At 48.1% G+C, this 102,318-nt stretch overlaps 1 protein-coding gene across 9 annotated transcripts; it reads left to right on the forward strand.

Moving 5' to 3' along the window:
- Positions 1-6,377: 6,377 nt before the first annotated feature.
- On the forward strand, positions 6,378-94,788 carry ACTN4 (actinin alpha 4). Of its 9 annotated transcripts, none has more exons than XR_010593388.1 (22): positions 6,378-6,602; positions 59,183-59,297; positions 60,335-60,454; positions 65,413-65,499; positions 66,363-66,450; positions 66,984-67,062; positions 67,503-67,584; positions 68,525-68,610; positions 74,977-75,069; positions 75,312-75,542; positions 77,142-77,289; positions 81,502-81,652; positions 83,860-83,968; positions 84,113-84,253; positions 84,697-84,879; positions 85,723-85,857; positions 87,017-87,196; positions 87,705-87,851; positions 89,071-89,151; positions 90,844-91,002; positions 92,070-94,041; positions 94,155-94,788. XR_010593388.1 is itself a non-coding variant. In XM_065570880.1 (22 exons), the coding sequence occupies exons 1-22, from the start codon at positions 6,453-6,455 to the stop codon at positions 92,226-92,228; spliced, it is 2,790 nt and encodes a 929-aa protein (XP_065426952.1). In that variant the 5' UTR covers positions 6,378-6,452; the 3' UTR covers positions 92,229-94,788. The 9 variants fall into 9 exon arrangements, 6 of the variants coding, with proteins under 6 accessions (XP_065426952.1, XP_065426948.1, XP_065426953.1 ...); XM_065570880.1 differs by adding an exon at positions 89,486-89,551 and having other exon boundaries at positions 92,070-94,788; XR_010593389.1 differs by lacking the exon at positions 68,525-68,610 and adding an exon at positions 69,160-69,245 and having other exon boundaries at positions 6,379-6,602.
- Positions 94,789-102,318: the final 7,530 nt, after the last annotated feature.

A 102,318-nucleotide genomic window follows, 5' to 3' on the forward strand; every position in this document is an offset into this window, starting at 1 on the left:
TGTTGCATGCTGGTGAGTCACGCAAACCCCTTCCCCCCCCCCCCCCTTTCTCCCCGCAGTGAGAGCAAGCTCCCTCTTATGATAAATAGAGGATTTCAAGCCAGCGTCTAAATATACACGTCGCAGGAATGTTCAGCATCTCGCCACGCAGCAAATGGGAGGGCATAACCCTTGCTTCATAGTTGCGGAGCTAAGAAATAAAACAAAAATGTGTGTGTGGGGGGGAAATGTTGATAGAATTTCAAAATGGAGAGGGGGGGGGAAAGCAACAACCCCATCTGCGGGTCTGGTTCGTGGCCAATTCCCAGCTATATTGGGGGACTTTGCATCCAAAAAGAGCTTTATATGGCAGCTTTCTGGACTACATCCCCCTTCTCTCCTTGTCAGCTATGATCTCACCGCACAGCACCTATGTTTACAGGCTGACCCCTTGTGCAAGGTTAAATATCCAGTGGGAAAATGATTGCAGCTGCTCTTTGGTTATCTAGGACAGAAGGGCTGCTGCACATAGGAGTTGCGCTGGACATCAAGGTGAGAGCAGCACGAGAACTCAGATCCGCCTGCTCCAAAAGCCTAAGCCTTGCACTGAAGAAGAATCTCACCTAGGGGTTAGCAGTATAGGGCTTATGACACGCTGTTTGGATTCCATTCACTAGAAGGCAAGGGTGTGTACATGTACACACAGACACACACTCTCCAGCTGGTTTATGATATACTCCCCTAGACAGCGCTCACAAAGATAAGGCTAGATCTGATCTTTGAGTCGCGGGGTGCCCAGGAGATCTGACCCCACTCCTGACTTCAGTGTAAGCAATCTGGGGCCCCCAAGAGGATAGATCCCACCGCTGACACCAGTGTAGGGATCCATTGCCACCTCATGGGATGTTTCCCTTAAACCTGAATGCAATTGGCTCTGCGTGATCTATTTTCCTCCTGCTTGAACGTGAACGCGCCATCACCTTTGGCCCTCGAGCACTATTGGCTGTGATGGTTCTGGTGCCCTTTTCTCAGGAGTGAATGAAAATAAATCTCCTTAGAGTCGTTTTTTGGCCCAATTCAGCCTCCGAGACGGGCTGTGAATGGGGTCAAAGAAATGCGAAGTCTGGCGCTGAGCTATCGAAAGTGACAAATGAAATGAAATGTTACAAACGCCATTACGTTGGAGCAGCTGCTTCACATGCGGCAGAGGCTAACTGCACTGGTTAGGGGAGGCCCTGGGGCTCTGCTCATTCCTTGCATGTTCCTCACGTCTGCCCAGGTAGTTCCGGCTCACAAGGAACAGTGTTGACTTTGTTCCCGATCCCAGAGGCCTTCCTGAAGCTTCGGCCCACGTTCCGTGGGTGCCGTAAGAGAAGTGGGAGCAGCCAAAGCGGCTTGCTCTGTTAGCTTTCCAGATGGAAAGAAAGGCTGTAAATGTTTTTCCATTCCTGACGATCTGTTTTTCATTATGTCTAGCCCTGGCTCCACGGCCTTCCTAGCCCAGTGCACAGATCTCATCCCAAGCAGGCTGGAGCTTTGGGTTTGGTTTCACACCTCAATTGGGGCTCAGATCTGGGTCTAGGCCGTATTTGGTTTGTTTTCTGAGATACCAACTCCACGTGGCAGAAATGTCCCGTCATTTGTTGTTCCTCCAGGGCACCAGCCACATCCCAGTCGGAACCAGCAATGGGTCCCTCTTTGTTGTGTAGCCAAGCCAGGACCGGCCCCTAGGGGCGGAGATGGGTCCCTTGCTCCACACTTTGCAGCAGGAAGGTGCTGGTTTCATCCCCTCCAATTGTTTCCAGCCATAGCTTTTCCATACTGCTTGGCAGAGAATTGCTCTCCTGGGAGCTCGGACTCCCCCGTTTTCTCTCCGCTCCACTGCTCAGCTCACTGAGCTGCCCGCTTGAATCGCAGCTGTCTCCAGCGGGGCCGCGGCTGACAAACAAGGCGGGCTCCCGAAGTGACATCTGTGCCTGTGCTGGGTGTCGAGGATCCTCTCACGATGGAGGATGAGTCAATGAGTCCCCTACCCCACTGCACGGTCTTTAGAGCAGAAGAAGGCGGGAGACTCTGTCACAATCTGGGGTGCAATCCAGACCAGTGAGAGATTAGTCACCACTTCTCCTGCAACCCTGAGTGCCTTAAGCCCTCGCTCCTTGTCTGGGTGCTCCCAGCCAGCATGCACTCAGCGTCTGTGTGTCTGCTTGTTACACCCCTGCCATGCTCTGAACGCCACCAGCCTTGGTGGCTACTGGCCAAGTGACCCTAACCCACCCCCAGTCCCGAATTTCCCCAACACCATCTGCCCTGCAATGTCCATCCCTTTCCTGAATACGTTCAGGTCCGTTGCGCCTTTAAAGAGACAAAACCACAGCGGCTTGTTGCCTTAACTGGAGTTAACAACCGCCTCAATTCAAACGCAGCACTGGGTTGGTTCAGATTAAAAGTAAAATAAATTCGTTAATAGAAGACCTCGGATTAAGTGGTACCAAGTAGAAGGGATAAAGGTAGAGATGTTTACAACCAAATAAAGGGAAAACTCACAGCTAAAAGACTGAAACTTAACCCAGCAAGGTAGGTTTCTTCCCAATTTTTCTTTTCTCCAGCCATGGCTGACTTCCTTTCAGTCAGTCAGGGCCTTCCATAGAATTACAAGGTGCTGGTTTCCCTTGTCTTCCTGCCTTCCCAAGATCTTTGTCAAAGCAGGTATCTCACCTGCATTCACTTCCCAGAGACTTCAACCCCCTTGGCTGAAGGACCCGGCTTTCTCGGCTTGCCACGATGGCTTCTCCTTTCTCCTTATCTCTTCCCAAACTCACTGTTTTGTCCCCAGACTCAGGATGACCTCATTCCCCTGCTGATTCGTAGGTAAACGGGGCCTGTCTCTGCCTGATGACCAGCCGGTCAGACACACAAATATACACTCCTTTGTCTAGGGCACACTGGGTTGATGCATTGCTTGCCAAACACATTTTAGGAACGACCAAGTTGGATGAGGTAATTTCTTTTATTGGAAGAAGTCAACCACCGATGGGCCTCTGTGTCCCACCCAGCTAATGCATCAAGAAGCCTTCAGGTATTATACACCTGGCAAAAATGTCTTACCTGGCGCTGCTGCTCCATCCCTGCTGGGAGGCAACAGAGGAACCTCTGCCTTGTTTTTATGACTTGAAAACAATGACATTAAATCTAGGGGAGGAGCATTTCTGTAGCTGATGCTCGATATGGCCCTTGCAAGCCCTTGGCCGTAAAGCAGAAGTATGGGCTGAATGCCTCATGCTTCCCAAAGCACATGAGCATGTGTCAGTGAAGCGAGCAGATGCTTGTGAATGGGTGTACGCCCACACACGTGAAATGTGACTGTGTGTGTGATGGGACTCTCTTTTTGAATGCGTGTGAGAGAGAAGGGTGTATGAGAAACATGATTGTATTTATGAATCTGCCTATGGGCCTCATACGAAACCTGTTACCGCAGCATCACAATCATCTTCACCAACCCCCTGTGAGATAGGGCAAGGCTCCTATCCCCATTGTACAATGGGGCAACTGAGGCACAGAGAGGCTAAGTGACTTACCGAGGTCACACGGTGCCTCCGTTTCTCCATCAGTGGCTGAGCGGGGAATTGAATGAGGGCTTCCCCAATGCCAAGCCGGTGCTCTAACTACTAGGCAGTCCTTCCTCTCAGCATGTGTCTGTGAGAAAATAGACTGTGCGTGTTTGTGAATCTGTGTGTGTGTGTGCAGGGTGCACAGATGTGTGCGCACGCAAAGGGCCATAACTATGTCAGAGACATGACAATGTATTTATGACTACGTGTGGGTGACAATATGGCGCTTTGGGTGAAGATTTGCATGCGCCTTGTTAATGCTTATGACATACACATCACGGTATAAACCTATTCCAAGGGGCGACCTCGGAGTAAAACCCACCTCCCCTCCAGCCACTCGCCACCACGCCTCCACTTATTGTCATGCCACAAACTTGCCCACCCGCATGGGTCCTGAATGCAGCCATTCAGAGTTTGCCATGAACCCCAATGAACCCCAAGGGAGCAGTTAGAGCTTCATTCCTGGGCCAGCAGCCTCAGGGTAACTGTTGTGACAGAGGGCAAAGACGACTGCTCAGTCACGGAGCCTGATCACGGGAAAACCGCTTCCTTTCTAAGTGCAAACTGCGGTTACAAATTAGGGAACCTGTGGGCAGACCAAGGTTTTTTAGATTAAGAAAGTTTCCCTCTCATCACGGCTTGGAACCAGGCGTGAGCTTGGGTAGGCTACTCAGGGGCAGGGCTATTTCTATTTATAAGGCTGATGGCTGCTTCCGCCCATTGTTCCAGAAGAAGGCAGCTCCCGGGATTCATGCTGGGGCTGGAGGGCAGGAATCAGTCAAAACAGCAAGTGGAATTTTAATGACAATTTTCCATCCAGTCATTTTTTCTTTGCTCTCCATGGGAGGCCTATTCACAAGAATGACATGGTAAGAATTAATGGTAAATACCACAAAGTGCCTGTACTCACCATTGACCTTGCTGAATGGAATCAGAACTGTCCAGCTGTGCGTCATAGGGTCTATATTGACAATTGCTAATGGAGATTCCCCTTCTGCGCAAAAGGCTGGGCACTGGGCTTTCAGAGCACAAGTTTCTGAGTTCTGTTCTTGCCTTTAGCTCTGGCTTGAGACAATCTAGATTAATGCGCTCTGTAGCCAAGAGCGCAGCTGGGCTTTGTCCATCCTCCGGACAGTCCCAACTTTTCTCTGGTCCAAATACTTCTCTGCTTTCTTGCTGCAGCATGCACGCAGCTGTGCCAACATGGGGCTGAGCTGTTCCATTTGTGCGCATTCTTGCCACCAGTCTCTTCTCGCACGTATTGTGGTAGGACTTTCTGCAGAAGCAGTGGATCGGTCGCTTAGCGGGGAGCCAGGACTCGCTATTCCAACTTCTGCCACTGCCACGTCGCCTTGTGTAAGGCACTTGCCTGCTCCGTGCCTCGGTTTCCCCATCTGTCCAATGGGGTTCATGGTACTTGGCCTCCTTTGCAAAGTGCTTGGAGATGAAACACTCTAGAGCAGAGCTCAGGGTCATTACGGAGCCTGCTGACCCCTGCCCAGAAATGGTTCGGAAGGGGCCTTGAGGTAGCGGCCATTCCACCGACAGGATGGCGGGTGACAGGCCACCCGCAGACAGCTGCTCTTCACGCTGGCTCCCCGGCCAGGTAGGCCCCCCTTTCCAAGGGGCTGGCTGCGATGCCCCCAGGCGGGCTGAGGGCGGCTTTGTTGGCTGGATGATGGAGCTAGGACATCCCCCTCGCCGCCATGCGGGGCAGGAGGCTGGCACAGGAGGGGCGCTCACCACCCCGGGGCCCCCACATGGGGCAATCTCTGTATCCTGCCCCCACGCACACCAAGGGGTGGAGGGGCACAAACTCCGCCCACAACATGAATATTCATGAGGATGAGAAAGTAGACACCCTGCCATCATGAATATGCATAATGCAACAGAACCACCACCCATCATATAAATATTTATGAGGGAGGTCACCTCTCCTTCCCCCATTATTTGAATGTCCACGAGGGGGTGGAAACTATTATGAATATTCATAAGGAAGGTTTAATCTCCACCCACAATATGAATATTAATCAGAGGTCACAGCCCCCCCCTCATAAATATTAACAAGGGGTTAAACGGCACATACAAGATAAATATTTATGAGGGAGGCGGGTCTGACTACGATATGAATATTCATGAGAAGACAACACCACGTGCAACCCGTAACCAGGATATAGATATTCATGAAGCAGCATTGTCGTCACGCCAATATGAATATTCATAAGGTACCACAACAACCCCATCTCTTATATGAATATTCATGAGGAAGAGCCAGGCACCATGAATATGAATATTCATGAGAGGGGGGCAACACCCCAGACCACACATACAGAGGGCCATTGTTCTCCCCCCCCCCCCCCCCAGGGGAGAAGCAGGCGCGTGTCTCTCAGTAGCCGTTGCGAGGAGATGCGCATGCGCAATGAGGCGGCGTTAGGGGGGAGCGGGAAAGATGGACGCAGGCGCACCGCCGTACAGTCAGACCCCGAGAGGGCGGGAGAGGCGAAGGGAGGAGAGAGCGCAGGCGCAGGGGAGGCCGAGGAAGTGGCCGGCGCACGCAGTGACGTCCCGCGGGGAGGGGCGGGGAAAAAAAAAAAAAAGGCGTATTCAGCGCCTGCGCAATGAGATTTGGAGCTTGGCTGACTGGGTGAGGTCACTCTTCGCGCCGGCCGGGCGGACGGCGCAGGCGCCGTGAATCTCCCCGTCTGGAGGGAAGGGGGCGGGGCCTGGACTCCGCGCTCAGGAGGGAGGGAGGGAGGGGGCGGGGCCTGGGCAGGCGCGGGGCGGGGCGGCTCCTCCCCCTGAGCCGGAGCGGTGGGTCGGGTCGGGGCGCTGCGCTGCGCGGGGCCGGGCGGCGCGCGGAACATGGTGGATTACCACGCAGCGGGGCAGCCCTATCAGTACGGCGGCAACGGGCCCAGCTCGCTCGGCGGCATCGGCGACTACATGGCGCAGGAGGACGACTGGGACCGGGACCTGCTGCTCGACCCCGCCTGGGAGAAGCAGCAGCGCAAGGTGAGGGGGGGGCTGAGCTGAGGTCGGGGGGAGGCGAAGGGGGGCTGAGGGGGTCTGGGGTCGGGTGGGGCTGAGGTTGGGGGGAGGCGAAGGGGGGGCTGAGGTTGGGGGGGTCGGGGTTGGGGGCAAGGGGGCTGAGGGAGTTGAGAAAGGGGGTCTGGCGTCGGGTGGGGCTGAGGTTGGGGGCGCTGAGGAGAGAGGAGGTCTGGGATTGGGGGGGAAAGGGGGCTGAGGGAGTTGAGGAGAAAGGGGGTGGGGGGCTGAGGAGAGAGGGGGCTGAGGGAGTTGAGGAGAAAGGGGGTCTGGGGTTGGGTGGGGCTGAGGTTGGGGGGAGGGGAAGGGGGCTGAGGAGAGGGGGTCTGGGGTTGGGGGGAAGGGGGGCTGAGGAGAAAGGGGGTTGGGGGGAAGGGGGGCTGGGCTGAGGGAGTTGAGGAGAAAGGGGAGGTGGGGTTGGGTGGGGCTGAGGTTGGGGCGGGGAAGGGGGGCTGAGGGGGTTGAGGAGAGGGGGGGTCTGGGGAGGCTAAAGGGGGAGGCCTGGGAAGAAGGGGCTCAGAGTGGGGGCTGAAGGGGGCTCTGGGTGTGGGTGGGGAGGTCTGCTCGGGGATGGGTGGGGAGTGCTCTGGGGTTGCAGGGGGTGTCCTGGATTGAGGGGGCTCTGGAGCTGAAGGGAGGGGGCTGTAGGGAAATAGGGGACTTGGGGGGCTCAAGGGGGAGGCCTGGTCTGAGATGACTGGGGGTGTGTGTGCTGGAGGGGGAGGGAGACCCGGGCTAAGCAGAGGTGCAAGGTGAGGGAGGGTCTGTGGGTCTGGGGAAGCAGTGGTGTGAAAGGGGGTGCCCTAAAGGGTGGGGAGGGAGTGGCTCTAGGCCTTAGGGGCTCCAGGGAGGGGTGGGTGTGTCTGGGGTGTGAGCGCTGGGACTCAGTCTGGGAGATGTCTCAGCACAAGGGGAGGGGTGGGCACTTATAAGTTTGGGTTGTGGGTCCTGACTAGGGAGTCTCTAGGTGGGGATTGGGGGTTAGGGACCTGCTACTGGACCCTGCCTTGGGAGGCATCAGGCAGGTGAAGAGAGAGCTTGGTCTTGGGGGGAGGGTGCTTGTTGCTGACTTTGAGGGGCTGTGACCTGGGAGAAGCAACAGTGCTGAGTAGGAGGGAGATTCAGAAGGGGTGGGGGTAGGAAAGGGGTCTCTGCTGTGGATGAGGACCTGCTGTTGAACTTAGTCTGGAGAAACATTAGCTCAGTGTGACTGGGGTTGGAGAGGCACAAAGGGGAAATGATCTTTGGTCCCGGGTGGTGGTGCAGAATATAATGGAGAGCCTGGGTGCTTGTGAGAAAGAATGGAAGGGGATGGGATGGGCCAGGGTGTCAGCAGGTGTTGCTTGCAGGAGGAAGCAAGAGTCATGGGGGTTGGGTGGGGCAGGTTGAAATGTATGTGATGTTGGGTGGAGAACAAATTCCTAGTCACGGTTTTGAGGTGCTCCCCTTTGAGTAATCTACCATGGGTGGGGAATGCTGAGAGCCCTGGAAGGGAAGTGCCTGTTTCCCAAACCCCTTCCCTGGAATCTCCTTGGGGAAAAGCTTCCTAATTACAGAGATCTCACTGCAGAGCCACTGGGAGCTGTTGACCTATGGAATTAGTGGCTCTGTTTAGCCACTGTAATATATCCCTGCTGCACAGTTGCTCTCAACTGCCTCTTTGAAGCAATCTTCCCCACTGGCTGAGCTTCCTTCCTTGCTTTTGTCTGGTCAGCTGAGAGAGCCAGGAATGGAGTGACATGGAGGCGAAAGCTCCACTCTATATGCTTTCCTTGTATGTCTAAATAGTTGTGTAAAAATTGACTGGCCACTGAGCCAAGGTCTTGGCTGCTGCACCAGCTATCTATACTAATATATAAAAATGCACCTATTGTGATCTCTAGCTGCATGTACAAAAACGCTACAATGCACAGGCATTCATTAATAGGCACATAGTCAACCATGGACAGCCATAAAAATGTCGAGGTTCAGTTACCCTGCCTCTTATAATCACTCCTGAGGGCAGCTGTATGTCTGCTAGCAATAACTGATGTGGTTCTGTGAACCCTGCTGGGTTGCAGGAATCCTTCCTTCCATTTCTGTGGCCTGTGATTTGGAAATATTTGCTTGGGTGGACTAAATTTGCTGTGATGGCATCAAAATCCTCTCTGGTTTGTTCCGTGTTAGAGGTATATTGGGGTAATTGTCGTCAGATTCACACATGGCTGAGCTCTGGGCTTCAGGCACTTTTTTGTGCCCGATGCGTCTAAAACTATGCACGCATTTTAATGTGTGTGTGACACTTGCAATTCATGGAGCTTTTGCATTCCTCAGGATGAGAGGATATATTTGAATGAGAACCCATTTTACAAAACTACACCCTTAAATTTAGCAGGTCCTGTCTTGAAATGTCTGCAACTGTGAATTCAGTCAACTGAAGCCAGGAACTATCAGGACTGCAGCAGTATTAACACCTGAGTTCTTACATAAATCTGATCTCCCTCCCCCAACCTCCTCTAATTTTCTATTGGGAGTTTCACAAAGCTGGGTAGGGCACATCTCTTTTCCTCTCTTCCTTCAAGTCATAGAGGACTCTGGTAATTACAAAACCCTAGCATTGCAACAGGCAACAACACCTTGCTTGCAAGACTCGATTGATTGTGAAGAATATGTGCCATTTTCTCTGCCAGTTTTTCCAGACCCCTGGAAATGTTGTAATACATACATTGAGCGCTCTGACCTATAGCTGATTTTGCATTCATGTTGGTTAATAATTTGAAGATTATTTGCGTTGTGTTTCAGATTTGTTTCTTTAGGCAGGCAGCGGAGAATTCAAGGTGGCCATCTGCTATTTTGTTTAATTATCTTAATTGCATGCTATTTAAGACAGAGCTAAGACTATGAGAGCAAAATTCAAGGAGGTGGAGGAATTTTTAGACTCCATGCTGGCAAGAGAAGAAACTTTCAAAGGGAGTATTTTGTTCTAAATGTAACAAGTATGTGTTTGTCAAAACTATGTAACAAGTCTGTGCTTTCAAGCTTTGTGAGTTTAGGCTGAAATCAGCCCAAAGACATTTTTAAAATAGCCAGTGTTAGGTAAAAAAGCAAGTCCTCACTCACCTCTCCAGCACCCGAGTTCGTGCGGAGTTGGTATGGGCTCACAATCTGTCAGAGACCAGACACCAATTCGTTGATCAACGGGCTCACACTATCCTTAGCTTGAAAGGCTTCAGAGTAAGTGTGGCAAGTTTATTAGGGGTGAGCATCAATATTTATACACAGAAGTAAACAAAGTGATTAACAGATCATAATGGTCATGCATAATCAAACAAGATTTTACAGGATAAAACAGGTTAAAATGTACATTCAGAAAGAGATAAGGGGAGATGGCTACTTAAGGGGAGGGGGGTGTCATGAGTAGTTCGCAGGTCAGAGCTTTGATTAAAAGTTCAGACAGAGACATCAAGTCTGGGTTAAGTTTAAGCTCATCAAAAGTTCAGACTCAACATTCCTCCATTTGTAGCTTTGGGATAACTATTTACCAAAAGCTACACCCCATTTTAAGGAGCCAAGGGCCGCTTGGCAATTTCAGCCTGGGCCAACTCGAAGAGAGTAAGGCCCTTGGCTGAAGTAGGAAAAGAATAAACTGACCCACATGAGTCTATGAGGGAGGGGACACACTGAATACAGCAACACAGTATTATAAGGATTACTATGGCCCCAACAATACCCACCAAGAGTTTTTTAACCCACCCAAATCCAGGCAGCCAATTCCATAAGGCTCCCCACCAATCATAAGGTGGCTGGCCAGAAGAGTAGTTCTTAGCTATTTCCCTTAGATGTTTGGTACGTTGAAAAGTGTCAGAGTAGGTGTCATTTACAAAAACACAGCATTCTTCATTTATGAGGGCGCAAGTTCCTCCCTGGGCTGCTAACATTATGTCTAAAGCCATTCGGTTTTGCAAAGCTAACTGGCGCAGCTGGGACATTTCCCCAGCCTGATTCTCAAATAGGGTCGCAGTTTCATTGGTTAAAGATTCTAGTAGTCCCTGTAGACGGATGACACCACCCCTCAAGCTAATGAGACCAGCCCACCGCTGCCACGACAAACCATCACGGATATTAATATCTCTGAAGGTTTCACGGATGTTACGAACGTGGGGAAAATGAGGGGGAGTGAGGGAGATGCGAGAAGGCGGTGTTAGCCATGCCAAATAACATGACCCTGCCCAATCAGGGGAGAGAAAGTAATAAGCTTTGGGCCCGCACACCCAGTATGTTCCATACAAAGCGTTTCGGGTATTCCATTTCTCAAAGTAGGAGGTAACCCACCACCCGTTGGACCACTGTTCCCCTGGTAATGCAGAGGGGTCGTTGTGCGAACTGCAGAGGCACAATTTGGTAGTGGTGTTTTCAAAGGGCAGTGTAGTACTGCTTGAGCAGTTGTAGAAGGCAATCGTACGTCCCTTAGCAATTAGTTGGACACCCTTGTGATCTGAGCAGGGCTTCTTAAAAGCTGACTCTGAAGGCCTGCCCACCCATGGAAAAGTTGGATTGGGGTGAGGGATCCACATGTGGGATAAGTGGGATGCGCAAGGCTTGAAGCCAAGATTTTTACTAAAGGCGGTGCCATTAAAATACATGTTGCATTTACTTGTTCCCACAAAAGTTGACCCCTTTTCTTTAACAAAACACAGTGATCCTGTCTGATTGGTTACCCTGAGATATCTGTTAATTGGCACTCCTGTTTTGTCCCATGTAAGATTGTGTTGGACTGGATCTTTTACTCTAGCCAGTGGCATCCAAGTCATATTAGCAGTGGTCAGGGGAATGGGTGTGAAGGGGAGTCCCTGTTCTGCATTTACTGGAAATTGAGTACATACCCAGCAATTACTTCTATTTCCTAAAATACGAGTTTTAACCTCGTGAGAATATCTAATAAAAGCATTATCTTCATAAGCAGAAAATAAACTAAAAAGGCATAATAAAAAACATACAGTTGTCAGAATAAAAGGTCCTCTCATTTTTTCCGAGTCAATTTAAGTCTGATGTCTGAAAGAGGTAAGCTGGTCCACTGGTCGGAGGCAGTGTCCTCAGTGGTGGCAAGAGCTGCTGGTCCGTCACTGTGGTCCACTACGGCTGGCTTGACGTGGGAGTGGTGGATCCAGGATTTGCGTCCTTCCAGGAACACTGCAGTCTGGGTTGTTAAAAGAACCTGGTGGGGTCCAGTAAACCTCGGCTGGAGGGTGTCGCCACGAATGAACTTTTTGGCCCAGACGAAGTCCCCTGGTTGGAACGGGTGGATCTGTTCTTCCAGCGGCACGGTCTGGGAAAACTGCGAGGCTTTCCAAAGGGTACGGAGGCGAGCCTGTAGGGAGAGAAACTGGCACGCGGTCATATGATCCCCTCCCAATAGTGAAACATCAGCACGTGGTAGCGCCCCACCTTTGAAAGGGGGGTGTCCATAGAGCAGTTCAAAGGGGGATAATCCCAATACACGGGTTGGGCGAGTACGAAGGTGAAACAGGACCAAGGGAAGTACCTGAGGCCACTTTAATCCTGTTTCCTGACAGTATTTAGCCAATGTAAACTTAAGCTCCCTATTCATACGCTCAACTTTCCCGCTAGACTGAGGGTGGTAGGGTGTATGAAAGGAGTGTGAAATGCCCAGTCCTTGTTCTAAACGGCCAAGGACATGACCAGTAAAGTGAGGTCCGCGATCTGAGTCAAGCATGAGAGGGATGCCAAAACGGGGTACGATGTCTCTAAGGAGAATCTTCGCCACTGTGGCAGCAGTACAATTAGCAGTAGGAAAAGCTTCGACCCAGGAAGTCAGAGGGCAAACCAAAACAAGGAGGTGCTTTTTCCCAAAAGCCTTTGGCATATCTGCAAAGTCAATTTGAAGATGTTGAAATGGAGCAGCAGGCGGAGGTCTTCCACCCTTAATTTTTTTAAGAGGCGGAGCAGGTCCATTACGCTGACATGTGCTGCATGCTTTCACTATTGACAGGCAGTAGGGTTGAATGCCTGGAGCATACCAAAAGCGAGCAATGGTGTCCACAAGGGCGTGCGTGCCGTAGTGACCCCCCTTATCATGGTGCCAGCGAACTGCCACAGGGTATGTGGAGTGAGGGAGGCAGGCTCGGCCATCCGGCATAAGCCAGGTCCCTTTGACCAGAGTGGCTCCGAGGCTCTCCCACGCCTGTAGTTCAGCAGCGGGTACTGGTACGGGGTACGGTGGAGTAAAGGAGGAGGCTGCAATAGCCAACATGGGCATGGCTAAAGGTAAGACGGCAGCCGTCTTGGCGGAGGCGTCAGCCAGGGCATTCCCACGGGTGACGGGGCTATCATCTTTAGTATGGGCCCGGCAGTGAACTACAGCCAGGACCGAGGGTTCCTGGAGGGCATCCAAAAGCTTGTGGATGAGGGGGAGGTGCTGAATGGGTTTACCGGCAGCTGTCTGGAAACCTCGAAACTTCCAGAGGTGGATGTGACAATGCACAACTCCAAAAGCATACTTGCTATCAGTAAAAATGGTAACGGTCTTACCAGCGGCCAACTGGCAAGCTCGGGCCAGGGCATAGAGTTCGGCGGCTTGGGCTCCCCAGTTGCCTGGCAGTGAGGCGGCCTCTTGAATGTCCCATTCAGAGGTGACTGCATAACCGGTGAAACGCTTGCCATCAACATAGAAGGAGCTTCCGTCCGAGAAGAGGATGCAATCAGGGTTGTCCAGTGGCACGTCAAACAGGTTGTCCCTTATCTGTAAGATGCTATAAACTACTTCCACACAGTCGTGCTGATCCTGGAGGACTGGCAGGTCAGGAAGCAAGGTAGCTGGATTAAGGGGCCCACACCTTTCAAAAATTAGGTTAGTGTCTTCCAAGAGTTCGGCCTCTAGCTGTTGCTGGCGATGGGCCGAAAAGACTTGGGTTGTGCCCCTACGCAGAAGGGCTGACAAGGCATGAGAGGTCCAAACTGTGGTAAAATGACCCAGGGTCAGGCTCTTTGCCTTTGTGATCAGCAGAGCAGCTGCTGCCAGAGTCCGGGTGCAGGATGGGGTTCCCTGAGCGACAGGGTCGATCTGCTGAGAGTAAAAAGCAAGCGGGAAATGGTGGGGCCCACTCAGCTGGGTAAGGACGCCACTAGCAATTCCGCCCCTCTCGTGGACAAAAAGGTGAAAGGGTTTGCTGTAATTGGGGGGGCGGAGAGACATGGAGGAGGCCACACTGTCCTTGAGTAACTGAAAGGCTTGGATTGTGTCCGGGGACCACTGCAAAGGGTCAGGAGCAAGGTTAGCAGTGAGTCGGTGGAGCGGTTTGCTTAACTCCCCGCAGGACGGTAACCAGGGGCGACAGAAGCCAATTAATCCTAAGAAACCTCGAAGTTGTTTCTTGGTGTTTGGCAGAGGGCAGTTTTGGATAGTCTTTATGCGGACTGGGTCCATTTGTCTCCCCTCTGGGGTTAATAGGAAGCCCAGATATCGGACCTTCTGTGAGACCCACTGAATCTTGTTAGGGTCTACCTTGTGGCCTCTGGTGTGTAGGTATAATAAAAGTGCCTTACCATCGATGCGGAGGGCAGCTTCTTCGCGATTACCTAATAGGATGTCATCTACGTATAGGACTAATGTGGATCCCTGCGGACTGGTGAAGCCTTCCAAGTCGTGGCGGAGGCATTGGCTGAAAATCGTGGGGCTGTCTCTGTAGCCTTGAGGAAGTCGTTGCCAGACATAACTTTGTCCCTCCCAGGTGAAACCAAAGAGATACTGAGAGTCTGGGTGCACAGGAATGCTGAAAAAAGCTGATTTTAAGTCAATAACAGTGAACCACTCAGCATCCCAGGGGATTTGACTGATGATAGTAGCTGGATCAGGAACTACTGCATGAAGAGGGACCACATACTGATTAACAACCCGTAGATCCTGTACAAAGCGCCAACGAATAGGGTCTCCGTCCTTTTTAGGAGGCTTTTTGACAGGCAGTATAGGGGTGTTACAGGGAGTGCGCTGAGGGCGGACTAGCTTTTGTGCAATGAATCCCTCGATAATGGGGCGGATGCCCTCCCGGGCTTCCAACGACAGGGGGTATTGAGGGACTGACGGGGGGGTTAAGGAGGGCTTCACTTGAATCCTTACTGGCTCTGCTGAAAGGAGCAGGCCAACATCAGTGTCAGAAATTCCCCAGAGGGTTAAAGGCAAGTCAGTGAGGTCAGGGGAGAGAGAGGGGGGGGTTTCCCAATTACCCTGAGTTGGGGCCGAATCTCCTAACACTGTCATCAATAATCCTACCCCTTCAGGAGTGCAGGTTAAAGTAGCCTCAAGCTTACAGAGTAAATCCCGGCCCATCAAAGGGATCGGACAAGCTGGGGAAAAAAGAAAACGGTGAGAAAAACATTTATCAGCATAAATAACATTTAGAGGCAAAGTGAGTCCCAGAGACTGTGGGTTGCCCTCCACCCCAGTTGCAGTTTTAACCTCAGAGGATAGCCAGGGAGAGGGGGCATGATTTAAAAGAGAGAAAGTAGCTCCAGTATCAATGAGGAAGGAGACAGGCAGTCCCTGGACTGAAAGGGTTAGACGAGGCTCTTTGCTGGGAGGGGAGAAAGTGAGGAAGGAGCCAGCTAAAGACATTAAGGAAATAAGACCATCACATTGTTTGCCTTCGCCCCCGGGGTACCGTCATTGAGGAGGCTGAGTTTGCTGCTGCAGCTGCTGCTGTTGCCCGTAGTTGATCCAGGCCTGGGGAACGGGCTGAGCTGGTGGTGCAGGGGTGTATTCGTCCCTGGTGTAAGTATCTGCGGATGCAACCAGACCCTCTGGGCGTCCCCAGGGGCATTCACGTTTAAAGTGACCGGGCTGTCCGCACTGAAAACAATTTCCTGGTGGCTGGGGTTGCCAGGACCCTCTTCCCCGAGCACCCTGAAATCCCCTGCCACGGCCACGGCCTCTGCCTCGAACACCGCCGTGAAAAGCTAAAGCCATCAACTTATAGTCTTCCTTTTTCTCTTTCTTTTTACTACTTTCCCTTTCTTTTTCCCATGCAAAATCAGCTACGTCCAACACTGAAGTGACTGACTCACCTCCCCAACCAGGGCGAAACTTTAAGAAATAATCCCTTACAGGGGGCACTGACTGATTCACAAAAAACGAAATAAGAGTAGGGTGGTCTGCTTCTCTTTCAGGATCCATCTGAGTGAACATTCGGGCCCCCTCCAATAGCCTCGACCAGAACTTTCTGGGTGGCTCATCAGATTCCTGCCGAATCTGCATGAACTTAGCCTGATTAGGCGAGCGGCGAGCCATTTCTTTGAGTCTCTCTAACAATCGCTCTCGATCTGTTCGCAGCTGAGTCAGCCTTGGCTGACTCCAGTCTAGGGGATTCCAGCCAGCAGCTTGATCCCGCCTATCCATCCAAGTAATATTAACCGCATCGCTATCCCCCCATGTCCTTTCTGCCATCCACAATCTACTACGTTCCTCTCCGGTCAAAACTCTACTTAACAACTGATCTACATCCATATAAGTAGGATTATGACTTGAAAACAATCTTTCTAAAAGTTCTGTGATCTTTCGGGGATTTTCCCCAAAGGACCCTGACAACCGTCCCCACTCTTTCAAGTCCCATTCTAGCCATCCTTTATATTCCACAATATTAGTATGTTGTAACTGGCCATTATTGCCCACAAAAGGTTGGTCGTGCACCTGTAAAGGCAGTACTCTACTTTCACCTTTATCACTCACAAAAGGTTTGGCAGAGGCAGCCTCTGGGCTATTCTCAGAGGAGGGGTATGCAACCTGCTGCATCTGCTTGATCATTTGCCTAGTAATTATTCCTCCCGAGGTGTGCCCTTCCATTTCCCCCTTATCCCTCTGCAGAGATTCCGACCTGGAGTCCTGCAGATTCCCCTCTGCGCCCTGGAGAGAGTCCCCCTGCGGAGGAATAGGGGCAGGGGCAGTGGGGACCAACTGACGAGTCAAAACACGCCGTGGTTTACACCCTTCATCGAAATAACATGGAGGGGGTTCACTCTCGGGAGAATACCTGACTGCCATAATTTTTAAAGATTTCCACAGCTCTGCTGCTGTGTCCCAACAAAACCAGTAACATAACTGTCCCGGATGGTCTTTTTCGATCTGGCTCCTTACTCCTCTTAAGGCAGCCTGTTCGAAAGAGCCATACGAAGGCCACCTCATCTCCGGGTCGGCCAATACCGCGGTATACCCAGTCCAATTCCTTACACACAGTGTGTACAACTTTCTCCTAGACATTCCTGTCTGTACTGGGAGTTTCCCTTCGTTCCATAACTTATTTACAATCCCCAACGGACTCTCAAGAGGCACGCTAGTCCCTTGACCCATGGTGTCTGACAGGAGCCCTCCAACTGGCGTTTACCCTGCTGTCCAGTACACGACCCCTCAATATTGAATTGGCTGGGAGAAATCTCCCGTGGCGCCTGCCAATTCGTATATGAGTGGTCTGACCACTGGACAGAGGCACCGCACCAGAAGGATATCCCGGACGAGCCCCCAAATTGTTAGGTAAAAAAGCAAGTCCTCACTCACCTCTCCAGCACCCGAGTTCGTGCGGAGTTGGTATGGGCTCACAATCTGTCAGAGACCAGACACCAATTCGTTGATCAACGGGCTCACACTATCCTTAGCTTGAAAGGCTTCAGAGTAAGTGTGGCAAGTTTATTAGGGGTGAGCATCAATATTTATACACAGAAGTAAACAAAGTGATTAACAGATCATAATGGTCATGCATAATCAAACAAGATTTTACAGGATAAAACAGGTTAAAATGTACATTCAGAAAGAGATAAGGGGAGATGGCTACTTAAGGGGAGGGGGGTGTCATGAGTAGTTCGCAGGTCAGAGCTTTGATTAAAAGTTCAGACAGAGACATCAAGTCTGGGTTAAGTTTAAGCTCATCAAAAGTTCAGACTCAACATCAGTGTGTAAAAGCGGACTCACATTGGTAATGATTTTTCCATATTTTGTGGTGCAAATGGCTCACTTTTAAATCATGCTGATGCATTACTATTAAGAAAAGGTTCTGCCCTCTCTCAAACATTGAACAATAGCTATGTTCCACTTAGAACACCTGGCTAAAGGTTTTAGTATCACTGTGACGTGGCACCTTAGCTGCTTTTCTCGTGGGAGAATACTATTAATGCTGACTGTTTCAGGGTGTGTGATTTCCATGATGTAGAATCGCATGAAGCCCGTCCCGTATTCTCTCCCCCTGGATTCATTTGTCCTTCACACATCACTGAAATGATTTTACTATGATATGAAACAAGCAGAATCACCTTTTGAAATAGGGCTACAGCTCTGCAATCAACTGGAAATTGTTTTAAATGCATCTCAATTCCTCCAAGAATTGTGTGATAAGAAAACTTGATCCTTCAAGGCCTTGTTGATACTGGGCTTTGAACCACCATTCCAGCTAAACTGGCTTGAAATATGGATTGACTGGTGTGGGTAGGACCAGACTCTCAAATCAGTTCTCCAAAAGTCATGTTTCCAGTCAAACATTTTTTGACAGCTATCTTAGAGCAAATCTACGCTAGAAAGAATTGTTGATTTTAGTAACGCTGGCATAGTTAAGCTGGCAAAATCCTCCTATTGTAGTTGTAGTTATATAGGTATGAAATTGCTTATACCAGCTCAGAGAACCAATATAAGCCATACTACTGTAAGCGGTCTTACACCTGTATAACTGCGCGTGTAGTAGGGCTTGTGAGTAAAACTTTACTGGACACCAGGACTTAGACACTGTGGCTCCATCTGCGCAGCTCAGATCATGTTTGGGACCGTGTTTAAACCAGATCCAGGGGGAGACTTGACCAAGCAGGATGATTGTTATAACATGATAGAGCCCTGATCATGAGATGACACAGTTTGGCCCTGTTCATACAGGCAATATCAGGGCACCGGTAGCTTGTTTTAGGTAGTAAAAGATGAGAAGACATTGAATGACTGACTTGGCCTTATGCGGCTGGTTTTTAGTTTTTTTTTTTTTTTTTAAAGTGTCTCTCTCTCTATGGTCCTAATTGAATTAAGCATCATATATGCTTAGGACCATGTTAAGAGAATGTCCTGAGAGAACTATGGTGATGGATGGGAAATGTCAGAGCACAGTCTAGACCATTGGCTCTTAACCTTTCCAGACTACTGTACCCCTTTCAGGAGGCCGATTTGTTTTGTATACCCCCAAGTTTCACCTCACTTAAAAACGATTTGCTTACAAAATCAGACCTAAAAATACAGAAGTGTCTCAGCACGCTATGACTGAAAAATTGCTTACTTTCTCATTTTATAATTATAAAATAAATCAATTGGAATATAAATATTGTACTTGCGTTTCCTTATATAGATCAGTATAAACAAGCCATTGTCTGAAATTTTAGTGTGTACTGACTTTGCGAATGCTTTTTATGTAGCCTGTTGTAAAACTAGCCAAGTATCTAGACGGATTGATGTACCTTCTGGAAGACCTGTGTGTACCCCCAGGGGTACATGAACCCTCGGTTGAGAACCATTGATCTCTAGACCGATATAAGCCCAAGAAATGGGGAGGGGAGGTTGACACTTCATAGTTTAGTGAGCACTGCGATCTTGATATTTGAACAGTTCCGTTTAGTGTTTCATTTTCACACCTTAGAGCTAATGAAAATACTGATGTATACATAGCATTGCATGCTATTTTGACTGTTGTACTGACTTCTGAAAGTTTAGTGCATTGCCTAAAGGTATCTAATCCTTCCCCCTTTAGATATCTCATCTCATTTTGCCAAATTTCAATGTGAGTTGCTGCAGGTTTCACTCAAACTTTGAGGAGATAACAAAATGTAGTTAATACTTCCTTTTACAAAAACAGTTGGCACTTCTAAAATAGGTGGCATGTTTGTGCTTGGAAATCACAAACAAGTGTTAAGCTAGTGTTTGAGAGCTGAGCTTTCTGGCAGCAGTGGAAGGACAGGGAATCCTGGAGAAAAACTACATTTACTTTTGCTTTGAGCTTGTGCTTGGAGATCTGGTGTCACCTTTGATTAAAATGAGGTGGAACAAGTCTTGTGGCCTAACTTTGGTGGATATTTGTCCACTATTTCACAGTGCACTTGTGCCTAGGACTGAAAAAATGGGGATATACGGCTTGAGCTGCCTCACTAGAGCTGTTTGGTGGTAGGGACAGAACCAGAATATTAGGAAGGTTGAGATGAAATAGCAGGTTAGGAATAAAGTGTGTGCACGTGGATTTGTGGGGATTGGGTGCAGTATAAGAATAATAGGGAGCACTGAAAATCAAGGATGAGGTGAATTGGAAGAAATTAGGGAATAGTGTCAGGACCAGAATAAAGGGCTTTGACAGTGCAGCACTTCTGAATTATGTGCATGGGCAGAGCTCTGTGTGGAGAAACTTACATAATATAGTACCTGCTAAAAACTTAACACTCGCTACATTTACTCAGATGCCTGTTCTCAGGGATTTTCTTACAATGTTTTCATTGTCTTCTGTTAACCAATTTTAAACCTGAAAACCATGCACTTTTGCTGCATGTGAAAATCTCTAGCAAGTGGTCAGATTCAGGAGTGGTAACTGAAAGGTTTGACCTATTCATCTGAACTGGTGGAGAGTCAGATTCTTATTCTTGTAGATGGTGCTGAACCTTGTAATCTGTGGAGGTTTGAAGAAGGTATGTGTAACAGGCAGGATTGAATTAATGTTAAGCTTTTTCAGCTCTATCTGTTCCATATATATACACACACAAGTCATATTTAGACAGCATTTAGGCATTTGTATGCTTCATTATAATCATAATGAAACTGCTTAATCTTAATGTTAGTCAAGGTGGGTGAGGTGCTATCTTTTATTAGCGTTTACGCAGAGCTCTTCTGGGCTTTCTTCAGGTGACTTGAAGAAGAGCTCTGTATAAGCTTGAAAGTTTGTCTCTCTCACCAACAGAAGTTGTTCCAGCATGGCTACATCACCACTGGATAGTCTTAATGTTAACATGTGCCTGGGCAGTGCTTGTATTTCAGCAACCTAATGTAACTTACCAAGATGCACAAAGGAAAACTGTCTGTCTGATCTTCACTTGAGGTGGCCAGGTTTGCTCAGTAAAGAAACGCTGAATGTTCTTGCAGGTTATGTTTAAATTGGCATGCTAGTGGAAGTACAGGGTTCACTGATTTCAGAGTAGAAGCAGCAGTTTTAAATTCCAGTCTGCTCAAATGCTAATCTAGTTTAAAAAAAAATCCCTTCACCCTCCCAAAAATAGTTCCTGCTTCTTTCTCAAAGAAATCTTTGCTGTATTTAACTGCATCAGTACAGAATAAGCCTCTTAACCAGTGGTTTCATCAAGACCATAAAACTGAGAACTCAGCATCTAACTTACTGAAATACTTTTGCTGTGTGCCTGCCCTTTTAGTTTTTTTTCTTGCAACACAATGCTTGGAACAACTGACTGTACAGAGAAGCAGAGAAATTAGCTCAGCTGAATGTTAATGCTTAGCACTTGTATAGCAGTTTACTTCAAAGTGCTGTACAAAAATTAGAGGCAGTTTGGTCCAGTGGATTGAGCTCAGGACTGGGAGCCAAGAATGGGTTCTGCCACTCGCTCACCTTGTGGCCTTAATTACCTGTCCTTAAAAAGGCAATAATACCGAACTTCCTTGTGTGGGGTGAGGACTAATGCCTACAGAGCACCTGCACAATATGCGTTAGAACAGTTAGGTTGTTTTAACTTCTCAGTGAAGCTTAAATAGCATGCCAGAACACCCACACAACAAACTCCCTTTCATTTTATTGGTGTCTGAGCAAAAGGCAAAGACCACTTTGCCAAAAACTTCTCTCTATTCTTGGATAGTCCCCTTAGCTACTTAGTCACATTTATTTGAAGAGAGCCACAGAATCAATAGCATGAAGCAGAAACATGCTTTCCTTTCTAGGATGCTTTCAGCTATTATTGGTTCGTTGGTAATGTTCATAGAATCCTAGAATATCAGGGTTGGAAGGGACCTCAGGAGGTCATCTAGTCCAACCCCCTGTTCAAAGCAGGACCAATCCCCAGACAGATTTTTGCCCCAGATCCCTAAATGGCCCCCTCAAGGATTGAGCTCACAACCCTGGGTTTAGCAGGCCAATGCTCAAACCACTACGCTATCCCGCCTCCATTCAACCATCTTGCGTTAATGTCAATTCTTATACTATTAGTTAGTTTACTTCATGCCATTTCTACACCTGTAGTTAGTAGTGGCCCGGAGAGTTCAAATTTGTCTGGAGTAGTAGATCAGTGTGAAGTGCTTTATTCATTTCTTTAAATTGCTCATTCTGTGCTGCATTGACAGTGATTTTTAGTGTCAAAGAAGGTTGCAACTTACAAAGTTCAAGACTTTCCCTTTCAGTTTTATGGCATAATCACAGACTTGATTTTTGACAATTCTGGGGTGTCAAAGATGAGCATAGACCATTCCTAGGTGAAGCTGATATTGAAGAGTTGCCGGAAGGTTTGGAACAGAGATACGAGTTGTCATGGCTCTGTTTTGATGCTGTGGTCATCAAAAGTCTCATTTCCAGGTTGATGAGTCATCACTCTTCCATTTCAATAGACCAAGTTTCATTCAGTAGCAAATTTGAGCTTGAAAAGTGCAAATAAACTGATTTTTCTGCTGCTCTTGAGACTTTGACTTCCTATTGAACTTGTGATGTTTCTACTTTACTGTAAAAGAATGATCTAGTTCCATTATTTCAATTCCTTCAGCTGTTTGTTCCCCACTATTTTAGCTCTAGCACTTTGAGTCAGATAAATTCAGCACTGGTGTGTGATTACTGAATACTAATCACCAACGTGCACTATTGATCAGCAGGTTTCATATTTCCTATATTTGAAGTGAAAACCACCACCTATATTCTGTCTGCATCAAATTTAACGCCACATTAATTAAACCCATCTACAATGGAACTCCCATGGGTGCCATCACTGGTGCTGCTGGGAAACGTTCTGTAAAATTCCCTAGTGTAGATAAGGCTCCAGTGAATTCAACAGTGAAAACTGAAAAACAAGATGAGCGAGGCAACTGTATACATAACCACAGGATCGAGTGTTTTGTCCACCTGCTAGAATTTGCTAGATCCTAGCAAACCAAGTCCTCTAGCAGTTCACTACTCCACCCACTCCCCTTTCTTCAACATCTAAAGGCTAAGCAACGTTCAGAGTGACAGAATAGCACTTGATGACTCTTCGCCTTGTGCTTTTAAGGAGCTGTGGTCATTGTTTCTGTTGAATCATCGCTAGGAACGGGCTTCTCCCATGTCTTTTCTGATGCATCAGTAACAATTGAATGGCTTTGAGGTCCTGGCTGACCTCATGTACGTTGGACTTCTAGTTTATTTCCTGCCAGTTAGGCCACTTACAGCGATTTGGTGGCTGAGACTTTCCTCTTCAGAAGTCACTTTTCTCTTTGAAAGAGGAAAAAGCTGCAAGTCTCATCTACCGAGCAAAGAATTTTGACTAAAAAGCATCTGTTATGGTGAAATGCAGGTCATCAAGGCTCTCTGGTCCTGAGAGGGAAAACTCTAATACAAAAAATATATAGGGAAGGTAAAATTGAAACTCCATATTTGGTAGTAAGGATGGTGAGGGATGTAGTAAAGGTAGCAATCCGTGATTGTGATACCTGCCTCATGTCTTAATTGGTCTGTTGAGCGGCTATGGAAGATTCACTTTGCGTTGCAGCTCCCTGCTTCTGAGTCCTTTGTAACGTGCAGCCCCGCGGTTGAAACACATCTCATCTGTTTTTGTTTGCGGGGTGGGTTGCACTAATGAATTCCTTGTAAACTTAAAAAGACATCACCCTACTGGTACCATGCTTGACTGATCTCGGTCATGTGTCTGAACTAGAAGGAGAAACAGAAATGGTAGTGGCAGGCCTCAGGGCTACTTAGATTCCAGCAAACACTGCAACACCACAGGGAGTCCCTGACATTTAGACGCTTCAGCATGCTATAGAAATAAAAGGTTTCAGAGTAGCAGCCGTGTTAGTCTGTATCCGCAAAAAGAAGAACAGGAGGACTTGTGGCACCTAATTTGTTAGTCTCTAAGGTGCCACAAGTCCTCCTGTTCTTCTTTTTATAGAAATAAAACTGTCCTGTTAGAGGGTTTACAGTGGATTAATACATTGCTCAGTGTGAATACTGACTCCTGTAGTGAAAGGGCAAGGGATGTTACAGTTCAGCAAAAGACTACATAAGGCCATTTCACTGGTATTGAATAGGTGTATATCTGTGTGCGTACACAAGCCATCCAAACAGTTGCGGTTTTACTGCTGGTATGTGTCCAGTCTCTGGGGTTTCTGTGCTGGAATCTCAGCTATGTGACATTAACAGCAGGGCAGAATCTGTCTGCACCCTCTGCATCGTTTTCCAAACACGAGCAAACAAAAAGCAAATGAGTGCCAGTATTCAGCCTTAATGGAAATGTGCATCATAGCCATATGTTCCACACACTTATTTCCTGTTGTGTTGATGTTGGACAGATCACTATTTTCACAAGAAGAAGATATCTTTGAGTGAGTTAGTGGAAGCCATCTTCTTTGCTGTGCTAGAAAGCAAAGTTGGAAAACACTGAGGCTTGTTTTATAAGTTAACTTGGTTTTCTTGTTCTTCCACGAGCTTGGACTGTAAATCCAAATTGTGTAACATTGGATTTAGCTTCCGAGGTTTTAGGCTTGGATACGTACCTTTTTTGTACAAAAGCTACCTGTGTCCTTGAGCTGGTTTGAAGGGCATGCAAATGATTCAGTCTTTATTAGGTTGTCTTGTAACCATGATTTAAACTTCGTTTGGACCAAATCCAGAACGTAAACATTCCCTTTATTCTGAAGGTGGTTACATTTTTGTATTGTCTCAATTTAGATGCCAAGTTACAAACGACACGTTATTTAGTCTACAGTATGATGCTGTGCTGTGTACGAGAGAATGTTTGTGAAGGATTACAGTTAGTGAACTACCTTACCTAACTGTGCCTTCTCACTCTGCATCGATAGGGCATTTGCCAGAGTGAAACAACTGCATATGCATAACTTCTGAAGAGAGGATTAAATTGAAATAAACAAAAACTGTACTCCAAACAAAGAACCTAGGACTTGCATAAAGAATGAAGAGCTTGTGAACTCCCTTATCCATTAGCAATCATAGAATAGCAGGGATTTCTGTTTCTTCTGCTCCTTGCCTCACCAGGTCTATTTCATAATGGTTTTATGAGAGTATGAATATGATGTAGGAGTGGCTACTTGTTCAGCTGTTAAAGATTCTCAATCTTTCTCTAAAAACATTCAGCTATAAAAGAGTTCTGGGTGATGGAAAATCTTGCAGTTTGTTGAACACCCTCAGCTCCCATTGGCTTTGGTGGGATCTAGGGGTGCTTAGCACCTCAAAGAATCAGGCCATAGGAAAACGTAATGTCTGGAGGAGTGACCTTTGAACCATTCTCTGGAAGAAGTTACACACTGCCTGTTTTAAATGGTGGATAATCCTCATTGTACTGTCTTCACATATCTTCATCTGTCACCAGTAAAACAGGTCCTCATGTCAGAGGTATGCTGGACACCTAATAGCAGTTTGGCAAGACGATTGCAAACATAAGTCTTGTGACAGAATGTTGAATTGTGCTCGTACAATGACTGCATTTTTGCTTTGAGCCTCAATGTCCCATACATCTTGCTGACCAAGTGTAATAGTAGTGATCCATAGAAATGGTGGTTTGATGTAACCGTCAACTATGATATTGGTGCCGGAGAGGGTACACAAGATGTAAAAGGTTTCACTAGGCGTACCCTTCTCTCAGGGCATGACAGCAGTTCATATTTAGCTAGAAGAACTACTTAAACTGTATAATGGCTTACTTTCTAAATGCATAAGAGAGGACTGCAGAATATTAAACAAAGCAACAACTTAATTATACCACCACACATGAGGCATCTACTTTATTAGAGGAGTTGGCAAGTATTGGGTTTAATAGCTAGCTTTATTATGCTGGCTGATCTGCTGAATGCTTTGTGGTATGACTACGTACCTAGTAGAAAACTAATGCCATTTTACTCCACATGGCACCTGTCTATATACTAGGACTTATAACAAGGATATCTGATTCCCACTTGGCTCAAATTCCTTTTGCCTCACTTCATAGCTACAGTGGGAACACATGCTTCTTATTGCAATGCCAGTGTTAAAAGGAATTCCTCAGTCTTGCTCAATTCGCATTATAGGCCTTGCTGTAAGATGTGACTTACCAAGTACCATCTGTGTGTGGGGTTTTGGGGGGCGGGAAAGTTCATAGCTTACAGCATGACTCAAGTCTGAAAAGATTGAAAATGGCCTGATGGAGTTCCATGTTTGTCACAATGTTTCCAAATCAGATGTGTTTTGTTCACAAGTCAAAAGCATTTTCTAATTTCCTGCCCTGCTAACAGGGATCTGAGAGTCAAGCTGGATTCTTCCCTCTGGATCTGTAGTAAAGCTTCTGCAGGCCAAATCAGATGGCTGACACCTGTGTAACATTATTGTCTTCAATAGGCATGTACAAGTGTAACAGATTGGAACGTAATAAACTTCTCTCAACAAAGATTTAGGGAGGCAAGTCAGGGCTGGTCTCTACTAGGTTGATATAACTACATTGGTTGGAGTGTGAAAAATCCGCATCCCTAATTGTCGTAGCTATGCTGCCGTAATCCCCAGTGTAGATGCAGCTATGTTGATGGAAGAATACTTCTGTCAAGCTACTTACCGTCGTTCAGGAAGGTGGGTGACTTAGACTCAGTAGTGTAGGCATACTGTCGGCTGAAAGCTTTTCAGTCTACTGGCAGAAATACATTTCCTGCGCAAACAAATATCAAATTAGACTTTGAACGCATGCAGGTGCCATTTTTTTACACAGACGTTCTTGAGCCTTTGCTGAAGACGTAGCCAAGTAAGCAAAATGACCATTTCTGGCAACTGCACTAGGGATCTAATCTCTTGACTGTCGGGGGTGAAGAGCGTTGTAAGACCTCTTTCAGTGGGCAGGAAAAGTGGGAGCAGTATAACTTAAATACGGTCTGTCAACCTAATTCCCTTTTTTTCTTAGAAAAATAACTTCACTCAATGAGCATTTCTCTTTTTGTTTGGAGAATAAGAATATTCAGTTAGTAGTGAACTAGGAAGGAGAATAGAGGGGTATACTAGTCTTTTGTAGATCTAAAGAGTTCAATCAAATGGTTTATTTAAAAGATGCAGTAAGTAACTGTTCTGGTAGTGGTCCAGCAACAGGAAGATATAAAACAGATCCAAAATTCATGTTACATTAGCATCATTAACTTGAAACTGTCACATGCTTTCTGTGACAGAGGATGGGAAAGGGTTATGAAATTGTAGGCTGAAATTTTCAAAGTTGCCTAGGGAATAATTGGGCATCCAGATTCTGTCTAGATAGCCTTGAAAATCTTTAGCTATAATCTTAGTGAGTTTTCTCCAAGTTCTGCCTACATTGCGGTAAAAAAATAACACATCAAAAGGCTGTCTTTATACAGCATCTAGCAGTGTGACCCTGGCCTCTAGGATGCTACCATAATACAAAAAATAGAAGGCCGTAGAATTGAAAATAGATATTCATATGAGCTGTTTGGTCACTTCAGGGAGCACTTACTGAGATGGCTAAGGGCTTGTCGACGCTTAAAACGCTGAAGCGAAGACACTACCTGTGCTGCTGGGAAGGCTTCTCCCATCTGTAGGTAATTCACCTCCCTGAGAGGCAGTAGCTATGTCAACGGGAGAAGTCCTCCTGTCGGGAGCTAGGTCAGTATAACTGTATTGCTCAGGGGTGTGGACTTTTCCACATTCCTGAGTGATGCTGTTATATCGACATAAATTGCTAATATAGACCAAGTCTAAGGCTTTCAAGCCTGGTAATGCACCCGTGTGAATTTGCAGACTCTTAATGTTTTTGGTGCTGAAGTTGGGATTTAAATATAGTATAAAACTCCCCTGATTTTGAGATTTTTTCTGAAAGAGGACTTGGATGAAGGGGTGGCTGAATGGAAAACTTTGTGGGATTTCTTGGAGTCATAGATACCCCTTGTAGCAATACAGCAGTAAACTTCTATGGTAGGTGGCTTATTGCAAACTAATTGTGGGGCAGAATGCTTCCAGCCTTGCCCTTTTAAATGATAAAAGGTTTTCATTCTCTGCTGTTCAGTAACTTTTCTGATTCTTCAAGGTCTTGGAAAGGATGCAAAATCCTGCAACTCTCAAATGATCTCTGTTAGAATGACTGTGTCTAGTGCGCATAATAGTGAGCTGTGGTGTCTGTTACTTATGTAAACAAAACTTCAGTCAATTCAGGAGTGAATTCCTGCACATGATCATCTTACTTTATAAGTCTTAGTTAAGTCTCCATCTGTTTTTCTTGGTTTCCTTTCCTTATAAGTGGAGTGAGTTTGAAGAAAATGAGGGTAACGCGTTCTGTCAAGATAACTGGGATGGGCCACTTGTCATGGTCAAGGTGCATAGCAAACCTGAAATTACAAGTTTCACAATGATTTAATTAAACATTATCCCACTGCATTGCTAAGCAAGCTATTGGAGAAACTGATATATGCACGTCACTACAAATGAATCTGAATTCTTTGTGGCTACAACAGAAGGGCCATAAATTTGTCTCCTTCCTTTGACTTTGTCACCGGTCTGAGCCTCTTTACCATGTAAGGACATGATAGCAACAACAACAGACTTTAAGAGCAGCATCAGTTCACAGGACAGGTAGAACAACTTTTTAGAAGGATCGGGTTTGAATACTCCCAGTGCTGTGTCTTTTTTGTTTTTTGTTTTGATGAAGGTTCTCATCTTCTGCAATGTTAGCTGCTATTCAGTAGTTTGTTGCAGTGGAAGAAACAAAATCTCACCATTGAATTGGGGAAGAAAACTGCCAGCAAATCAAGTGACCGATCAGCCTACTTCTCCCCTTGTGGGAACTGAATCTAAACTTGCTTATTAGTACATCTAGTCCTGTAGTTCAGCTTTAATAGCAATCTCACTTGGAGAGGAACTACTTCTAAAATTCCCTGAAGGACAACTTTGACCTACTGTTCAAGCAAAAGTCATCAGAATGGGTCTCATGAGGTCTCAGCTGAAAAGACTTGAGACAGTCACAAAAATTTTCTTTAAAAATCCTACTTTTATTGACTATCCAGTACATCAGAGCAATAGTGAGCAACAAAATTCACAGTAAAATAAAACCAGAGAAGAAATAAGAACAGGAGCTAGGAAAGGGGGGAAAGGAATTGAGTAAAAGTATGTGGAGTGGAATGGTGTGTCCGCTAAGTAGTGATGTAAAATTGGTTGCAAGGCTTAGGTGTTGAAGTCATTGGTTAAGTCTGGAGTAACTTTGACCACGGGAGAGTCAAACAGTAATAAATGGGATTAGAAGAATCCTGCATGACGTTGGTGGGACACATCTTAAGTGTGACTTTGGGGTTTTTATAATACGCTTCACCGACTCATTTGAGTCAGGATCATGTACATATCTGTTTCAATCAAATAGACTGGATACCAAGCGGAAGGAATGGGAGCTATTATAATCATGCTCTTGTGGCAAAAGCACAATCAGATCTAGATTCTATTCCCAGCTCCGCCAATAATTGCTCTGATCTTGGGGAGTTACTTACCCTTTCTGTACCTCGCTTTCTCTCTGGAAAAGGGGATTATTCATGGATTCTAAGACCAGAAAGGACCATCGTGATCTTGTCTGACCTCTAGTACAACACAGACTACAGAATTTCCCCAGGATAATTCCTATGGACTAGAGCAGACCTAGAAAAAACAAATCAGTTGGCTGCAGGCCAGGGGATTAATCTGATGGTGTCCATAAAATGCGTATAATGTGTACTATACCTCCTTTATTTTAAGATGTACATTTAGCTGTAAACAGAATTGTTCCACCTGGGAAATGCTTTGAAGAGATGAAATGCTGCTTTTGCCTGTCTCGTTCAGTACTATGCAGCTAAATACAATAACTTCAGGATTTCATGTTGACCTTTCATTTAAGGCTCGATGTTCTCTGCTTGTCAAACACAGTAAAACCTTTCTTGTACACAAAATGGCAGTGTCCCCACTTCACAGCCAAGATCTAGAATAGCAGAGTCACTGTAGTTAAGTCTTGGATTACTGGCACTTCATTTTTTACTGCGTGTACTAAAGTATTTACTAATATATTGCCAGGTAAGATCAGCAGTGTGAATGAGTCAAAATAGTGAACAGTGTATCTTGTGTTGCAAATTATCATTTAAGTGAACAAAATCCACCAATCTGCAGTGAGTCGTCCAACAGTGTGAATTAGTCAAGTGCTAATATATCATCAGTCCTGTGCTTTCTGGGGAAAACTCCAATAGACTAACGCCTATTCTACTAAATCTTTCATAGCTTTGAATTAAACATCCAGCTATCTTTCCATAGTGCTTTGTAGCATAAATTTGGATGTAGTTTATTTCAGAACCCAAGATTGCTAAGGCTTAAATTGCTGTCTTATGCTGATTTTAACACTTCTGGCTTTTTGGGGGAGAAAATTTCCTTAATTTCCCATGACATAAATGGGGCAAACTTGTATTTAGATCTAGAAATCTGCCACTGGAAAAAACATCTTGAGGAAGATTGGACATGCTGAGAATTTGGAAGCACAGAAATAAACTTTTAACAGCTCTGAATGTCTGCTTCTATGCCTCTAACTGGTAATTAAGCCATCAAATGACAAAGCAAACATACCAAGGTTTGAAGGAGGTGTGTTGGTTCAGACATCCGTTCAGCCCTAACTGGAATACACAGTACATTTTACCTCTACTAGACTATATAGTATGAGTCATCTTCAGTGGTATCTTCATATGTTTTGTATGGCTTCTCTTTTGGATGAAAAACATACCCATTGCAAGAGCATACAATACCAAAATCCACCGCTGCCTTGCAATAATGGATCCTCAGGCATTTAGCCAGAAGTAAAGTGACTATAAATGTGCTTTCCCCCAACCTTCATGGATCTTGTAAAATCTTCCCCTTCAAATATTCATATTTTAATTTTTTAAAGAGAGCAGCATTAAACCTGTGAGAATTAAGATGAGAACCTGTATCTTAAATCTCAGCCCTTTTGCCTCCGAAGACTTTGCTCTCAAACCCCTAATTGTGTATCTCTTCTTCGCTACATCTCTACACATAGGCTAGGGAAGTGGAATCTGCAACACTGTAATGAGTGCCACTTAAATGCTAGATACAAGAATAAACATGCCAAGTGACTTGGCCAGCAGCACTAAGTGCTACCCACGTGGGCATGTCTGAGCTCACAAGTGCCTGTGGATTCAAGCTTTCTAGGCTAAAGACTTTGCAAAGAGTCTTCTTGTGAGGAAGAATAGCAAATGGCCACGAACCAGTGACGGCAGATGCAATCAGGCTGTGCATAAAAATGTGTATCAACTGTAGAGAGGGGAAGAGGTTACAAAAAGCTTGAAGAGGTGAGATATAGGCTCATAGGGAAGTCTCTGAAAACATCAGCCCGCCTCAGCCCTAGCCCATGTCACTTATGCCACACAGTCTGTTGTAGATCCTGTATATTTATGGTGAAGCATCCTTGCTAATGGAATAGCCCTTCTGCCTAATTGACTGACCCTCATGGAATCTTAGGGTAGGTCTACACTTACCCGGTAGTTCGGCGGCGAGCGATCGAACTTCCGGGTTCGACTTATCGCGTCTTGTCTGGACGCGATAAGTCGAACCCAGAAGTGCTCGCCGTCGACTGCGGTACTCCAGCTAGACGAGAGGAGTACCGCGGAGTCGACGGGGGGAGCCTGCCTGCCGCGTGTGGACCGAGGTAAGTTCGAACTAAGGTACTTCGAACTTCAGCTACGTTATTCACGTAGCTGAAGTTGCGTACCTTAGTTCGAATTAGGGGGTTAGTGTAGACCTGGCCTCAGAGATGTAGGTCTGGAAGGAACCTCAAGAGGTCATCTAGTCCATCCCCTGTGTAGAGGCAGGATTAGGCATATCTAGACCATCCCTGGCAGGTGTATGCTTAACAAGTTCTTAACTGCCAGTGACTGGGATTCTACAACTTCCTTAGGTAATCTGTTCAGTGCTTAAGAAAACCTTTAATTTTAAGGATAGTTAATATCTAAACTGAATCTTCCTAGCTGCAAACTAAGCTGATTGTGAGTTCTCAAAACTCAGCCCGTTCAAATAATACAGCTTCATTATTTTAAAATCCTCATCATCAATCCAGATACTACATGGGTTAATTTCTTCTTCCCAGCTAAGTGTGAGACTTGACATTAGCGCTGCATGGTACATGATTGCGCCATTTTCCAGTAACTTGAAAGTTACTCTTTACTAAGGTGCCCTTTGAATGACACTTTCATTCTTAGGCTTGGCTGATTTAAAATAGTTATTCAGCAATGCAAAAGCTTTGAAGCTTTCTGTTAAAGCTTCTACAGCGTGTATGAGAGGTTAGGTGTTCCATTCTATATGCATCCGAAGAAGTGGGCTGTAGTCCACGAAAGCTTATGCTCTAATAAATTTGTTAATCTCTAAGGTGCCACAAGTACTCCTGTTCTTCTTTTTGCGGATACAGACTAACACGGCTGCTACTCTGAAACCTATCAAATTTAGTTACTACATAACCACTGTGGGCTCTCAAAAACAAATCTGAAGAGAAAATTGTAAAATTATTGGTATCTCAGTCTGGTATCTTGTGATCAGGCTGGTTTATGGCTGCCTCAAACTGTTCAGAACTGTTCTTTCCCTGTGTGGGGAGAATTGGTTTTGTTCAGGCAGGTTACCTAAACTATCAGAACTGAAAATGCTATGCCCAGGCAATCTTACATCGAACCTGATCTGAGCTGTCACAAGGATCTGTTATAAAGATGTCAAGTATCGGGGGTAGCCGTGTTAGTCTGTATCTACAAAAACAACAAGGAGTCTGGTGGCACCTTAAAGACTAACCGATATCTGTTAGTCTTTAAGGTGCCACCAGACTCCTTGTTGTTTTTGTTCTAAAGATGGAAGACTGAAGTCATTCCGAGAAGTGGAGCATGAAAACAGCAGCAGCATTTGTTTAGGTGCTGCCTGTCCTAGACTCCATCCCCCCCCACTCTCTTCGCTTCCCCAAAGGCCACTTCCTGCTGTCATTCCTCCTCCAAGTTAGCTTCAGTCTCACCAAACAAAATCAAATCAACAGCCTAATAAGGAAAAAGAATGATGAGAATCTCCCCGGCCAGGCCTTTTCCTAGTTTTTCTATGTGGCAGCGAATGAGGAGAATCTTACCAGAGAGTGACAAGTGACTCAGACCAATATGTAAAGCCTCCATTCACTGCCCCAGGAAATTACTAACCAACCTCTGATGGCTTTGGGCAGCAAAACCCAGCTGACACTAAACTGCTTAAATCAGAATCAACAGAGCCATAGGCCTAGTCTTCACTTACCGGCTGGTCCGGCGGCACGCCATCGATGTTCTGGGATCGGTTTATCGCGTCTGGTTAAGACGCGATAAATCGATCCCGGATCGATCCCGGAAGTGCTCACAATCGGCGCCGGTACTCCAGCTCGCCGAGAGGAGTACGCGGCGTCGACGGGGGGAGACTTCCGGCCGCGTCTGGACCGCGGTAAGTCCGGACTAAGGTACTTCGAATTCAGCTACGTTATTAACGTAACTGAATTTGCGTACCTTAGTCCGGACTTCGGACTAAGTGGGGACCAGCCCCTAGTCTCCAAAACTTGCTGCTACTTCAGTTTCTTTTATACCCGGTATTGAAAGCCCCAGGCCGGTTAAATGGTCTGAGTACTAATTTGTATACTTACTAACAAGGGGCGAAGAGCTTGAAAGGGACTGGTCATTAACATAAGTTCAAGGAAGGGGACATCCATCACAACTGGAAAGCCACAAATCACAACACTTCTCATAATTTTGCCTGTTCCCTTTGCCTAGGTGAGTGTCTAACTTGAAAGCTCATTAAAGCTTGTCCTCAACACTGGAGCTAAAGCACAGGGAAATGGTCACACACACTTCATCTGATTCTAATTAAGCCAGTGTAACACACCACGACTTCTATAGCACCTTTCAGCCAAAGGTCTCAAAGCACTTTACAAACAATAATCTTCACAACACCCTCTGAGGTGGTATTGCAGATAGGAAGTGTGAGGTAGAGAGGAGAAAGACCTGACCAACATCACACAGTAAGTCAGTAGTAAAGTTGCAAGTAGAGACCGGTGTTCTCTTCCTAGGCTACTGTTCTAACTACTAAACATCACTTTCTCTACAACCCGAGATAAACCTTGGGTCTCCTGACTCCCCATCCTATTCTTTAGTCACAAGATCCTCCTTCCTCAAACATGAGGATAAACCGTTCTCAGGAGTTCAGTTCCTCTTAAGCCAATTTGCAGAAGTTGGTACATTGAGTATGCATTTTCCAATTGGTTGCAAAGTTGTAAGAAAACTATGATGCCCAATAGCATGAAACTGATGCCCTAAATTAATCTTGTTATCCAAGTAGTGTTTCTCTCAGCTACCTGTTTATCTGGAAGGCCATGTCTTGTAGTAAGGGTCTTGGTGGGACAGTTATGTAAATTAATTGCTAATTATCAGTGAAGAGTGAGGTAATGTGTAACTTGATTTTTCAGCTGTGCAATTAAGGAATATGTTGAAAAATGTCTTACGCTTATTTTAAGGCCTCTGATTTAATATTGCTGAGACATCTACAAACAGGCTGATAACTTGAAGCACCGGAGCAGTTTCCTGTCTTAAGAGCTTGCACAGGAAGTTTAATATAATGTCGGTGACCCTGCCAAAGGGGAGGAGATTTCATTTTTTGAAGCAGCAGCTGTAGCACTAGTATGTTAGACCAAGAGCTTGGCTACAGGGTTTGTAAAGCCTGTTTGGTAATCCAGTTTTACCATTAATCACTTCGGCTAACCTTCCATTAATTATGATCTTAAATTGTCTCGTGAACGGGTAACCCATCCTCTCAAATCTTGCCTCTGAATGTATCACTGATTCCTAATCATGTCACTTGCACTCCTTACTGCACTGGGTGGGTTTCTGATCTATAATCAGACTACATGGAAAATCCTCTTTATCCCCTCCTGATCTCTCCCAAACGGAGAGATCTTAAAGCACAGAAATCATGGCTTCTGCCTGACTGCAAGGCCATCACCGAGCTGGAATCCAAAGATATTTAAAACATGTTTCACTTGATAAGACTTAGTGGTCAAACTAGTAGTCTGTCTTGGATTAAAAACCTGTTGACAGTGTTCTGACCCCACAATGAGCTGCCTACTGTTTACATTGGGTCTTTTAAAATACCGTAGTGGATAATGTGTCACGCAGTCAAAGGGCACTCGAATACTACAGTGAATGTGGTATAGGTGCCTAGACAGGTCTTTTGATGTTCTAGAGCATTGGTTCTCCAACTCTTTGTTCCATGGACCACTTTGTAAGAGACCTTTCAATGGGACACATCCCTAGTGCTTTGTCAGTGTCCCTGTTCTAACGACTATAGGCCAGTTTAAGAGCTTTAGAGAATTCTTGCTTGCTGTCAGTGCAAAAAAACAACAACCTGGTGCCAGACTTTAGATATTGTCAGATGGTTCTATTGGTATCTGGGGAAGGGGTTTTAAAGGCACAAATGAGTTGTGTCCAACTCCCATTAACTTTCACCCAGTCCACCCAGTTGCCCTTTGTGCCTTTGAAAATTTCCCACAGCTCAGTTTTTGGAATGAGTTGGCTGAAGGAAAAGCACAGACAAAACATTAGCTGATCTTGATGAAGTGAGACCCATGAGGAGGTGAGATTCTGGAGAGAGATCAATAAACTAATATAAAAGAGGGATACAGCTTTGGGAGGGAATGTGGGTGAGGTACTGTCACTGCCCCTCTTCCACACATTTTCTGGTATTGGCTGGAACCCTACAATAATCTCAGCACGCTTGTGTAGCATCTTCTCTACCTCCAGGCTCTGCCTGTTGAAAATTTCACAAGAATGAAATGTTTGAAGCAAAATTCTTATAAATGTCCGTTTCCTGCCACGGTAGAAGAATGGGGCATACAGGCATCATGGGTGGGGATGTCATTATGTGCCTGTGCTGCAGACGTAGTAAGAAGGTTGAGGATGTTCTTAACAGCTCACTCAGCCTGTTTGTGACAGACAACAAATTGGTGGCACTTTCATACCAGACCGATCTTGGCACTTCTCAAAGCAGGAATTGTCTCAAATACAGCATGGTCATCGTCCTGCCTCAGTGAGTTCATTGTGGCCTACCAGTTTGACTTCACCTTAGGTGCGTGTTTACTTGCACTCTTACTATTACTTGACAGAACTTTAGGTATAATTAGTTAGAATATTTCAGCTAAAAGGGTGCTTTGCTCAGTCAGATGGAGATGATGGGGAAACAGACGAAATACTGGTATAGCAGGGTTATACATTTGCATTGTTCATAGGAGCCACTCTGGAAGAACACCCATATGACAACATTCATTAGAGCCTGCTTATCCCTCAGTTTCCCATCTGCTTCCCAAAGCTTGTAAGGACTTGTCTACATCAGGAAATTGATCAGCAGACCTATACCACCATAGATGTACCACTGTAGAATTTCCCATGTTGACACTGTTTTGGAATAAAAGATTTTTTTTTTTAATATGTTGAAGTAATTTATTATAGAGTAGTGTCTCTACACAGGGAGTTATATGGTTTGGCTGTAACAGTATAACTATTCAGCAGCTGGTCAGTTTCTCAGTGTAGACAGGCTCAGCCTTTAAGTATATAAATGGATCTTGGTTTGCATGAATTCTTCTGTCTTCAAGAAGTCAGCATAAAGTCTGCTCTCAGACACACTTGCCTTAAAAGGAAGGTTACAAAAATATGGGGAAAAAAAAAAACCCTATTCATGTCTTGTGTCCACATAAAATAAGCAAAACTGATGCAATGTGGTATGCGTACAATCAATAGCTAAACAAATTCAAATTCCCTCTAAACAAACTCCATGGAAAATGATTTCTTTTCATCTGCATATCAGCTCTGTCTACATTTGATGCCAAGAGTTGTTAGTATGCATACAGACTTGATCCAAATCACTAGATTTTACAAGCAAGCGGCATGATCAGAGTTCAAGACTAGAAGCCAAGAACTCTTGAGAGCTAATCCCTCTTCTAACTGCGTCCCTCTATGACTTTGGGTGGTAAGTACCTTATGGTTTGACTCTTAATGAAAGCTACCTAGTATCCACAATTTACATTGAAAACAATGTCAGTTGAGGTCGCTGAGCAACCCGCATATCAGACACTTAACTTCTGACTCGATTTGCCCATGTGAAAAATGGGGATAAAGTCTGTTGCAAAGCGGTGTTGGCATCCCTGACTCTGTGGCCTTTCATGTATCCACACGCTGCAAACTTTTCATGGGCCTCCCCAACACACCGTAAAGTTTTCCCTAAACATAATTGGCTGTCCGGCAAATACTTGGCTATCAGTGTCTTATTTCAAAGCTCAAATTTAGAGCTCTGGATTGCCAGGTGGAGTATTCCACTGCAGAGGAGACACCCTGAAAACCTGTAAGAAGCAGATACAACTTGACTCACTTTAAAACCTTTTTAATTTGGAAGAGAACAAAGTTTTTTTTTTTTTTTTTATTTTAAAAAGGTTCCTTTGAAGTCTCTCATAAACCAAAAGGTGCAGTTGATAAATGGATCCATGTTTCCATCTCCTGCATATTTGAATGATCTCTAAATTTCACAGCTGTCTTTATAGCACTTTCTGGAATTCAAACAACATTGAGTTTCTGCATGTCACTTGCACTGTCTCCAAAACCAAACTCAGTGCCAGTTTTGTGTCTTCTGGTTTTTGTTGCTACCTTTAAACCTTGGATGTCATCTTGTGTCACTGGACAAAGAGAAATGTGTGTCAAATAGCTGTGACACAACTGCCACTGCCACATCAATTCACTGTGGGGCCAAGACTTGTTTTGTGTTAACCCAGCCAATGTTTGTTGTAGCACCTCTGTTTTAGATCAGATTAGGTTATAAGCCCTTCTAGCATCCATGAGAATGCTTCCAGTGTTTCTCAACCTCTTAATACGGTGACTATGCTACAACAGAAGAGTTGTGGGACCGCCTTCCATCTAGCTATAAAGAGGGCGATTATGAATCCCTGAAACCTGGTAACTCCTCAAGTTGAGAACCTGTGATTTAGTGTACTCCGTTCACACTGCACAAACTACTGTTAATTCCATAGCCACCTCCTGCCCCAGAACAAAGGCACCTTTGATACAATGCCTGGAAAGCCCTTCTCCAGGGCCTCAGCGGGAGGGAAATTCTAGGAGCACATGTAGACTCTGCAGTTCCACGAACGTTTAGTCACAACATAGCGTTCGTGTGGCAGCTCTTTTGTCCACAAAATGCTGCTCTGTGAATTTAGATATTTTATTAAATCTTACTGTGCATGCTCAGTAGTGTCTGGCCACCTTCAATATTGGTAATTTGAATATTGTTGCAACTGGCAGAAACATATAGTTACTTTGAGGTTGGTGTTTTCAAATTATTTTAATGGTTACTGGCTAGTTCACACCTTTAGGAACTCTACCAAATTCCAAATACTTGCCCAGTTTGCCGCTGTTTGTAAAGCGATCAATGGTGTCTTGAACCTTGTTTACGTTAGGGTACCTAATGAAACTTTAATTCCTTAGTGACAGAACACTCTAACCCTAAATGCCCCAGCTACACCCCCGAACTGTGAAGGAGCATATTTGTATGTTGATCTCTGTTGAAACCCTGACAGGGAAAATAGTGTTTACTCACTACATATATTTAGCGACAGATACCGCCTTGTGGGTGTTCCTAACTACACTCCTCTTCAGACAAGCAAGAACAAGAAGTTGAGTTATTAATGTCTGAATAGAAAGTACTTCCCTAGATCCTCAACCTGTGCTGAGGTGTCCTGGTTTTGTTGGTTTCAGGACTTGAAAAAAATCGGAAGCAGTAATAAATACATTGATGAGCATGCTTGTGGCTTCTGCTTCTCAGTGGTTTATCTGTCTGTGTCTGGAACTTCTCACAGCATGAGGACTGGAATTCATATTGCTATCATATGTCTACTGTAATAAAGTGGCTAATGCCTTAGTTCTCAGCCACACATTTCTGTTGAAGGTCTTCACTCTTCACACAAAGCACATACAGCACATGCAGACGTTTCACACATCACATGCATGTTACTGTTAAAACGTCTCAGGTGGACAAGTCAGTGATATTCTACACATTCTAGTGGTGCTAGAACATTCATGAAGATGACTTAACTTTGGGGAGAAGTTGTCTCCAAACTTCATGGACGTTGCAGCACCTTACCCTCGGTGTTGCTACCTTTCTGCTCTGGTTCGAAAACATTTTGGGTTTAAATAGAGAATCTTGCATGGTCCCTGTCTACGCTGGAGCTTCTAAAACTCATTTTATGCACAGTTGGGCCCCATCCAATCACTTAGGCCAAATGTCCAAACCAGATTAGCCTGAATTGGGTTTTAAACCAGTCTGGCAAACTTTGGTTGAATCCCGTTTTAGCTGGAAGCTTGTCACTTTGATTTACAGCAGTGATATGGTAATTGAGTCTGGCCCTTTAATTTGAAACTTAATTTAATTCATTGCCTAGATTAAAATTTAAAGGTACCGTAACACATTATAACACTTTGTAAAAGTCTAGCGAGGGCAAGGCAGTATGTTTAAAACCTGATGAGCTGGTCAAGTTGGCTTGAATTCATTCAGCCTTGTACACGTTAAAGCAGACACTGCTTTGTCTACATTAGAGATTTAAAATATATTTGCTAACATGTTCTAACACACTTGTTCTCCTCCTCAAAACAAACAAACCCTATTAACTGTTCTTTGGCTACATGTTGTGACAATGTTAAGTTTAACATTAACTACACATCAAAGCCAGTGTGCCCATTAAGCTGCATGAAAAGAGCTGGTGCCGTTTTCGAGAGTAAAGGTTACCTTCTGTCAGAATGCGGGGAATGTAACACAGTGAATGCTAAACTTTGAATAGTGTAGTAGGAAAATGCTAATCTTGAAGAAAGCAGACCTTTGGGGTTCTGGGTATGCCAACAGTGACTGAGCAGGGAATTCCTGTTTAGAGAAACTGGTGTGGTGAAAACAGATTGCAGATTGTGACTATAAATATCTTTCAAAACTAGTATCCTAGCTCATTACAAAAGTATTTCAGACTGGTAGCAGATTGTACTGCAGGATATATAAAGTAAACAGTTTTTGTCCTGTGCCATTACTGAGCCTGGAAGTGCTACAGTTGTGGCCCCTTTCATCTTGGAAGGCTTAATGGCCTCACTGTTTCCTATGAAATGACTGTTACTTGAAAGCTTTGTAGCCAGACTGACTTAGGAGCAGGGGAGCCAGGTCATTCTACATCTAAGAAAGGCTTGAGCCAATTGGAAAGGCCACAGTGCAACTCTTTGAAGATCCAAAACGGTTGCCTGCAAGATACTGGCATGCTGTTAACCATGTTTTTACTGTTACTTGTGCAAACTGAACTTCCAGCTTATCTTGTATTAGCTGTGAGGACACATGCAGCCTTGAACCGAGGTGTCAGGAAATCTATATTTCGGTAACCATAAACCAATAACCGAAGCTAAGCAGCGTCCTGTGTAGTTTAAAGGGTTGGCTTATATTGGGTTAGGCCTCAGGATTCGTTTCTCATACAATACATCTCCCCGTACACCCACTAACACATCCCCTAATGCTCCTGTGAAGCAAGTGTTACCTTCATTACCTGTGTCCATTTCTTCATCTGTGATTTGCCCCAGGCCATAAAGGGAGTGGATGTTAAAACTAATATTAGAACTAGGGGTTCCTGTCTTTGAGTTGTTTCCATGTATAGTGCCTGCGTTGTTGCTAAGACTGGTCTTCCCTTTTTTCCTCAGCCTTAATGTGATTCTGTTTGTACTTGGATTCTGCATGGCTGTCTTCTCTCGCTTGTCTGTGCTGGAGCAGGATTTTGGCCTGCTTCGCTGACGAAGCACATCTGGCGATGGATTGAATCAGTGACTTGAATAAAAGCAGTTGGCTGGCTGGCTGATTTGGATGTCGCTGGTTTGGATAGTGAATCTGCGTTGTCTAGTGATGGTGAAGGAAGGGTTAAACAAACGCCTCTACTTTTAGATTCTCTAACTCCAGTTTGCGTTTGGATGTGGCAGAGCTTGTTTTTGAAGCAAAAGCTCTTAGTGAATGGCATTAGTGATACATTGGATAACTGGCTACCATCCCAGTTCATGTGTCCGCACAGCCTCTGCACAAGCCAGCCCTAACCCAAAAGGCCTGCTCTCCTATGGAGGCAAAAATAGACACAATTAGAGGCCTTTTCCTTTCAAATGCAGCCTTGTTAATGTTGTTGCATGTGTGGTTTTGGGGTGGGAAGAGGGAAACACAACTTGTTCAACAGAGGCAGCAGAGACCCACTAGCAGTGCAATCAGGAGCCTTTTAAGACATCACATTTGTTCTAACAGCCTTTAACGGGTAAGAGAAGAAGGTAACAATAACTGAGTGAAGAAGTAAACAGAGTTCAGGGTCGGGATTGAAATGGAAAGAACTCTTGATTACCTTAGAGCAGTATAGGTGGTGGCAGCTGCCTCATTTTGCACCACACCAGCACTAAAGGACCTTGAGGGCTACATGCTGCAAATAGACATAAGTTACCAAAGGCACTTTAACCTTCAGCAGCAATTGGCAGAAGGAACGCTAGGGCTGAGAGTAGGAGAGGCATGGGCTTTTGGTATAAAGGACGCACCCATGCATCTTAATGTGCCTCAGATACTTTGAGTGGGGTTTAGGGCCTTGACTGTACTGATTAAATGGAAGCTGGGAATCTAACTGCCATTAGGTTTCAGAGTGGTAGCCGTATTTGTCTGTACCAGCAAAAACAATGAGGAGTCCTTGTGGCACCTTAAAGAGTAACAATTTTATTTGGGCATAAGCAGTGATGAGCTCCCAAAATCTTAAGAACTGGTTCCCTACTGGGGGCAGAGTGTGTGTCTTCACTCGCTCTGGGTTTTTGGTGGCATTTCGGCGGCAAGTACTTCACCTGGAGCGAGTGAAGACCCCTCCCTCCCCCCGCCGCCGAAGACCTGGTAGGGAACCACACAGTGAGTACAAGTCCCACATGCCCGTTTTCCCCAACCCACATCCTGCCCCCGACTGCCCCCCTCAGAACCTGCAGCCCATCAGACCCCAACCCACATCCTGCCCCCGACTGCCCCCCTCAGAACCTGCAGCCCATCAAACCCCCCCCACTCCTTGTCCCCTGACCATCCCCTTCCGAGACACCCTCCCCCCCCTAACTGCTCCCCTGGACCTCACCCCCTACCCAACTCGCCCCGCTCCCTGTCCCCTGACTGCCCCGACCCCATCCACTACCACCCTGACAGACCCCCGGAACTCCCACGCCTACCCAACCCCCTGTCCCCTGACCGTTCCCCCCAGAGCCTCTGCCCCCTCCAATCGCTCCCTGCCCCTTATCCAACCCCTCCTCCCGGCCCAGCCCCCTTACCATGCTGCTTTGTAAGGATGCCGCTTGGCTGCTGGAGCTCGCAGCCCCACCCCCTTACCATGCCGCTCAAAGCGGCAGGAGCTACAGAGCTGCCCAGAGCGCTGGCGCCGGCAGTGCGGCGCGCTGGGGCTCTGCAAGGGGGCGGGAAGCGGCTGGGGGAGCCTCCCCAGCTTGGAGCTCGGGCAGGATGGTCCCGTGGGCCGGAGTTTGCTCACCCGCCCGCCCCTTTAGGAACCGGTTCTACACCAGCGTCTAAATTTAACAACCGGTTCTTGCGATCCAGCTCACCACTGGGCATAAGCTTTCGTGGGCTAAAACTCATTTCATCAGATGCATGGAGTGAAAAATACAGTAAGCAGTATATATATTACAGCACATGAAAAGATGGGAGTTGCCTTTAGTCATGCACCATATCTCTCTACCGTCACTGCTAATTATCAGGCTAACTGTCTAAATGGCTTTCTCCACTTATCTCTCTGATCCAGTCAGTAACTGTCAGAAGGTGGTGTTCTTGGCATCAGTCACTCCCCTGTTAACGTAATGTCAGGCCTTGGTACGTTTCCACACAGAAGAAACTGGCCGCTGGGCTGTGATCCAAAGTCAGAGACTTTATCAGCCTTTGCCTGCTCCCCTCCCTTCAGAAGCCTGGCTCAGTACCTGCTTGGCTGGTTTTCTGTCTAAAAGTGGCTGATGGTCTGACCAGCCAGCTCACGTGGAAGGAGGGAGGGAGGGCAGCCGCTCAACAGTAGTGTGCTTAGAAAAGGGAGTGCTTCTGTTAAGAGATTTTGGTAATCGGCAAGATTGAAAAAGGAAATGAAGCATGCACTACGTGTAATGGAGTTTCGGTAAATGTATCTGAAGTGGTATGCTCTCACCACCACAGCCTCCGCTCCACTTGTGGATAGCTTGCTTCCTCCTGCTACGTAGTAGGTGGCACAGGGAGCTAGGATCCAGGACCTAGGCAGCAAGGATTTTCACCTCATAGCTATTCTCCCTTCTCCCTCCTCCTGCTTCTGCCGTGGGCCGTCTGGAATACAATTAGGACTGGGTTAAGGGCCCGACACAGTTATTACAGTAAAAATCGTAGTGTAGATGGGATCTAACCATGGACTGACAAAGGCTTTAACCCATGTAAGAGGACTCTTGAGTAAATATTAGGTGTAGACCCTGACCCACGTAAAAAACGGTCCCATGACTTGGTATAACATCGTGTTAAGGAGTATCTGTGGGTTTCTCTCAAGCCTGCCTGGTGGCAGCAGGGAAAGCGATCCCAAACTGCTTAGAACAGAGCTGGCGTCTCTGGAGGAAATAAGCTTATAGTGGAGTTCTCTTTTAGAGAACTCTTAGGGTTTTAATTACTCAGCTCCTGCTCTTTATAACAATTTCTAAATCTTGCTGGCCGTTTTCATAGTATTTCTACAATGAGCACTGGGTGAGTCCTGCCAGAGGGTAAGTCTAGCTTGTCAGTCTGTTGCAGTAAGTGTGGGCTTCCTCTGAAGGCAGTTAAAATATTGCTCAAAAGGTATGGCCAAGCTAGCTGGCTCTTGTACATCTACTTTGGTAATCAGCAGCCTTAAAAGCATGAAGGGAACAAAGACTATAGTGAGGACAACTGAAGCTGCTCAGAGAGCCTTTTCTGTACAGCAGTTTGACAGTTACTTGGAGCAGAAAGCCAGTCTAATGTGTAACACAGCAGTTGGAGAAGTAGCCGCTCTGAGAACTAATATCCTACATGGAATAGTCTTTGCAGTGTTGTGTGTTTGGTAAAACGGTAACAAGACAAACTATCATTGTAGTGAACCCGAGTAATAAGACGAACCCTCGAGTTGGGCAGCAGGGCTAGAAGTCCCAAGTGTATTTTAACCCATGTGCCAAATATAGCTTGAATTAGTCAGAATATTGCATTTTGAATCTTACTCCTTTCTTGTACTTTTCGTAGAGGTTTTTGATGGGCAGTGGTTCCCTGTCTTCTCAGGTCTGATTCAGAGTTTGACTCTCCTTTTCCATGGGCTCGGAATAATTTAACTGGAGATGTCTTGGTGAGAGCACTTAGGGTTTTTTTGATGGCCACACGTACGATGACTTGGCAGGCTCTGGTGCAAGACTGCTTTTAGTTCCCACCTTGTTTGGTGATGAAATTTTAGGTAAAGGTGGAATGGTATTTCTAGCAAACTTCAGGCAGCTTTCTCTAGTGGAGCTCGGAATAGAAAATATTTTACTTCCTGCATGAATCTCCAAGACTTGGCTGTAGCTCAAGTTTAGCCTGAAAGTTGTCTGTATCATGAAATGGAATTTATGATGGGCAATAACCTATATCCTCCCATAGGCAGTCCGAATCGGGTTATCGGATGACTTTCGCACAGTACTGGAATAGCTTATTCCACCTTTGTAATTGACTCTCTTGAAATCCGTCATCCTGTCCATATAAGGTAATCTCTGAGTTCCTTTCTGTTGGCACAGTGGCAGGAATGTCAAGGTAATGCAACTGCCTCAACGTAGCCCATTCTCCTCCTCCTCAACACAGGAGCGAGTCACGTGGCTTAGAAATGTTTCAGCATGTTGACAGATCAGCTACAGTTTCACTCTCCACCTTACCCTTAGGAATTTTGGGCTTGATCCTGCAAATGCTGAGCAATTCAGGAATGTGTTCCTCTCCCTGACTTCAATGGAAGTAGAGGGTGCGCAGCACCTTTGAGGAGGCGCTCTGCATCTCATTGCATTGGGGCAATGGTTAGCAGGTTGCTGCTTTGGTGTGGACACACATCACAAGTTCATTTTTCTCAGCATATATGCTAGGAGTGTCCTGGATCCACAGAATCGGTGCTACATCCCGACTTGTAAACAGTCTCTTGGAGGAACCCCTGCTCCAGACCACCAGAAGGGGTCTTGCTCTTCTTTCAGGGTGGGCCACACAGTCTCACCTCCTCCGAGCCTGATCTTCTGGACTCTAGCACTCATGCGTCACACTGTGAACTCTGCCTAGCAAGTCCAGTTGAAATAGACTCCTCGTTAGCGACTTGTACACTCTTCAGTGACTAATGCACCTCAGCAAGTTTGTGTTTGCAGTGACACCAAGCAACAGTTTTGAAACAGTGATTCATTAGTCACGGGGGGTGGGGGGGGGGAATAGCTCAGTGGTTTGAGCATTGGCCTGCTAAACCCAGGGTTGTGAGTTCAATCCTTGAGGGGGCCACTTAGGGATCTGGGGCAAAATCAGTACTTGGACCTGCTAGTGAAGGCAGGGGGCTGGACTCTATGACCTTTCAAAGTCCCTTCCAGTTCTAGGAGATAGGATATCTCCATTTTAAAAAATAAAAAACTGGAACGCAGCATTGTTAGTTCTTACGTTCGCATAGAGAATGAAGATTAAAACACAGTCCATCTGATCAAGCCAAAGGAATCCATCAGCCACGTTGTAGCGGATTCCATGTTATGCCCTTTCTCTCGGACTCCTTAGTCCTGGCTGAGAGCAGCCAACTTCTTCCAAAAGCCAACTCTTTATCCCCTGAGCTCACCGCCCCACCTGCTGGAGCTACCCGCTCTTAAGTATCAAGTGTTCAGTTGTTACAGCTTCCATTGTCTCTCTAGACCAGGGGGTTCCCAAACTTGAACAACCTGTGAACCCCTTTCACTAAAATGTAAAGTCTCGGGAACCCCCTCCTAAAAATGTATATTTCCAGGGGTTTTCTTCTTTATCTGAGTATAAATGATAAAAGCAGTGATCTGGGAAATATAAAATTTGTTTTTGACATGCTTATTACACACTATTTATTATTTATTATTACAGTATTTTTATTACATTATGAAAATGGCAACACTCTTCCAAGATCTCACTTTCGTAGCTTGTATCACTTTGAATAAGCCTGTTATAAGACAAGGCTCCTATGTTTCATCAAGGAGTATCAGATGTGAAACATCATGAAGGTATTTAAGAAGCCAACTCAGAGTTCCTCCTACACAAGCATTCAGGTCTTGAGCAGTCCAGGCAAACAATGCACATTACAACAAAGGGGGGAGGAGGGATAGCTCAGTGGTTTGAGCATTGGCCTGCTAAACCCAGGGTTGTGAGTTCAATCCTTGAGGGGGCCACTTAGGGATCTGGGGCAAAATCAGTACTTGGTCCTGCTAGTGAAGGCAGGGGGCTGGACTTGATGACCTTTAAAGGTCCCTTCCAGTTCTAGGAGATGGGATATCTCCATTATTTTTTTTTTTATTTTTTATTTTTTAAAGCTTAAACTTGTTCTTCATAATAATTAAAAAAAAAATACTAGCTGCCTATTTAATTTTAAAAAGCAGCAAAAAGTATTCACCTCCCTTTCCATTTCTTATAAGGAGTCTTGAAGTTTAAATCTGTGTGATAGATGTGCTTGCTTTGATCTGCTTAGCTCTTGGAAGTCCAGGGGCTCCAGGCTGCTGGCCCCGTGCTGCCTGGGGTCCCTAGGGACAGCTCCGTCCTCCATTAGGGATTTTTTTTCCCGAGAACCCCCTGTAACATTTCACGAACCCCAGTTTGGGAACCACTGCTCTAGACCCTCTGTTTTGAATCGGTTCCTTAACGAGCCTATTCATTGCCGCCCAGACAGCAAGGTGATCACCCACACCTCCTGGCCTGCACTGCCCCCAAGAGCAGACTTCACTCTTTTTTGTGTCCACTGGGTAGCAATGGAAAGTACAGAGAAACTGAGGCACGGGATTCATAAAAAATATTACAGAAAATTCCCACTTTGTCCCGATGAGCTAATTTAGTTCAGTAAAAGTCTTGTATTAACTGCCATAAAATAAGGCATATTGTTTTGTAGTGTTTAGTTCTTTATTAAGAACTAAATAGATACCAATCACTGTCTTTCTCTGCGATTCAATACCTTTATGAAATTTGCATACACGGCATAACGTTTTTTTTTAAAAACAAATTGTGATCAGACCATGACTGGCACTCATTGACCCCCTTGCTGGCAGAGACACCAAGGTTTGACTGTGCCTGGAGATGGAACTGCCCCTGCAAGCCCAGAGTCCTTCCAGGTCAGGTTTTGAAGTGCACTGGCGAGGGGTTTACCGTATGGAGGAAGCTTGTTCTGTGACTGCCTTCACTGTTCTGGGCCTTCACTCTCCAGGGCTGACAACTTGGCACTTCTCAGCAGCATTACAATTCAGATTTTTTTGTGTGGTTTTTGGTGGAGGGAGGCAGAGAATTGAAAAGCTTCACTCTAAAGTCTTACAGCTTTCTGATTGCATCAGTTTTGGAATACCAGTAACAGGCCATCGTTTGCTGGCTACGAAAGGTGCAGTTATAACTCTCTGCCCCCACACATCCTGTGTTGCAGTTGCTCTTCAGATTGAAAATGTTAATGTGAATGTGTAAAATTAAAACTTCCTGAATCCCACTCTTCCAGGTTTTTTGCATGCATTGGCTTGATCCCATGTTGAAGGAGAACACCCAACCTTTACAGCTGCTTGTATGGCTTGGCAAGAGGCTAGTGCAAAAAAAGGTAGAGCTAATCCAAGTGGCACGGCACACCTGTTCCTGTGCCAGGCCAAGCCCTTGTGGAGCGATTGAGTCAGACATTCCAGTCCTCTTGCTCCTCCCATCCTATAATTACACCAAGCAATGTTGCAGGAGGGAGGAGGACTTAAGAGTTTCCTTAATATTGTCCCCCTCTTGAGTACACAGTACTTGTATTTGTTTAGTGTTACACCTTAATTTGATACTAAGGACCAAGGAATCAGAATATGGATTCTAGTTTACTGGCATTCTGTACTGCAGATAATCTTAAAGGTGTGTGAGGTTGCTGGGAAACCTGAGCTGATTATCTTCAAGCTCCTGTTCTGACCCATCAGGTTAATGACACTTGAATAACGTCAGCACTAAGTAGCGTAGGCTTCACTGTCTGGGTTTTCTTTCTTCTTCATAGCTGCTGCTCGAAATTCTGTTCTTAAACCAGGCAGGGTAGTGCCATACTGCACATCCTCGCCGGGACTTCATCCAGCAAGCTTCCGGGCAGAGAGAGTGTGTGAGTAATGGCAGCAGGAAAGGGCTGAGATTAATGTGTTGCTGCTCTTGTTCTGGTTCAGCGTAGGAGTGAAGACAGTGTGGATAACTAAATCTACTGCACAAACCTCTCTCAATCTTCCCCAGTTCAGTGGGTAACAGTGTTTCTGTGAGGCTTGACATAAGAACAGCCGCATTGGGTCAGACCAAAGTCCATCTAGCCCAGTATCTTGTCTACCGACAGTGGCCAATGCCAGGTGCCCCAGAAGGAGTGAACCTAACAGGTAATGATCAAGTGATCTCTCTCCTGCCATCCATTTCCACCCTCAGACAGACAGGCTAGGGACACCATTCCTTACTCATCCTGGCTAATAGCCATTAATAGACTTAACCTCCATGAATTTATCTAGTTCTTTTAAACACTGTTATAGTCCTAGCCTTCACAACCTCCTCAGGCAAGGAGTTCCACAAGTTGACTGTGCTCTGTGTGAAGAACAACTTCCTTTTATTTGTTTTAAACCTGTTCCCATTAATTTCATTTGGTGGCCCCTAGTTCTTGTATTAAGGGAATAAGTAAATAACTTTTCCTTATCTACTTTCTCCACACCACTCATGATTTTTATATACCTCTATCATATCCCCCCTTAGTCTCCTCTTTTCCAAGCTGAAAAGTACTAGCCTCTTTAATCTCTCCTCATATGGGACCCGTTCCAAACCCCTAATCATTTTAGTTGCCCTTCTCTGAACCTTTTCTAGTGCCAGTATATCTTTTTTGAGATGAGGAGACCACATCTGTACGCAGTATTTGGGATGTGGGCGTACCATTGATTTATATAAGAGCAATAATATATTCTCCGTCTTCTTCTCTAGCCGCTTTTTAATGATTCCTAACATCCTGTTTGCTTTTTTGACCGCCACTGAACACTGCGTGGATGTCTTCAGAGAACTATCCATGATGACTCCAAGATCTTTTTCCTGACTTGTTGTAGCTAAATTAGCCCCCATCATATTGTATGTATAGTTGGGGTTATTTTTTCCAATGTGCATTACTTTACATTTATCCACGTTAAATTTCATTTGCCATTTTGTTGCCCAATCACTTAGTTTTGTGAGGCTTCATCGCTAGGACAATGTAGCACATGGTGGCTTACAGGGTTTAATTCTGTTGAGTTTTTTTTGTTCTGAGAACTTCAGGTGTTTAACCTGTTAAACTAGAGCCAAACACGAACAAGTTACCTACTGTATAAAAACTGAACTGAGACGCTCATGCAAATACTGATTGCCTGTGAGGTACTAGGTAAAACAGAAGTTAAATGCCACCCATCTCCATAACCTATAGGATAAATTCCTTTGTTTTATTACCAGTTTAGGGTTGAAATGTGGGCATAGAACGTAAGCATTTAGCAGGGTTGGGAGAACGATGGTAACAAAGCAAGGCGAGAGCTACTCTGTCTAGAGTCCCAAGTCTACTCTAGTTAAGTTTATATTACACTTGGCGCTCAGTCAAGTTCTTAACTGTTACAAGGCGATTCCAAACCAGCAGCCTGCAGGATTAGTATTCGGGTAGCATGGCTGTTTGTAAACAGCAACAGATGAGGCAGGTCTTTCACAAATTCTGTGGAGGGCTCCCTCTGCAGGCGTCACTCACATGGTGCTGGGGAGCCCATGTTACTTGTGACCCTGTCGTTCAGCAGTCTCCAGTCTTTACCCGCTCTCTCTCCTCAAGGAGACTGACTCGTTAGACTACCAGTGTAATTGGTACGCTGACACGTCACCTTTTGAAGGTGACCCAGCTAGATTCCCGTTTCAGGTCAGCCCTGGCTTATTTGTGTTTCTGCAGTGAAAATGGCACGGGGCACATGCCAAGAGCAGCAAATGGTGAGCTTCCTACTCGCTGCTGGGAGGAAGGTAGCAGCGTTCGTGTGCAGGAAGAAAGGGATGTTGTTTCCCACTTCAGAAGTTAGCTAATGGAGTGATCCTGCCCCCACTGTAGAGCCTGGGAGCCCTAGTCATGGGCCAGAACCGCACCGCGCTAAGCGTGCACGAAACGCGCTCCCTGCCCCAAAGAGTTTACAGTCTAAGCACAAGAGCCAACAGATGTGGAGTACACCTCTACCCCAATATATCGTGACATGAATTCGAATATAACGCGGTAAAGCCGCGCTCCGGGGGGGCGGGGCTGCGCACTCCGGCGGATCAAAGCGAGTTCGATATAACGCAGTTTCACCTATAACGCGGTAAGATTTTTTTGGCTCCCGAGGACAGCGTTCTATTGGGGGAGAGGTGTATAAGGAAACAGACAGTACTTGTCAGCATGATAGGCAGTGGTCTCAGCCTGTCAGCGGCCTAGCCAGTGTCAAGGATGCTGATGAAATCGCTTTGAAGATGTTTATGGGGAGCTCCTCCCAAGGGCCGAGGTCGGCATGGGAGAAAGCAGGAAGGTGCTTGTTTGAAAATGTAACCAGTGGCCAATGGAGACCGGTGTCACTGCCCGTTGGATATGTAACTGTAGTTCTAGTGTAATTACGGGGCACTATGACCAATCAGGGCCCTTGTGTCTCTTCGCTTCAGATTCATTGGTAGCGTTAAGCAAATACAGGTGCAAAGGCTCTTTACAGGGTTCCACTACAACTTGAGTCAATGCGCCTCTGAAACAGACTTTATGCACAACAACAAAACTGATTTAAATCTGAGTTATAAGAAAAATCTCCATTGATAGATTCCACTGACTCAGCACTTTTCTGGGCAGTGGTCTGAATCCAGGCATTACCAAAGTAAAAGCTCAAAGGGTTACTGCTCATGGGAGATTAAGAAGGCCAGGCATAACTAACGGTTAGGATATGCTTCAGGGTCTCTTGACATAAGCATATTGAGTGAGGTTTTAGCTCCTGAGGCCAAGAGCAATTTATTCTCCAGGGTGTCGTGGAACATTGACTAGAGACCCACGATGCAGCAACAACTCAATGACACCTGGATTCTACACTTCTAGTTGAATTGGCTTGACTCACTAGACAAAGCAAAGAAAAATGTGCCCTACAAGAGACCCAGTGACTCTCACTGCAGGTTAATTACTATAGCAGTGCATATTAGTCTCAAAAATCCCAACATGATTCACATACATTAAGACTCAATATCAATAGGGAGTTGCTTTCTTCTGCTCTCTGCCCTTTTCCTCCCACTCCAGTCATGTTGTGAATTAGTAAACTGAGGCACAGAAAAGGGAAGCAATTGACCCTAATCCCCTACACTGGATTGGCAGCAGAGTTGTGAACAGAACTCAGAAGACTATTCCCAGTCCTCTGCTCTAACCACTAGATAACACTTTCTCTTGTTGATTTTTAGTCCCTAGTCTTGGCATAATGTAGTGTGATTCACTCAAACTGCTCCCAAATTCTAGAACCTAGTAGAAGAATCCTGTTTTCTTACTCCGTCATTCCTACACGCAAGAAAAAGCTCCGGTGTTTGGGTAGGTAAAAGGCAAATAACTTGAAAGGCGCAGTGGTGTAGATTTCAGTTGTATTGCATCTGGAAAGCCTCCAGTTTGCACTCTAAACATTTTTGTTTCAATCAATTAACCTCTAATTTCCACAAAGTTACTTTCATGATAGTGTTTTAGGTAATAATCCTGCTGTGAAAATATAAAATGCTACTGAAGCTACCAGTCCAAGGAACAGTGGATATTCCATATATATTGAGAAGGTAATGAGTTATGGCCACCACTGCATTTATGCAGAATCCCCAGCTAAAGGAGATTATATAGGTTTAAAGTATCTTCATTCCCCATCTAATGCTTTAAGATCCTTTCAGTTTCTTGTACTGCAAGTTTCTCATGTGCTGTGCTGTCAGTCTGCATAGTGATGTATTTATTCTGGATATGGACAAAAGATGGAGAAAGCAAAATGCCTCCTCTATGCCCAAGTTCCTCAAGAAGAAGTTTTCAGAAAGAAATGAAGACAGGCGTGGCTTGGTCTGCATCAAATATGCAGTTCTTCACATTTCTGTGTTTGGTAGCACAGCCGAAGCACCGAGAGCTTCTTTTATTGAACACTTGCCCTTACTCTACTCCCCCACTGTATTTGGTTTTGTCTGTTCAATGTATTTTGTCACACCCCTGTCAGTGCTTTTAGCTGGACCTGTACAAGCCACCCCTTGTGGCCTATACCTTTTTGGGGACAGGTTAAAGACTGGTTTAAACTTCGATCCTTAAGAATAGTCAAACTAGGACCAACGTTAGAGGCTAGTTTGTTCCAAGCAAACAGTGTTGTGAAGTCAAGCTGTAGAATTGCATCATTTCCCATTAGGAACCCAACTCCACACACAAACGAGTGTATAGGGAACGAGTTAAGCAGCACCGGTTACAGCCAGACCTAGTCTGAGCAAGTACCATGCAAAACTTTCCACAGCACTGCCAGGGAACCGGACGCCTTGCTATTTCAGTCCTAGCACTGCCTAGCTGAGGACTGAGTCATAAGTAGTTTTGTACTATGGACAAAAATGACCATTAGGGAAAATGCAAATTCCCAACAGACTCCATGCTCAAGCATGAGGTGGTGGTATCCCAAGAGAGGCTGTATCATGCCTTTTGTACAGCACCTAGCCAAGTCCTGATGGACTGCACTCTACAATATTTTTCACAGCTGACCTCGCAATACATTCAGTGCTGTTGAGACCCCATCTACACGACAACTATAAGTGTTTAGAAGTTGTTGGGTGGAACAACAGCTACCCAAAGTTTTCTGTAACCAATTTTAACACGCATAGTTACTTGCAGTAGTTCTGTTGTACTGTACTTGGTGCCATGATTTCCAAGGAGCTGTGAATGGTGGTGCTCTGCCCTCGAGTCAAAATTGAATTAATGCCCTGTGATTGTGCCATGAGGATGTTCTACTGTGGGAACTCCTGTCTGGTCTCATGGCACTCCTTGGAAGTCTACTTACTAGACTAAGCTGTCACTTCACATCAAGAAATCCAGCTTGGATTCTTGGCCACTTTTAGGACAAAGCATGTTAATTATTCATCCATTGTTGCCAGAATAGTATGCATTAGTGAGGATAGCCAGATCCACTTCCCTCCATGCAGAGTATTTTGGCTGACCCTATCAGAGGTTGTCCCTGACGACATTATCCATAGGCTCTTGTGACTTGGTTGGCACTAATTAGTTTATAGTTATTACTGAAGAAATTCTGATATCAGTTTGTCTCCACCTGTAAATCAGTCCCGTGGTTGGTAGAGGAATGTCAAAGAATGGAAACATCCCCTCTCCTGCCGATCCCAAGGTTACAAAATGTGGGAGGAGGAAGCTTGAATGGAACACAGATTGGCTAAAGTTTGTCTATTCAGATAATCATGTGAAGACCAGATGGTTCTGAAGCTGGCTTTCATATCCTCCTTTTCGTTGCTATAACAGGAAATGCAATTTAGTGATTAGGAGCAAGGGACTGAGTCAGAATTCACGGGTGCTGTTCCAGGCTGTACAGCGGACGTGCTGTGCTCTCCTGTTAATCACCTGTGTGCAGAGCGGGGTTCTGTTCACCCCCCGGGAAAACTGGCAATATGTACATTAGAAGGGTTGTGTGGCTTGGTGTTTATAAATAGCTTAGTCAGCGGTTCTCAAACTGGGTCAGGGCCCCAAAGTGGGTCACAGCCCATTTTACACTTGCTGGGACCCAGGGCGGCAGTTGAAGCCCAAGCTCCACCCCCACCCAGGGCAGCGGGGCTTGGCCTGCAGCCCCCTCTTCCCCCCGCCCCGCCCCCCCACCCAGGGCAGCGGGGCTCGGCCTGCAGCCCCCTCTTTCCCCCGCCTCCCCCCCCACCCAGGGCAGCGGGGCTCGGCCTGCAGCCCCCTCTTTCCCCCGCCTCCCCCCCCACCCAGGGCAGCGGGGCTTGGGCTCTGACTCCCCCCCCCTCAGCTGCAGTCAATGGGAGTTGCAGGGGCCATGCCTGCAGACAGGGCAGCGTGCAGAGCCGCCTGGCCACGCTTTCACATAGAAGCCGGAGAGGGACATGCCGCTGCTTCCAGGAGCCACTTGCGGTAAGCGCCGCCCAGAGCCTGCACTCCTGAGCCTCTCCCTGTGCTCCACCCCCCTGCCCCAGCCCTCCGAACCCCTCAATCCCAGCCCAAAGCACCCTCCTACACTCCAAATCCCTCATCCCCAGAGCCCACAGCCAGAGCCTACACCCCTTCCCTCCCCCCACTCCCTTGCCCCAGCTGGAAGCTCCCTCCCGCACCCTGGACTCCTCATTTCTGGCCCCACGCCGGAGCCCACACTCCCAACCAGAGCCCTCCCTCCCTCCTGCACCCCAACCCCAATTTTGTGAACATTCATGGCCTGCTATACAATGTCTATTCCCAGATGTGGCCCTTGGGCCAAAAAGTTTGCTCACCCCTGCCCTAGACTCTAACATTGAATTAAACATGGATTCCCCTGAACATGGAAGTAGTATAGTAATTGTTTACTTGTCTGTCCTCAGTGGCCATGCTAAAATCTCTAGAAATTCAGTACAAAACCAAATGGCTCTGTACCTTTACTGTGTGGCATAACGTGTCCCTCTTCAATGCAGTCCTGTGTAACTTCCCTTGAGACTTGCAGTGTTTTGGGAATACTTTAAAAAAAACCAAAAACCACTAGCTTTGGGTCTACCCTTCTGCGTGTGCAGCATCAGAATCTGCATCAGTGAACTTGGCTTGCTTACCATTTCCTTATTGTCCCCAAATTCCAAGTGTATCTTTAGTTACACAGCCGAGGAGACCCCTCTCAGACACTGTTAATGCTTTCAGCGCTGCAGCTGTGGTGCAGTGGCTTTGAAGGTCTGGACTCTCCTACCTGAATTGGAGCACACTGTGTTCCCAGACGCTGTCCCCCTGCTGTTTGGTGAAATAAACTTCCATTGTTGAGAGCTTAGTTACAGGATTGCTTCCTCATGACGTAGCGCAACCTTTGATTTCTGTCTTTGAAAGTCCTTTCCTCCCTTCACCTCCCCCCATCGCTTTGAAGACGTAAGATCCTTATGAGATGCTGATTTACCTTCCTCTCCTCCTTTGAGGTCATTAAGCACATGTTTCACAAGAGTAAGGGGTGTGTGTGTGTGGGGCAAAGGCACTTAACGTGTAAAATTCTTGGTAAACTGTATTTCTGAGAGTGGCAATGTTTCAAGTATCGGGGGTAGCCGTGTTAGTCTGTATCTACAAAAACAACAAGGAGTCTGGTGGCACCTTAAAGACTAACAGATTTATTTGGGCATAAGCTTTCGTGAGTAAAAACCTCACTGTTGCATCCGAAGAAGTGAGGTTTTTACTCACGAAAGCTTATGCCCAAATAAATCTGTTAGTCTTTAAGGTGCCACCGGACTCCTTGTTGTTTTGGCAATGTTTGAAATCTGGTGCCAATTGATCAAGTGGGAAAACAGCGCTAACATAGTTCTGGGAGTTCTTTTAAAAGCTTATCCTCTAATTCTCTCATTGAAGTGTGTGTGTGGGGGGGGAGGGGGAGGGACGACATTTTTTCCTCTCAACCTTATCAGATGAATGGCTCATTAAAAACTGTCATTGAAACATTCCCCAGCAGTGAGCTCACCAAAGCCACCAAGGATTGGCCAGCAATGTTTGGGGTGGAACAATACTCTCCGTTCATTCATTCTGCTTCCTGGCTCTACTGAGGTGCCACACAGCAGTTTTAGGAAGGCCTGTGCTGTGACACACAGGGATGGATTTTGATCCTCATCCCTTCCCAGCAGCCATGGACTCTGAGTCTGAGAGCACAGATGTGTGTGGTTGTGAAAGTTAATCATAAAAGACACAGCTGCCCATAGCTGGAACAAGAGGTTCAATTGCTTGTGAATGCAACAGGTCTTTGAAAGGTGATTCTACCCTGTAACTTGCCCTCCCTTCCAGGACAATAAAAAGAAGAACAGGAGGACTTGTGGCACCTTAGAGACTAACAAATTTATTAGAGCATAAGCTTTCGTGGACTATAGCTATAGTCCACGAAAGCTTATGCTCTAATAAATTTGTTAGTCTCTAAGGTGCCACAAGTCCTCCTGTTCTTCTTTTTGCGGATACAGACTAACACGGCTGCTACTCTGAAACCTTCCAGGACAATGTGTGTGGAAGAAAGGTGGTAGGCTTGTCTCCAGCCACCAGGAGGTCTGTTATGACTCATGGTTTTTTTTTTAAACCTTGTCCTTGGATGCAGGTTTAAGCGCTAGGGTTAAGGAAAGGGTATGGGGGAGTTGTAATTGATCTGCAGGGAGGCAGAATAGAATGTCCCTTGAAGGAAACAAGTGATCAGTGCCCTCTTAACTTTTCCCCTTTGGAAGTAACTTTCTCCAAACCAGCATAACTAGTGGGTTATTCTGAAAAGTCTTGAGGGCATCACTTTTCAACTGCTCTGAATAAATACTGTGCTACTCACTTCCTGAGATAGCAGAGCAGTTTGTGTAATTTCTGTATTACAACTAAAATATTTGCCGTTAAATCAGAGAGTAAACTTCCTGGAGGACAGGGAGGGCTTTTTATGGCATCAAACACAGTGGAGTTCAACAAATATTAATAAACTACAATGAGACAGCGGCTTCCTGTGACTACAGCTCATCACCCCAGCTGACGAGGCAGGCTGGGGGTGGGTGTAGTTGCATGACACAATATTTGCCACTTGCTTAATTGCCTTTCCTTAGTGTTCCAGGAAGTGTAGCCCATGTGTCTTACCCTGGCCTTTAGCAGCCTGGACTACTAGGAACAGAGTCTGAAGTTAGTTTTTTACACTTGTAATAAAAACTATAAGTTCAGACCATAATTCATTTGGGTAAAAGGGAGCACTAATGAGTTTAGACAAAGCAGCAGGAAATATCGGTTTCTTACATTAGACATGGGCTGGGTATTTAGACGAGCTGGGAGTTGGGCTGCAGAGGCCGAGGGTCAGACTAAAACAGGGCAAAACCCGTGGCAAGGGGTCTAAATTGTAGGCCACGCTGTAGTAACATGGGACATGGCTGCATATTAAGAAGAAATTACATCTCAAGCATTAGAGCTTCCTGTGTCTCTCCGTTCGTGATATGTGCGGATCTTTACTGCACTAATTCTCTAGAACTACAGCTTTCAGCTATGATCGGAATGTTGTGTATCTAAACTAAAAATACTTGATGCTTGTGAAACTGTGTGGAGTCTGTCTAACTGCTGGTAAAGTGGGGTCTTTTTCTATTCAGTTACCTGGTTGCTTCAGGAAATGCACACTTATATCTAAAGCACGTAGCTGATACCTAAAGCTACGAGAATGTGAAACATGCTCCATGTTCAGTGTTTCACGTAGTTTTCATTTTACCCTCTGCAGAATGTCTCATGATGCTGAGTATCTAATTCCTGGACAAAGAATGACGTATGGCCAACAATCTTGCATAGACAGTGGGGAGGAATGGAACATTCGTTTTACTTTGACTGTGCGAGTGCGCAAAATGACCAAATCCTTCCCTTCCCCCCCAGTACTCTACTAATTCCTAATTCTGTCCTACTCTATGCATTGGGCATGCTGTCCTCGGGATGAATGGAGGAGGGCTGTTAAGAGTGAATTGCCATTTCTAGATTGGTGTAAATTTCTACCACTGGTGCCATTACACTATTGTTTCCGAGCACACACACACACACACACACACACACACACACACACACACACAATCAAGACAGATGGCGATTTTAGTTCTCAGACTTGCCAAAGATCATTCTTCATCCTTGCAGTCTCACTTCCTTTGCTGTATAGTCTTGTCACTGTCCTCTTTCCAAGTGCTCTTCATCCGATAAAGAGGGTAAATCTGTGGCAGCTCTTGAAATGGGCACATCTAGTGTTTCACGTTTTAACCGTCCCAGATTTGCTCTCTGAAGGCAGTGTGTAGGGTAGAGTATCAGTTCGGCAGCTACTGTCTAGGAGTTTTTGAATGAGCAGGGTTAGGAACTGTTGCCAAAACAAATGGTGTCTGGCTTGAACGCACTTTTCCATACTGCTTCCGACTTCGCAGCTGTTCATTGTGTTCGTCTGGTGGCACTAATCTTGTGTTTTTTTGGATGTGTGGAATTGTTAATATAGTGTTTCTGGAGTGACTGATCGTAACGTCTTCACTCCAGAGTGTCTCCCATCTGAACGACAGCTTGCAATATTGCATGTGTTTAATATTGTTCCCCGGAGCAAGGGTCGTTGTGATGTTTGTGTGGGGGCTGCTTAAATTGACACTAAATTGGAGGGCTCAAACTCCGACAGCGCAGGAGCTAAGCCTCGCTGTGCCATTTAGCGTGTGGTGGTTTTCACGTCGGAGTTTTGGTATGTTGCACAAATAAGCTTGTGCAATTTTAAGCTCCATAGCTCAGTGTTTAATTGTTTGCCATAGCGAGGAGGCCACAGGAAGCCAAGAATAGACCGAAGGCGTCCGGCTAGAGCCAGAATGATCTTTGTCGCTCAGAGCAAGAATTGCTTGTGCGTTCTGCAGCAGTTTTTTTTGTCCCTGTTAACCACATACCTCTGCAGCATAACGAGGACCTGTTCGTGTGTATTTAAAAATGCTCACCATATTTAGCAATGTCCGCTAAATGCTTGAAAACCGCTTGAGCTCCCTCTGGTTCTACAAACCCCATATTGGGATTTGGTCAAGTCTAAAAGGTTGGGTCAGGCTGCATTGTTCTCCTGCAGCCAGTTAGTCTTGCCACAAAACAGAATAAAGCGGTGGTTCTTGGAATAAGTTTCGGGAAATGATAGCAGAGCTAAAATCTCTGTAAGATGGTTCTGATACTGTAAGGGGGTGAGCTGACCTAGAGAGGAGTGAGCACAATGAATATAATCACCAAAGAGTGAATTAATGTACATGTGCATTGATGAGAACTGCACCACGTTTCGGTGTATTGGATCCAAATAAGTTAGTTCGTGTAAATCTGGATGGCCTAGTTCATTTCTAGACTGAACGCTGCAATATCACACCCTCCTTATCTTATTCCTCCAGACTTTTACGGCGTGGTGCAATTCTCACCTGCGGAAAGCTGGCACGCAGATCGAGAACATAGATGAAGATTTCCGCGATGGGCTCAAACTCATGTTGCTCTTGGAGGTCATTTCAGGTGCGTCCCTGTCTCTCTATAGGGCAGGGGTAGGCAAACTTTTTGACCCGAGGGCCACATCTGGGTATGGAAATTGTATGTTGGGCCATGAATGCTCACAAAATTGGGGGCGAGGGGTCTAGCTGGGGGAGCCAGAAATGAGGAGTTCAGGGTGTGGGAGGGGGCTCCGGGCTGAGGCAGGGTGTTGGGGTGCGGGGGGGTGGGTGATGGTGAGGGCTCTGGGGTGGGGTTGGGGATGAGGGGTTTGGAGTGCAGGAGGGTGATCTGCACTGGGAGAGAGGGGAATCAGGGCTGGGGCGGGGGGTTGGGGCGCAGGAGGGGTGCAGGCTCCGGGCAGTGCTTACCTCAAGCAGCTCCCGAAAGCAGGAGCATATCCTCCTTCCGGCTCCTAAGTGGAGGTGCGGCCAGGTGGCTCTGTGCTGCCCCGTCCGCACGTGTTGCTCCCACAGTTCCCTTTGGCAGTGGGTCCTGGGCAATGGGAGTTGTGGGGGCAGCGCTTGGGACGGGCAACGTGTGGAGCCCCCTGGCTGCCCCTACGTGTAGCAACTGGAGCGGGGACATGCCACTGCTTCCAGGAGCCACGCAAAGCCACGGCACGCGCAAGCCCTCGACCCCACTCCCCGGCTGGACCGCCAGAGCAGGACATGCCCCAGACTTTGTTCCCTGGCAGGAGCTCAAGGGCCAGATTAAAACGTCTGGAGGGCCGAATGCAGCCCCTGGGCTGTAGTTTCCCCACCCCTGCTGTAGGGCCTAGGAGCTCTAGTAATGGAATCAGGACCCCTTTGTGCCAGGCATTGTACAAAGACAGAACAAAGAGACAGTCCCTTCCCCAATAGTTGGATTCATAATGCATGTTTTAACAAATTATTCAAGTATGAGTAACCTTTGCAGCTATCTAGAAACAGATCTTCTGCCCTTGACATCATGGTAAAGGGACTTGTTTCGTATTAAACTTCTTCACTTGTCTTTGCAACCAGTGATTTTAGCTCTCACCCGAGACTGTAAAGAAAAACTGTAACTTTTCTGTTTCTCTTTAGGAGAGCGATTACCCAAACCAGAGCGAGGAAAAATGAGAGTGCATAAAATCAACAATGTGAATAAAGCTCTAGACTTCATCGCTAGCAAAGGAGTTAAGCTGGTCTCTATAGGAGCTGAAGGTATGTAATTTAGGCTTCTGAATGTATCAACAGCCAGCCTCAACTCGTGACTACAGTAGAACCTCCGTTACAACACCTCGGAAATGGAGGTGGTTCGTAACTCTAAAGTATTCGTAACTCTGAACAAAATGTTAGGATTGTTCTTTCAAAAGTTTACAACTGAACATTGACTTACAGCTTTGAAACTTGACTATGCTGAAGAAAATACGCTCCTTTTAAGCACCTTAATTTAAATGCAACAAGCACAGAAACAGTTTCCTTACCTTGTCAAATCTTTTTTTAAAGGGAAAAGGTTTTTTAGTAGCTTATGTTTAACACAGAACGGTACTGCATTTGCCTTTTTTTTGTGTTTGTTGCTGCCTGATTGTGTAATCCCGGTTCCAAATGAGGTGTATGGTTTATCGGTCAGTTCGTAACTCTGAGGTTCTACTGTATTAGGAGTCATAGGTCATACCATCCAATTGGAAGAGTTATTTTCTCTATACAGTAAGGTGTTGGATCCTTTCAGCCCTCCTCTCCGTCAGGCACTAAGAGGAGACTGGATTGTGCAAATAACTTGAACGACACCAAATGCCTATAATTCAGTCAATAGAGAGAAATTGGGCCAGAGGTTCATATTACTGGGAGCCTAGCTGCATTCAAACAACGATAGTTGGTTGCAATTGCTGTAGTTGTGCTAACATGCAGGGTAAACACTTTAATAGAACTCGTTCATTTCTGAAATGTAACTTTATACTCACCGTGCCTGTCTCTTAGATGGCAAGAATAACACTTGGAGAGTAAGAGTTATAGACAGCCACGGTCAATTCCGAAGTCTGGGTGTCCAGACCTTTAGTAGCCAAATCACCAGTGAATGTCAATTCTGGCATGGGCTCATCCCTCTCATCAGTGACGGAGTTACTTCTCTCCTCCCTCTATTGTGGATTAATGGATTAAGCTAAAAGTCACCCCCTTAAAATATCTCTCCTTCTGTTGTCTGTACAAGAGCATATTTGGTGAGGGAGGGGACATTTATCAGGAGTTATTACAACAGTTGGAAGTAGATGCTGCTCTTTAATAGATGAATGCAGCGTGCCTGGGGCTTTACAGACCACCATGGCCACAAGCCAGGCTTATCCTTGACATGATAATCATAAATATACCTGCCATAGAAACACTGAAGAGACACTGGATCCCACCTTACTGTTGTCTGAATGCTAAGGGGGTGGGAAAGGAGAAAACCATAAACCTATGGCTCATCCTGGGAACTGTTAAGTCCAGTGTCAGTGGAATCCGCAGCAATGTTGGCGTAGAGTATCTGAGCGTAATGCATGTGGTCTGGGCCCTTGTTCTGAACAAGGCTTGTAAGTATCTATCTCCTCTTCTCCACCATTAGCTACATCCAAGGGAAGCCAAGTATGCTTAAGGCAATTTAAAAGCTTTTTGGGAGCTTGGAAATTAATATTGAACCGTGGTGACTGCCTATAAAGCCGTTTGAACAGTTAGTTCAAGGCAGGATTCTTTCTCCATGGTCAGTTGGATGGTGGCATGCAGCTGTTTTTTTAAACTAATTGCCATTAGTGCTTGGATCAAAGAATGTGTCCAGAAAAGCAAAATATTTGTATTTGTATTTGCATTGTTCCAAGTCTCCAGGCCTGGTATTTCTTTGAGCTTTGCCAAACACATATGCTGGCAGTCAACTTGTTATGATTTAAAAAGCAAAATTCCTGCTCTCAGATCAGAACCTCAGATTTTCTTTAGTAGTTCTTTACAGCTGGACCCAGGGTCGGCTCCAGGCACCAGCGTAGGAAGCAATTGCTTAGGGCGGCCAATTCAAAGGGGCGGCACTCCGTTCGGTATTGGGGTGGCATGTCTGGGTCTTTGGTGGCAATTCGGTGGCGGGTCCCTCGTTCCCTCTCTTCCTCTTTGAGCTGCCGCCAAATTTCCGCTGAAGAGGAAGAGAGGGGGAGTTGTGGCTGAAGAAGCAGCGCGATTGAGCTGCCGCCTAAGTGCTGCCGCTCGTCTTTTTTTATTTTTTTTATTTTTTGGCTGCTTGGGGCGGCAGAAAAGCTGGAGCCGGCCCTGGCTGGACCCACTCCTGGCTCTGCCTCTCCTAGCTGCATTTATTTAATCTGTCCAAAGAAAAACATCCTGGTTAAACAGACCCCAGAGGACCTTCACAGAATTGCAGAATAGTGAGAATATCCAGATAGCTGGTCCATTAAAATGCTATTAATGGTGAGTTCACTTTGGAAAACTATTTCTCCATTTACACAGATAGCGGAGTTTTTTGGATATTTCCATAATGAAACTTTACAATGAAGCCTAATAGCATGAAAAACAAAATAGTTTTTATCCTGATTTTTGTAACATTGCGTCTGTCTCTCTGGGGTTCCTAAATGAGAAGTTGATGTGAGCAGGGGCGGCTCCAGGCACCAGCGCACCAAGCGCGTGTCTGAGGTGGCAAGCTGTGGGTGACGGCCTGCTGGTCGCCATGAGGGCGGCCGTCAGGGAGCCTTCAGCGGCATGTCTGCGGGAGGTCCGCCGGTCCCGCGGCTTTGGCGGCAATTCGGTGGCGGGTACGCCGAAGGCGTGGGACCTCCCGCAGGCATGCCGCCGAATCCGAGTTACCAGCGGACCTCCCGCAGGCGTGCCGCCGAAGGCTGCCTCACTGCCGTGCTTGGGGCGGCAAAACACATAGAGCCGCCCCTGGATGTGAGGGAGAAGTTACTATATTTTCTCTCACTATTGCAAATAACTTAATCTTGCTGTTTAAGATAACTAGTTTGAATGCAAAGTATTTCTCCTCTCTTCCTTCCCAAGGAGGATAGTCTAGAAGAGAACTTAATTCTTCCGTCTCCTTATTGATGATTTCTGTCTGTGCATCAGTACTCGTCTATTTATAGTTCTCTACCCTTAGATTGTCCAGGCTACTGTATTTTTAATCACATTTTTTCCCTTGATATTTTTGTTGGAGTTTAGAATGTGGGAATACATTTGGTTAAATTACCACCCAGGAATATAGTTACGTTAGACAGAAATATTTTATTAGCGTATTTGAATCCCTTATGCCTCAGGGCATAAGCAAACCACTGAGTGGTGGGGATTCGGAAGAAACTTCCCTTGGAGCAAGAAACCTCTGTCTATTTCCTCCCTCTAAAGCATCTAGCACTGGCCACCGTTGGATAGGATGTTGATCTGATCTGATCTGATCTGATATGGCAGTTTGTTCCCCAGAAATACAAGCTGCAGCAACCGTCTCTTCATAGCACCTGTCCTTGCTCACAAGAACCATGACCTGTTCCTTGGACTTGTGAAACTCTCACTGTTGCTTAGACACCGAGGGCTATTGCTAGGACGTCACTTGGCTCTAGGCTACCTTGCAAAGCCAGTTTGAATTAATCAAGTAACATGGCTTGCACTGAGGTTGCATCTCTAAATCTAGTGACTGGTGTCTTTTCTCCTGACTATACCTGAAACCAGTGCCCGTTCCAACTAGTGCCACATTACAATTCAGGGTGCAGGGATGGGGTATCTGATTTACAAAAGCCAATTTATCCACTGAGCTCTCCTCCTAGATATCAGCTGGTGCCGTGACTGTTCAACAGCCCTCTTGGTACCCAGACTTAATTCTTCATGCTTCCAAGGGTTTATTTGGTTTGGAAGAGGCTTTTAGCTGCTCAAGAGACGTTGGAAATTCCATGTCTAGTTGTTCAAAGAAATCTTCTTGCTATCACGGTTTAACTAAGATAGGGTCCCTTAATCTCCGTAATCACACAAGTTTCCCACTCTCCTTTATTTCATACAATTGAAACCAATAGATGCAAACTCATCATTTTGAGGGGGATTGAAAGAGGCTTTCTTGCTGTTTCTAGATCAGGGGTTCTCAAACTGGGGGTCGGGACTCCTCAGGGGGTCGCGAGGTTATTACATGGGGGGTCGCGAGCTGTCAGCCTCCACCCCAAACCCCGCTTCACCTCCAGCATTTCTAATGGTGTTAACTATATAAAAAGGTGTTTTGAATTGATAAGGGGGGTCCCACTCAGGCTTGCTGTGTGAAAACGTCACCAGTACAAATGTTTGAGCCCCACTGATCTAGATGGCTCCTGCACTGTGACTAACTAACATTGTCACAGGCTGAGTGCAGATGTAGGTGGCTTTGTCCACATGGCAGTGGGTGTTGCAGCCTATTACTCTAGAGAACTGGGTTTAAATATAAGTTTGCAGTGAGGTCATTAATGAAATGCCATGTGTTCTTACATGATGATGCCCAGTTGTCAGTTTTGTAGCCATTAGCCTTGTCCGCTCATGGGATCTGGGAGTGGAATTTGGATAGAGGGGATTGGGGATGAACTATGTGTGGGAAGTTTGTGCCGTCGGGCTGTTCCAGTGCTATCCGACTCTTTCAAAATTGCCAAATGTACCCGGGTATACTAGAGAGAGACAGTGTAAAGTCTGGATTCCAGAAACTCCACGAGTGTTGCTAGTGAAACTTCGCGCACTGGTCTGGTACCTCTGCTTCACTGTCTAGTATCAGAATGCAAACTGGAGGCCTTCTCTCATTGCTCCTTACTTGTCCTTCAGAGATTTGAGTCCTCAGATGTGAGCTCCTACTTGGAATGAAAAGATTAGCCTCCATATATCCTTTATTGAAGTGTTATCCCTTTGTCCTCTATAGAGTAAAATGTAAACTGGTTAAGGACACACCAGAACTTAAAATCCTGAAGTGTTTGAGTCAGAAAGCAATAAACTCTTTCTGGATGTGCAGACAGAGCAATCGGCCTAGTATTTGGCTTTCAACTGGACCCCAGGAAAATTCTAGGTGTTAATGGCTATTTACTGTAGTGCCTCTTGAAATCTTTCTCCTAGCTTGCTTGCACCTGGAAGTTGTTTGCTGATGTCTGTATTAAGAAAACGAGGTTTTCCTCCATCCCTGGTGAGTTTCATGTCAATGTTCTTCTCTCCTCTATTGCTTTCAGAGATTGTAGATGGCAATGCAAAGATGACATTGGGCATGATCTGGACCATTATCCTTCGATTTGCCATTCAGGACATTTCGGTGGAAGGTAAGAGCCAGGCGTGTGCAAGCTGTGTCCTTACCTTCTGCTTCATTGCTCTCCAGCACATTAGAGGGATCTGTGTAACTACAGCACAAAGAATGTCCGATGGGGAAGATAAAACTGGTGCAGTGAATTGATGCAGTTTTATGGTAATCCAGGACAGCTCATGCATCTGCAAGTCACGTTTCCAATGCACACTTTTTGCATAGCTGTCTGTTTCAGTAAATCACTTACTGTGCTTCTACCTCACTTGCTCTGTTGGCCGTAAGTGCTAAATACCTGATCCATGTGCATCTGGGACTGCGTGGTGGGTGGTCGGTGTTCTTTTCTACACTGTTCTTCCCCTGTGCTGATCCAGATTTGGGGGTAATCCCTCCAACCACCTAGTGGTAATAGAAGGAAGATGAGCTTTTTTACCCCATACTTGCAGCTGTCCTGACTCAACACACCAACTGGAGACTGTCCTTCCTAGTTGGAGACAACCACGATGGGAAATAAACTACCCTGAGATCACCCTGAATATGAATTGCAGTACTTGACTTGCATGTTTTTGACCAGGTTGGCTTGTGACTCAGACACATCCGAAGAAGTGGGCTGTAGCCCACGAGAGCTTATGCTCAAATAAATTTGTTAGTCTCTAAGGTGCCAAAGTACTCCTGTTCTTTTTGGGGATACAGACTAACACGGCTGCTACTCTGAGACACATACTGCAACACTAACATTAAATAGGGGGCAGGTTGCACCCTTTACTGTCTGTGGATAAGTCTCTGTCATCTGTTGCACTCTTGTCTCATGTTCTTGGTTTAAAACTCTACCAGGAGAGAGAAGCTCCTGGGCACAGTCCCTTAATTGCCCTGTGCCTTTTGCAGAGACCTCTGCCAAGGAAGGCCTGCTGCTGTGGTGTCAGAGGAAGACGGCGCCCTACAAGAACGTCAATGTACAAAATTTCCACATCAGGTAACTGCTTGTCAGACCCCCTCTTAGCGAGTGCTCAACTCTGTCTGCTCCTTTACTCGCTTCAGAAAGAGCTCTCCGTGTTGGCAGGCAGTGCTGCATGTCTTGAAGACAGCAAGAAATAGCCCAGTCCCTCGGCCTCAGAGGCATCTCCATGAAATATTCAATGGGCCTGCCATTAGGGAAGTGATGCTTTTAGCGCAGCTTGGCCGGAACAAACCCCCCAAATTCATGCATGTTTTGCTCTCGTTTAATCTGCAATTCCAGCCATTGCTGCCTCTTATCTGGGCTGTTATTCTCAGGAGGGCCCGGCGGGGGTGGAAGAACCTGAAATGCCCGATCTAAAGGAAGCATGCAGTTAACTGTGCATAGTACTCAGTCCTGCTACTTCTAGAGGTATTAAATCAAGGTGAATTGGAAAAAAAATCTGTTGGACTCTAGTATGTATTGGTGATCATTTTCTGTAGTGTATTATCCAGATACATGTATTTAAGACCACACACCAAAGCCATCTAACTCGCTGATCTCTTTCGTAGCTGGAAGGACGGTCTTGCTTTCAATGCCTTGATCCACAGACACAGACCAGAGCTCATTGAATACGACAAGCTCAGAAAGGTACATCTCTGCAGTGGCCATGTTATGCTCTCTTCAGAAGCCAAGTTCTGTGCTGCTGAATGCGCCCCAGGGAAACACGCGTCCCACTTAAACTCCGACCCCCATTGTAGCTGCTAGCTGTGTGTCTTATTAGAAGGTGAATTCAATGCTAGAAGGCAGGATAGGAAAAGCTCTTCCTGTCACATGTTAGTCTCTGTTCCGTTCAGTGAGACAGGAATTGGAGTCTGGCCGGGAATTGCTGGCTAATGGGAGCAGGTAACTGAGGAACATTTGGGTCGTTGGTGAAAAAGGTTAGACATGAAGGCAGACTTGCTGTTCAAGAGGAAATGGGGGGATGTTAGCCTGCTGAGCAGCTCTTGGGGCCGCAGTGCCATCTGTGTTCGAGGGAGCTTTCAGCAACTCGGGTTCCTAACCCCTTTTTACACCTGTCCTTTTCCCAGGACGATCCTGTGACGAACCTGAACAACGCCTTTGAGGTGGCCGAGAAATACCTGGACATCCCCAAGATGTTGGATGCCGAGGGTAAGCTTTCCAGACACTCGCTGCAGTAACCACCTGGGTCAGTGGAAGTTCCTGCCGTTGCAGTGGAGATGACCCAGTCCCATGAACCACTTGCTTGTCAAGGCAAGAGGAAAGTGCATTTCCTCCATTGCTGCGTCACATAGGACTGAGCCTCGGGTGGTCTGACCTGAGCTTGTGTTTAAAAGCCAGACTTGGCCTTCCACACAGCATTCACATCTCCCACCCTTTCCATGACTAGGCGTGTCTTTGAAAGGCCACAGAAGGCTAATCCTGCAGCTTTGTAAGCGCATGACGGATCAGAAATTTGTTGTCAAATGCAGCTTGCCATACTCTGTTTGCACTAGTAGTGAAGCTGTCCCAACTGGAACGCATTGTCCTCTGATACCTGGGCCGTCTCCAGACACTCATTCCCCTTTGTAAACGTCATGCTCGCAGAACGTAGTGACCGTTCCTGGGTAGGGCCATGGTGTGTACTGAACGAGAAGTGAGACCGGAATTGAGGCACCACGTGTTGATTACTTTGGGTAAAAGTGCACCCCACTTCCTGTTTTGTGTGGTGGTAATCTCACTAGACTGTCTCCACCACTAAATTCTGGGGCCAACGTTCCCTTTTTAAAACAGTCGCAGAAGCCGTAGCAGCTGCCCTAGGTAAAATGATTCATTCAGTACCAGTAGCTGCAAATGGCTTGTGTTCAGTCTTGGTTGACAAGCTTATCTTTCCCGATCTGTAGTATATCCAGGAGAGTTGTGATGGCCTCTTCTGCCCACCCAGATATTCTGGCACTTATTTTTTAGAGAGCTGCTTATCTACAGGACTACCGAATGGTGAAGAGCGGGTTTCTTGAGAGGATGCGCAGGACGTGCCTTGGCGATCACGTCTGACTCAGTGTGAAACCAGGCCCTCCCCGTGAGGGCATTAACACTTATTGTTCGCTTGCAGACATTGTCAACACAGCTCGCCCTGATGAGAAGGCCATCATGACCTATGTATCCAGCTTCTACCATGCATTTTCTGGCGCGCAGAAGGTACCGGAGGCAGCTGTGTCCATCTCGCTATAACTCTTCGATCTGCGGCATCCTACGCTGACCCAGTTTTTCTTGCAGATGGCAGTGGTCTCTTGCTGACTGGAAAGCAAACCTCAGCTAGGTCATACATGCTCCATGGCTCCAGCTATTATGTAACACTAGAGGGACCAGAAAAATCCTCTTTATAGAGTAGGTGACTGGGGTATATCAGTAGTGAGGGGGATACTAGGTAGCAATAAACAGTAGGAGAAATCAACTTTTCAACCTAGAGCGTTGTGAAGCTGAATCCCAAGACTCCTAGCCAGTGTCTCAAACCAAGGGCTGCTAACGGAGTCGTCTTGGGAGAGCCTCAGACTTTAAGGGACAGGAACTCTGAACGGAGTGGAAAAGATTTAAAGCCGCAAACCAGCCCATTTGGCTGAGTCACGCTCCAGCTTAGGTTTGGATTCCAGTCTGAAGCAAGCGCTTGTTCCCTCTCAGCTGCATGCCAGAGGGGCTGGGAGGTTCTCACGCTGCTCTCTTCACTCTCCTCCCTTTCTTTCTGCGCAGATATTGTAGGCACTCTCAGGCCCGATGAGAAGGCGATCATGACATATGTTTCCTGCTTCTACCATGCTTTCTCGGGGGCTCAAAAGGTGAGCTTTTGGCAGGTGGAATTGCTTCTGCGTCTACGCATGTCTTGTCTGGTTCAGCTGCCACTAATCTTGCACACTAAGCAACTCACTGAGGCTTGTTACACTGGCATTAAGGGCTTATGAGAAATGTGATGAGTGGAAAATGGCTGGAATGATCGCTGGCCACTGAGATTGGTGGAGAAACAAACACGTCGCCCCCGGCAATAATAAAAATCTGGGGTGGTTGGTACGTAGCGCTGTCCGCTGAAGGGTCACTACTTCCAGCAGCCAGTGGGGGTGAGAGAGGAGAAGTAATCACTCTGTTTTTAATTGATCTTTTCACTGTCCTCCAAACACTGGTGTTAGATGGGAGATCTTCACAGTGACGTCTGATGGAGCTGGAGAGGAGTAAGCTAGCTTACATTATGACAAGCCGTTCTCTGCTTGCCATGATCCCCTGGCTGAGGCTCGTTTAACACGCTTGATACAAAGATGTCTAAACTCATTGCTGGCCCAATCAAAACTACAAAAATTATTCCAGCTGGGGATGTGGGGAAGAGGCATAATTAAGTGCCCAAATAACTGCCCCCAGTGGCTGTTACGGTGCAGGAAGGTAGCTGACAGAGTGCTCAGCTGAAATTAGCATGCAAGGATTTACGATCGCAGCGGGACTCTTGGATCACGAGCGTAATGAGCACAAATCTGGATGACTCCGCTGACTTAATCAAATTTGATTCTGCGTTAGGCTTTTCATTTCCCATGAAAATGCCATGTCTGTGCAAATGGCACTGCTGTCAGCTGATTGGCACGTAGGATAACAGCAGCACCAAAACCATTGGAAAGTCTTGGTGATGACAGTTTAACCTTGTGTATATCCTGTTTGCTTTCTCGTCCCCCTCCTGAGCGCTCTTATGTGCGATTACAATTCTTATCCAGAACCCTTATCGCTGCTCTTAATAGGCCTCTCATACTAGGCTCTGCAGCAAAAGTAGTGCCAAATGAGATTGGCATCAGCATTTCTAGTACGTGCTGGTTTCCCTCGTTTAGCTAGAATATCCTTCTCAGCCCCATTTCATCTGAAATATTGCCATTTTGGGGTGGTTCTGTTTCTTTGGCAGTGGAGAATATCACTAGGAAGACTGGGTTTAGGAAAACAGACTTGTTAGAGTTCTGTCCATCAGACATTGCTTAAACACTCAGCTCTTTGAAGAGCGTACCTGACAATGCCCAAATCCATAATAGGTTAGCCTTGCTGTTACCCTCTGCTATCGTCGGGGAAAGGGCAGGTATTCTCTGAAACCAATATGGCTCTTTATGTAGACAAGTGATTGGGAAGAACATCCTTCAATGGCAGCTAGATACTGCCACTAGATGACTTTTACTATCATACCATTTTCAAGAGTGTCTAAGTCCCATTTTCAAAAGTGACTTGGTTCTGAGGCCACGACGTGCCTATTAACTTTCAAACAGACTGTCTCCCAAGTGCCTGAGTCATTTTTGGAAATGGGACTTGTGCTCTCTGGAAAATCTTTACCTTAGTCTCTAGCATTGCCCTGACTCACTATGATCTCGATTGGGGTAAGTCATTACACCTCTGGTTCTTGGAATCAAGCCCCTCTGTTAATATCAAATCTACTATGGTTACAGTCTTGCTGGGACTCTGCTGACTAAAATCTGAAACTAGATTACAAGCAGGAATTTCTGTGCTGCTTCCGCTCTTCGTGGTGTTCTTAAACTGTGGTTTTCCCTTCCTTCCCTTACCACACTAAATGCTTGCATCTTTTGTTCGCATTTAGAACGCAAATCCAGGTCAGTCGGATTGTCTTGAATTGCTTGTGTAGCTGCTGTAGTTTGGAAGTTTGAGATACATCTTTAATTGCTGATTTTACTTTAAATGCCATTTTAGTGCTAACTGGGCTTCAGGGGATAAATGAGCCATTTATATGCCTTGCTGCAGACCAAGGGTGTCTGTCCGGCTTTGATTTTTAAGGAGAACTGTTGAGTAAACTCTTTGGGGCAGGGACCATGATTGCCCTATAGGCTTGTACAGGAGCCAGCACCACTGGGGCCTTCTGATGCTACTGAACCAAGTTATACTGTAGCATCTGGATTACTTGTTAAACCAGTATTGGAGCAAGGCTGAAACTAGTCTCCGATCGGACATCAGTAACTGAGGCCCAAGGTCCAGATTAAGTGCCTGGCCATTATGCCCATGTAAAATGGCACTATTCTAGCTGGGTAGTGTTTCCTCCTGCCTTTTCCCTGGTGTGAATGATTCCATGCAGTGCAGGGGAACAGAGCATCAGGCTCTGAGGGTCCAACCGGGGCTCAGGCAGAACTAGGAGCATTCCATTTCAAATGCGAGGCATCGGACGTGCGACACCTGCCCAAAGTTCTTGGACCAAAGATGGGGAGTAGCTTCCTTTATTGCTTGTTACCCTAGTTCGGAAGAGCCCCATTGTGCTGGGCACTGTACAGACACAACAAAAATGAAAGGCTGCGCCCTGAAGAGCTTACGGCCTGAGACAATGGCTGAATACAGACACCTGGCGGAGTGCAAGGAAACGACAGTATTAGGCAGTGGGATAGGCAGTGGGTCAAAGCTCACGAGTAGCCTACCCGTTCTCGTGTTTTGTAGGCATCACGGCTTCCTTGAAATGCATTCTGGATTTGAATGGCTGTTCCCTTTGTGAGGAATTGAGTTGCCCATAGTAGCAGATATTGGTCTAATCTGTTGTATAGTCTAGGGATGAGCTGGGGGTGCTTCCAAGGGCTATTTTATGCAAAGAGGAGTAGCCTGCATCTTGACTGCCTATGAGTTTTGAAGCAGTTTTACTCAGCTGAAGGCAGAATGGCCTAGCTGTACCTAATCAGTAAATTACCTCAGCCACAGGCACTCCGCTCATAGATTCTGAGGCCAGAAGGGACCTTTGTGACCATCTCGTCTGACCTGTGTAACACAGGCCATAGAACAGGGATGGGCAAACTACAGCCTGGGGGCAGTATCTGGCCCTTCAGACGTTTTAATCTGGCCCTCAAGCTCCCGCGGGGGAGCAGGGTCCGGAGCTTGTCCCGCTCTGGCGTTCCAGCCGGGGAGTGGGGTCAGGGGCTTGCCCCACTCTGCACGGCTCCTGGAAGCAGTGGCATGCCCCCGCTCCGGCTCCTACACATAAGGGCAGCCAGGGGGCTCCATATGCTGCCCCCACCCCAAGTGCCGCCCCTGCAGCACCCATTGGCCAGGAACCAGGGTAAGCACTGCCTGGAGCCTGATCCCCCTCCTGCCCTCTGAACCCCTCCAGTGCAGAGCACCCTCCTGCACCCCAACACCCTGCCCCAGCCTGGAGCCCCCTCCCACACCCTGAACTCCTCATTTCTGGCCCCACCCCAGAACCCGCTCCCCCAGCCAGAGCCCTCCCCCCCTCCCACACCCCAACCCCCAATTTTGTGAGCATTCATGGCCCACATACAATTTCCATACCCAGATATGGCCCTCTGGCCAAAAAGTTTGCCCACCCCTGCCCTAGAACTTCCCTATAATAATTCCTAGAGCTGATCTAGGATTCTGGCCTAACATTTTTCACATGCTGCATACTTTTGTCAGCGCTAGATCCTGTTCAGCTATAGGATGTGATTATTAAAGATCAGGATTAACTTGGTTAGTAAAGTGTCAACTTTTATAGGCTGGAAGCATTAACCTTGTTTGTTAGCCAGTGTTTGAAAAACCACACATACTGGATACGTATTCCATCTGGACTGAAATTTTTCTATTAAAGTCTGAACTTGCGTGTATTAGCTAGCACTTCTCCCCGGCGCTCCCTGGGTGGATGTAATGTGTGAAATTCTGGCCTGGCCAGTGTGTTTTATTGTTCTTTGTCTGATCCCCGTCTTTAGCAGCACAGCTGGCATGTTCTCTGCATCAGCTGGTATTTATTAGCTTCTCGTAGCATGCGGTGGTTTTTCCAGTGTTCTTGTGTGTTGTGCTCTAATTCCAGTCCCAAGTCTGAGGTGGCAACGGCTGTGTGCTGCATGTGAGCATGTCTAATACGTTGAAGTGGTACCCAGCAGTGTGAGGAGGAGAATACAGCCTGGAATCCAGACTGCTTGTCGCTTGTTTTGTTGTTAAAGGGAATCAAACTTCTGCTGTCTAGTCTTTTTGGCGATTCGTTTCCCCAGCTCTGTTTTCCTCTCCCCATCCTCCTATAGACCCTCTTCACTATTTCTGTTGATGTCTGGCTTTCAACTCCTCCTCTTGGACTCTTTCTGTGCTGCCTACAAGGTACTTGATCTCTTGACTTTCCTTCTTTGCATCCATGTATCCCACTCTCCTATCTGATCCACAGAGGAATTTCACCTTTCCCCACCTGCCTCGCAGAAGGAAGGCATGTGTACAGTACTGAAGGCTGCCGTGAAATCCCAGTCAGGGAACAGGGGCTTGTTCTCATTGTCAGTGAGAACTGATTGATGATGGATACTTATGGCCTCAGTGCCGTAGTTCTGGGAAGACAGTAACCCAGAATGCAGCGGCTGAAATGCTGAGTGCCTTGACAAACAGCGAATTCTGGAGCTAAATCCTGAGTTCGTTAAGCATGAGGAGTCAACAGGTGTTGAATAAGGAGTGGAATACACAAAGTGGAGAGATTCTGACACTACCACAAACACACTTACTTGGTAAAATACTAGTTTACGAACTCTGTTAGTCCAGCCAGTTAACGCTCCAGGTGAGAATGTAGCAATCTGGCCTTGTACCGTTGTAGGGTGCAACTGACCATGTGCTCCGTTCTAAACCAGAGAGCCCGGTGCGGTGCCTAGGGGAAGATATGGGAGTCTCAGATGTTGGGGAGGGGATCTGGGCGCAGCAGTGGGAAGGTGCCATGTCAGAGACTCTTTCAGAATTGGTGTAGCCTGGCGGTGATGGGCAGATCCTCATTCCGGCAGCTAGCAAGCTGGGCTTTCGCAAGGCCCTGGAGATGGGTGGCCTTGGAGATACAGGCACATGAGGAGCAGCCCTGAGATCTAGGTCTTACTCCTTGCTTTGCCCCAGGCTCAGTGGCATGTCACTTCCATTTCCCAGTCTGTAAAATGGGCACATGCCTACCTGACTGGGGTGCTGTGCAGTGCTCAGGTGCACATGAACATGCAGAGGGCTTAATCTTCCCCTCAAGGCAGTGGAGAGGCTCTGGCCGATAGCCATTCGGACATCACCTGCTTATGCTGGGCTTGGGAAAAAGCTTTGATCGGTTGGATCCAGCCGAGCCCGAATTCCCAAGTGCCGTTGGAGGCTCCCTGCTCTGTGGAGCAGACGTTCGGCAGCCATGAGCCTCAGCCGCTGGAGGAAAGATCTGGTGTTGGCAAAACACACCGGGGCAGCTCAGGAAGCAGGGGCACATCTGTAAGATGGCACCTACTTCCCAATTAGTCCCACTAGCGGAGGCAGCGCCGGTCTGGGCTTTGGGAGCCGGAGCTACGGGGGCCTCCCTGGTGGGTGAGGTGCACTGTCATGGCGAGTTATGCAAGGGGCATCTTCTAGCTGATGAGGCCTCAGGGTAAATCTTCCATATGACATGGCAAGTGCTGATTAAACCCGTCAGCAAGTCCCTCTGAGGGACTGGTCTAGCTTCAGTGTGGCTTTCCTTTCCTCTGGGTGGGGCTGGATGGATCGTAACATTGCTGGCTTCTCCTTTCATGCATTGTCCTTGCTGCTGTGCTGCAAATGGCTCTAAAATCCCCCCCTTCCCCTCTTGCCTCCCCCCAGGCTGAGACAGCAGCTAACCGGATTTGCAAAGTGCTGGCTGTGAACCAGGAGAACGAGCACCTGATGGAGGACTACGAGAAACTGGCGTCTGATGTGAGTCCCCCTGCCTTCCGGCCCCTCTCCTGCGTGGAGGGGAGCTCTGAGCTGGAAGCAGACAGGGAGCCTGGCGGTTTATTGGGGAGGGTGGCCTACCCGTTTGGGATGTGAGAGATCAGGGATGTCAAATGTCAAACCATTCCCCAACCTGACTGCAACTTCCCCCTTGAAGGGCCAATGACAGGTATGTTGCTGCTCCTCCCCATGCTCCGCTTAACCTGAGTCTGCTCACCCCGCAGCTGCTGGAGTGGATTAAACGCACTATCCCCTGGCTGGAGGACCGTGACCCACAGAAGACCATTCAAGAGATGCAGCAAAAACTGGAAGATTTCCGTGACTACAGGCGCGTCCATAAGCCTCCCAAAGTGCAGGAGAAGTGTCAGCTGGAGATAAACTTCAACACCTTGCAGACTAAACTCCGGCTGAGCAACAGGCCTGCCTTCATGCCCTCGGAGGGCAAGATGGTCTCAGTGAGTAACTGTGTTTGTTTGAAGCAATGAGGCACTGAGGGCGGGAAGACGCTTGAGGGGGAAGGGCAAAGCAGAGTGAGGCCTTTAGCGCAGCGGAGTGAGCAGAACTGAATTTGGCAGAGATGAGGAGGGAGCGGTCTGTACCGAAAGCTGACTTGAGTCCGCTTACTAGCTCCTATTACCAGTCCAGAAGCAACTTCCTCTTGGGTGACCTGCTTGCGGGGTACTGCAGCCAAGTGTTGGACTCCTTGTGGGTGGTCCCTCCGTAGTCTGCACGCTTCCTGGCAGTGCTAACACGAGTGCCTGGAGGGGGAGGACTTGTGTGCTCATGCTGGAAGATTGAGGGCCAAATCCAAATCTCGCTCACGCCTACAAAACCCTTCATGGGCGTGCATGGGTGTAAGTGAGGTCCCTCAGCAGTCAGCGTCTCCCTTCGTGTGCATCCGCTACTATTTCAGAGCCTAGTGTCTCCTCAAGGCCTGCAGTGTAACCGACCTTACTGCATGCTCCTTGCCTGTACCTGGGTAACGAAGGGTACGTCGGCACAGCAAGAACAGTGTGCGGATGGGTTAGCCCACCCGAGCTAGTGTGAATCCTGCTAGTGTGGCTAACAGCAGTGAAGACAGCACGGGTAGAACAATCCCAGCATATGTCCTGAGTGCAGACTCTGCTCGCTCTGAAACCTGCGCGGCTCTGGCCTCCCTCTCCTCGTTATCTCTGCTAGTCGATTCAGGCGAGCTCGAGTGGGCTGGCACTGCTGTCACCATGTAGTCGTACCCTAAGCCAGTGGTTCTCAACCACGGGTCCGGGGCCCCGTGGAGTCCGTGAGCAGGTTTCGGGGGAGCCGCCAAGCAGGGCCGGTGTTAACTCGCTGGACCCAGGGCAGAAAGTCAAAGCCCCACCGCCTGGGACTGAAACCCCTGGGGCTGCAGCTGAAGCCTGAGAAAGAAAAGGGTTGAGAACCCTGGCCCTAAGCAGTGAGGTCTCAGCCCCATTTCTCGGCTGTATGTGCCAGAGATGCGTAGGCTCCTTTGTTCCTGGTAGCAAATATTTTGTGGCATTTAACTTCCCCCAGTGGCTAGTGGTGTTGCTGGGGTTAGTTATTACATATACACATGCATATGGCATGGAAACGCGAATATTGCAACAGAGAGGGTGTTAACATCCAGTATGGGAAAGGGAAAACCTGATGCTGTCACCCTGGAAGTGTGGGCCATTCATAGATTCTAAGGCCAGATAGAACCATTGTGATCATCTAGTCTGACCCCCTGTATAGCACACAGAGAACGGCCCCAAAAGAATTCCTAGCGCAGAGCTTTTAGAAAAACATCCCATCTTGATTTAAAAATTCAGTGCTGGTTAATTACTCGTACAGTTAAAAGTGTACATCTTCTTTCCAGTCTGAATTTGTCCAGCTTCAGCTTCCAGCCATTGGACTGTTAGATCTTTCTCTGCTAGATTGAAGAGCCCATTAAATATTTGTTCCCCAAATACATTCCCCATCGTTGAGATTCCCCTTAGGTGCTTCATAATCTTGCTGGCAGTCTGACACAGCCCTTCCTTGCTCTAAATGCCTTATTTCCTATGCTCACCCCCCAGGACATTAATAATGGCTGGCAGCACTTGGAACAGGCGGAGAAAGGCTATGAAGAATGGCTGCTGAACGAGATCAGGAGGCTAGAGCGACTGGACCACTTGGCTGAGAAGTTCAGACAGAAAGCCTCCATCCACGAGTCCTGGACTGAAGGTAGTCGCCTCTTTCCGAGGCCCGGGAATGGGTGAGGGAGGGCGAGCTAGATCTGGCAGAGGAAAGCTAGAGTAACCTTTTAAAGCAGGCGGAATGGCTGGAAACAGTTGCTCCCCTGGCTCTGATAGCATTGCCCAGGAGACAGAGGCCTGAACCCCAGCAGGGGTTGGGAGATGTGAATTCGGATTCTGTGCCACTGACTCTGCATGTTGCTCCCTGGGCAAGTCCCTTGGCACTCAACCCACCACTTCTAGACTGGGGAAATGGATCCTTGGCTACCTTTTGAGGTCTGGAGATGAAGTGGCCCTAGGAATGGTACTAGCTGCATTAGCAAGTCACTTTGTGCCTTCCAGCTGCCAGCGTTATGGAGCCATTGTACTGTACTGCAGCTTGGCCGTGTTTCCAAACTCCTCTCTGGGCACTGGGTGTGTGCGCGTGGGAGTAGGTTAAGAATAGAAGCTACTGCTCTGTACTCAATTCCTCACCACAGACAAGGCCAGGAAAACATTTGTCCTGTGTTTTGAACTCTGAATGAGCCCTGCAGGTGTGGCTGGACCCTGGATTAAAGCTGACAGGTCCCCAAATGCATAGGCAGTGCTATTCTTGACAGCTTTGTGGTTTTGTGCAGGCGTTGTCAGATGGGACCGGCAGAAGCTGTGTCTGTTTAAATGGTCCCCTAGCCAGTCCCGTAAGCGAATGCAATCAGGTTAGCTCTCGTCCTCCTCCTCAGAGGCCGTGCCCTTTGACGCAGTCACTGTGGCTTGTTTACGGTTTGCTCAGGCGTTTGTCTCCCCTCTCTAGCCAGATGGCTAAACGTGACGGCTAACCCTCCGAGCCTTCCAATATGGCAGCTGCATCTGATTCCATAGAAAATACAGTAATCCCCTCTCCGTATGAGAAGGAATGTTCTCATCGCCCAGGCTGGGAGAATACCACACGGAGCATTAAGGGGAGAAAGGGGCTTGCTCTGTCTTTGGGAGCGGTGCTTGCAGCTAGTCAATCTGGTTTTGCTTTTCCCTTCTTAAAACCAATAACTGAATTCGTAGAACGGATCCATGTGGTGCTGAGGTCCCTATGGGCAGAGACGGGGGGACCCTGGGGTGGTGAGGAACAGGACTGATGCATCAGGCAGGGGGTCTGCTTTTTGGAGAGGTGCTGACGGGAGGGTGCAGGACAGCTGAAATGCTGCTTTAAGGGTGTGGCGGTTAAACGGCAGTGTTGTGCCAAAGTGGTATCTGACTGGCACCGAAGCTTCCTGTAAGTTGCTATTAAACTCCACCTCCCCTGGAGAAGCTGGCATGGGCGGGGGCAGACAAGCGGCTAGATGATTTGAGCTCTGTTCCTGTGGAGGAACTGGCCTCCATGATGACTAACGTGCCCCTTGGTCCTCACCCCTGTGAAATGGATTTTCTGTTACTGTAGTAACTTTCCTTATTGTGACCGAGCTGTGTCCTGCCAGTTCACAGGAGCTCAAGTACACCAGCCTTCTCCCCACACTAGTCCTCGACTGCTTGGACAACGGAGACCCTAGTGCCTAGCGGTCCCTCATCCTAAAACAGCTTTGCATGCTATGCACAGCACTGCTGAAATGCAGCCAGCTCTGGGGTTGAGGGCAGCAGCGAGGTGCTCCGCGTGCTGCAGACCCATTCTAGTAGCTGGTAGAGCTGTGGTTTAAAACAGCCGTTCTTCTCTGTGGATTGGGGAGAGGACTCAAGTGGAAGCTGGCAGTTTGGGTGGGGAGGCGCACATGGAAAAAGTTCCGATTCTATTTCCCTCACTTTGTCATCTTGTGGGGGATGGGCGGGGGCGGATGTGAGCCAGGAGAAAACTTAGGTTCCTCTCTGCCAGTCAAATGTAGACAGCTGGGGCTACTGCAAGTCTCCAAAACCTGGCTGAGAAGGCACATGCTGTGCGTCAGTGTGTCTGATGGCTCAAGCTTCCAACAAGCCGTCTGTCTCCTCCACAGCTGGGCTTCTATTTGGTCTTGTGCTTTGTCACCGTCCCGGGTGAGGGCCCAGGAGGTGTTTGTCAGTCTCACTGCAGATTCCTGATCAGCAGCTGGGTAGCCTGTTTTGCTGCAGCAAAGGATAGGGGGCTAGTCAATTACCAGCCACACCCTGCTACCTCATCCATCAAAGTGGAGACCCAGGAGCTAAGTTACCAAGAGGTACTGAGTCCTCGAATGGCAGCTCTAAGGGGGATGGTTCTTTGAAGTCCACAAGCAGTGGGGCTTGGTGCTAGAGATCCCACCTTGACTCCAAAATAAAGCTGTCAGTGCTCAGTAGTGTTTGGGGAGCTCAGAATGTTATCCCGTTCATGTCACCGGACTCTGCCTAAAGTCCTTGTTCCCTGTTGGAAAGATCCTTGCAGGATCCCATAGATCATTTGTCCCCTTCCTTAATGCAGTGTTGTATGCTGGGAGCATGAGAAGTAACGTGTCCCTTTGGAAGACAGGAGACCTAGATGCCTTCTCTCGTGGACTAGGGCTTGATATGTGCTCTCCAGAAAGCAGTCAAGCTCTGAAAATGGGGCACTGTTTGGAGGGTAGGCGCCCCTCCTTCAGGGATCAGAGGAGGACAGTAACTAAATTATAATTACATTAGTGTTCTCTGGAAGCCTCAACGAAGACCAGGACCCCATTGTGCGCAGTGCTGTACGTGCACATAGTGAGATAATCCCTACCCCTCAGAGCTTAGTTTAAATAGGCGAGATGGACAGATGGTGTTGGGGGAAACTGAGGCACAGAGGGTCTTGATTTGGTCCTGGGCACCCAGAAAGTCAGTGGCAGAGCCAAGAATCAAACTCAGGACTCAAGTCCCCGTTGTGCCCTCGCCACTGGAGGCACTGCCTCTCCTGAAGTGCTGGTTACGCTAATAAGCAGTTCTGTGCAGCAATTTCCTGCCTGCCTCTGCAGAGAGCAGTCTGGGAGCCATTAGCAGAACGCAGACCCCGGCCACTGCCAGAGGGCCCAGGCCGGCTGCTGGCAGCACCTCCCAAGCAGAACATCTCGGGGAACAGCTGACTGGAACCAAAAGGCATTTCAAGCTGAACAGACTCGGCACTCCCAACTCAAATAGCTTTTAGATTAGCACAAAAACACCAATTATGTGGTAGGTTGCCAACAAACGTGGCTTGCTAGCCAGACCCTGATGCTGGGGGTTGGGGGGTGGATGGAAGCTTGCCTTCCAGGGCAGGCTCTCTCTCCAGCTCCAAAATGTGCCAGGAGGAATAAAGAGCATTAAGAATATGTAATCAGCTCCATTGTCTTAGTTCATGGCACTTTAATTACACCCCAGTCTGATTCGTCCTTGTGCAGGCCGGCAATTTGGAGCACACTTCCTGTGTCTGGCTTCATGCCACAGGCTTCTCTTTGACAGGGGCTATGGAAGGAGAAACGGGGGGTTTCAGCTCCTCCTACTGGCCATGGGTGTCTTACCCTAAGCACTGAACTGCAGTGTCCCCGTGAGCACTAACCAAAGTGAGGCAGGGTCCCATGTTAGTGACCCTTCATCTTCACTCCCTCGCCTCGCCGTCGCTGTGCTGCAGAACTCCTTCGGTGGGGGCAGGCCTGCACTTCGCTGACTTCCTGGCCAGTCTCCCCGTCGTCTGTACATCACTTGTTATCCTGGGTTGCATCTGTCAAAGCTGTAAACTTTTCAGGGCAGGGGCTGCAACGCTGCGTGGCTGCGTCCGCTCCGTTAATATCCTGCAGCGGCCCTGCCCTAAAATGGGTGAGCGCTTCGTGGTGAAATGCGAGTGGGTGGGGCTAGAGTGCGTAGGGACAAAATCTGTTCAGGCAAAGGTGGTGCAGATCGGTGTCAGGGCCAGCTGAACCAGGGAAGAGCAGGGTGGGGTGGGAAACTACTGCCCATCTCCCAGCCTCTTCTGCAAGCTCCTCGCCCTGAAGATGGAAGGGGGAGGGGTCAGGACCGCAAGGCAGAATTATTCCTCCTCCTAGTGTCTGACCACGGGCTGCTCCACGTCTCATTAAAATGATGCAATGCGTCTGGGCAGCAGACCTGCCTCTGAAACCCTGCTGCATCCCTCCCTCCCTCCCTCCCCCACGCTCGTGATGTCTCTTGAACAGCATGTGCTGCTGCGTGTTTAGTACCTACCCCGTTCCCGGTGTGTCTGGTGCTTGTCCGGCCGCCACACCCTGCTTCTGTGCTGTGGCTCCGGGGTGTAACGGGCTGTGCTCCTCTCCACCCCCAGGGAAAGAAGCCATGCTGAGGCAGAAGGACTACGAAACCGCCACCCTGTCGGACATCAAAGCCCTGATCAGGAAGCACGAGGCCTTCGAGAGCGACCTGGCAGCTCACCAGGACCGCGTGGAGCAGATCGCTGCCATTGCACAGGAGCTCAAGTACGCCAGCCTTTCTCCTCTGGTATTCCACGGCGGGGACGCCAGAGACCCTGCCCCCTTGGGCCCAATCCTCAGGGTGTTACAGCTCCTAACTTCCACCGATTCCACCTCTGAGGATCTGGGCCTTAGCACGTAGCCTTCCTTACTCCTAAAACAGTGTCCGCACAGCACCATCAAACTCCAGTGTAGCCACCTCGGGGTGGAAGACAACAGTGCCCTGCAGACAGCGCACAAAGACAAACCCCAGCTCTTGGTGTCCTGTGGGGGGTTTGTCCAGATAGAGCTGTCAGGAGCTGTCACATCGATCTCCCCACAAAAACCCCCACACAGTCCAGTGCACAGATCTTGTTCTGCCTGTCCCATCCCCATTCTAGTCTGCTCCACTTCCCCCTTTGTTGATCCTAGAGTGTGATCTTACTTAGCCCAGGCAGTGTTGCCCTGAGAGCCTTTGTGCTCCGAACAGGCCGCCTGTACCCCATCTGCAGCCACTCTGGCTCAGGCTTTCAAGCCCTCTTGGCTGTTTGCTGTGTACCCATCTTGCACTGGCACAACATTGACACGAGCAGTACCCTCCTCCAGCGAGGGGCCGGGACAAAGAAACACTGTACGATATTTTTGGCGGAGTTAAAATAGTTTTTATAGCTTATGTCATGATCTTTTTTTTCCAAGAGGACCTGGCTTTCCAACTGGACTGTTGGGAGCACATCTGTTTGAATGGGGTTCTAATAGGGTTGTTCACCCCAAAATACACACAGTACCCCCATTGTTCTGTCCCCGTCCCCTCCCCCTCTGTAAGAATGCAGTTATTGTAAGAGATTCCAGCGAGCTGCGGTCTCTTTTTCCAGCCAGATAAACTTGCACACAATTAGTACACTGAGAGTGGAAGGCAGGGCGAAGCCATGAATGGAGCCCTTATTCCAGTGGCCCGAGTGGCAGAGAACCTGGAAACGGAGATGTGTGGCTTGGAGCATTACTTAATGGAGAGAGCCCCCCAGTGCAGAGCCCGCGGAGGGGGGAGAGAGCAGAGGCGGCTGTGTGTCCTGGAGCACAGTCTATTCCCATGCATGTTGGGCTCCTTGGACAAGCCACTGGGCCGCTTTCTGTAACGTGCGGCTCGTTGGAAAGTGGGAGCGCTCTGGAGTGACTTGCCTGTCCGCCCCTTTCAGCTGGCCTTTAGTCACTCTCTCAGGGCTGCTTTTAAAAACACAGCTCTCCCTGCTAGCTCTGCCACCATCCCTCGCTCTCCAGGACGTTCCACTCCCCCTGTTTCTCACGCAGCTTTAATCTCTCCTCCGGCCCTGCCTTTGAAGCATCCTGGACATGCAGCAACTTGTAGCCTTCCAGCGGCGCTTTTCGAACTTAATGTCTGGGCAGGTTGAGTCTGTACCATCGTGGGGGCAGGGCACGGCCCTGGCTAACTCCTCTGTGGGGAGTTGGGGGACTTTGAACCAGCAAAGCTGCTGGGTTGTCGTGCAGCTTAACCTCCCGTTGACTAACTGGCCATGCTGAAAGCGGCTGCGGTGCAGCCTGCCTCCAAAGAGCAGTCGCTGGGTACGTCTACACCGCACCGCCACCCGCTCACGGCAGGGCATAGAACACATGCACTGCGTGCTCCCAGCACGGGTATAAATAGCCGCGTCATGTTCCCAATGGGGCTCTCTCTCCCGTCTACACTGCTGTTTTTAGCAATGTCCCACGGCTTCCCTGCCAGAGAGAGGCTCCAGCAGAAAGACAGCGGAGAAAGGCTTCGGCAGCTCTCCGCTGCTGCCTCCCCGGCCAGAGCCTTCACTGCTGCGTGTAGCTGCACGTGGCAGTGTGGACGCAGCCTGCTCGTCACCGTGGTGTGTGGCTACTCGTATCCTATGTGCTGTTGCCAGTGTAGACAAGGCTGCTGCAGTGGGATCTCTTTGCGAGAGGAAGGTGGTGGTAGCTGGTGGGGGTTGCTGCCTGTGCCATCCTTAGACACATCCCTGTAACCTTCCCCCAGATTCCCCAGCCAACTAGGTTTTGCAGTGCCCTGACTAAGAGGCTGGAGTTGGAGAGGAGCCAAGCCATACAAAGGTCTATGAAGGAATGAGCCACTGGGGAATGTCAAACTATTTTAGCATGCAAATTACTGCACTTTATGCAGCCCCACATCAATTCTGATCTGTACTTGGCCGTGTCCAGAGTCACTTAATACCTGTGTCCTTCCCCCTCCACCCCAGTGAGCTGGATTACTACGACTCCCCCAGCGTGAACGCTCGGTGCCAGAAGATCTGTGACCAGTGGGATGCTCTGGGGTCCCTGACCCACAGTAGGAGAGAAGCCCTTGAGGTAAGCAAATGTCTGCCACGTGCTGGCTCTGTGCTCGACATCCCAGAGGCAGAGAGGAGGAAATGGTGCTGCTGAGACCTCCTGGGGGGAAATTCATCGGTATCTGTTCCTAACTTAGCTGTGCCCTGCGTGTCACCCCTGCAGAAAACAGAGAAACAGCTGGAGACCATCGACCAGCTGCACCTGGAATACGCCAAGAGGGCAGCGCCGTTCAACAACTGGATGGAGAGTGCCATGGAAGACCTCCAGGACATGTTCATCGTGCACACCATAGAGGAGATCGAGGTAGGAGAGGCTAGGCTTGCCGTAGATGAGCTGGTGGTCCAGTGAAAGCAGAGATGCTGCACTCTGCAGTTTTCTCCCTAGGTCTAGAAGGCTGGTCTGTCTGGCTGTGAAGAGCACGTGCTGCTTTTTGGAGTGGCACTTTGGGGTTTTGTTGCTACTCGGTTTCACTGCCAGGTTCTCGGGCATTAGCCTCACGCGGCTACAGTTAGGAGGGTTGCTGGAATCCGGAGCATCTGTTTTCATGGAAAAGAGATTCAGACATTTGAGCTTGGGTAAAATCTCGCCCAAAGCTTGTGTTGGTCCCAAACTCCCAGACACGTGTGAATGCAAGCTCAGCGCTTTGCCAGGCGGCAGGGGCTCACCGCACCAGGTGGGGTTGGGCTCACAAAAATTCTCTCTCCGTCGTCTTGGTTTTCAGCCCTTTGTCTAACTGTGTCTTCCAGGGCCTGATTGCAGCTCACGATCAGTTCAAATCCACCCTGCCGGATGCAGACAAAGAGCGCGAGGCCATCCTGGGCATCCAGAACGAGGCTCAGCGGATTGCGGACTACAACAACATCAAGCTGTCTGGGAACAACCCGTACACTTCGGTTACCCCGCAGATCATCAACTCCAAGTGGGAAAGGGTGGGTGCATGCTGCGGGGCGATAGCTGCCAGGGTCGCCTGGAAATGCCCAGATTTACAATCCCCTCTTGACATACATGGGTCATTATTGACTTTGTAAGAGGCTGCAATTGTCCCAGGCTGCCCCCGCCCCCCAGCTTGATCCTTCTCACATGGGGAGTGCTTTGGACGTTCATCCTCAAATGGTTCTTCTAAAACTTCCTGTCCCACTCGATGGCAGCCATGTTTCCAGCTAGGGGCGCCTGAGCATGGTTCGGCGCTTAGCGTGGCTGATTTAGAAGCAGCAATACCCTGGCTGTGGAGCAGCAGTTTTCCAACGGTGGTCTGAGGATCACCGCGCTGGGGTGACTCTCACTGCTGGCTCTGCCGCCTCGTGGCTAGCAGCTGCACTGCCTTTGAGACCCCCGACGTGTCTCTAACGCTACTGTGCCATGCGCACAATGGCTGTTGTGGCCAACGGATCACGGCCGCGAGCGGGGAGGTAGGTGTGACCGGGAACAACAGAGGTGCCCATGAAGCTTTGCTGTAGAGCAGTGGGCAGGTTGGGAGCAGGTGCTTGGTCAGGATTTTGCTGCACAGTTCAAACAGTTGCCCTGTGAGTGGCATTTCACATGCTTCACGTGGTGACGGCCTGGGCCTGGCCTTCAGCAGCTGTTACAGCTGAACTTCTCCCTGCTGACAATCAGTCTGCTCTTCTGCAATTGAAACTTGGATCCACAGGGCTGGGAAGAGGCCATGGCCTGGGCACATCCCTAGGCCAGGCGGGCACTTGGCAAATGCTGCTTCTCCAGCACGGACCAGTGCAGAGATGATTGGTTTCATGGGGGTTCCTTGTTCCTCACAGGTTCAGCAGCTGGTGCCCAAGAGGGACCATGCTCTGCAGGATGAGCAGAGCAAGCAGCAGTCCAATGAGCACTTGCGTCGGCAGTTTGCCAGCCAGGCCAACATCGTTGGGCCCTGGATACAGACCAAAATGGAGGTAAGAGCTCAGTTTGCAAGAACTGCTTCCAGCTGCGGGGCAACCAGAAACTCCAACCTCGGATCCCTGAGTGCGGGCTTTAGGCCATTCCAGCTACACGGGGCCGGCACTTGAACAGGAGAATGACCCAGCTGATCATCGATTTGCATCCTCTCAACATTAGAGTTAAAGTGCCACCTAGTGTCCAAACAGCAGCATTCAGAACCATTGTCATCCCGCTGGAGCAAACCATACTGACCTTGTCCACCTGCCTCTGGCAGGATCCTGCTGCAGAGAAAGCTAAAACTTCCTCTTCACTGCAGATAGCCAGTTCTGTGCTGCCTCATCCCAACTGTGCTAGGAAGAAATTTCCCCGCTTGCGATCGCACAGCCGCTTTCCCTTATCCGGCGCATTTAGGGCACCCCTATTCCAATATAAAATAGGGGGTGTATTTACAGCACTATAGCTATTCCAGAATGAGAGTCCACCCTGGGGTTATTTCATGATAGCTGTTCTGGTCCATTTCCCCATATAGCGAAGCCCTAAACCTGACCTGGGTTAGCTCTTTTTATACTTCAGTCCCCTAAACTTCCGGTAGTGTCTTGAGGTGCCATATAAATGTAAGTTATTTCCTGGCCTTACAGTGCTCTGAGAAGGGACAGTATGTGCAACTGGCATCTTACTCGATAATCAGCTCCCTGTAGTCCGTGTTCGTACAAACAAGTTCATATTCCCGTGAGTCCTGCAGAGCCAGCCCATCTATGACTCAACTGGATTTTCTTCCTGTTCCCTCAGCTGGATTGCTTCCTGATTTCCAGTCCATACACCTCTGCGTGCTCCTTAGAACCATAGAATCTCCGGGTTGGGAGAGACCTCAGGAGGTATCTAGTCCAACCCCCTGCTCAAAGCAGGACCAACCCCAACTAAATCACCCCAGCCAGGGCTTTGTCAGGACTCGAAGGCAGAAGGGCTGCACAGGTGCCACAGAGGGCAGAATTAGGCTTGCAAGCCCTTTGTTACTGGTACGAGAGCAGGAAGGAACCCAGCTTGGTTCTTGGGGGGCGCCAGGCTGAGTCTGCAGGGCTGGCCCAAAAAGGGCATGATGAGTACACCGTAGTGCGGAGCTCCGAGATGTCCCATCATGGAAAATGACCAGCTGTTTTCCTTTCCCCTCCCCAGGAAATAGGGCGCATCTCCATCGAGATGAACGGCACGCTGGAGGACCAACTGAATCACCTCAAGCAGTACGAGCAGAGCATTGTGGACTACAAGCCCAACATCGACCTGCTAGAGCAGCAGCACCAGCTCATCCAGGAGGCGCTGATCTTCGATAACAAGCACACCAACTACACCATGGAGGTAGGGTCAGTGCTCAGCCTGCAGCCAGACCACCCTGCGCAGCTAGCCTTTGCCAGGACCATGGGAGTGGTTTGTTAGCTAGCTTGCAGCGCTAGGCGCTGTTCTGCCACAGTAACCATCACAGCAGTCTGCTTTAAAGATCAGGGTGTTAAGCCAGATCCAGTGTGGGTGACTGCCTTCTGCCGGCAGTTTTGCATCGATCCAATATTCTCCTTCCCGTCTGTGTGATCTTTATATGTTGCATATAAGTTTAAGTGTAAAAAGCTCCATATAGAGGCAAAGTATCTGCGTTAACCTGGCACATCAGGTGCTCTTAGCTAGAGGGGGGGATCTCTCTTTAGGCATTGGAGCCAGTGTGTAACGTGCTTCCATCACTGCCAGCATGAATCGGCCCTTTTAGAGCTGTGTAACTGGTGCCCCGTTGAAGAGGCTCCCAACTTCTCTGGGGTATTGTCAAGTCTCCTGGAGCTCGGTACCCTATTAACTGCCTCTCTCCTGGTGACCTCAGCATATTCGTGTTGGCTGGGAGCAGCTCCTCACCACCATCGCCCGCACCATCAACGAAGTGGAGAACCAGATCCTAACCCGCGATGCCAAGGGAATCAGCCAGGAGCAGATGCAGGAATTCCGGGCCTCCTTTAACCACTTCGACAAGGTAGCCAAGGGCCCCTCAGACGTGACTCCCAGCTGGGTGTGGGGCCAAAGGCAACTAGGGTGCTAATGCTGGTGATAGCTGCAGGGTTTGGTGTCACCTCCTCCCCTCTTACGTGCTAGCCTAGTGCTTGCTTTTTTCCCCGTTGTCCCAGGAAAAAGAACAGACCCCTCCCACTTACTGACCACCTCTAGTACTTCAGCAGGAAGGAAGGTTAGATTGGGGGTTTTGTTTATATGAGAAAAAAAAAAAAGTGGAAAAAAATTAACTGCTTTCTCGCAGAGGGGGAGTCCCAGCTGTGCAGGAGAGATGGAGCCATGGGCAGCTGTTCTTCCATGAAAGAGAAAAGTGGGAGGTGCCACTGGCTTGGAAGGGAGGCCAGGCAAAGAACTGTCCCACTGAAAATCCCCTTCGTCCTCTCTAAACAGAGTCACGGGGCCAGCTTGAATTGCTCCAGCAGCTGACTCAGCCCCTACCCGCCCGGGTACAAGTGAAGGAGACTTGTTCATAAGGAAGTGGCTTGAGAGCTTTCCTCCCCAGGCGCCGGGCGTATTACGAGAGCTCCAATTGTCAAACTAGAGAGCAAGGGTCAATGTTGCAAAAGCGCCCAAATCCACTTTCCGGGAGTCACTTTGAGCATGAGCCCAACTGAGTTTCAATGAGACTTAGGTTCCTAGGCCACCTCGGCACCTTTGAAACCATTCTCCCAAATGCCATGGCTGCTGGATCCGTCTCAGCACTGCTACCGTCTCCTGAGGGTTTTGCTCTCGTTGGGCCCCGTCAGTGCATTGCAGAGCCAAAAGGGGCGAGGCTCTCAGGAGGAGAGCGTGCGTTGGAGCTCGTGCATTTTATCCATTGCTTTCATAGCTGAAGTTCCTTGATGAAGTGCTAGCTGTTGGCATGTGGCTGCCCCCTCCTGGGGTAGGCCTGTCTTGGGCATAATGCCTAAGGATGTAGCACGCTCCTTTTGCACGAGGCAGGCTGCATCCGGGGTTACAAATTAGAAACCAGCTCGGTCTTAAACCCCTTCCCTTCTGAAGCAGAGAGTTGATTTCAATTCAACTAACGGCGTATTTTTTCCCTTCTCCCTGCCCCTCTCATGTGCATGTTGTTCCTCTCCACCCCAATGTGCATGCCATCGTCTCTGTGAAACCCGGTGCGGCCACCTCGCCACGCTCTGACCCCCCTTCATCCTGCATGTTGTGTGGTTCCCCGACGGCAGGACCACGGCGGTACCCTGGGACCTGAGGAGTTCAAAGCCTGCCTCATCAGCTTGGGATACGATGTGGAAAATGACAGACAGGTACCGAGCGTCATTACTGCACAGCCTGCCACTGATAACTCAATTAACATGATCTCCTTTCTCTCTTCCTTCACCACATTCTTCGCTCCTCTCCTCCGCTCCTCCAACCATTTGTGTGTGTTCAATTCTGACGTTCAATCTCCACTCCTCCATCGCCTGGTCACCTGCGGCAATTTCCACAATGCCTTCTTAAACTAAACTTCTCTCTGCCTCTCTCTCCCTCCATGGGGCCCTTTCCTCTCTCCCCACCCCCTGCCTTCATGTCTTTGCATGCACCGTCCATCTGCCCCTCTCGGGGCTGGCCCTCTCCTCCTCTGTCATGCCCTCGGAGTAGAAGCGCACAGGAAGCATGGACACAGATGACTTCCGAGCTCTCCTTATCTCCACAGGATACAGCCTGGTATGCTATCCACTAACTTGTTCCCTTCTTTCTCTCTGATCTTCTCTTATGGCATGAACCTCAAGCTGTGCTCTTGCCGAAGTGCGGCGCTGATACACTCAGCGGTGACAGACTTGCTTCCGGGGGCATTGTCCGTTAAAAGGCAGTTCTGCTGAGAGGTGACCAAAGGCCCTGCTCCCTGGGTCTCCCACTTTCACCCGCTGAAATAAGTTTTCACTGCTCTGCAACTACTGTAGAGCCAATGTGGAGCCTCCCGCTGCCTTGCGCAGCACGATGCTCAGTGGCGAAGTCTCCTGTTGAGAGATCTGTGTCTCCTAGTGATGGACGAGGAGAGCCCAGGTGGAGCTGGCAGCATCCCCAAGTTAGGAAAATCCTCTCGTAAACTGCGCTGCTTTGCTCAGGGAATCAACACGAGAGCCCACGCTGCAGCTTGTCACGCTCTGATCTAGCTGGGTTTAAGGTCTCTCTGCTGGGGGGAATTGATGCTCCCATCTTCCCATGCATTGAGGATAGGCACTTGAATAGAACTGCTCCTCCCAGTCGTGTGTGCTGTGCAGCAGGTCCTGGCCAAACTTCTGCCGTCTCATTAGATGGGTGGTAGAGTCCTGGTCCCTGGGGTGCAGGCCCAGCTGAGCCCCTCTGCCAAAGTGGGACTGGCTCACTGCCAGCTGTTCCTTGCCTAAGATCTCCTGCGTACAGATCTGCCCCTGGCAAGCTGTGCAACACATGTATAAACTGCCAACCATTTTCCTAGCCCCGAGGACTCTAGTCTTGACGGTGGTGGTCAGAGCGGGTGTGAGAGCAGAGCACGCACCCCGTGATGAGTTCTAAGCAGACTCCCATGAGGGCACTGCTTCTGCCTCTGTCAGCCGGTGCGCACTAGCGTGCAGCAGAGAATTGCAGTGGCATTTAAGCGCCTCTGTATGAAGAAGGGGGTCTCGCCAGAGAAAGCTGTGAGGCCTGTAAAAGCAGATAACAGACGGGCATGTGCTTCCCATTGCTAGTCAGGGAGTGGGGGCCAAATGATTCCAGCTGGAAAAGGAGCCGGGATGCAGATAGCGACTCTCCGGTCCTTCTATGCCTGGAAAGATGAATGCCGTTGGAGCTGGTCTTGCTGCCCAGGCATAGGCGCTCTGGGGGCTGCGGGAGGCTCAAAGATCTCCATCCTCGAGGGTCCGCTGCTTTCGCCCCCACCGGGTGTGTTCGGCTTCACCCTTTCAAGCCCCCCTCCTGCAGCTGTGCCTGATCTGGTCTCAGAATGTCCATTAAAGCTTCTCCTCCCGCCTGTGTAGGGAGATGCCGAGTTCAACCGGATAATGAGTGTTGTGGATCCCAACAACAGCGGGATTGTGACCTTCCAGGCCTTCATCGACTTCATGTCCCGAGAGACGACTGACACAGACACAGCTGACCAGGTCATTGCCTCCTTCAAGGTCCTGGCCGGAGACAAGGTGAGCTGTGGCCACGGGAGACAGCTGGGGGTGTGCGCTCCGGGCGTGTGCTCCAAGCCATGGCCTTCCTGCTGCTGTCCTGAGGCCGGCGCTGGTGTGGGAGAGTGGCGGGGTAGGGACGGCTGTATCCTTGAGAGGGTACAGAAGCTAAGGTGGGGGCAGGGAAGACCTCTGGCAGCTCCTAAACCCTCTCCTTGGTAGCAAAACTGAGTGCCTAGTTACGAGCTTCTCGCTGCCATCCCCAAGCATAGCTTAAGGCATCAGGCGTTGGGAGAGACCAGTGTGCTCACACACGCAGTCCACCGGGAATTCCCACGAGCCTGGGCGGATTTCCAAATCTAGCGTCTGCTGTGCTAATTTACCCACACACTTCAATGCAGCCCTCTCTATCCCAGCACGGGCATTTAGGCGGGGACAGAGGAGCAATGTGTCTGGGAAGGGTGTGTGGAGAGATGGTCATTTAGCCGAAGATCTGTATCTGTCCTGGGGAGTGGGAAGCTGCTCAGAGTGGTGGCTGTTACAGCCTGTTAAAATAAACCCTGTAAGCAGTTCCAATGATCCTTTCTCTGCTGTCACTGGGGCTGTCGTTAAATTGAGTGCCGCTTTGTATTGCTCAGACTTTCTTACCGACGCTGCGACGTTAAATGGAGGGAGAAAATGGAAGGGAGTAAAGACGGTTAATCTGAGCTCTGACCTGGAAATTTATCAGGAAGGCTCTTCCGGAGAACAGGAGAGGCTAGTGCCAAGTGAGCCCATAGCCAGAGCAGTGAGCACGTTTAAAAACAAGGCAGGCGGCCTTGGATCCGGAGCCAGAGGAGCTGGTTGAGGATCAAGGTGACTTGATTGTGCTGTTTGGAAATGCATTTCAATGCCAGTTTGAGGACATCGGCAGGGACTAGCTTCAGCCTTCTCTTTCCTGGAGGGCCTGTGCCCAGGGTGGGCTGGCAAAGCAGCAGCCCCTGCACTACATCACTACCTGGGGCTTCTGGCTCAGCCTAGACTGAGAGCAGCTGTCAGTCTGGGACGAGCACAGGCGTTCAAGGGCTATTTATCTCCTTCCACCCCAGAACTACATCACAGCGGAGGAGCTGAGGCGAGAGCTGCCCCCAGACCAAGCGGAGTACTGCATCGCTCGCATGGCACCATACCAGGGTCCCGACGCCGTCTCCGGAGCCCTGGACTACAAGTCCTTCTCCACGGCACTGTACGGCGAGAGCGACCTGTGAGCTGGTGGCGGCGGCAGCAAGCGCTGGCGCTTTGACGGCAGGAGCGAAGGCCTGATTCTCTGCTCTGCATTTACACACACAAACTGTCCTGCAGTGGTAGGATCGCCCCTCCTCGCCTCCAGAGGATGGAAAGCCTCGTTCGCACTGGGGGAGCCTGGGAGTTAGCCTACATTCCGGTTATTATTGCATATTATATGAACCATGTACCTATGCAATGATTTTTTTTTTCACTTTGCTCTGTTAAACATGTTGGGAGGGCGGGCTTGAAATGTTTTGTTTTTTTCTCACATTTAATTGCTTTGGGATTTCTTGGCAAGGGGGGGAAAAAGGGAGAGTCTGAAAACATGCGAGTGGCTCTGGTTCAGATGGTTATTTTTGTTAAATATATCCCGGTCTATTTTTTCAACTGAGCTTAAAAAAAAAAAAAAATCTGTCAACTGGTATGTTTTTGAAATTGAACCTTTTCCCTTTGTCTCTGTCTCTCTGCCCTTTTAATTTATGCCACTGTGTAGCAGAAATCCGAAGAGGTTTGTCTGTGTCAATCACCCCAGCAAAATCCATCAGGGTTTCCTTCTTTTCTTAAACCTGCCTCAATCCAGATCTCATGCACCTCAATCCAGTCTCTTCCTCTTCCCCTTAATTTCAATAGCAGTGACGGTATCTAGCAAATCTCCAGTTACCTGGGCTAGGCAGTATGTGGGATGGGGTGACGTGATGTAGCATCCCTTTAACGTAGGTATCGGCAATGCCTTCCCTCCACTCCCAGACAGTGTGCATGGATGAAAAGCAGCTCCCTACTGCTTCTTCATGGTTATTTCCTTAGTGAAACTAACTAGACTCCCCAGGGACTTCAGTTCCGTCTGAGTGCTGATGTTGCGCCATTGATCCAGCCTGCAGAGGTGTCTGTGTTGGCGGCTAACACAGTACTAGTTGTCTGGTAGCCTCGGGCTTTTTGTGGTTTAATCTTTGCTACTCACAAAATTGTAACATTCCCTTTTTAAAAAATTCGGTGCTACCGTTTTTTGGACTTTGTGGGGAAGCGTTTTGAATTGCTGTTACACAGACCAAATTCTGAGATCTGGAGGCAGAGAACTCTGTGCCTTTCCTAGGAAATCTTGTGCGGTGGCTTTTAATTAACCGGCAACATTTAGCAAGAACAAAGCAATAAGGTATAAAGAGACAACCTACTTTATCACTGAACTGTAATCCTGTTTGCATTGTACATACTCAAGTGACCTCTGGCTGTCAGGTAGGCAGACCCTCAAGGGTTGGGGTTTTACATTCTGAACAAGCATGTGTGTGGGGGAGGGGGTTGGGGTGGTCCAAGTGGAGTCATTTTGTATTCACGTCACTCAACACTTGTCACAAATCCACTGCAGTCAACTTCATACCAAGCCATAAAACTTCACTGTTATCGCAGCCATGTTGACCCAACTCTATTGAAGGCTACTGCGACTTAGTGGAGGTTTTCCCATTAGGGTGAGGCACAGAGCTGGTGTGGGCTTGCCAGTAGCTATATTTACACATAATGGAAAGTGCTTTTCCCTTTCCCGCGGTTTTCTGGCTCTTCGGGATCCTTTAGCACGCTGGAGTGAGCTGGAGACTTTGGGCAGAGGAGGAAATGATGACAGCATTAGTTTTCAAAGCCGTTTATAGATCTACACACCCCTGCTGCTGTCTGCTAGCCCTTGGATCTCAGCCACCCTCAGCCACGGAGTCAGTTGCTGCCGTCGGATCCCCATTGCACATATTAGCAAGAGGATCCTGGGAAAAGGCAGCTAAGCACACTTGGCTGCATGCATGTCAGACACAGGCCTGCTAAACTAACCACGCTCTCAGTTCGCAGGGCTGGGACCCTCTCTGCCCCCTGTACACCAGCAGCCTTACCCGCCAAGTCGGAGGCCAGAGCTTTCCAGTCAGAGGGAGGGAAGCCAGGAACTCAAAGCATATAGGAAATAAGGGTTTCAAAGGCTCTTAGCATCGTCTTCGAAGAGCAGGAATGCTAGCACCCCCAGTCTGTTCGGCTATCAGAGCAAGCGCCCTCGCCAGTTCACTACTGGGGCATCTCCTGACACGCTTTTTCACAACTATCTTGGAGCAGGATTTTCTGAGGACCAAAAAAATCAACCTTTTTTTTTAAAAATTAAAAAAAATTCATAGGGTTCCTATTTACTTTATTAACTTACGGATTTATTATATAAATATATATTCACCTAGCATCGTATATGACAGTTTTTCTTTGTCATGTAATTAAAATATTGCTGATTATTGTAACAATGGAAACTGTAACATTCCATGCCTTTGTCATTCATCCTCTCTCTCCCTCCCCCCCCCCCCCTTTGGCATCGGAGAACGTAGTCATGGAAGCATTTTATTGTGTTCGCTACTGAATGTCCTTCAACGGCTGGGGGGGATGCAAATGTCCGCAGGTAGGAAGACAGCAATAGGCAGTAGTCAGCTTCTATCTGCCTCTGTTATGTTCTAAAAAAGCTTTGAGGTTTCTGGGAAACCAGCCCTCCTCCCTCTTGGGACAGGACAATAAAATGTGTAATATTTTTAAGGATGATCATATGTATCCTTTCTCCTCTTCCTCCGAAGTCCACTTTACACTCCCTGTTGGTCACTCTATTCAAAGCCATAGGAGAATTGCAAGTATTGACACGGATTGAATCTTCTAACCAGTGATAATCACTTTGAGTCTTCAAAGCATCTTTCAAACACTGCTCTCCCCTCCCCCTGCATGGGGGCTGGAACAGTGTTCTCCCTGTGTTGCAGGCGGGGAAACTGAGGTGCGGAAGGGAAGTCCATGCAGTGAGTTGGGAGCAGAACCAGGTTCCTGGTTTTGCCAAAAGTTAGGAATGGGTGACAGGATGGATCACTTGATGATTACCTGTTCTGGTCATCCCCTGGCAGTGGCCACTGTCGGAAGACAGGATACTGGGCTAGATGGACCTTTGGTCTGACCCAGTATGGCCGTTATGTCCTGTACTCGGGTCTGTATACCACACTTCTCCCTGGTGCAAGTCTGATCCAGTTTCACATTGACTCTAAGCTGCTCCATCATCTCATGGGTATTCAATGTCTTCTAAGTGAGATTAATTCGTTCCCATGTATTGGATCCATCACATCTAGAGTCCTTTGCATGAGGCTAGGGGACCTCTCAGAGCTGGGAACTTTAAATGCTTTGTGAAAAACCAGACACAAGAGCCTTGTTTCCAGTGTCTGCCTGGCCCTCTGGAAGAAGTGGCTGGAATGGGATTGTGTTGGAGGGCTCATGTTAGAAGAGAGAGAGCTGGAGAAAATCTAGTTTGATTCAATGGTGCCAAAATCTCATTGGCGTACTGCCCACATGGGGGGACATTTAATTTCATTTCCCCTCGTAAATTTGGGCAGAATCCAAACTTGACAGGAAACCAGGCTCCTGCTGAGTCTGGAGCGGCTCTAGCACTGTGGGCAGGTTCTGACGCGGGGAGTCAGATCTGACTGCTCTGAACTTGGAAGTAGTTTTACGTCCATGGGGTTTTTTTTCTATGAACGTGTCCCTGTATCTGGGTTTAGGTCATCCCTATTCTGAAGGCGACTCATTTCTCCACCGAGGAGTGTGTGCTGCTGCAAAATCCCTTCCGAGGCTAAACTGCAGGCAGGACAGGAATGAGGCACCCTAATACTCCACTTGTGTGGTCTGTGCTCAGTAATACGACAGCTGGCATCACCGTGCTAACAACTGATTCTTCAGAGACCAACAATCGGAAAACATGCTATGTCAGGAAACATTTGCTACCGGTGCTAAGCACGGGGCAGCAGACTAGCCCCTGCAAGCCCTATAAAAGTGCCATCTTTTAGCCCACTTGGAACCAGGCAAAATGGATTGTTGGGCACAATCCCAAGCTAGTCTCCAGCTTTTCAAGGTGGCTACCTGTTATCTACTGTGTGCCAAATGATTTCTGAATCGCTGGGATCCCAAATCCAATCTGCATTGCGCGATTAGGCTTCAATCACAGATTGTAACTGAAGCTGTGGTAGTGACTGTTCACGCCTCCCCGTGGCTCTCAGCCTCTTCAGCCCAGTTTCCTTCTAAGGGGCCTGTCATGGAGTCTTGATGCTCCAGGGGGTTGGTATGAGTCAAACCCAGGTTGGCCAAGTGACTCTTCTAATGCAATTACAGCTCCTCAGCGAGGAGGCCCTGAACGGGCCGTGGAGCCCGAGAGAAGAGGGTCCCTCTGGGACAGGGTTGAAAGTACTGGTGGAGTGAGTGTAGGAAGCGTACTCTGCTGCCTCCTGGGCTCAACTCGCTCCAGATCACAAAGGCTTCAGGCTCCAGGGCTGTCAAGGCCAAGACTAGATCCATGGGTTCCATGATTTGAAATTGGAGCTACTGCATATATCCACTGTGATCTCAACACCCCATCCTGAACACTCTGCCCTGGTGCAAGTGCAAACTAGAGCAGTGCAATGGTCAAAACAAGCTATTTTCACAAAGAATCGGTGCGGACTAAACATCCAGGGGCGCTCCTCCGGCGCCGTCCCTGCTCTTCGCTCTGATTCCGTGCCGTAGGGCTGGATTGGTGTGTGCTCTGTGCATCCGGCCTCGCTCTGGGGACGATGCGGCTTCCTCCCATTAAGTGGCGGTGATGAGTTCCAGCCACTGAAAAGCAAAGAGTTAACCAGGTCAGTGGGTGGCCAGTGCTTTGGGCCAGGCTGCTCCGGTCCCAGTGTAACTCCACTGCCTGCGGCGGGGTCGCTCCCTGCTCACAGCGTAACTGGCAGCAGCAGAGTCCGACCCGCTGAAGCGAGAGCGCAAGTTGTCCTCAGTGGAGGGAGTTTGCTACTTGTGGCTGGAGCTGGGGCTTTAGAGCAGCGCTAGGGTGACCAGACAGCAAGTGTGAAAAGTCGGGATGGGGTGGGGGGTAATAGGAGCCTAGATAAGAGAGAGACCCAAAAATCTGCGCTGTCCCTATAAAATCAGGACATCTGGTCACCCTAAGCAGCATTCTCAGGAGGAGAAACTAATCCCATTGCTCATCTCCTTATGGGTCATGTTTACGATCCCATCGTTGTTTCAATGACTGCACAGACCTGTCAGAGTGAAACAGTCTGAGGTGGACAAAGGAGGGGTCCATCCTGCGCCTTTTACAGTCCAGGTCAGCTCAACTCCAAGGTAAGAAATGCCCAAGGAGCTCAGCACCCACAGTCAGGAAAAGCTCAGCATGTTGAGTGCATCCCGGGTGCTGAGCTCTTGACGATTGTGGCCCCAAATGTCCTATTATCTATCCCTTTCCTAACGATTCCCAACGTTGTTGGCTTTTGTGAGAGGCGGAGGAAGCTGTGATTCACCGCCTCTCTCCCATCCCATAGCCGTCAGCCTTTCAGCTGTGGTTTACTCGTTTCGTCTAGCTGGACAGTCACACCCTCTGCATTGGATCTGAACTTCCCTAACGTTCCGATCCGGTGTTCTGCTTTGGGCCACCCTTTACTTTCAGCAACCGTGTTCTGTTCTTGGCTCTTCTACTCTGCTGTGATCCCTGGCTGTCAAACGGGGATGACGGTAACACCGCCCCACCTTTGTAACGTGCTTTGAGAACCTTGACTAACAGGTGCGATAAGTGCTCCCTGGATTAGAGTCCTCTCCTGTTTCAAGAGGATTGCATGGCCTAGGGCGTGTCCCTTTGCTCCACTGTCATTCACACAGGCTGTAGCAGGCGGAATTGCAGCCTGACGTGGTTGTAGAATGAATATGGCGGCTTCTTGGCTTCTGGGGCATTCAAGTGTTTGTCTCCTCCAGTAGCAGGAGTCTATTTTGCTAAGGCATCGGTTCTAAAATTAAATAGCCAGCAAAGGTGCTTTCCTTCATTTAAAATCTCATTCTACCCCCATGCACTCCCCGCCTCTTACCTGCAGCGTCTACAGCCCGGCACAGTTTGTAGGCATTCATCATTCCCGGAAGCTTGTGTGTCATACTCCGAAAATACAGCCTGTAAACATCAACAGGACAGTCTGATCAGATTCAACAGGGCTGTAGCAGCAGCTCCCAGACAGCCTTGGGAGTTGGAAGCTGTTTGCGGGAGAGGAGGGTTACTTGCTAAAACCCTGGGATTATCTCGGTTCTTATGCTGCTGCTCTCTTGTGTTTTTTAATTCACACCTGCACGGTGACAGAAGGGACCTGGATTTCACATTTCACCAGGAATGGCTCCTCCTGTAGTCTGAGCTATTCAGCTTGGCTTCTGAGCCAGTGGTCAGGGCTGCTGGCCTATAGCTATCTGCTTCGGTCCAATATGTAACTGCATAGCACCTGTCTGTCCTTAAGATCTGGACCAGACTTCCACGGGAGATTTGTGCAATCCGTCTCATTGGAGGTTTTTAAGAACAGGTTGGACAAACACCTGTCAGGGATGGTCTAGATCAGAGGTGGGCAAACTACGGCCTACGGGTCACAACTGGCCTGTGGGACTGTCCTGCCCAGCCCCTGAGCTCCTGGCCCCTCCCCTGCAGCCACGCCGCCACACGGGCAGTGCTCTGGCCCACGCTCCTGCCAGGCAGCGCGGCTTGTGCCTGCCCACCTCTCAGGCTTTCCAATAAGCCAGTTCTGCTGTTCTGAGCGGCATGGTAAGGGGGGGGAGGGTTGGATAAGGGGCAGGGGCCCGGGAGGCAGTCAGGAGACAGGGAGCAGGGGGTGTTCGGATGGGGCGGAGGTTCTGGGGGGGCGGTCAAGGGAGTGGGGGTTGGATAGGTGTGGAAGTCCCAGGGGGCCTGTCAGGGGGCGGGGGTGTGGATAGGGGTCGGGGCAGTCAGGGGACAAGGAGTGGGGCGGGCGGGGCCTCTGAGGGGAGTTTAGGGGATGGGAAATGGGAGGGGATGGATAGGAGGCAGGGCCAGGCTGTTTGGGGAGGCACAGCCTTCCCTAACCGGTCCTCCATATAGTTTTGCAACCCTGATGTGGCCCTCGGGCCAAAAAGTTTGCCCATTCCTGGTCTAGATACTGTTTGAGTTCCTTCAGACAGTATTCACCCAAGAGTTCTGGAGGAACTCAAATATGAAATTGCAGAACTACTAACTATGGTATGTAACCGATTCCTTAAATCAGCCTCTGTACCAGATGACTCGAGGATACGGGGCTAGGTGGACTATTGGTCTGACTCAGTATGGCCATTGTTACGTTCTTGTGCCTCAGCAGACGGGCTGGACGTGGTGACTTCTCCAAGTCCCTTCCAGGCCTACGTTTGTCATTCTGTGAACTTTGCTATTAGCACTAGGTACAAATGCACCCAGCTTCCCACCCCTGTTATTTCCTGCCTGATCCATACCTACCTTCCATTGTTCAATCCTCTTCCAAAGCGGCTTGAATTCCTGCAGGGACAGCCGCCCGTTCTTAGTTTCCTGATCCTCAGCGTGAAGGGAAAACAAAAACTTGGTGCATATAGAGGAGACAAAGTTGCCTTTTTTCTTTCCCAGGTCAGGCCCAAATACTGTCCTGTCTTCATCACATCTCCCTCTGTCTCCCTGGGCGAGCACAGCATGTGCCCCCTACAGCCTGGGACTAATTGCACCTGGAGCATGCAGTGAACACGACCATTGCTAGCTCCTAGCTCCGTCAAATGGAGGTAGCGGGGATGTCTCTTGACTCCTCTGGTATTTCAGCACCCGTGTGCAATGGGTATCCAACTGACATTTGGCGTCACAGACCGGGGAGGTGGGGTTGCGTAAGGGAGTTTGTGAGAACGTATTTGCCACCTCGCTGTTTTATCCTGGCATCCTATGAAAAGCCAATTTCAGCTCTGGTTCAGGAAGGCTGGCTGCAGTCCCCATGCTTTCTGGGCCTGTGTAAGTGAGGTTGGAGACTGGGGAGGATGGCCTTGTGTGTTAAGCACTGGTCTGGGACTTGGATCCAGGTGCACTTCCTGCCTCGGCTAGACTCCCTCTGATCTTGAGAAGATGCTGTGTTTGCTAAGGCAGGTTTTAAACATGGCTAAGTCAGACCAGCATCGACAGGACATGAGCCACGTTTAAACGGCTTGTCTCAATTGTGCCTGGACCTGCACTCCAAGTTCTTAGATCCAGATTCAAATCCAAAGTTCAGGGATATTCAGAACCAGGGTTCTAGTTTGAGCCTATGTCCACACAGTAGGGACAACCTCTGGAATGTGACTTCAAAACAGTCAACACAGCGTGGCCTCTAACGCCATCCAGACGAAACACAGAACCCAGGTTAGCTGGAACACTTCCAAGCTGATTCCTAACTTTTGTTTGGAACTCAGTGTGGCCTTGACCCAAAGACAACTTTGGCAGGTGGGCAGCAGAAGGCAATTTCAAACTCTCATCGTCGTGTCCCACTGTTCAGAGCAGCCCAAAGATCTTGTTTGTTGTTGCCCAGCATCCAGGTCTCTGCCATGTGATCTTAACATCTGTGCAACTTTCCTTTTCCAACGGACACGTCAAAGAGGCAGATCATTTGCTGACAGCTCTCCAGTCGAAATTCCTGTGTGTTTGAACCAGCTTCTGCAGCAAGACGTGGGGGGGTGGGGGTTATATACATTTACACCTGGCATTGTAGCTAACACAGATCTTATTAGCACACCAACAATCAGGAATAATTTCGCATTTGCTTGTTGCCTTGACGGTTGCTGGGCAGGACAAGACCAGATGGATCAGCCCCATATGCCTCTGCTTCTAAACTCGCTTAACCTCTGGATTTCTGCATATAGGAACTGACTTTATTTCCCATGGCGTCTGTAGGGCCCAGATTTGAAGAAATGATAGTTGTGGTTAACCTTCCCTCGCCCCTCTAGTGCTCCATGTCATATTTTGATGGGCATGTAGTTTCTTGATGTTTCGTGTCCCTTGTAAAGAGAAAAAAGGCCTAATTCTGCCCTTCATGCACCTTATGCTCCCATTCTCCTCTGAGGGATGGCTCTCTGGCTAGACTACATCTCCCATGATGCATCACTTTCTCTCCTCTTCATGAGGGGTGTCTGTGTCACAGGATTTCATGGCCATGGTGCATCATGGGGGAGAGAGACTGACCACTGAGCCTACAGTGGGAAATGGGACTAGAAGATGCCTAAACTACAACACCCAGGCCCCACGGTGCTGCTGCTCTGTATTGAAATAGTTCGGTTTTGGACTGAAATATTTTGGGGTTTGGTGCTTTGGGTTATTTGACAAAATATCTGAATTTTCCATAGAAAGCAGACACTTCTCGTGAAACATCTGGTTTTCCATCCACTCAGTTCCAGTGGGAAATGTTGGACAAGCCCTACTTGTTGGTACTCACAGTGTTTGAGCCCAGGCCTGTGTTGAAGTCAATGGAAATTCTACCAGCTAAAGAAATATGCGGTAGGGTGCTTTCAGCCTGATTTACCACAGCCTGCATCTTGTCATCAGTTAGCCTGGGGCAAAGTGGATGTAATATGCTACCATTCTGCTGAGAAGTACTGGTGCCGGCCTCCATCACAGGCCTTCTTGAGACTTGGTGTGTAATATAACTGTCAGGATGAGCTAATCCGAAGCCTCCCACCTAAGACAAAAGCAGAATGTGAACGTGCCCAGGAGATTTTGCTGAGTATTGTTTTGGGTTGGAGCGTGCACGTGCGTGTGGGGAAGGCAGAACACAGAGGACCAGGGAGAAACACAGACAGCTTGAAGGAGCAGCTGGAAGCACAGTGTCCGACCCTGGAGGAAATGAGATGAGGTTTTGGGCTCAAGGGTGCAGGCCGAATAGCTTTCTTGGTGCTGTAAGCAAAAGAAGCTGTTTCCTGTTGTTTGATTCCTTCTGTGTTCCGTGTGGATTCTTTGTAAATAAACAAAACTGCCTCAAAGCAATACCTGCTTATCACCCATTTTCCTCTCAGCTGCAACATCCCTGGGCCCTGAACTCTAATTACCTGCGACAGTCGAAAAGGGGCAATGCTACCACTGACTCGCTGTGTTAAGGGCAGGACAAGTGAGAATTGGGCATTTCATTCATAAAGTTGTAACCTACAGCCGTTATCAGTTCAGCATCAGGAATCTTTGAAGTAACCTTGCTGCTGTTGGTAACCAGCAGTTGTGGAGTGGAGCTGGAATGTGTCAGAACAGCTTTCCAGCTCCACTCT

This window comes from Chrysemys picta, chromosome 17 (genome assembly GCF_011386835.1).
Source record: "Chrysemys picta bellii isolate R12L10 chromosome 17, ASM1138683v2, whole genome shotgun sequence".
Taxonomy (NCBI): domain Eukaryota; kingdom Metazoa; phylum Chordata; order Testudines; family Emydidae; genus Chrysemys; species Chrysemys picta.

Coding starts and splice junctions, on each gene's coding strand:
- ACTN4 (XM_065570880.1), top strand. CDS start 6,453: ATGGTGGATTACCACGCAGCGGGGCAGCCCTATCAGTACGGCGGCAAC. Junction 75,543..77,141: donor CGGAGGGCAAGATGGTCTCA/GTGAGTAACTGT, acceptor CTCACCCCCCAG/GACATTAATAATGGCTGGCA. Junction 89,152..89,485: donor ATGTGGAAAATGACAGACAG/GTACCGAGCGTC, acceptor CCCTCGGAGTAG/AAGCGCACAGGAAGCATGGA.